Source organism: Microcaecilia unicolor, chromosome 4 (genome assembly GCF_901765095.1).
Source record: "Microcaecilia unicolor chromosome 4, aMicUni1.1, whole genome shotgun sequence".
NCBI classification, from domain to species: domain Eukaryota; kingdom Metazoa; phylum Chordata; class Amphibia; order Gymnophiona; family Siphonopidae; genus Microcaecilia; species Microcaecilia unicolor.
The window spans coordinates 306,983,669-307,127,847 of NC_044034.1; the positions used below are offsets into that span (position 1 = coordinate 306,983,669).

General features: G+C 42.8%; 1 protein-coding gene and 1 long non-coding RNA gene across 2 annotated transcripts; both read left to right on the forward strand.

Moving 5' to 3' along the window:
- Nucleotides 1-52,233: 52,233 nt before the first annotated feature.
- On the forward strand, nucleotides 52,234-107,398 carry SLC25A37 (solute carrier family 25 member 37). The gene is made up of 4 exons (XM_030201819.1): nucleotides 52,234-52,529; nucleotides 100,104-100,332; nucleotides 102,787-102,843; nucleotides 105,252-107,398. The coding sequence occupies exons 1-4, from the start codon at nucleotides 52,335-52,337 to the stop codon at nucleotides 105,770-105,772; spliced, it is 1,002 nt and encodes a 333-aa protein (XP_030057679.1). The 5' UTR covers nucleotides 52,234-52,334; the 3' UTR covers nucleotides 105,773-107,398.
- Nucleotides 107,399-111,865: 4,467 nt separating this feature from the next.
- On the forward strand, nucleotides 111,866-115,342 carry LOC115469311. Its single transcript, XR_003941989.1, has 2 exons — nucleotides 111,866-112,335; nucleotides 113,323-115,342. It is a non-coding gene; the product is annotated as an uncharacterized LOC115469311 (long non-coding RNA).
- The last annotated feature ends 28,837 nt before the right edge of the window (nucleotides 115,343-144,179 follow it).

Consider the following 144,179-nt stretch of genomic DNA (forward strand, 5'->3'; position numbering starts at 1 on the left):
GAAGGTAATTTTATAATAAGTCACTGAGGTTGGGAGGACAAATCGGCTCCTATTTTGGGCCTGTTTTATAAAGAATCCTCTATAACAGTAAATGGGTGTGGAAACACAACTTCTCATAGAAAAAAAATAACAAAAAAGTGATCCACCAATATATGTTCAAAAAACAGAGACTGCAAAATAACAAATATCTATGCAAAAAAAAGAAGGAAATAAGCCTCAAAGAGCTCCAAACTCAAAACAGTTTCAAGAGCTAACTTAGATCCTAAATGGATCGCCTCTTCAAATTTGGCTGAAAAACCTTATTTTAAATAAGATTCATGGGTTAAAAAGCCTTCCTATAGGCATATATGGCACTAATTTATGAAGTAGACAGACGTCTCAAAATGGCCAAAGAACATCCATCTGCCAAAAACGTCCAAATTGCAATGTTCAAAAGGCAGAATTTGGACATCCTATAAACCAGTTTGTCCAAATAGCAAAGGGGTGTGTTATTGGCATGTTTAGGATGGGACTAGGGAGGGTTCATATTTAGGATGTCCAACAGCAATAATTGAATAGGAAGAAACACCCAAGTCAAAAAAGAAGGCCATCCTGAGTTAGACCTGTTTCATTCACATCCAGGGTATAAAACGGTGCCCCGATTGAATAGCTGGCCACTGGAGGCATTAAGGCATGGCCCCTTCCTTAATCCCTAAGTGGCTACTATCTCCCTTTCTCACTCCTGAAAGTGACACCATAAAGGGAATCTAGGTTACCTGAGAACATCAGGTATTTTGAAAATATCTTTATTGGGCATTTCCAAAACAGCATGAATACACAACACACTATACCCTTGTCATAATATGCACTGCACAACGTAGTAGTCTATTCAATCAGGTATTTGTCAAGCTAATACATGTATGCATGGGCCTTTCATTATAAAACAACCTTTGTTATTAGGTGATACTGGTTCTGGTTCCAAAGTTCCGCATTATACCGAGGAAGCAGTGTACAAAGTTCCATAATAATGATTCAAGAAAGTGAAAAACATGAATGAACTTAATAAAAAAGGTCACTCCAAAACTGATACATTTCTGCTCCTCCTATTTAAGAACATACGAATAGCCATACTGGGTCAGACCAATGGTCCGTGTTGCCCAATATCCTGCTTCCAACAATGACCAATTCAGGTCACAAGTAACTGACAGAATTCCCAGCAGTATCAAGATTAATGCTACTGATCCCAGGGAGAACTAGTGGCTTTCCCCATGTCTATCCCCCCAAACCCTATCCTATCCCATCCCCTCCCAATCTACCCTTTCCACCACCCACCCTTATAGGAAAATATAATGTTTCTATGGGAGAAAAAACTCAAGATTAAATATTATGAAGCCAGTTTTAGGCCATTGGTGTGAGAGTGTTCCAGAAGCTTCTCAGTTTGACATTACTACTACTACTACTACTAATCATTTCTATAGTGCTACTCGACGTACGCATCACTGTACACATTATATGCAGGTACTTTCTCTGTCCCTAGAGTGCTCACAATCTAAGTTTTGGTACCTGGGGCAATGAAGGGTTAAGTGACTTGCTCAAGCTCAAGCATTATAGGCATTCTGAGCAGCAGCAAGAAGGTCTGAAGGGTAGTCTAGTGGTCAGTGCACTGGACTGTAAACCAGGGGACGCTCGTTCAAATCCCTCCAGAACTAGATATATACTAAACTAGCCGTTAAGCCCGTTAAAACGGGCGAGATTTCCAGTTACCCTCCTCGCCGCCACTCCCTCCCCCTCCGTGCTGGGCTCCCTGTACTGACCTGACAGCGCCTCTCACCTCCGTGAGAGGCGCTGTCAGGTCAGTGCAGGGGGCCTGATATGGAGGGGGGCGGGGGCGGGAGCGGCGGCGGGGATGGGGGGGAGGGTGGAGGTTGGTGCGCGTGATGTTCGTTTCCAGGCTCCAGCAGCAGCGTCCGACAGTCTGACTCTGTTTCCCTCTCTGTTCCGCCCTCTGACATCATCACGTCTTGATGCGAAGGCGGGACAGAGAGGGAAGTCTCTACTGCGCATTTGCAGGTGAGTTGGTCACTTGCCATTTATATGTTTGACTAGCCGTTGAGCCCGTAAAAACGGGCTGGTATAGAGGTTTTCCTCCCCCCGCGGTCACCACTGCTCCCCTCCCCCCTGCGAAGTCGCCACCGCTCCCCCCCCCTCGAAGTCGTCGCCGCCGCCACCCCTCCACCTGGTCCGGGCCCTCTCTTCACTTCTGAACTTACAGATCCATTCGCCGAACGCAGCAACGCACATCAGCTGAGCTGCCCCTTCCTTCTCTGCCTGTGTGTGTCCCGCCCTCGCTGACGTTACGTCACAGGAGGGCGGGGCCACAGGCAAAGAAGGAAGGGCTCACTGCAGCTCAGCTGATGTGCGTTGCTGCGTTCGGCGAATGGATCTGTAAGTTCAGAAGTGAAGAGAGGGCCCGGACCAGGTGGAGGGGTGGTGGCGGCGACTCCGAGTGGGGGGGGGAGCGGTAGCAACGTCGGCGGCGCAGTTTCCCTCTCTGTCCCGCCCCCCCCCCGTCATCACGTATTGACGCGGGGGCGGGACAGAGAGGGAAGTCTCTACTGCGCATTTGCAGTGAGTACGGTCACTCGCCGTTTATATATATTGATATTAAAGATACCTCAAACCTGAGGGCTATAGAGATGGTTCACATTCAGGAACAGTAGGTATTTCCCTGTCTGTGTAGAGCTCAGAATAGCAGTGGAATATGAACCTGGGTGCCCTGGATTAAAACCCACTGTACTGACCACTAGGTTGCCGCTCTGCAGGGACAAATGCTGTCAGACAGATGTCCTTATCCATATTTTTTTTGGCATTCATAATTTGGACATTTTATTTTGGAACATGCCTGTTCATTTTGGGTGTTGTCATGTATTATCAAACAGAAAATGTCAATGTTTATTTCTGTTTGACAATAGCTGTTAGATGAGGTTTGTGGTTGGGTTTTTTTGGGGGATGTTATGAGCAGGACATCCCAATTCTGATTCAGATGTTCTTTTGGAAAAGCCCCTCCACATATCTTTACAAAATTGTCCTACAAAAGCTACAGAAATGTTGGGTACAATGAAGCCTCAGATATTCATGCCCGCTCAGGACCAGATGTAAATATTCATGTATAAAGTGTGTGCAAATGTGTATATTTTAAAAAACTGTGTGTTTAAATTACAACTCCACCTGCATGTTTCCTCCCCATTTCTGTCCCTGAGCATGCTAATACCTGTAAAATCATTTGTTCCCGCCATAGTGTATACTTTTATATGGGGGGGGGGGGGGGTGATAAGCAGATTTACGTGTATGTACTGGTATATATACACATTGTCCCATAGTGTTTATAAATATGAGCACATGTTTTCCTTGTTTTCTGACTTGGCTGTAAGGATTATATTACATGTGACAGTGGGCAGAAAGATTTTTGTTTGCTTATCTAAACATTGCATCTATTTTTTTATTTTTTTGTCCTTTCAACATACATCTGGCTTTATTGGTACTCTATTTTGCTTCAGTTTCTTTTCGTTTATTAATATACCTGCCTAAGGGAGCACATATGTTTTTCTAACCTAAAATATTCAAGCACAAGTACACAAAGACCTTCTTGATATATCAAGCCTTCAAAAAGAGCAGTGGCTTTATTGAGCTGCAAAGTTGCCGGGTTTCAGGAAAGAGATTTGGATTTCTGACATACCCATCCTGATTCATAGGGGACTGGCAGCCCTGATTTCAGTGGGTAGAATAGAGACTACAAAAACCACATTATTTTGGAGATGTACATTCTAAAGCAGGCCTGATGAAAAGGTTTTCCTCCTGGGACCGGGTAAGTTGGCAGCTCTGTTTTTTTCCTGTTTGCATCCTCCCTACGCCATGGGTTTTGTTCTGTCTCTTCCTCAGGTACCTCCTCATTTCAAATTCTCTTTAAAATCATTTCTGTCTTATCCTCCCCTCTCCTTGGACATACCTCTTTCTCTCCTCTACCCACACCTATGGTTCAGACAGAGCTGCCAAGTTACACAGGCCCAGGCAGGAGATTTTAGGCCAGTCCTGAATTTCTAATTTCTCAGTCTTGATGCGTTATTTGGACCCTCAGCATTGATTTCTAGACTTCAAATACCACATTGCTTTGGGATGTAAGTACAGAAGCAGGACTGGTCAAAGAGTCTCCCACCTAGAAAGAGATAATTGAGCAGCTCTGTGAGGTGTTTTATTTTATTCTTTCCTCTCTCTCTCTCTCTCTCTCTCTCTCTCCCCCCCCCCCCCCCCCCCCACATCTCCTCTGCATCTTTCCTTGCTTTTTTGATTCATTTCTATCATCTCATTCCTAGCTTTCTCTCTCTCTTCCCTTCCCCTCCCCTCCATCATATTCTTCTCAGTTTTGAGGGGTATAGTACCATGGGTAGAATAATGAGAGGTCAGGGACAAGGTGAGGGTGTGCTTTCTAGCTCCCTGACTGCTGTGCTCCACAGTGTATGCTTTTTTGTAAACAGGAAACATATGAGTAGGAGGTGTAGTTACAGAGACTGGAAATGCATGTTCATCATGTCTCTGCAGGCCATCACTTCATGATCTGACTTCCGGGAAAGGAGGAAGGGGTGGGGTGGATGGAAGAATGTTGGTCTTTGAAATGTAATAATATTTTATATGGCTTTTTCTAAGAAGCTCTCCTACATTCTGGGGATATGTCAGTGGCCACTCTGGATTACTTAAACAATCCAAGTGATATTTTCTTGATACTGTACTGAATGAAGTGAAGCAAAAGAGACTTATATAGCATATGAATCCCCACACATTATTGTGGAATTTAGGAAGATTTGAGTTTAAATAAGGTACAGTAAATTACATTAATCCTGGTTGTAAAACAGGATTACTCACCCTCAGATGAACATTTCAACACTGCTAGCATTGCATTAGCTATGTTGACATCCTGTTTTTAGCAGACTTTACTTCTCCAGGATGCTTATAGTTCTTTCCTGCTTTAAATCAGATCTGAATATATTATGCCTCACATATATCTGAAACTGAATTTCTATTGGTATCTACAAAACTGTCAGAAAAAGAAGGCCATGCGAGATATTACATGACTGCCTGTCATGCTTGAACTAATCTTTCATGAATTATCTAGACCAACGATTTTATGAATGTCCTGAAATTTGTGGCAAAACTATTGGTAAAATTGGTAAAATTGTAAAATCAGGTTTTTATTTTCTTCATATGATACTGCTGTTAGGAGCCCTTTTAATAAGCCGCATAAGCGTGTACGCACGCACAGTGTGTACCAAAATGGAGTTACCACCCGGTTACCATGTGGCTCTTGCGGTAATTTTATTTTCGGCATGCATCTGATACGTAGATCCGAAAAATAATGTTTATTTTTGGACGCGTGTATCGGATGCGCACCAAGTGGCATTTGCCGCATGTAGGTCATTACCGCCCAGTTACCACATGAGACTTTACCACTAGGTCAATGGCTGGCGGTAAGGTCTCAGACCCAAAATGGATTCACAACAATTTTCATTTTGCCGCAATCCATTTTTGGCAAAAATAAAAAAAAGAAATTTTTTACAGGGTCACTGAAAAATGATTCTACATGCACCCAAAACACGCGTCTACACTACCGCAGGTCATTTTTCAGTACGCCTTTATAAAAGGGCCCCTTACTGAGGTAAAAAAAAATGTATTATCAAATATTAATATGTGAGGATAATATGAGTCAGAAAACCTTATTTAAAAATTTTAGGTCCCAAATGAATTCTACAATAATGACTCAAATATCTGAGGAATTGCAACCCTCTAAGGAGGAGCTGGCTAATTAATTTAAAGATAAGGTTGAGAAAATGAGGTCTACATTACTAAATTCAGGATCCGATTTTACTGAGGGGTCACAAGAAGTTTTAAACAAGATAGATAATGGTATTGTGGTGGATCGAATATGGATTGATTTTGATCAAGTTTCAGCTAGCGAGGTTAACTCAGTATTGAAAAAGCTGGCAGGTAAATTCTGTTTGCTTGACCATTGCCCTTCTTACTTATTGAATAATCCACCAGTTGAGTCAGTTGAATGGTTAACATCTTTAGTTAATAAAATGCTTGAAGAAGGCAACTTTCCTCTTGAAATGGGGAAAATAATCTTGACTACAATACCAAAATCAAATGATGTTGACTTATTTATTTATTTAGTAATGACATTTATATCCCACATTATCCCAAGCAATTGTCAGGTTCAATGTGGCCAACAACAAAGAATAACATGCAGCATCAACAATTGGATATACGTGGAGGGGCATTTTCAATAGGAGTTTTAAGTTTGCCTTTGGATGTTTTGTGCTAAACGTCCCAAATCCAAATAGCAAATGTAACCATTTTCGAAAAAGCAAAATGTCTATCTTTTTTTTTTTTTTTAATTTTTGAAAATACCGTTTTGTGCGCTGCATGTTTATCTTTCCAGGCCATTTTGACCCCCCCCCCCCCCCTACACACAAGTGAAAAACATAGGAAATCAAGCCATTAGGATGTGGGAGGGACCAGCATTTTTAGCAGACTGGTCCCCCAGACATCCCAGGAGAGCAATAGAGCACCGTAGGGGGCACTGCTGTGGACTTTGTATAAATGCACCCAGGTATACATCTCACCAAGTGGGTTTCTGGTGAGTTTTGGAGGGCTCACAGTTTCCACCACAAGTGTAACAGGTAGTGGGAGGTATAGGCCTGGGTCCACCTGTCTACAGTGCATGACACACACCACTACACTACTACTACTAATAGCATTTATATAGTGCTACCAGACGCACGCAGCACTGAACATTTGACATAGAGAGACAAGTTAGAGGAACAATCTCCGGAGGGGACAGAGAGAGGTTAGGCCCCAAAGAAGTGGACACTCCCTCACCCTTTCTTACAGCGGGTTCACCTCCGGCTCCATATTGTGGCTGCATCATGGTGAACTGCTTCAAAGTTTGCCTCACTGGGGAGAAGGTTCAGGTCAGTGGTGGCCGGACCTTCACCATGCCTTTACGCTTGGTGTGGGGCATATCACTACAAAAAACAGGCTCAAAGAATAGAAACCAATGTTTCACTAGTAAGAAACCTGCAAGCAGTAAGATCCATGCTGCATTCGGTCAGCCATCTTGCCAGCCCCCCCCCCCCCCCCCCCCCCGGGCCTTATGAGAAGAATTAGGAGCAAGGTTCATCAGAGAAGCCTCTTTCACCTGAGTGTTGTAGTGCCTCTGGGACTCACATAATTTTTTTGGCAGATTCCGCCATTTGATACTTCCTCCAGTTACATTTTGCCCTTCTGGTATATCTTTTCAATAGAGAAAGGCCTGCATTGTGCCAAGGATTTTTCTTTTGCATCAGTGCTCTTCCAAAGTCAGCTGTGATAATGAATCATGGAAGAGAATAAACATTGGTTTTAGCTACCTGGGGTCTATCCCTTGAAGATTTCTTTGTAAGATCCCTGCTGAATAAACCCCATGACTCAAAGGTACCTCTATTGAATGGACAAACAGTAGAGCCAGATGACCTGTCCAGGATAGTGGCACCTCAGTCGCCAGTGCTAAAATGAAGTACTTCTCCAGCCCCTATAAGATCCAATCTAGCATGTGTAGGCCCTTGTAACACCTGTAACAATCCCAGCTCTGCTACAAATTCTGAAAAGCAGCTGATGCTTGATCAGCAAGGATCATCTACATGAATGTGAAAGTCCCCCAATACAACAAGATTAGAGAAGTGCACTGCCAAGTCTGCCAAACTTTGAAGGATTAAGTCCCATTCCCCTGCAGACAGAGAAGAAGGACAATAAAGCAAAGCAAGATACAGCAGCTGAGAAAACTGAACCCTAACCACTAAAACTTCCAGATAAACCAGGAAATAAGTAGGGATTCTATTAATACCTAACTCTTTATCAAAAAGAACCACCAAACCACCTCCCTTGTCTTGCAGATAAGCATGTGAGATCACCAGGTAGCCAGTGGATAAACAATGTGCCAAACAAGCTTTCTCCCCTTCACAAATCCAAGTCTCTATGAGACAAAGGATTTTAACATGTAAAGCTGCAATCCAAGTTTCCAAGTTTATTAAGAATTTACTATCCCACTCATTATACATAGTGTCTGGGTGGCTTATAATCTAAAAGAAATAGTAAGAGAAAGAGAGGAAGAGGGAGAGATTAGACAAGACATAGAGGAAAGGAGGAGAGTGAACTACAGTATTGAAAGCATAGATAGGTTCATACATAAGTCCAATATTAATGCTGTTTTGGTCCTCAAAGTTGTCAAAACATGAGTCATGTCAGAAGTGGCCCCTGAGCTGACAAATTAAAATTAAGATGAGTATTATGCAAAAAATGTAAAGTTTAAATTTAAAAAGCAATGAATTGATGACGAAGGTGGAGCGTAAATCTCACCAGCTATGAGTACAAGACGTAGCACTATTGAGGTCTTTTAAATTTAAATTTATCATTGCAGAAACCTGATTGTATGATAGTAGTGGTTTGAGGTTTCTATTTTATGAGCATTGTATTAGCCAAAATGGAAGAGCCTGCATAAAATAGATACAACATAGGCACCTATGTGTCTTTACTGCCTAAACACAGTTATAAAATGACCCTGTATATATATATATCCCATCCCTTTCATGACACTGCACAGTATGCGTATTCTATTTATATCAAGACATGACAGTCAGCCTCATGAGCATCAGAATTGTGGGTGTTTTTTCAAAGTCAGTTATTTAGAAATAAATAAAATAGAACTTTAAAAAATTACCACAAACTGAAACAGAAAACTAGCAGTCAATGAAGTCTATAATTTGTTTTATAGTGATGAGCCTTGCTTCTCACAAACAGTATTTCATGTACTGCACAAGACCATCATTTGGTCTCAACAAGTAAAGTAAAATGATCAGATTGGGAGGTAGCAACCATAAGCCCAAGATAGTATACTCATGAGTCACGTTTTCACCCTCCACAGACTCCAGTTCATCCACCTAACTTGAAGAATTCATGTCTTATCATCGCCAGGTTTAGCTGGTGACTTATCACCTATGCACAAGTAAATGGGAGGCAGCAAACTCACAGAAATGGGAAATGTGATAAGCTCACATGGAGGAAAATACAGCACATATACTCCAGAGAAAAGTTCTCAACTTGCAGAAGATATCTGCACAAAATTAACACCAATTAAACCCCTTCTATTAAAGTTAAGCATCTCTATAATAATTCTCCCTAACCTCTGATAGCAGTCGTTGCAGCACCAGACTCATAAGTTTATCTATCTTTAAAAATGCTTGGACCAAATATTACATACACTGCCAGAGCTGATTTGGATTTTGGGTTTATTACTAACCTTTTCCAAATTCATACTCCAGGTGAGTAATATTCAGGGTACACATATTATTTCCTGATCCAAGTAGACTTAAAATCTATGTTTTATATTTAGAAGTATGATGGCCTATTATATATTTTTATAGAGTGTTTAGAGAGGAATAGTGTTGGGGTGATTCTAATTAGTATACTGCTTTTATGGTATACTGTCCTGACCTGAAGAAGGGAGTTTTGGCCTCCGAAAGCTACTCAAAAAAAAAAATATATACATATTGTTAGTCCAATAAAAAGGCATCACTTTAAATTCCATTTAAAATTTTTTTTTTATTTATTAACCTTTAGAGTAGACTAACACAGCTACCACACTACTTTTATCCTAAATTAAAACATAAAATTCTTCTTAACCTGACCATTTAATACTCAGCATTTTACTACTAAAGTCCTGGATCTTACATCTCTTTGCCTGCTAGCACCTTGCCTATCTCTTTCTGTTCCTCTGCCCAGCTGGGTTTGTCCTCCCAGTCATCATCCGCTACTGTACGTCCGCAACCATCATCATCATTTTCTTTGGCAGGGTCCCCTTCATGGTCCTTGTTAGCCCCAATCCCTACTCTCTGTCTCTCTCTCTCTAAGACACTGCCTGCTATGCGAATTACTGCATGTTCACTTGATCCTTTTCCATCAGCATGGTTGAAAATTACCGACTTACAATTGCTGCCCAAAATGGTATCATTAATAAACAACAGTCTTTCAACCAGTTATGTTCCGGCATCCTGGAAGTCTGTGGTAGTCCATTCCTTTCTAAAAAAAATCCCACCTTGGATCCCCAGATCCTGGCTTATTATCGTCCAGTATCGAATTTGTATTTTCTTTCAAAGGCAGTCGAAAAGACAGTCTACACTCAATTCTAATCTTGTATTGATAAATCCTTGGTCCTTCATCCTAAGCAGTCTGGTATCAGAACCCACTTTAGCACCAAGACTGTCCTTGAAGCATTTCTTAGCAAAATCTATACTCATCTCAATAATCATAATATTGCTTTGACTATTTCACTTGACTTATCCTCAGCTTTTGATTTGGTAAATCATTCTCTCCTTCTGTCACATCTCGCCTCTTTGCAGTTGTCTGGCTCTGTTTTGTTTTTCCTGGTTCTCCTCTTTTCTTTCTGATTGCTCCTATTAGGTGGTTACCTCTTCTTCCTCTATAGCTTCTCCTCACCCCCTGACCTGTGGGGTACCACAAGGTTCCATTCTCTCTCTGCTCCTCTTCAATGTGTTCATTAGTCCTCTTGCAGCTCTCATCTAATCTTGTGGTATTTCCTTCCACTTCTATGCGGATTATATTCTCTTACTCTTCCCTACTAATTCATTCTCCCATCTTTTCAACCTCTCCAAGACTGCGTTGACACAGTCCAGAAGTGGCTGCTAGATCACAATAAAGAAAAGACAGTAACATGTTGGTTTACTGGAGGCGCCACTTTAAACCTTTTTGGAACTTCTGTTCTGTCAGTAGATTTCTTCTGGTATTTAGGCATCATTTTGGATTCACAACTGACATTTTCCCCCTCAGATAACTAAGCTATGCAAAACCATTTTTTTTTCATTCTTAGACAACTACAGTCAGTCAGAAGGTATTTTGATTATGGAACTTTTCACTCACTTATCCTCTCTTTATTAAATTCTAGAATTGACTACTGTAATATAATCTTTATAGGATCCCTTCACTGTTCCTTAAAACACTTTCAAACACCACAAAACACTGTAATCAAGTTGTTTTGCCACGCTAAAAGATCCAATCATGTCTCACCCTTACTTCAGAAGTACCACTGAACCCCATTGAACAAAGAATTATTCATAAGCTCCTAACCCTTACCTTCAAAGCTTTTCGGATGGTTTCCCACAATACCCAGCTAATTTCACCATCCCTTACTCACACATATGTCTGTTGTACTCTCTCAGTGACTGCCTTTTGGTACTGCCCAAGGAACCCATTTTAGAATTTACAAGACACCGTGCTTTCTACTTTGCAGCCCGTTTCCATTGGAACTTCCTCTTCTGTGACATCCGAGCAGAATTGCCCTTTAAAAATTTCAAATCAGCAATAAAGACCTGGCTGTTTCGCTAAGTATATAATCTCCCATAGGGCTGTTTGAGGCTACTACCATTGTTTCTTGTAAATTCCCTACTTCCCTTCCCTCTTTCTTGTTTCCTCTCCTACCCTTGCCCTGTCCCATTTGTTCAGTTTGATTATATAGGAGTGAATGTTCTTACTTTCCTTTCAAATATTGTAGTTTCCGTTCCTTTTTCTGATACAGCTTATTTTATTTATATTGTAAAACACCTTGGTCTACTAGTTAGTAAAGGCAGTATAACAAATTATTATTAAATAAAATAAAATATTTCTAATCATGTTGGTCCCAGTCTCAGGTTTCTACTTTCCTCCCTCTTCTCTTAACTCACTTGACAGAGATTACTGTCATTTCTCATTGTTCTCTTTCCTCGTCTTCACTTCATCCACTACATCCATCTCCAACATTGATGTTTTTCCTTTCAGCCTTCTTTCATTTATTTTTCTGCCTCTGTCCAGATTTCATTCATCATACTATCCAGTCTTCATTTCCCTCCTTTTACTGCATCTACCTACAGCTTTCCAGCTCTTTCCATTACCCCAGCTCTCCCATTCCCTTTCTTCTTATTCACCAGCTTTTCACTACTCTATCCTCTCCCCATCCAGTCAGCATCTCCCCTCTTTCTCTACTCCCATCTAGTGTCTCCCTTCTCCCTCTCTCTCTTACCACCTTTCATTCAGAGTTTCTTCTCTCCCCTCTCCTATCCACCTCCAGCATCTTTTGTTCCCCTTTCCAGCCCCCACCCTCTACTGTACCCATCATCTCCTCTTCCCTTTTCATCCAGCATCTCCCTCCTCTCTCCCCTTCCACCCAGTATCTCTGCCTTACAAATCCTTCCATCTGGCATCTCCTCTCTTTCTCCCCCATCCATCCAGCATCTCCCACTTTCTCCCCTGTTACATTAAGCATATTCCCCCTCTCGCTTTCTCTCCCAATCTCCCCTTCCATCTAGCATCTCCCCCTCTCTTCCCTTCCATCCAGCATGGTCTCTCCCCTCTTTCAACCAGCATCTGTCCTCTCTCTTAGTCTTCTCCCAGACACCCCCTTCTATCCAGCATCTGCCCTCTCTACCAGCCAGCATCTCCCTCCTCTCTCTCTCTCTCTCTCTCTCTTTAATCCCTTCAGCCAGCATCTTTCATCTCCTCTCTCTTATCCTCCCTGGATCTTGGCACCCCAACCTCGTGACCAATAGCAGCAATTAAAACAAAAAAGTGTGTGGCCATAATTTTCATGCACCCAGCTACTGGCTCTACTGGGCCTGTCCCCCTCTAGAACAGGATGTTGACATCAGAATGGATGGGAGCAGACTACTAGAGTTGGTGTCATGTGCTGTTTTGCTATTGCCACTGCTGCTGCTGGTCTTGAGAAGCAGCAGTAGTGGTGGAGATGGAACCTTGAAGGAGGGAAGGAAAGGCATGTTTGGTGCTCCACAGTATAAGTACAAAAACAAAACACCTTTCCATAGCTGGTTTTAAGATGTGCCAGCAACTGGACTGGTCATTGAAAAACCAAAAAGGCTTACTAAAAACTGAGCAGTTGACAGCCCAACAGAGTACCCTCCATGCTTCACAAGACCACAGTGGAGAAATTCAGGTAAAAGTAGGAAATGAGTAGTGATAATATTTGAATTGGTTCTGCCCATAGTGACCTGCATTTGTTTTTTGATCCAATGCTTTTTTCAGGGTGTACTTGGTGGTACTGAGCATCAGCACCTTTTCTATTACCTGTTAAAATTGACCTGTAGTCCCAAAATATCAGAACTCAGGCTTTGCAAACTCCAAATGCGCATAGAGAGCACCCACAAGAGAAAAGCAGCATCTTCAGCCAGTCCCTGCAGGCCCGCAGAGAACGTGGATGTGAATTCTGCAGCCAGCATATCAAGTTTCAAGATTATTAGGATTTACTATCCCGCCCTATATACAAGTACATCTGAGTGTCTTACAATCTAGAGAGAGAGGAAAGAATGAGATGAGGATGGGGGAATAGACATGATGAATAGGATAAAGAGGAATGAATTACAATTCTGATAGGATAGAAGAGGAAAAACATAAGCGAGGGGATAAATATCTTCAGGCTTGATTTGGGGCTAGTATTGCTCTCAGGCAGCATAATGTGGGAGATATGGGGTATAGAAGCCGAGCTGTCTAGACAATAAAGGTGAAAATTATGTTTAGTTTTTAGTAAATTGAATATGGTACCTTTGAAGATCTGAATGTGCAGCATCACTGATATCTTTGTAACTTGCATAATACGGGATGACATACATTTCTAATTCTTTTTCTCTAGTGTTGCACTGTATGTAGAAGTCAGGCATGGCTATTGTAAACGTAAGAACATAAGAATAGCCGTCAGACCTATGGCCCATCTAGCCAGTATCCTGCTTCCAACAGTTACCAATCCAGGTAAGAAGTACCTGGCACAAACCCAATTAATAGCAACATTCTATGCTTCCAATCCTAGGGCAAGCAGTGGCTTCCCCCATGTCCATCTCAATAACAGAGTATGGACCTTTCCTCCAGGAACTTGTCCAAACCTTGGTGTTTTTTTTTTTTTTTGGGGGGGGGGGGGGGGTTGTCGGGTTCTTGAAGCCTGGATTGGCCGCTATCGGAGACAGGATGCTGGGCTTGATGGACCCTTGGTCTTTTCCCAGTACGGTGATGCTTATGTGCTTATGGTGAGCCACAGCACACACTGATGTGTAACTGAAACTCCACTTTACGAAATGAACTCAACTCAAGTGATGGACTTACATTCTCAGAAGTAAACCTGTTCTTTTAAGAACATTTAAATGGATGTTTTATTTCCCCTTTATTCTAGGATACTTCCATACCCTGGAACGCCTCTCTCCTTGGATTCTGAGGACACCTCTCTTCCCAGACCACATCTGCATGAGCTTCAAACAAGTTCTACCTGCAGCTTGACTTCAGTCCAGCACTACTGAGCTCATAGGTGCCAACATTTTAAAATAATTGGGGGTGTCAAAAGAATACAGATTACTCTTCCATGAACAGAATGAAGGAACCCGCTCAATATTGAGGGTACTCAGCACCCACACTGCTGGCTCCAAGGTGGACATCAGGGGGCAGGAATACTTCCTGGGGAAAAGTCTCCTGTTTGTTATGTTACCTGTGGATCCTCGGGTCCAAGCTAGTGTCAATCAACTCCCTCTATTGGGAGATCTTCAACTGCCCAGAGTAATCCTTGTTTGTCCTTTTCCTCTTTACTGAAGTAGTCCTACCCTTTATCAGACTTGATGATTTCCACCCTTCAGAGCTCAGCCTTCTTGTTGGGAGACAGAAAAATGGAGTAAAAGCTCTTGGGGTACTCTCTTTTTCCTTTGCTCTGAGATCCAAATGGTTCTTCAGGACTCACCTTCCTCAGGGCCTCAAGATTCCCACCCTGAACCCTCAGCCTGTTTTTTAGGGAGGCAGAAAAGAGGCACATGACACCTTCTATCCAAACTTTAGACCCCGAATAACTTAAAGAGTCTATGGTTCTTTCCCTGAGCACATTCCTATTCACAGGAGCTACTTCTTTCGTATGCAGCAGGTACTGAGCACCTCCAGTATTGAGCAAGCTCCTCCATTTGTGTCCAGGGATGAGTAATTTGTATTGTGTTTGGTACTCTTAATCATTTTGAAATGTCCCTATTGGAGACCCATGGCAGATCCACCCCTGAGAGGGCATGAAAATGTCTTATTCAGCTGAAGACTTTAATGACACCCATGTCGCATAGGCTGCTCTCATGCTTTCTTGGAAGCACAATGCCATGATACACAGCTATTTTGGGTCATTACTGCATTTCTCTGCAGATTACCTCAGTGCATAATTTCCATTACGGATCCTCTGTTTAACCCTTGCTTTCTTTTAAATTTCCATTACCATTTTTGTCTCTACAATATCCTCTTGGGGGAGGGGATCCCAGACAAGTAACCCCCTACAGTGTTTTGCAGTTTCTCAGCAAGCACTTTGAATTTCAACGAGAAATTTTATGTACTTATTTAGTCATCATGCTTACATATTACTGTTAAACAATGTTTAATTACCTTAAACTATGTTGATGTTACTGACATATTAGCATTACTACCTAGCGATTTTTGCATGTTAAAAATGTTACATAGTAAAATAATGTCATTCAAATAATACAATTAAAAAGGTGTCTGAATTCTGCAGTCACTGTGAATGCTGAAAGTGTCCAATCTCCAGCTTTAATACAGACCTTCAGTCACCTTGGGAAGTTCTTAACAACCTTATTAATCGGTCCCTGTGGTAGGCTGTCTCAGATCATCTGCAGTACTTCCTTGAGTTTGGCTCATGATTGCTTGGTCCATGATTGCCATTCTGATCTGAAATGCTTTTAAAGAAAATATCTATAAATTATCATATTATCAAATACACATTATTCAAATTCAAGTTTACAAAAGTCTACATCACTGTGACATCATTAATAGTAAGCTGGTACCCTGGTTGTTTTTTTGTTTTCTAATATTATTAGTTTTAAAGTACATTTTTGAATGCACAAAAATTGCTGGGTGGTCGCCATGTTTAAAGATAACCTCATTCCACTTGGCACATTAAAATAGAAACAATAAATAAAGTTGTAAAATTTCACATTGAAAACCCAAGTGGTTGCTGAGAAAACAACAAAAAATTTTAGGGGGTTACTTTTTTTGTCTCATCCTGTATAATCTTTGATTCTTCCCATTGAAATCCATGCTGCTTGTTCCAGAATGCATCATGATAGGCTCATCACAAAGCCAGGACTGGCCTAAAATCTCCCTCTTGGAACTGAGTAACTTGGCAGTTCTTGATACTTTACAGTGCTGTTACTAGGTCATCCCAAACCAGCTAACTCATCTTGGTTTTGCTCCATTTCTTACAGAGAAATGTAATCATTCTGCTTTTCTTAGGTCCATCAAAACTATAACTCAGCCTCTTGAGGTTGGCTTTCTTATGCAGAACTGGTAAAATCCACTCCTACTTTAACCTAATTGCATGCATGGACTAACTTGTAGTTTTGATTCCTTAAGAGAAATAGCACTGCAAGTCCACATCTATGTACTATAGTAAAACCTGAAATGCATGTTCAGATCCTGCGGCCCCCTCCCTTCCTTCCCAGTCAGCCAAATCCTGGCATCAGTTGGTGTCCCTGAGATAGTTACAGTGGCATCATTTTGGGTGTAAAGGGAGGATTCTCAGGATCCTTATTCTGCAGGATAACAATCAGGAGTGTAATCGGAGCTCCACTTCTGTTTGGCCCCACCCACTTGTGGATAGAAACTCAGCGTGACTCGCTTCTTTGCAGAAACTCCCAAGAAGCTCTTGTGCAGCTGGCTCAAAATGACGCTGATTTTCATAAGTTTGCCTTTCCTTTCCCGCTTCATATTGATTAATGATCTACAGAGGACTGTTAGTAACCTGTCTGATGAGAGATCAAGCCCTATTTGGTGAAACAGAGATTGCCTGTTTACCTGTAGTTGGTTATATAATAATCCATTTACAGTTTTGACCCTGAATAAGGAAGAAAGCCAACAACAAGTTACTGAGCAGCAGATCATCGAGTGTTAAGAAAAACAGGTTTTCCGCAGCTGGTATACAACAGACTAGTATTAATAGTTCTGAGTTGTATAACACAATTGGGTAGCTCAAGTTTCTTTGGCTTGTGTTCATATCGGGATGCAAGCAAGTTTTCTTCTTCCGAAGATTTGTTAAAAGAAAGTTATGCACTTTGTACAAACCAATGGTTTAAAAGTTACATGTAGCAAACACTAATAATGGTACCGTGTACTAAGTGTGGGAGGGTAGCCCCAGAGGCTGTACGTAAAAGAAATAAAGCAGGGAGTATACGGAAAAGCCAGGATGATAAAACTTAAAAGTCCTGGTGGATTAGGGAGGTAAATACCTGAAGGCCTAAATTAGAATGACAAAAAAATAAAAGCACTCAAAATCTGGAAAAACCTGCTGAGGTGTAAGTAAAGACACGATGAGTCAAACCAAGGTCCATCGAGCCCAGCATCCTGTCTCCAACGGTGGCCTGTTTGAGTAATAAGTACTTAGCAGATCCCCAAAAGTACTGGGGTTGTGAAGCCCAAACATTTGTGAGTGGTACCATTTCCTTTTGTAGTTTCCAGGAATTTGCATTTTATTTGGAATTTTTATTTTAATTTTTTGGGGAGCAGAATCCTTAGTAGTGTGTGCTCTTTCAGAAAGAATGCACACTGTTCCCAAAAAGTTCATCCTATTATTATTTATTTATTGGGATTTATTAACTGCTTTTATGAAGAAATTCACCCATGGTGATGTACATATATACATGCTTCTAAGATAGTGCACATGAAAGTGCACACTTCTGGAAAAGTATGTATTCTTTTCTAAAGTGTGCACACTATTTCAGGAGAGTGCAAGCACTTTGTGAAAAGGGCACGAAAAATGTGCACTTTTTTGGAACACTGCACTCTCTGTGTGAAGAATTCACACTTAGACACTGGAAAAAAATAATCAAAATTCAGGGGGGGGGGGGGGTTCCTGTCATTTCAGGCAAAAACTGAAATGAAATGACATGTGAAATGTCATTGACATTTCCCAAGTTGTTTCAATCAAATGTGTATGATAAAGTTGCCCATAGAAACATATAGGTGACTCTAGCGTTATTAGACAGGACCCTAAATCTACCTGGCAAATAATATTTTATGGACTTTTCCTCCAGGAACTTGTCCAATCCTTCCTTTAAATAACAGCTGTTTCGCCACTGCCGGCTTTTTGCATACCAGCAAGTCTATTCGGACAGCATCAGCGATCGTCTCACTTTTGTGAGATCCTTTGGAGGAATACCTGTATAAGCCAGTCTGAAGACCCCTGAAGAAGGCCTTTTTGGCCGAAACACGGACCATGTTGGGTCATAATAAATTATTCTGGTTTCCAACATCTGTGGCTTCAGTCTGGTCTTTCTGGATATCTTCCGCTTGTTTTGTTGTTTTTTCTGACTTTATCATAACCTTACTCTGTAAGCCACATTGAGCCTGCAAAAAGGTGGGATAATGTGGGGTACAAATGCAATAAAATAAATAAATAAATAAATTATGTATTGCATTTAAAGCAAAGCAAAACAAGACCTTTGCATTATTTGTTTTTTGATGCTCTTCTCTGAACCATTTCTAGTTGCACTATATCCTTTTTGCAATGGCTCAATTAGAACTGTACATAATACTCAAGGGACCTATACAGAGGTAGGGAGTTGGGCTTAATGCTGCTTTGTAAAAGGGCCCCTAAGTTGCATGCACAAGTCCAGAATATGACAAGATTTGCATGCACAACCTAAGTCGTGCTAAATAGAATCTCAGGGATTATCCACAGTGACTCAAATAACTTTTTGGGGGGCTGGTGACTCATAACTCAGAATCCAGTATTTTGAACCTGTAGTTGGGTTTATTTTTCCCTTTGTACATCACCTTGTACTTGTCCATATTATATTTCATCTGCCATTTAGACGCCCAGTCTCCTAGTCTCACAAGATCCTTTTCCAAATCCTCAGAATCCTCAGCCAATTTAATGACTGAATAATGTGGGTCATCTGCAAATTTGATAGCATCACTCATCACTCCTATCTCTAGATCATGAATATATTAAACAGCACAGATCCTGATAAGACCCCTGGAACACTGCACTAGTGACCCCTTTCCATGTGTATAATATAGCATTCAATCCTACTCTGTTTTCTGTCTTAGCCAGTTTGTAATCCACAAAAGCACACTGCTTCCTATCCCATGACTCTAAGTTTAGAAGGAACCTCTCATGAGGGACTTTGTCAAACACCTTCTGAAGATCCAAATAAACACATCAACTGGCTCATCATTTTCCACTTGTTTACATGTTTTAAAATAATCTTGGTAAGGCAAGATTTGCCTTTAGTGAGCCTATGCTGATTCATTCTCATTAAGTCATGGCTATCTATAAGGTCAATAAATTTGTTTTATAGTATAACTTCAACCATAAGAAAATAAGAATAGCCATACTGAGTCAGGCCGATGGTCCATCTAGCCCAGTGTCCTGCTTCCAACAATGGCCATGTCAGGTCACAAGTACCTGGCAGAAACCCAATTAGTAGCGACATTCCATGTTACCAATCCCATGGCAAGTAGTGGCTTCCCCCATGTCCATCTCAAGACTATGGATTTCTCCTCCAGGAACTTGTTCAAACCTTTTTTAAACCCAAATATGCTAACCACTGTTACCACGTCCTCCAGTAGCTAGTTCCAGAGCTTAGCTATTCTTTGAGTGAAAAAAATATTTTCTCAATTTGTTTTAAAAGTATTTCCATGTAATTTCATTGAATGTCCCCTGGTCTTTGTACTTTTTTGAAAAACTGAAAAATCAATTCACTGTTACCCGCTCTACACCACTCAGGAGCTCCATCACCTTTATCATTTTTGTTGCTCTTCTTTGAACCTTCTCTTATTCTGCTTTATCTTTTTTGAGATACGGCGACCAGAACTGAATGCAATACTCAATGTGAGGTCACACAAAATTGATGTCAGACTCACAGGTGTATATCACCCAAGAACCCTTATTAAAGACTGACATCCCTCCCAGCATCAGACATCATAACCATTTTGAATCATAGATTACAGATTACTAGTAAGAGGTTAACAATGTCATGTTTGAGCGCTTTCAGAATTCTGGGGTGAATGCTATCCATTTCTGGCAATTAGTTGCTTTTGAGTTTAATTTGTTCTATTAATTTTCTAGATTTATAGTGGTATGCTTGAGTTGCTCTGAATCACCATCAAAGAAGGTTTCCAGTTTAGGTATAATCCAACTTCCTCCTCAGTAAAGACTGAGGCAAAGAAAGCATTTATTTGTTTCTACTATTACTTTATAAGCACATCTTTTACCCTTTGGTCATTTAGCAGACCAACTGACTCCCTCTCAGAAGATGCTGGATATTGGGGGGGGGGGGGGGGGGGGGGGAGGAGGGGAAGGAAGGAGGATTTGGTCTCTGAAAGCTAGTCAAAAATATATATTCTTAGTCCAACAAAAATATATCATCTTATTTCCCATTTTCATTTTGTTTTTATTTACTGATTTTTGATTTAGCAATTGGACTATCGTAGTGATAGGGTGAATCGAATTGGTGGAGGGGTAGCACTGTATGTGAAGGAAGGCATTGAATCAAATAGATTGAAAATTCTGCAGGAAATAAAACATATTTTGGAATCCCTATGGATTGAAATTCCATGTGCAAAGGGGAAAAAGATAGTGATAGGAGTGTACTACCATCCACCTGGCCAGGATGAAAAGATGGATGTAGAAATGTTATCAGAAATTAGGGAGGCTAACAAATTGGGCAACACAATAATAATGGGTGATTTCAATTACCCCGATATTGACTGGGTAAATATAACATCAGGGCATGCTAGAGAGGTAAAATTTCTTGACGAAATCAAGGACTGCTTTATGGAGCAGCTGGTACAGGAGCCGACAAGAAAATGAGACATTCTAGACCTAGTCCTTATTGGAGCACATGATCTGGTGGGGGAGGTAATGGGACTGGGGCCGCTTGATAGCAGTGATCATAATATGATCAGATTTGACATTAGCTTTGAAGTAAGTACACACAGGAAATCCAATACGTTAGTGTTTAACTTTCAAAAAGGAGTCTATGATAAAATGAGAAGAATGGTGAAAAAAAAAAACTTAGAAAAGCTGCTGCAAAGGTCAAAAAATTACATCAGTCGTAGATGCTGTTCAAAAATACCATCCTGGAAGTGCAGGCCAAATATATTCCGTGTATTAAAAAAGTCCTTTGACACAGTAACTACAAATTTAGTGTATCAAACCCATTTTTTAATTTTAATAATATCAAAACTCTCTTCTTAATAAATGTTATCTTTTCACATAAATGCCTACTGCATTTTATTCTATTTTCCTATTGACCTATTGTCCCTTCATTCATACACACTCATTCATACTACACAGCCTAACTGTCACAACTTAACTCTATAGCGAAATACAAAGATATTTTCCACATTAAATTACAATGAAATTGCCTCCCCACTCTTCTCGAATGGGTTATTTAAATCTCTTTTCCTCCTTTTATAAATCCTTGACATTATAGATGAACAAAAATGTCTCTTATCACAGTTATCATGTGATTAACTCAGTCACTTCGCTCATCAAGACCCATATATTTTGGGCTCTATTAGTTCAATGCTAATCCTTGTATCACTTATCTTCAAGGAACTTCGTGATGTATATTTGTAACCAGCAGTCCTTATTCTCCTGCGGCTTTTCTCTGTACTCCTCGTGATTATATATTTTAAATCCTCAGGCAAGCTGTAACCGTTTCCTTTCTTCCCATCAATAATGAACAGGTTGTTGTGTTCCCATGCTCACTCCAAGTCAAACCCTATGCATTCTAATGCGTTTCGCTCTTGGCGTCTTCAGGGGCTCAACTAAACAAAAATATACAATTAGGATATAGGAAAACCTATTATCTTTCATCTTATCTATCTAAACCTTTCAAATATTTGTTAATTTCATACCTTATACCATAGTATTGACTGCTTAGTCAGGGTGGGTCTCTCCCAGGTATCTGAAGCAATAGCGCTAAAACAGCGCTATTGCTTCAGACACCTGGGAGAGACCCAACACTTGAATGCTAGGAGGAAGGAAGACCAAACGACAGCCGGCATGGTTAAAAAGTGAGGTGAAGGAAGCTATTAGAGCTAAAAGAAAATCCTTCAGAAAATGGAAGAAGAAACTGACTGAAAATAATAAGAAACGACATAAGGAATGTCAAGGCAAATGCAAAGCGCTGATAAAGAAGGCAAAGAGAGACTTTGAAAAAAAGATTGCATTGGAGGCAAAATCACATAGTAAATTTTTTTTTAGGTATATTAAAAGCAAGAAGCTGGAAAAAAAAATCAGTTGGACTGCTAGATGACCGAGGGGTAAAAGGGGCAATCAAGGAAGAAAAAGCCATAGCAGAGAGATTAAATGAATTCTATGTTTCGGTCTTCACTGAGGAAGATTGGGTTAGATTCCAGTGCCAGTAATGGTATTCAAAGCTGACAAGTCGGAGAAAATGAATGAAATTGCTATAAACCTGGAGGATGTAATGGGGTAATTTGACAAATTGAAGAGTAGCAAATCTCCTGGACTGGATGGTATTCATCCCAGAGTACTGATAGAATTGAAAAATGAACTTGTGTAATTTATCTTTAAAATCAAGCATGATACTAGAAGATTGGAGGGTGGCCAATGTAATGCCAATATTTCAAAAAAGTTCCAGAGGAGATCCGGAAAATTATAGACCGGTGAGCCTGATGTCGGTGCTGGGCAAACTGGTAGAAACTATTATAAAGAACAAAATTGTATTCAAAAGCATGGATTATTGAGACAAAGCCAACATGGATTTAGTGAAGGGAAATCTTGCTTCACCAATCTATTACATTTCTTTGAAGGGGTGAATAAACGTGGAGGAAGGTGAGGGGCGCCCAAGTTTTCCTGAGGACATCCTCACAGGACGTCCCCATGAAGGGGCGGGGAACCCATATTATCCAAAAACAAGATGGGCGTCCATCTTTCATTTTGATAATTTGGTCAGGGACGCCCAAATCTCAACATTTAGGTTGACCTTAGAGATGGTTGTCCTTAAAGATGGTCGTCCCCGGTTTTTCGGTGATAATGGAAACCGAGGATACCCATCTCAGAAACGACCAAATGCAATCCCTTTGGTAGTGGGAGGAGCCAGCATTCGTAGTGCACTGGTCCCTCTGACATGCCAGGACACCAACCGGGCAACCTAGGGGGCACTGCAGTGGACTTCATAAATTGCTCCCAGGTGCATAGCTCCCTTACCTTGTGTGCTGAGCCCCCAAACCCACTACCCACAACTGTACAACACTACCATAGCCCTAAGAGGTGAAGGGGGGGGGGGCACCTAGATGTGGGTACAGTGGGTTTCTGGTGGGTTTTGAAGGGCTCACATTTACCAGCACAAGTGTAACAGGTAGGGGGGATGGGCCTGGGTCCGCCTGCCTGAAGTGCACTGCACCCACTAAAACTGCTCCAGGGACCTGCATACTGCTGTCAGGGAGCTGGGTATGACATTTGAGGCTGGCATAGAGGCTGGCAAAAAATATTTTAAAAGTTTTTTTAGGGCGGGAGGGGGTTAGTGACCACTGGGGGAGTAAGGGGAGGTCATCCCCAATTCCTTCCGGTGCTCATCTGGTCAGTTCGGGCATCCTTGTGAGTCTTGGTTGCAAGAAAAAAAATGGACCAAGTAAAGTCGGCCAAGTGCTTGTCAGAGACGCCCTTCTTTTTTCCATTATCGGCCGAGGACGCCCATGTGTTAAGCACATCCCAGTCCCGCCTTCGCTATGCTTCTGACACACCCCCGGGAACTTTGGTCGTCCCCACAATGGAAAGCAGTTGGGGACGCCCAAAATCAGCTTTCGATTTTGCCGATTTGGGCGACCCTGGGAGAAGGACACCCATCTCCCGATTTGTGTCGAAAGATGGGAGCCCTTCTCTTTCGAAAATAAGCCTGATTGTGTATCTGTAGTTTCAAAAGGCGTTTGACATAGTACCTCATGAAAGACTCCAGAGGAAACTGGAAAGTCATAGGATAGGAGGTAGTGTCTTATTGTGGATTAAAAACTGGTTAAAAGATAGAAAACAGAGAGTAGGGTTGAATTGTCAGTATTCTCAATGGAGAAGGGTAGATAGTGGGGTTCCTCAGGGGTCTGTGCTGGGACCGCTGCTTTTTAACATATTTATAAATGATCTAGAGATGGGAGTAACTAGTGAGGTAATTAAATTTGCTGATGACACAAAGTTATTCAAAGTTGTTAAATCATGAGAGGAATGTTAAACATTACAAGAGGACCTTACGAGAATGGGAGACTGGGCATCTAAATGGCAGAAGATGTTTAATGTGAGCAAGTGCAAAGCGATGCATGTGGAAAACAGGAACCCAAATTATAGTTACGTAATGCAAGGTTCTACATTAGGAGTCACTGACTAGGAAAGGGATTTAGGTGTCATCGTTGATGATACATTGAAACCCTCTGCTCAGTGTATGGCAGCAGCTAAGAAAGCAAATAGAATGTTGGGTATTATTAGGAAAGGAATGGAAAACAATAATGAGGACATAATAATGCCTTTGTATGTCCTCTTTACACATAGTGCACACACCTTTGCAAAGAGTGTGCACTCTTGTTGACATTTGTTCTGAAATGGGAAAGAAACAGAAAATAAATGAACAAAACCTTTGTTGCTGCCCATCCCTATCTCCTACTTATAGCTGTGGCTCTTCTTTCTCCTCTGCAAGAAGGTGCTCAGATTTCAGCTTCAGGCACTGCAAGCCTATATCTAACCCTATGGAGGATCATCACAGGTCAGCAGAGGTAGTGGAAGAGCAAGGGAATTTGCAGGCTCTTGGGCTTTGCTTGTCCCGATTTCCCACAGGTGAAGTGACTGTGGGAATAGCTGGGACCTTTTAGGCATGCTGAAAGATGCACAGCCAGAGAATAAAGACTGCAGTTCCTGTTCAGAGACTTTTCATTTGGTGGTCCGAAGTGAAGACTTGCATGGGAAGACACATTGTGCTGTGATCTCACTTGACCCCTGATGCAGGCATTCACCGAAACATGGGCTGTGTTGGGTCTTTGAATAAAATTGCTCCCTCTGAAATCTGACTGCCTGTTTTTTCATCTGTGGCCCTCGGATATCATTCTACCAGGCTATAATCTGTTTCAGGAGGACAAGATAGGTAGAAAAAAGAGGTAAAACAGCAATTTATGTATGTATTTATTTTGATTTATTAACAGCCTTTATTAGGAGATTCACCCAAGGTGCTGTACAGCAAGTACAGTTTAACATTAAATTTACAATTTTGTTCACAGAATAGCATTAGTAAAATAACCAACTATAAGCACTGAGGACCATGGAAGCGACAAATTGAAACCTAGTAATCGGACTTACATGAAACAATATCAGAAAAATATACATAATTAACAGCATTGTAGAACAATCATATAACAGAAATATAAACATCAGTACAATGCAAACAGTACCATAATAGATAGTATGGAAGAACATTCAAATAACAGATATAATACAATGTCAGCATACTAGCAATGGAGCATCTAATAAGCACACATTAGAACATTTGAATAACATAGATATGATGCTAATGCTGTTTCTATAACTCTATGAGGAATAAAAACAAAGAAGGAGATCATCAAATAGGAGGGAATGGCCATGTGTAAACATTTTTAAAATACAATGCATTGTGAAAATCTTCACATTCTGCTGTCTAAAAATGCAATTTAAAATGCACTAAAATAGTGATTTATACAATATAGTGTGAACTTTCAAGATGAAAGAACAATTATGGAAATATTCAGAAAGTAATTCAGAATAACAAACCAAAAAAATGTTGATTGCATGTCAGCACACTTATCACAGCAAACCCAGACAAGCTCTATTTCCAAAAATTGCCTTAACAAAGTGCACAATAAGTTAAATAGAACCCACCTGTGTTCATTCAGAGTAATTGAGCTGATCTGAATACTCTTGAATGAAGAATGAACCTGTTTTTGTTGTGTGAAGTGAATTGAAGCAATGGTCTAAACTCACCAAACACAGTGTTGCTGAAAGAATTCAGAGCTGCCAAGTTATCCATTCAAGGAGGAAAACTTCTTGGCCAGCTCTGGATTTCTGCCAACTTCATCCTAGTACATTATGGGACCTGCAGCACTGATTTCAATGGATACAATCATAGACTACAAATACTACACTGCTTTGGGATGTACTGTAAGTTTAAAACCAGGACCAGCCAAAAAGTCTCCATCAGGAAAACAATATTCAAAGATGTATGTTCGGGGAAGGCTGTAAGAAAATTTCAGTGTGTGTGAATATTCATTGAAGCACTATCAGGTTCATTAATGTGAAATGGAAACAGGCAGTTCCTCCAAAGTCAGTAGTTGTGGGTTAGGAGTTACCGACCAGGTAAAAGATCTAGGTGCCATCGTTGATGATACTTTGAAACTTTCTGCTCAGTGTGCAGCAGTGGCTAAGAAAGCAGGGGTGTATCTGGACTTCGGCGGGAGGGGGGCCAGAGCCAGAGTGAGGGGCACATTTTAGCCCCCCCCCGGCACCGCCGACCCCCCCCCCATTGCCGGACCCCCCCATGCCGATGACCCTCTCCACCCCCGTCCTGTCACCAAACCTCCCCGCCACCGTCGCCTACCTTTGCTGGCGGGGGACCCAACCCCCGCCAGCCGAGGTCCTTCTGTTGCAAAACTGGCGGGGGACCCCAACCCCCACCAGCCGAGGTCCTTCCGTTGCAAAGCTGGCGGGGGACCCAACCCCCGCCAGCCAAGGTCCTCTCTTCTGTTGCAGCAAAGCTTTCTTCAGTTTCAAATTCTGAGTCTGACGTCCTGCACGTTGTATGTGCAGGACGTCAGACTCAGAACAGGAAGCTTTGCTGCAATGGAAGAGAGGACCTCGGCTGGCGGGAGTTGGGGTCCCCCGCCAGCAAAGATAGGCGATGGCGGGTTGGCAGCGGGAGGGGGGGTGGAGAGGGTCATTAGCAGGGGGTCCAGGGCCAAATCTACGGGGTCCAGGGCCAAATCTACGGGGGCCCAGGCCCCCGTGGCCCCACGCAGATACGCCCCTATAATTAAGTGAATAGAATGTTAAGCATTATTAGGAGAGGAATGGAAAGCAAAAATGAGAATGTTATAATGCCTTTGTATTGCTCCAAGGTGTGACTGCACCTCTAATACTGTGTGCAATTCTGGTCACCGTATCTCAAAAAAGATATAGTGGAATTAGAAAAGGTACAGAGAAGGGTGATGAAAATGATAAAGGGGATGGGACGACTTCCGTATGAGGAAAGGCTAAAGCAGCTAGGGCTTTTCAGCTTGAAGAAGAGACAGCTGAGGGAAGATATGATAAAGGTCTATAAAATAATGAGTGGAATGGAATGGGTGGATGTGAATCATTTGTTTCCTCTTTCCAAAAATAATAGTATTAGGGAGCAAGCAATGAAGCCATTAAGTAGTAAATTTAAAACAAATCAGATAAAGTATTTCTTCACTCAATGTGTAATTAAACTGTGGAATTTGTTGCCAGAGAATGTGGTAAAAGCAGTTATAAGAACTACAGAGATGTCTGGTGACAGTGGGGAAAATGTTGACTGTTCAACAATTTCAAGATTACGCCATAAGCATGGCCTTTATGAGAAGGTAGCAAGACAGAAGTTGCTGCTGAAGAAAAAACATATGATAGTGTTTGCACAGAAACACTTCAGGTACACTGTACGAAAAACAAGGCCAAGGTGAAACTTTTTTGGTTTCAGTGCTAAGTGGTGTCTATCATAGTACAAGTACAGCGTATCACCCTGCTAACACCATCTCTACAGCACAGCAAGGTAGTGACAACATTATGCTGTGGAATTGCTGTGCAACAGTAAGGATATAAAGGCTTAGAAAATCGAGGAAAAGATGAATGGTGCAAAGTACAGGAAGATTCTGGAAGAATGCCTGTTCCAGTCTGCCACAGACCTGGGACTGAGGAGAAGAATCATCTTTCAGCAGGACAAGGAAGTGATGAAGGAGAATTATGAGACCCTAAGCTCACTGGAGGATACAAGGAGGTACATTTTTTCTGTTGTTGGACCGACAGAGTGGAACAAATTACCTGGAACTCTCAGGACACAGAAGAATGCAGGGTTGTTCAAGAAACTGCTCAAGCTGCATCTGTTGGTGCAGGTTGAAAAGTGATCTAGACAGCTGATGGACACAATATGCTGATCTGTTTATTTGTCATGTTTTTTTTTAGATTCTATTATATTAGATATGTTTTGTAATTATTTTTTTATTATGTATATTTGGATTTGTACACCGCAGTGTAGAAATGGTAATAACTGGAAAAATTCCTAAGCACAAAACACAAGAAACAATTGAGTGGCTCAGCATGAACAAAGTGAATGTCCTGGAATGATTCAGTCAAAGTCCAATCCCAAATCCAATAGAAGATCTGTGTCAAAGCTTGAAGACTGCAGGCCACAGACAATCCCCAGCCATCATGAAAGCACTGTTATAGGAATGATCTTCTGGAAGTCAGTGCAGTTCCCTCAAACTGGGGGTAAGATAATCATAGCTCTTATTTTCTATTAGAAGGCTGGCCACTGGGGAAATCTCTTGAGCAAGAGGAAATTTTTCATTCCAGTAAAGGTGGTTCATACACAGAACAGACTGTCAGTGAAAGTATAATAGGCAAAGCAATAATAAAATAAGAAAGTATGAGATGATCCTTAGTGTGAAGAAGTGAAGGGAAAATTTGAGGTCAGCTGTGGTCCAATATCAAGAAAGTCTGGCATATTAAACAGCCAATTGTGCTGCTCAAGAACTCCATAGCAGATGAACACAACCTACTTGAAAGACACATTCTTTTCTCATATTGCAGAGATAGTAAGACTGTGCCTGGCATGGCCAAGGAAGGGTTAAAGAAGGAAATAAGCAAAATATTCAATGCTTTTAGATTACAGAGGTTGGGTCATTTTTATCAAAAGTCATCTGCTGCAGTCAATAGTAACTGTGTAACCTGCCAATGTGTAGTGGGAGATGAGTGTGTCTGAAAAGATAATTTTGGGCGTGCCAGTGCAAGGAGGTGCCCTTCTTAGAAATGAGAACAGCCTCACACAGTTGGGTTTATCTTACAAATTCAGTCTCTTCATATGGCTTTGTAAATTGCTTTGCTGTTTAGTTGATCTTGCATGGTATGTTAGAGGATTGCATTCTCGATTTCTTACATGAGCCTTAATTGGTGTTTATCTTAGTGTAAAGCAGCTTATCCCTCTGGGAGATTCTTTAAGGTAACTATACAGTTCAGGCAATGACCACATTCATGTTCATGCAGTTGCAATGGATAATTATGGAAGATTATTCTGAAGGATAGCAATTAAAGAAGCCATTTTAGTATTCACCTGGATTAAATGGAATATATGCATTTCATATCTTAAAGACTATGACATATTTGATATATTTTCTAGCAGTGATAGAGCAGTAAAAAAGAGATTTGCTGGATCAGTGTAAAAATAAAATCCTCCAAATCTTGGTCCTGCTTATTGCCTTTACCCATTGCATCTTGTTTTTCCCAGCCTCTGGTACTAACAGCAAATGCACTGTCTGGTCACAGTTTCGTACTTCATTCTATCCACTATTTAAAGTCTCACTCTTAAGTCACAAGACTAATTAACAGAGGTCCGTTCTGTCTTCTGCAAGTACCGGTTTTTCTACATGTTAATACTATGTACTGGAAGGGGTTTCTCCAGCCATTCAAGTCAAAGAATAATAAAATGTCATAATTGAGCCATTCCATTTCAAGCCTCCAATGCGGAACAAAAGGCCTATAATTAAAGGGAAAATTGACAAATGCGTTAAAGCACTACACTACAAGGTTTTCTTTGTTTTTATATTTAAACCTGCAAAACAATATCCTCCTTATTGGCAGTCAGAATGAAATGGCCACATTGTTGAAGAATCACAAGATTGCAAGGCTTAATTGAGGCTCTGAAGGTCAAATGTTCTTATTATGGTAATAACGTAAAAAAACAATAAAAATAAAAAGTAAAAACTTCTGGAAGTGATCTGGTCTCAGCCATCCCCACATTACAATATTCACTATTTAATTTTGCAATTCAAGTATTGACCATAGATTCTAGATTTTGTCCAACTTACACATTATCCCTCTAATTCTATAAAAGTCACTAAAAATTGCACGCACAAATTTGTATGTGTACAATTTTAATGGATTAATGAGCTAATTAGCTCCAATAATTGGCTTTTTAACAAGCAATTATTGGCGCAAATTAGATTTAATTGAAATGTGCATGCGTAAATTTTGGCATGAGTCAAAATGGGGGTGTGGCAATGGGAGGGTCATCAGCAGATTGGGGGCGTTTCTTTAAGTTACGCGCATAGTTAGAGAATAAGGGCATCTGCGCCTAAATTTATGCGTGGGTATTTGCACCACATTTTGGTGCATGTTGGTGCAAATGGCTGAACCTAAAGCTAGGCGCAATTCCCAGGAGTAAGCGCTAGTCTACAAACCATGCCTAACTTTAAGCGTGTTATGTAGAATAGCGCTTTATCGGTGCTAATTCTTTTAGCACCATATATACAATTTACCCCATGCCAATGTCTCTAAAAACAGAGCTAATAATAAGATGCCAAAATAAAATGGAAAGATCACTGGCATTGAACTAGGAACTGTGCTCTTAACAATGCAATGTCTTTACTACCTAGAACCTGGATTAAACAGGTTTTGCTGTAAATGAATAGGACCCATAGCATTCTTAACAACAAATAAGTGCCACAATATAGTACCCTGATAGAGTGGAGGAGTAGCCCTAGTGGTTAGTGCAGTGGACTTTGATCCTGGGGAACTGAATTCAATTCCCACTGCAGCTCCTTGTGACTCTGGGCAAGTCACTTAACCCTCCATTGCCCCTGGTACAAAATAAGTACCTGCATATATGTAAACTGCTGTGAATGTAGTTGCAAAAACCTCAGAAAGGCAGTATATCAAGTCCCATTTCCCTTTCCTTATTTGAGATTCTACATGGAATGTTGCTACTATTGAGATTCTGTTGCTACTATCTGAGATGGAATGGAATGATAGAGGCATATAAAATAATGAGTGGAGTGGAACAGGTGGATGTGAAGCGTCTGTTCACACTTTCCAAAAATACTAGGATTAGGGGGAATGCGATGAAACTACAGTGTAGTAAATTTAAAACAAATCAGAGAAAATTTTTCTTCACCCAACACATAATTAAACTCTGGAATTTGTTGCCGGAGAATGTGGTGAAGGTGGTTAGCTTGGCAGAGTTTAAAAAAGGGTTAGATGGTTTCCTAAAGGTCAAGTCCATAAACCACTACTAAATGGACTTGGGAAAAATCCACAATTCCAGGAATAACATGTATAGAATGTTTGTACATTTGGGAAGCTTGCCAGGTGCCCTTGGCCTGGATTGGCCGCTGTCGTGGACAGGATGCTGGGCTCGATGGACCCTTGGTCTTTTCCCAGTGTGGCATTACTTAAGTACTTATGTATTTACTTATATGTACTTATGTTGCTATTGCACTAGCAACTAGCAACATTCCATATATTCAGGACAAATATATTCCACGTATTAGAAAAAAGGGAAAAAAGACTAAACGTCAGCCGGCGTGGCTAAACAGTAAGATAAAGGAAATCATTAGAGCCAAAAAACAATCCTTCAGAAAGTGGAGAAGAGAACCAACTGAAAGTAACAGGATAGATCATAAGGAATGCCAAGCCAAATGCAAAGCGGAGATAAGGAGGGCAAAAAAGGACTTTGAGAAGAAATTAGCGTTGGAAGCAAAAATAGATAGTAAAAATTTTTTTAGATACATTAAAAGCAGGAAACCGGCCAAAGAGTCGGTTGGGCCGCTGGACGAAAATGGTGTTAAAGGGGCGATCAAGGAGGACAAAGCCGTAGCGGAGAAATTAAATGAATTCTTTGCTTCGGTCTTCACCGAGGAGGATTTGGGGGGGACACCGGTGCCGGAAAGAATATTTGAAGCGGGGGAGTCGGAGAAACTAAACAAATTCTCTGTAACCTTGGAGGATGTAATGGGTCAGTTCAGCAAGCTGAAGAGTAGTAAATCACCGGGACCTGATGGTATTCATCCCAGAGTATTAATAGAACTAAAAAATGAACTTGCGGAGCTACTGTTAGAAATATGCAATCTGTCCCTAAAATCGAGTGTAGTACCGGAAGACTGGAGGGTAGCCAATGTTACTCCGATTTTTAAGAAGGGTTCCAGAGGAGATCCGGGAAATTATAGACCGGTGAGTCTGACGTCGGTGCCGGGCAAGATGGTGGAGGCTATTATTAAGAATAAAATTGCAGAGCATATACAAAAACATGGACTGATGAGACAAAGTCAGCACGGATTTAGTGAAGGGAAGTCTTGCCTCACCAATCTAATGCATTTTTTTGAGGGGGTAAGCAAACATGTGGACAATGGGGAGCCGGTTGATATTGTATATCTGGATTTTCAGAAGGCGTTTGACAAAGTGCCGCACGAAAGACTCCTGAAGAAATTGCAGAGTCATGGAATCGGAGGTAGGGTATTATTATGGATTAAGAACTGGTTGAAAGATAGGAAGCAGAGAGTAGGATTGCGTGGCCAGTATTCTCAGTGGAGGAGGGTAGTTAGTGGGGTCCCGCAGGGGTCTGTGCTGGGTCCGTTGCTTTTTAATGTATTTATAAATGACCTAGAGATGGGAATAACTAGTGAGGTAATTAAATTCGCCGATGACACAAAATTATTCAGGGTCGTCAAGTCGCAGGAGGAATGTGAACGATTACAGGAGGACCTTGCGAGACTGGGAGAATGGGCGTGCAAGTGGCAGATGAAGTTCAATGTTGACAAGTGCAAAGTGATGCATGTGGGTAAGAGGAACCCGAATTATAGCTACGTCTTGCAAGGTTCCGCGTTAGGAGTTACGGATCAAGAAAGGGATCTGGGTGTCGTCGTCGATGATACGCTGAAACCTTCTGCTCAGTGTGCTGCTGCGGCTAGGAAAGCGAATAGAATGTTGGGTGTTATTAGGAAGGGTATGGAGTCCAGGTGTGCGGATGTTATAATGCCGTTGTATCGCTCCATGGTGCGACCACACCTGGAGTATTGTGTTCAGTACTGGTCTCCGTATCTCAAAAAAGATATAGTAGAATTGGAAAAGGTACAGCGAAGGGCGACGAAAATGATAGTGGGGATGGGACGACTTTCCTATGAAGAGAGGCTGAGAAGGCTAGGGCTTTTCAGCTTGGAGAAGAGACGGCTGAGGGGAGATATGATAGAAGTGTATAAAATAATGAGTGGAATGGATCGGGTGGATGTGAAGCGACTGTTCACGCTATCCAAAAATACTAGGACTAGAGGGCATGAGTTGAAGCTACAGTGTGGTAAATTTAAAACGAATCGGAGAAAATTTTTCTTCACCCAACGTGTAATTAGACTCTGGAATTCATTGCCGGAGAACGTGGTACGGGCGGTTAGCTTGACGGAGTTTAAAAAGGGGTTAGATAGATTCCTAAAGGACAAGTCCATAGACCGCTATTAAATGGACTTGGAAAAATTCCGCATTTTTAGGTATAACTTGTCTGGAATGTTTTTACGTTTGGGGAGCGTGCCAGGTGCCCTTGACCTGGATTGGCCACTGTCGGTGACAGGATGCTGGGCTAGATGGACCTTTGGTCTTTCCCAGTATGGCACTACTTATGTACTTATGTACTTATGTACTTATAAGCCTGCCCTTGCAGATCAGCAACGCGGTCGCACAGGCTTCTGTTTCTGTGAGTCTGACGTCCTGCACATATTTGAGTCTGACATCCTGCACATATGTGCAGGACGTCAGACTCACAGAAACAGAAGCCTACGCGGCCACATTGCTGATCTGCAAGGGCAGGCTTCTACATGGAATGCTGCTAGTGGAGGAGTAGCCTAGTGGTTAGTGCAGTGAACTTTGACCCTGGGGAACTGAGTTCAATTCCCACTGCAGCTCCTTGTGACTCTGGGCAAGTCACTTAACCCTCCATTGCCCCTAGTACAAAATTAGTGCCTGAATATATGTAAACCGCTGTGAATGTAGTTGTAAAAACCTCAGAAAGGTGGTATATCAAGTCCCATTTCCCTTTCCCTTAGAGATTTAGGATACTCAAAATGAATTTCCATAAGGAAGGAAAGCATAGGGGGTATGGGATAGGGGCATTCAAGTATTGATATGCTTCAATGAAGTATGGGGCATTGAACTTTTACATAGAAAAGTACAATCTTTAACAAAGAATCATGATCTGAAGTTGCAGGGAAGAAGGTTCAAAGGAAACAGGAGAAAGTACTTCCATACTGGAATGGCCTCCTGGCAGAAGTAGCAGCAGCCAAAACAGTAACAGAATGTAAACATGCTTGGGATGGACAGTGGCTTAACCATGTGCTAATCGTTTAGTGCACATTGATGAGTGCAGAACATGCCTACTTTCTGCACCCAGACACTCCCCCAATGCTAAAAAAATAAATTCTATTTTTTTAAGCGCAAGGGTAGCGCACACCCATAGGAGCCAACTTTTCAAAATGATTGGGGGTGGTGAAAATTTTTTTTTACAGGTGGTGCATTCCCCCCTCCCCTGTCCCCCTCCACCTCCCTCCGAGTTCCACAGGGTCCCCCCTTCCTCCCAGTTCCACAGGGTCCCCCCTCCCTCTCTCCCTCCGAGTGCCACATGGTCCCCCCTCCCTCCCTCCCAGTTCCAGGGTCCCTCCCTCCGAGTTATAGGGTCATCGTCCCTCCCTTTCTCCCTCCCTCCCTTCGAGTTCCAGGCCCCCTCCCTCCGAATTTTAAAAGTCATCTTGACTTACCTCGTCAGGGTTATGGCGGCCGGCAGCAGCAATAAAAAGTGTGCAGGCTTGGCACCTACTTCAGTTTTCCCTTCTCTCTCTCTCAGCTCTGGTCCCGCCCTTGCGGAAATGGGAAATGAGGGCGGGACCAGAGCTGAGAGAGACAGAAGGGAAAACTGAAGTAAGTGCCGAGCCTGCACGCTTTTTACCACTGCTGCCAGCCGCCGTAACCCCGACGAAGTAAGTCAAGATGACTTTTAAAATTTGGAGGGAGGGGGCCTGGAACTTGAAGGAGGGAGGGAGGAAGGGAGGGATGATGACTCTGAAACTCGGAGGGAGAGACGACAACCCTGGAACTCGTAGGGGACGACGACCCTGGAACTCGGAGGGAGGGAATGAACTTCCGGTGGGTGAAATATTGGGGGTGCTTGAGCACCCACAGCAGGAGTCGGCACCTATGTGCACACCGATTCCAAAATGACTGCGGGACGCCTGAGCGTGCCCTGAGGTAGTGCTTTTTAACCTGTGGTAAGCACGCACGAGTACTTGCCGCAGCTTAGTAAAAGGACCCCAAAGTATCTACACAACCACCTCCTAAAGCTTGCAGTCATCTTTCTGCAGCACCAGTGAGGTCAAAAGAGCTTCTGTAACTAATCCCCCCCCCCCCCTTACAAAGCCATGCTAGCAGCTATGGCACAGCAATGCCGACATAGCCCATTCACTTTGAATGGACTGTGTCAGCATTACCGCACCAGCAGCCGCTAGCATGGCTTTGTAAAAGGGATGGGGGAGTAGGTGCTTAATTGCCACTCTGTGTTCTGTAACCTGTGTTTTTAACTGGCTGCATTGATTTTCCCCATATACAATTTAGGACAGGGATACCAAATCAACCCCTCTGTTTACTAAGCTGCACTAGCAGCTGCTGTGCGCTATTGCCAACACAGCCTGTTCACTTTGAATGGGCTATGTTGGCATTACCACGCAGGTTTGCCACAGTAGCTGATAAACATAGCAATTAAGGATCTGCTCCTTTCAAAATGTGCCTCCCTTCTACTCTCCTGTTCATAAACACACATAGAGCCAACACACTTATATACACACACACACACACACACACACACACACACACAGATGCATACACAGATACACACACAGATGCATACACAGATACTCAGAAACATATGCGTGTACACACACACACACATACCCACATCCAGCGGGGCTTTAAATTATTTCATGAGACTTACTTTGCATACTTCCCCCTCCCCACTGCCATACCACAAATTGGTAAATAAATAAATATCCTTATTGGGCTGGTTCTTAGTCATTCAAATGTGCATTCATTTCCTTATCTATGAACTAGTAAAAAAGGCCCATTTCTGACACACATGAAACGGGCGCTAGCAAGGTTTTCCTCGGAGTGTGTATGTTTGAGAGAGTGTATGTGACAGTGACTGTGTGTGAGAGAGACAGTGAATGTGTGAGTGTGTGTGTGTGTGAGAGAGAGAGAGTGAGTCTGGGTGCAAGTGTGTGTGTGAGAATGGGAGTGTGTGCAAGTGCATATATGAGACAGTGAGAGAGAGACAGAGTGTGTTTCACACAGATACAGTGTGTGCGAGAGAGAGAGTGTGTGTGAGACACAGACTCTCTGTGAGACTGAGTGTATGCGACCAAGAGAGTGTGTGAGTGACTGTGTGACACATAGAGAGTGAATGTGATTCAGTGTGAGACATAGTGTGTGTGAGAGTGAGAGAGAGAAAGACATTGACTGTGAGAGAGAGTGTGTGTATGTGACAGAGATACCTCCCCCCCTCTCTGGTGTCAGGCCCCCCTCCCTCCCTATCTCTGGTGTCAGCCCCCCCCCCCCTCTCTCAGGTGTCTAAGCGTTACTGTGCAGGACACTGAGCTCTGGCTGTGCTTCAAGGAACTGACCAATCCTATTTAATAGAATCCACCTCCAACATTCTGAAGCCGAGAAACCTCGTGTGGTTGGTCACTTCTGCTTGTGACAAACCCGGAAGTACGTGATGTCAATTCAGGAGATGGATACAGAGAGCAGGAATGCCTCAGCCATGCAGTCAGCTTCAGAATGTTGGAGGTGCGTTTTATTATATAGGATTCTAATGTCAACTTTTGTGAATTAACCCTATAGCTTTTCTAATGAATTTATCTTCTTGGGCAGACTGGATGGACCGTGCAGGTCTTTTTCTGCTGTCATCTACTATGTTTACTATGTTCTATATATGTTAACATCTAAGCTCAGATGCTCAAAACTCTGGTGCTGTTCCAAACAGCACCATAAAAATACCACCAGAACAGTGCAGAAAAATAACTCCCTAATGCTCAATGCTAATAAGATGCAAATATAGGCACACTCATGGCATTGAGCATTAGGGAGTTTGGCAGGATTGTGCTTGGTGCATGCGCAGAGTTCAGCAGTAAGCTCGTCTCCTGTACGCATGTGCCTGGCAAAACCCAAACATGAAGCACACATTGGCGTTGGTTCTCTGCGGCCTAAATATAAATGTTTTAAAAAATGTTTTAGCTTGGATGCTTATATTTAAATGCAGGAGACAGATGCCAATGTGTGCTTTCAATTTTGGGTCTGCTGTGACTTGCGCATTTTTGTTTCTCATGACCAGCGCTTAAGGGCTTGCAAAAGCAATCAAAACCAGCAAATTTTGAAGAAAGAATCATGGGAAATCCTCTCTTCCAACACCCTAATGCCTGCTCTGACCTGGCGATACTTTTTGTCGCAGTAAGGCAGGTTTTGGGTGCTCTTTTCTGAGCATTGGGGAGGAATGCATAATGACCCCATTTTCATGAGCTTGACTACGTTAGCATGCTACTTGCACTGTTTGTCTGTGCACTCGTTTGTTCCCACGTTCTGGGCCTCTGAACATTCTGTGCAGGTAAATGCGAATGATAGTCTGATGTTAATGGCCTCTAGCGCCCATGTTTACTTTTGAGCATTGAGACCCTAGTGATTAAACTATGTAGCTTGCTATTTGTACTTTCACCTAGTGATGGAGATGCATGTCTCATGAAAGACTCCAGAGGAAATTGGAGAGTCATGGGATAGGAGGTAGTGTCCTATTGTGATTAAAAACTGGTTAAAAGATAGAAAACAGAGAGTAGGGTTAAATGGTCAGTATTCTCAATGGAGAAGGGTAGTTAGTGGGGTTCCCCAGTGTGTGCTGGGACGACTGCTTTTTAACATATTTATAAATTACCTAGAGATGGGAGTAACTAGTGAGGTACTTACATTTGCTGATGACACAAAGTTATGCAAAGTCATTAAATCGCGGGTGGATTGTGAAAAATTACAAGAGGACCTTATGAAACTGGGAGACTGGGCGTCTAAATGGCAGATGACGTTTAATGTGAGCAAATGCAAAGTGATGCATGTGGGAAAGAGGAACCTGAATTATAGCTATGTAATGCAAGATTCCACATTAGGACTCACCGACCAAGGAAGGGTGTTATCGTTCATGATACATTGAAACCTTCTGCTCAGTGTGCTGTGGTGGCTAAGAAAGCAAATAGAATGTTAGGTATTATTAGGAAAGGGATGGAAAACAAAAATGATGACTTTATAATGCCTTTGTATCGCTCCATGGTGCGACTGCACCTCGAATATTGTGTTCAATTCTGGTCACCGCATCTCAAAAAAGATATAGTAGAATTAGAAAAGGAGCAGAGAAGGGCGACGAAAATGATAAAGGGGATGGGACGACTTCCCTATGAGGAAAGGCTAAAATGGCTAGGGCTCTTCAGCTTGGAGAAAAGGTGACTGAGGGGAGATATGATACAAGTCTATAAAATAATGAGTGGAGAGGAAAGGGTAGACGTGAAGCATCTGTGTACTTTTTCCAAAAATACTAGGACTAGGGGGCATTCGATGAAGCTACAGAGTAGTAAGTTTAAAATGAATTGGAGAAAATGTTTCTTCATTTAACGTGTAATTAAACTCTGGAATTTGTTGCCAGAGAATGTGGTAAAGGCAGTTAGCTTAGCAGGATTTTAAAAAGGTTTGGACGGCTTCCTAATGAAAAAGTCCATAGACCATTATTAAATTGGACTTTGGAAAACTACGCTGCTTATTTCTGGGATAAGCAACATAAAATGCATTGTACCTTTTTTTTTTTTTGGATCTTGCCAGGTATTTGTGACCTGGATTGGCCACTGTTGGAATCAGGATGCTGAGCTTGATAGATCTTTGGTCTGTCCCAGTATGGCAATACTTATGTACTTATGTAATACCCGTTACTTTGCCACAGTAGCACCCTGTGGTTAGAATGCAAAATGCATCCCTTCTGATCTGTTGATAGTGACATCTAATGGTTAGATATATCATCACATTTGATTTCATTTTGTTATTCTTTCTGAACCAACTGAATGTTTGGGAAGTGCTCCACACAAACCACCTCTCCCTTCTCATATACATGCAGAAACACATGCACATACACACATGGGAACCTGAAGCACCCAGCTGTACTTTGGTAGTGGAAAGAAGGAGTTTTCACTATCTGCTCTAGCCAATGTACAGGTGCTGATTGGTAACACAAGAAAGAAAATAGTTTCACCCAAGCATGTTCAATCTGCGTGCCCAAGTGCTATCCACCCGGGGTTTGTTGAAGAGTAAGGAAAAAGTGCCCATTTGGTATTATTATTATTTTGGGCTGTAACTTTGGAACAGATCCAGGGTTGTAATGAGTAACCCTTAGCATGACTCTTTCTTTGCTGGTAAAGACACTGAAGGTGGGGAATTATATAAGGAGCAGCTACATCAGGCAGAACAAAGTGTTTTATGTAACATGTGATCAGGGATCATGAGCAGAAGCCAAAGGGGATCTCTACAGTTCAACGTGCTTGAAATGGAAATGCTTATATTATAGTGCTGAGCCCATGGCTCAGCGGAGACCCACAGAGGGTGGAACCGTAGAAGCACTGCAAAAGTGGTAGTAACAAATCCTGAGGGAAATGGAGCGTGAAGATTTGCCCATCTGATTGTTGGGAAAAGTAAAGTATTGCAGTTGCTCCAACAGGAATTCTCTTTACCACAGAGAGTATATGTCACAGCTTACTTGTGGAAAAAGGCTTGGATTTGCCTGACAGGATGGTTGCTGGCCTGGGTTTACCCCACTATATGCAGGGACTCAGTGTCTTGCTTTTCTTGGGAAATGGCATTGAGAAATCAAAGCTTTGGGGTATTTCACTAAGCTGCTTTAAGCGGCTAGTGCAGGTTTTACCATGCAATAGATTTTAGCACGATCCTGCATTAATGGCGCATTAAGATCAGCAGTGCAGTGACAAAATCTGCACTAGCTGCCTAACATGGGTAAAGGTGGGAGCTAAGTATGACATGGGTGACTTGGTAATAATACAACAGAAGCTCAATCTGTAGTTTATATAAACTGTAACAGTCAGAAATATTCTAAAGAATCTTTTTTTAATGAAATGGAGAAAAAGACTTCAGTGAATTCAATACATTATGGATCTAATGCCTTAGAAAGAAAAATCACCATCATGAGTCAAAGAACTCCATAAATTTTTCAAAAACACTTAAAAGATTTGAAGTACTTAAAAGATTGAGCTTCTGATTTCTGACTGTTGCAAAGATTTGAAGTACTCAAAAGGATTTAAATTGTCTAAACATTTGTTTACAATATAGAAAAAGTACTTAGCTTCAGAAAAACAGCTACTTTCAACATGAAGACATTTGACATAAAGGAATTAAAGCTGAAAGCATTCTCAAACTTGGGGGGGGGGGGGGGGGGGGGGCTCATTTTCAAAAGAGAAAAACATCTAAAAAGTGGCACAAAGCAACATTTGAACATTTTTCTCGCAGAAACGTCCAAATCAATATTTTCAAAAGCTGTTTTGCAGACGTTTATTTATGCAATTCATCTGCAGTTTGTCCAGATCACAAGGGGGCATGTCAGGGGTATTTCAGAGGTAGGATTAGGATGTTCCTAACACTTGGATGTTTTACAGCCATAATGGAACAAAACAAAAATAACTGGGAAAAAAAGGGTGTCCCTGACGAGCACTTGGACGACTTTACCTGGTCCTGTTTTTCTTACGACCAAGCCACAAAAAGGTGCCCGAACCGACCAGATGACCAACGGAGAGAATCGGGGATCACCTCCCCTTACTCCTCTAGTGGTCACTAACCCCCTCCCACCCTCAAAAAACATCTTTAAAAATCTTTTGTGCCAGCCTCAAATGTCATACTCAGGTCCATCGCAGCAGTATGCAGGTACCTGGAGCAGTTTTAGAGGGTGCAGTGCACTTCAGGCAGGCGGACCCAGGCCCACCCCCCCCTACCTGTTACACTTGTGGTGGTAAATGTGAGCCCTCCAAAACCCACTATACCCACATCTAGGTGCCTCCCTTCACCTGTAAGGGCTATGGTAGTGGTGTACAGTTGTGGGTAGTGGGGTTTGGGGGGGGGATTGGGGGCTCAGCACACAAGGTAAGGGAGCTATGTACCTGGGAGCAATTTATGAAGTCCACTGCAGTGCCCCCTAGGGTGCCCGGTTGGTGTCTTGGCATGTGAGGGGGACCAGTGCACTATGAATGCTGGCTCCTCCCAAGACCAAAGGGCTTGCATTTGGTCGTTTCTGAGATGGGCGTCCTTGGTTTCCATTATCGCCAAAAATTAGAAACGACCAAGTCTAGGGATGACCATCTCTAAGGATGACCTAAATTTCAAGATTTGGGCATCCCCAACCGTATTATCGAAATGAAATGTTTCGATAATACAAGTTTCCCCGCCCCTTCGCTAGGACGTTTTGTGAAGACGTCCCCAGGAAAACTTGGGTGTCCCTTTCATTATGCCCCTTCACGTATCACATGCTAGTGTCATGACTGCTGATAATGCAGATATGCTTACTACTACCTCAAGAGGAGACTGTAAGTGCAGCCACGCTATCAGTAATAATACATGATTAGCACTAGGGTTATGGTGGCCACATTGGATTCCAGGTGGAAGTAGAAGGTGACCTCTCCTGCATGAAACCATTAAAGTACCAATAAAGACCCCTGGGGAAAGGGTTGGGGGATGGTGTGACTAAGGTAGATAAGGGTTGACCATCAGGGGTTGGGACTTTCAAGGGGTAAGATTCAGGCGTTTGTGGGGTGGTGTTTGGACCTTTTGAGGGGGGGGGGGGTGAGGATGTGAGCTGGGGGTGGAATCTGAGATCAGTATGTGATCTGGGAGGATCTGAACTTGAAGTGTGATTGGGGGTTGGAGGGGGAGGAGGAGGAGATCAATTGTGTGTGTGTGTGTGTGTGTGTGTGTGTATGGTAGGGGGTGGTTGTTACCTGCTGTGACAGCATGGGCACCCATGCTATCTGGCACTGCAGTTAATGTGGTGCTGTGTGCTGTCTGCCCTGTGTAGTAAATGTAAGGCAGATGCTTGACATGGCCCCTCTGCATTTACTGCAGAGGCTTTATACATATTATGCACTAGTTTTTGAAATTAAGGTATGGAAAGTATTTAAAAAAAAAAAAACTTCCTGCACTTTAGTAAAAGATCCTCTTTAATTCCCTACATGGAATGTGGTAAACCCAGGTCTGGATCAAAGCTGTCAAATAAATCTGGAGCTTGGAGAGGGATGCAAACAGGAAAAGAACTTACGCTACATAACAATTTTGTGTTTCTTTCCCTCCTTCCTCTCAGCCCTACTGCCAGCTCTAGAAACAGCTGGTGAGGAGTTGGGTAAACCTGGTGTGGGAGAAAAGAGGACTGCCATGAATGGAGGGGAATGAAAGTTTAAAATGTACACAGAGTAATTTCCCTAAATTTCCCCTTGCCTGCTACTAGGGCATAAAATAAAAGAAAGAGTTGACAGTGACATTACTGGATAATTATTATGTCTGCTTTTATATTTCAAGTGTGACCAACCTTCTTCTTTAGCTCACCTTTTTGTTAGCAGTGGCAAGGAATCATCAAAGGGAATGGCTTAATAATTCAGCTATAACATAAAAAAAATTGGGTGGAACATCTGTGGCAGCTGTAATACAATCTCTTATTATTCAATTTTCCCACAGTTGCAAACTTCTTTGCTCCTCTTCCATCAAAGCAGCATTTTGTAGGCGAATACTTTTCTTAATGTTGGTCCCCTGGCAAGTTTTTACATCTTCAGTCAAATTATTTTTATCTTTACAATTTAGGAAACGAAAGACTCATAAGCCATACACATAAATGAGTGTGTTTTGCAAATATTCCAGTCACTGAATCTCAGGCCATTTCAAGTTTGTCATTAAGCTCATTTTCAGATGTACCTACTGTAGAACCGTTGGGCCCGATCTACACTAAAACAGTGTTTCCTAAGTCCGGTCCTGGAGCACTCCTCAGGTTTTCAAGCTAGCCACAATGAATATGCATGAAAGAGATTTGCATATAATGGAGACAGTGTATGCAAATCAAGTTTATGCATATTCATCGTGGATATCCTGAAAACCTGACTGGCAAGGAGTGCTCCAGGACCGGACTTGGGAAACACTGCACTAAAACATTAATGAAAAGGATGTGGCTATTTTCTAAGGAATTCTGAAAAAGAAAAGAAAATGTGGTCAGCTCCCGGATTCTGTATATGGTGCCCAAAATTGGGTGCTGATATTTGGATGCCCACCTAACTGGCTAACGGCCTAATAATTGTTAATTGACACTAATCAGCACCAATTTGAATTTGCACGCACATCTTGCTACGTGCTTATTCTACAACAATGTGCACCCAAATCATGCGCACACCCAAAAGGGGGCATGGCCATGGGAGGTGTCTGGGCGGGTCAGGAGCATTCCTAAAGTTTTCACGCAGTGTTAGAGAATACCTGAGATGTGCACCCAAATTGGGTGCCAGGAATTACACCTGGTTTCAGCAGGTGTAAGTTTTGGTGCCCAAATTTGGGCACCAAAATCAGCAATTAATGCTATTTTATAATGGACGCTCATAGAGTGCCAATCTTTTTCGGGGGGCCCAAATTTTGGGCATCATTTACTGAATCTAGCCCCAAGTTTCTGTAAGAAAATTTTGACTTATAAAAACTAATAAATGAAACAGAGAAAAATAAAAACACCCCTCCCCCCTTATAGGCACATATTGTACCATAGTATTTTAGGATTGCATTTCTGTCCATCTAGCGACATGTGTGTGGCCATATATGAGGGAGGCTTTGGTTGATTTGGATAACATGTGTTTTGGCAGATGCTAACAAATAGGGTGTTACTTTTTTTATTTATTAAGATTTATGAACTGCCTTTTTGAAGGAATTCACTCAAGGTAGTGTACAGAAAGAATAAATCAAAGATAAGCAATAGATAATTACAGCAGTAAAATATTCAAATAACAATACAAAGTATGGCTGGAATACTACTTACAATATCAACACAATATGTAATTATTTTAACAGAGCTGGAACTTATAGATAGGTAAGAAAGTAAGAGGTAAAAGAGTAAGAGGAGCTAGAAAATAAGGGGACTAATTTAAAGACAGTTTCACATGAGGTCAGAGAGGTGATTAAAATTATCTCAGCCAGGGGCGGACTGACCGTACAGGGCAGTGTTCTAGGGCCTAGAGGCTCTTCCCCCACCTCTGCAAAATACAGCCCCCCCCCCCCGGGTCCCACCTTAAAGGCCCTGGTGGCCTAGTAGCCTCTTCAGGGACAGGAAACACCTCACTCTTTCCTGCCTGCTGCCACTACTCTGCCTGAGGCTACTGCAGGAATTCTCTGCAGCCATTTTGAAAACATGGCGGTGTTGGGCAGAGCAGCAGCAGTGGGCAGGAAAGAGTGAGGATCTTTCCTGTCCCTGAAGTGACCACTAGACCACCAGGGTCCTTCAAGGTGGGGCCGGGGAGGGCTCACTAGTGTGTGTGTGTGGGGCCGCAGTGTGGGGATGGGGGGGGGCACAGGCAGTGCCCGTATGGTCAGTACTCCCCTGAACCACAGTGCATAAATTACCAGCTGGTTTTGTCTTGGGACCCAAAGAGATTAAATGAGACAAATTTTATTGCGTAGCATAGCAACATAGTAGATGACGGCAGATAAAGACCTATACAGTCCATCCACTCTGCCCAACAAGATAAGGTATGATGTGATACTTCATATGTAAACCTAATCTTAATTTGTCCTTGTCATTTTCTGGGCACAAACTGTAGAAGTCTGCCCAGCACTGGCCTTGTTCTCAATTTTTGATGCTTACTCTGTCCAGCCCAACATTATTCACTGAGTACTAAATAGAGTACAATTTTGTTGCACAGGATTGGGAGCTTGGAACATTTAAACCCATAAACAACAGGTTAATCCTTCATTCTTTTCTGCCTAGTGGCATTTATCACTTACAATCAGAAGGTACCATGCTTTTCTCAGAGTCTTATATATAAATGATCTGTGGTTGGGCATCTTGAACTGCTGCTGGTTTAAATTGACCTGGCACAGCATTAACAATAAGATATTCAGAAGGATTACATTTCCACCCATTAATAACCCTGGTAGTATGCTAGAAACCAAAGTGACATCATGCTATCAAATAGCAGCAGAGGTTTAGAAGGCATACCACATACATCCAGGCTGATCCAGAGGAGTCTGACCAAAAGCTGCTGAACTGGCAAATCTGATAAGTAGCTCATATAAAAAAAAAAAATGGAACCAGTTGAGCTCTCCAGTCCCACATTTTTATTGTTGTAGTTGAACTACATAGAATGAAGGAGCAGAACAATATTTTGAAAAGTATTTCTCACCCTCCATGCCTAAATCACTTGGAGAAGGAGAGTCCAGTTTGGATTATTTTAAACATGTGGCAACAGGACTACATGACATAATCACTTCTCCATCTTTTTTTTGGCTAAGATCAGACCTCAGCAAAGGTCAAATGTAAGGTCTGGGTCATGAGCTGAGGATAGTCTCTCTTCTTGGTCTTTTTTCTTGGATGGAGAACCTATACAATATACGATATTAACACTTGTCACCCCACTCCACTGTGGACATGAAGCTTTTTGAACCCTGCCCAAACCAGACATACTTACCATTAAAGAAAATACGTTTTTTGGAACTTAGTTTGAGAAGAGAGTGAAAGTATTTGAGAACAATAGTACTATTTTCCAGAGCTTAAAAAATGTCTGCAAGAATTACTCGTCAAACACAAAATTCAAGACTTGTTAACTTGCCTTGGGCTTGGATTTAGAAAGGTAATTAAACCCAAATATAAATGCTCAGAGGCTCAATCTCTTCCCACATAAAGCCCAGAAGTATGAGGGATGTACTGATTTAGTCCCTACCCTCATTCACAACCTCTATTTAGTCCTTCAAAATCAGACAAGAGCAATACAAAAGAAAAAAAAAAAGAAGTATAAAATGGAATTCAAAGACCTTGGACTTGCAGTACTCCTTGGACCTTTTCTTCTTGATTCTCCTTTCTGATAGGTGGGCACCTTCCTCCTCACTGTTGCCAAAGCTGCTGCTCTTCCTGTAAGAGACTGTAGCTTCACATTCAGATAGCTGTGCACCTAATTTAGGTACCTCTAGTGTATTAATGCTCAGGAGACTTAAAAACTACCCAGGGTTTGGCCAAGGGTATCTGATGCCATAGGCAAATCTTCAGCTTTGCATTCCCCCCTCCCCAATAGTCTAGTATCTCTATCCTTCCCTTTCTCCTGCTACTGCTGCCACCCTAACTCTGCCCTGCACCCTGAGTGCAACGCAAGGTCTTTGAGTACTCCAATGCACTCAAGGCTTGCTGCATCTTGGCCCAACCTGACTCTGCTGCTGTCTTGGCTACTGCCCTGTCACCTCCAACTTCTGCTGCCCTAGGAGGATGTGTCTACCTAGTGGAAAGGCTGGCCTCATACCATCACTTCATCAGTCTCTCTAATTTACAGAAATGTATATTCCCTAAGTGAGATAGGAATACCGGTAGGAGATGTATTTGCTTTCCTGCCCCCCAAAAATAATCAGCAAAATATTTAAAGAATTCTCCTTGACAAAGTGGTGATGGATGCACTTGGGAGATAGGCCCCTTCAGCCTCTGTACTAAATCTTCACAGGAGAGATATAGGGATGCATCTGAGTAGCAGGTCCTTCTCACGGCTCTGAGTTGTTCCCCTCTGTCTTTCTTTTCAAACTGTTGGAACCATGGTTACCTCTTCCTTTTGTACCAGTAGGCTACCCTGTAAATGGATTCTGTAGGAATGTTCTTTCCATGTAGATCTACTGGGATCTGTTTTTCCTTTGCTCTTTGTTCATCTTGTTTCTGGGTCAAGCCTTGCTGGCTTGTAGATTGCGACTCACATAAGATGCATCACCCAAAGTTTTGCAGTATCTGAGTGGGTCACCCAGACCTGCCAAGTCTCCTGCAGAAACTCCCACATTGGAGGGCCAAATCCTCCTCTCATCCAAAATCAGGGATCTCCAGTGAACATGGTGAACTCAAGAGTTACTACTTAACTTTTTCTCCCTGCATTTGACCACAAAGAGCTTCAAATCTCACAGCTGATACTTCCTAAGCAAGAAGTGTTGGCTGCAAGATTTGAAGCTGTTCAGGGTCACAGGGCTAGCAGAGAAGTTTTACAAAGGGGATGGAGTAGGGGCACAGCATGAACTGGCTTGGGAGTTAGGCTCAAAATCTCCCATTATAGAAACTATAGCCCTAGGCGCAAACATTTCAAAATGACTGGTGGTACCAAATACAATACAGATTAACCTTCCTTGGACAAAATGAAGGAGCTTGCTCAATATGGGGGGGGTGCTCCATGCCCACTGGCACCCTCAGAACTGGCTTCTAGGACTATTCTATTTGCCTGATATCCTTGCAGGAAAAAAAGACGTGGAGGGGCATAATCGAAAGGGGTGCCCAAGTTTTCCTGAGGACGTCTTCGCAGGACGTCCCGGCGAAGGGGTGAGGAAACCCATATTATTGAAACAAGATGGGCGTCCATCTTTCGTTTCAATAATACGGTCAGGGACGCCCAAATCGCGAAATTTAGGTCGACCTTAGAGATGGTCGTCCCCGATTTTTGGCGATAATGGAAACTGAGGGCGCCCATCTTAGAAATGACCAAATCCAAGCCATTTGGTCATGGGAGGAGCCAGCATTCATAGTGCACTGGTCCCCCTGACATGCCAAGACACCAACCGGGCACCCTAGAGGGCACTGCAGTGGACTTCATAAATTGCTCCCAGGTGCATAGCTCCCTTACCTTGGGTGCTGAGCCCCCCAACCTCCCCCCCAAAACCCACACCCCACAGCTGTACAACACTACCATAGCCCTAAGGGGTGAAGAGGGTACCTAGATGTGGGTACAGTGGGTTTCTGGTGGGTTTTGAAGGGCTCACATTTACCAGCACAAGTGTAACAGAGGGGGGATGGGCCTGGGTCTGTCTGCCTGAAGTGCACTGCACCCACTAAAACTGCTCCAGGGACCTGCATACTGCTGTCAGGGAGCTGGGTATGACATTTGAGGCTGGCATAGAGGCTGGAAAAAATATTTTAAAAGGTTTTTTTTAGGGTGGGAGGGGTTTAGTGACCACTGGGGGAGTAAGGGGAGATCATCATCGATTCCCTCTGGTGGTCATCTGGTCAGTTCGGGCTCCTTTTTGAGGCTTTCTCGTAAGAAAAAATGGACCAGGTAAAGTTGGCCAAGTGCTCATCAGGGATGCCCTTCTTTTTTCCATTATCAGCAGAGGACGCCCATGTGTTAGGCATGGCCCAGTCCCACCTTCACTATGCTTTCGACACGCCCCCATGAACTTTGGTCATCCCTGCGACGGAAAGCAGTTGAGGATGCCCAAAATCGGATTTCGATTATGCCGATTTTGCAATCCTGGGAGAAGGACGCCCATCTCCCAATTTGTGTCGAAAGATGGGCACCCTTCTCTTTTGAAAATAAGCCTGATGAGCTCCTGAAGACTTTAATACTTCTCTCCTGTTTGGAAAGATGACGCCTCCTGTCCACAGCTGAGAGGCAAGTCCAGCCTCCATTATCTTATATTACAATCTGAGCTCAAACTTAGGAAGGGGGACTCTAGAATGTTTCTCTTTATAGGCACAGAGGAAGTATTTCTCTACAAGTCACCTAAAGTTAGGTGTCGGGATGCTGTGCACTAAGGGAAATTCTATGTTGACAATTATGTATATAATTGCTGTTATAGAATACTAGCATAATTCGGCATTTATGCACTAACGTGAAGTGTGGCTGTACACACCATGTCAATGGCTGGTGTAAATGTCCGTGACTACACACTACAGTTGTGCATATAAATTTCAGTATTCTGTAATCCTAGTGCATAAGTGCTGGACATGCCCCTGACCCGCCCATAGCCCCCCCCCACACCCTCTTGTAGTTATGCGCTATAGGTGCTAAGATTAGAAAATACTAATCTTTCTGTTTACTAAGCCGCACTAGTGGCTGCCATGTGCTAATGCTGACACAGCCCATTCACTTTAAATGGGCTCTGTCGGCATTGCCGCGCGACTTAGTAAACAGGGGGGGGGTAAGTGCAGTTATACACCTAAGTACAAATTAGCACCAATGAAATCTAATTACCACTGATAATTGGTTGTACCGGTTAGCAGCTAATTTGTCAATTAAATTAATCATGGTATTTATCGACGGGCCAAGATGGCGGCCTGAAGGGAGGGCGGCGAGGTTGCTCGGAGGTGCCTGTTTTTCTTGAGTCCCGTTTACCTGAGGAATGCCGAAGCGGAAGGGTAAGCGGGTGCCTGGTCCTGGGGCACTCGCGGGACCCGTTTCGGGCACGATGGACCGCTTTGTCATGGTGGGAGGAAGCCAGCAGAGTTCGGGAGTCTTGCTGCCGGGAGGGGCGGAGAGAGGTGAAGCGTCCCTGCTGCCTGAGACGGAACTCAGCCCGGAGGTGAGGGAACCGCCTCCCATGCCGGCGTCGGTGCGAGATGAGAGCAGACAGGGCTTCCTGGCCTCCGAGGAGGGGGCAGACGGCCCTGTGTCAGGACCTGACTCGGGCAGGAGAGCGCAGCATACCCCGGAAGGGGGGTTTACCAGCGCGCAGGGTGGCGGTGCTCCAGGGGGACGACATCTGGAGGAGGGGGCCGGTTTCTCCCTGGGGTCCGAGAGGAGTGCTGCAGTTTTGAGTAAGTCTTCACTTTTGCCTAAACCTCCAAATTTTACTTTGGAAACTATCTGGGATGCTTTGCTAACTTTGGAAACTTCATTGTCCAAGAAAATGTTATTGCTGTCGCAGGCCTCACAGCTTCCAACTGAGACTGTTTCACAATTGGGACTGCAACTAAAAACAGTGGGAGAAAGATCTGAGGCCCATGAGTTGGCCATTAAGTCAGTTCAATCGGTCCAGACAACTATGATTAAAGAAAATCAATGGTTGCATAGGAAGATTGAGGCTCTTGAAAATCGACAGAGGGCAAATACTCTGCGAGTGATAAATTTTCCTAAACAACAGCTAACTGCACCGATTCTGACTTTTAAAAAATATCTCTTTGAAGTGTTAAAGATGTCTGAACCGGCTTGCCCGCCTATCTCGCAGATTTATTATTTGCAACCTTTTAAGCGAGTGGCTCAAGGGGAGCAGGCTGATAGTGTGGAGTCTGCTGTGCGGTTTGACACCTTGGACTTTATTCGGGAGTTGGAGGGTGAAGAGGAGCGGCGGGAGCGAGCTACTCTTATAGTGACATTTGTTTCACAGTTAGATAGAGATAGGATTCTGAAGTTATTTTTTAAATTTCGGAAAGAAAAATTTTTGAATGTACAAGTACGGATGTATCCGGATGTGACCAAGGTAACGCAGAGGAGGCGACAAGCTTTTCTTAAGCTGCGCCCCGCTGTGTTTCAGTTGGGGGGCCTTTTTTGGCTAAATTTTCCCTGTAAATGTGTGGTGAAGTTGAATGCTGTAAAGTATGTGTTTTTTGAACCTTTGCAGTTGAAAGCGTTCCTGGACTCCCGGGGGGGCGGGGTGCTCCTTCTCCGTCACCTGGAGCGGAGAATACATCTACACCTCAGTCATAATTGTCTTCCACATCTCCCTTCAGAGTCTCTATTAGTGTTGGACTGTATTATAGTTTATTTTTTTCTTTTCTCAGAGTAGTGGCTTGGTCGTTCGCTTTTGTTGTGGGCTAAAATGGGAGGTGGGAGAGAAAGTTGGGGGTAGTGATTTCCTGTGTAAAGATGTACCTACAGTTCTCCTAAGTTGTATAAGAGGTGTTCTTGGTACTGTATATATGAAATGTATAAATAAAGATATAAAAAAAAAAAAATTAATCATGCAACTGTAGGTATTATATAGCCTGAGCAAGCAATTTTGTGTGCCAAGCATAAAATTGTGCAAGATTACAGAATGAGGTCAAGGTGCATTTCTGGTGATCCTGCTACACTAGGGCCAGGCTGATTTTTCCTCCTACTGGGCTGCTTCTTAAGGTGGTCCCTTTCCTATTATAGGGAACACCCTGTAACAGATGGTTACATTCACTTGATTTGAATTTCTGTAAGTGCTATCACAAGATGTCAGGCGATCTTAGACCCAGATTTATGGTTGCCAGCAGTTTTATGAGTATTATGCTGTTCTAAGCTTTAAAAACTGCCTATCCATTTGTATTCATTAAAAACAAACAAATAAACACATAAAAATCCTTCAGATGTTTTTTCAGGCATAATGTTGCCAACTCAACCCAATAATAGAGGTGGATAGGGGATATTTTATTTTGCCCAGAACAAATGATGAAGACTATGGGGCACTTTTACTAAAGCTTAGTGGTCTTTAAGGTGGTGGTGGTGGTGGTGGTGGTGGTGGGGGGGGGGGGGGGGGTGTCTTTTACTAAAGCTTAGCTTTCTTCTGCAGGGCCCATTATATTCCTACGGGCCCTGCTGCAGATAACTCAAGCTAAGCTTTAGTAAAAGACCCCTAAAAGTTAAGAAGCCCATAGATATAAAATGGGCTTCTTTCTTAGCATCTGGAGCACACTAAGCTTTAGTTACAGAGCCCCTATGTTATCAAACTGGCCAGCTTTCCCTAAGTAGGCTGAGCCAAATTTTAAACATTTAAGGTAAAAATAAAATAATAAAATCAACTGCGTTCTTTAGGTCACATGACCTCCTAGGTCCAGCAACTTTCTTAAGCTCCAGAACTTTTTTTTTTTTTTTTGGTGTCAGTCAAAGTTCCAGGAGACTAGAGAGAGAGAGAGAGAGAGAGAGAGAGAGGGGGCGGGAATGGGAGGGGCGCTGTGCAGTCACTCCTCTTTGTGAACCTATCGCTTAGCCGGAGCTTGTGAGGGTTTTCTAGCATTCTGTTGGCCTGCCAGGGTTTCGTTAAGAAGGGAGAGTTGTGTGGGCGTGGTTTGGCGAGAGGTGAGGTGAGACGTTGGTGGGAGGGAGGGTGCAGGGGTTACGCTGTCTGTGCACCATCGCTCCCCTCTCCGGCGGCATCCCCGGGGCGGATGGAGCTGCGCAGTGTGGGCAGCGAGGCTGGGCTACGGATGGAAGGAGAGAGCCGGGAGGGCGGCCCCGGCTCGGGCCTCGGGGATGAGTACGAAAGTCTGCCGCCCAGCGCCTCCCTTAGCACACACATGACAGCCGGAGCGGTGGCCGGGATCCTGGAGCACAGCGTCATGTACCCCGTGGACTCTGTGAAGGTGAGTGTTCGCGCCGCACGTGTGAGAGACTATGTGGGAGTGACACTGCCTGGCTGCGAGAAAGTGACGGGGGCATGTGAAGGAGTCGCTGTCAGTTAAAATGTGTTTTATTGCCTGTGTGCACCAGTGGCTGCTTGGATTATGCAAGACTTTATGCATTTGTATCTGTGATTGTGTGAGCGCGCGTCTGTATGAGACTCTTAATGGCTGCATGCGACTAATTATGATGTGTCTGATTGTGGATTTTGTGCAGCAACAGTGATTGCTATTAGGTCTGACTCCACATTTTAGCTACGATTATTATTATTATTTTTGCATTTAGTGCCCAAACCACTAATAGTTAAAGAGTTGGATTTTTTTTAGGTATTGCGCAATACTTTAAAAAGAAGGCTTGTTTTGTACGGTTGCCATAAAATTGCGAGCTTTTCGTTATTATTTTGTACTATAAGACTTAAGCAGTGGCCCTGAGAGAAGATGCTACTGTAGCATAATTTGCCAATAGTTCGATTTCGATACTGTCATTTTAGGTTGGGACCTTTAATGCAAGCTGTTGACCGATAATGATGTTAGAACCCTGGCTGTTATAAGACATTCTGGGTGGTTTAGCAAGCATATCAAACCTATAAGTGGTAAGGATAGTTACTGTGCATATATGTGTGTGTGTAATATATATGATCAATTAGGTAACACTATTAGTTGAAATTATCACTTGCCAAAACTCACTGGAGCTTGCAGTTGACTGGTGTGCACCTACTTTAATTTTGTATTGATAATATACTGCTCACAGTACAAATATTATAGCAATAACAGATACAAGACTGGAAAGTTCATCTAACCAGGTAAGAAAACAAAGCTAGCTATCTTATCTTCTTGATTCTGTGAACTATCTTTGAGAATGATTAGGTAAAGCATATGCAATACTCCTGCAACTTTGTAACAATGAACTCATTCCAATGCATGCAATGATTTAATGTCCATTTTCATTAGTACATACTTTCATCAAAATATCAGACAAGTTATAACTTCTTACTGCAAACAAACCATGAAGCTGCATTTTTAAATGGAGTCCTGATCTAGTTAAACAGTGATAGCAAAAGCCATTATCCTTAAAACATCAATCTCATTTGAAAGTTGTCATTTTTCTATTAACAATTTGAAACAGTGTTTCCTTAAAAACTTGTGCAGAACTTTCTGACTGTGGTGTTTATATAGGGCTTAATTATTGGGGGTGGGGGGGTGCTAACAGTTGTTTTTCTCTTTGTTCAGCACTTACTGTGACTATTACTTTTCTGAATATCATTATTACCTTATCACTGGTTTTATCAGGGAGCTGCGCTTGTAGTTTGGGCAACTTGGTAGCAAAGAACTGCAAGGATGGAGAATACAGTTCTTGGTATCTGCTAGCTCCATTATATGCAGGAAAATAATCCAAAATTATTTTTGTCTGCTTGGTTTGCAAACAAAAAGCTGGACATCTTCATGCATGTTAGAAGATTTGTTTTCTGATTAACTTTGCTGAGCTATTTATTGCATTTTAAATTCTTATATCAGGAAACACGACTAAATGAATAACAATGCAAACATAGATTCACATGAAATAAATTCATAAATTCTTTATCTCTTGAAATGGATGAGCCCAAGAGTCTATAAAGAGATGGTATACATGAAATAGAAGGAAAATTAGCATTTGAAGCTCAGGCCTGTATTAAGGGCCTAGAAGGAGTGACTGACCCTCCACTGCCACAGGGACTCCTACCAGCTCTCTCTCTCTCTCTCTCTCAGCTCACTCTCACACTCTCTCTCTCTCTTTCACACAGACGCACAGTGTGCATATCTGACTTTCCCCGGTAGGGGGGCCAGAACCCGAAGTGCGGGGGCCATTCCCCCCCCCCCCCGACGCATCCCATAGGCTTCCATTGGCAGCGCGGGGGGGTGGGGTGGCGGCGGTAGCGGGGGCCAGGCGCCCGTTGGCCCCATTACAGATACGCCCCTGACGCACACACAGACACTTTCTCTCTCTCTCTCTCTCTCACACACACACACAAAAAATTTGAACAATAAGGGACATGGGAAATCACATAAGTCTAACAATAACAAGGTTCAAATTCTGAAGGATCTAATGCTGTTTACACAAACAACATAGTATATAAAACTGTACTATACACATCAACTGACATTACGTTCATCAACTTTTAAATTACATTTCAGAAATAAAAAATCTTCCCCGTTTTGCTCTTTCATTACATACAACAGAAATTTTGCCCGTAGTAACGGGCTTTACGGCATGTTCCAGGAATAACATGTATAGAATGTTTGTGCGTTTGGGAAGCTCGCCAGGTGCCCTTGGCCTGGATTGGCCGCTGTCGTGGACAGGATGTTGGGCTCGATGGACCCTTGGTCTTTTCCCAGTGTGGCATTACTTATGTACTTATGTATTTAGTAAAGCTTAGCATGACATATGTCCTGTACAGCCCATAGGAATATAATGGGCTGCATAGTACCTAGCTTATTTTAATGTCCATTAGAAAGTTCTAAGCTTTAGTAAACATGATTGTAAATGAATTTTCAGGTAGCAGCTGAGCGTAAATCACATGCTTTCTTAGAGTAAGAATATCTTTGTGGGTTCAAAAAACATAGGATGGAGTTTTCAGCTTCGCTCAATATTTACAGGAGTAATGAATGAGGAGTTCAGCACCTAAAGCAACTTAACCTCAGTACGTTGAGAGATTTTTTTTTTTCTTTTTTTGTATGCTCTTGGGTCCTTGAGAACACAAGAACTTGAGAATTGCCATATTGAATCAGAGCAAAGGTCCACCTAGCTCAGTATCCTCCTTTCAGCAGTGGCCAATCCAGGTCAGAAGTACTTGGCAGAATCCCAAAGAGTAGCAAGATTCCATGCTTCTGACCCTAGAAATAAGTAACTGCTTTGGTTGTACCACAGAAAGGTGTTTCTAAAACCCCTGACTCTAGTGGCTTTCCCCATGTCTACCTTAATGTCAACTTATGGATTTTCCTTCCAGGAGCTTGTCCAGACCTTTTTTTTAAACTCAGATGTGCTAACTTCTTGTACCATAGCCTCTGGAAATGAGTTCCAGCGCTTAACTATTCATTGAGTAAAAAAATATTTTCTCCTATTAGCTTTAAAACTTATTACTATGCAGTTTCATGGAGTGTCCCCTAATTTTTTGAACTTTTTTGAAAGAGGTAAACTATTAGTACATAAGTGATGCCATACTGGGAAAAGACCAAGGGTCCATCGAGCCCAGCATCCTGTCCTCGACAGCGGCCAATCCAGGCCAAGGGCACCTGGCAAGCTTCCCAAACGTACAAACATTCTATACATGTTATTCCTGGAATTGTGGATTTTTCCCAAGTCCATTTAGTAGCGGTTTATGGACTTGTCCTTTACGAAACCGTCCAACCCCTTTTTAAACTCTGCTAAGCTAACCGCCTTCACCACTTTCTCCGGCAACGAATTCCAGAGTTTAATTATAGTTTAATTATACGTTAGGTGAAGAAAAATTTTCTCCGATTTGTTTTAAATTTACTACACTGTAGTTTCATTGCATGCCCCCTAGTCCTAGTATTTTTGGAAAGCGTGAAGAGACGCTTCACATCCACCTGTTCCACTCCACTCATTATTTTATATACCTCTATCATGTCTCACCTCAGCCGTTTCTTCTCCATTTTTTCTATGTCCAGACTTTTCCACCAAAAACAATGCATTATGATTGACTAAATAAAGCTGCATTTTTTGAACAAGCACAATAGTACCAGTTAAGTGGCCCTGTTAACATCATTTCCACACCCTTTTTGATAAACTTGGTAATCTGTTTTGGGATAGGCTGGACTTGACATCTGCCTGTACCTCTCTCAGCCATTCCGCCAAGTCTGTAGTAGATTTTACTAAGAGATGAGACAGCATTTTCTGGTACCTTAAGAACAAAAGGGATTAAAAGACAAGAAAGGAGGAGTAAAGTTTTTGGCTCCTCCGTGATCCGAACTGGGGACTGCAGCCTGTCCAAAGAGCAGCCATAGGTGCAGCCTTACTTGGTTTTGGCAAGGATACGGCGGTAGAAGAAGCATGATGCCAGTGAGTGGTCAAATCCGAGTGAAATGGGTTCAGACATGCAGGGACTATGTGGTGGTCAGCATTTGAACTCTGAGAAATGACTGGAAATTGGGGGGGGGGGGGGGGAGAGGAGGAAGAACTTCAATCAGGTGTTACTTGAAAAGGAGTCTAATGGTTAGAGCAACACACTCAGACCTAGGGAAGGCAAGGTCCCACTGCTGCTCCTTGTAATCTTGGACAAGCCTCTATTGCCTCAGATGCAGGTTAGATTGTAAGCTTTCCAGAGAACAGGAAAATACCTACTGTACCCAAAAGTAACTTGCCTTGCGCTATTAGTAAAAACAACATGAACTATAAGCAAAATCCTCTTCCTTACCTATTGGTGTTGATATAATTATGTTTTGGAAGTTTAACATACCCAGATTAGTGTCTTGCCAAGTTCTCCAGATTTTTCCAGTTTCCTGCAGACTATGTTATCCTTGCCAACGTCTCGAACTTCTGTTTGCACAGTTTCTTCAGTCTAAGATTTCATTCTGCTGGATCTGGCCTGAGAAGATGAGTTCCTGAGCTTGAGAGCACAAAACTGTTTGAGAGGTTAAAGCTGCTAATGAAGAAATAGCTTGATGCTGGGGATGCCAAGGCAGTTCAGGTAGAATTCTATGTGACACTGGTAGTTCTGCTCGGAGGGGGGAGAAATATGGAACTGGCACTGCGATTGGGAGCTACTTGAGAGTTGGTAACTCTAGCACAGGCACCAGAGACTCCCTTCTTGAAGCCCATCCCCCAATTATCATGATTTCTTACTCAGTAATTGCAGAAACACTTCCAAACTATTTGTACCTCATAAAACCTGAGCTGTCAGCTTTGAATGCTTTAAACATAATTCTTCTCTGCCCCCTCTTCCCTCCCCCCCCCACAATTTCCTGTCATTTCTCAGAGTTCAGATGCTGACCATCATATAGTTCTTGCATGTCAGAACTCATTTCACTCGGATTTGACCACTCACTGGAGTCATGTCTCCTCTACCACCGGATCCTTTCCAAAACCAGATAAGGCTGCACACCCGTGACTGCTCTTTGCCAGGCTGCTGTCCCCAATTCAGATCATGGAGGAGCTAAAAACTTTACCCCTCCTTTCCTGTCTTTTAACCCCTTTTTGCCCTGACTGGTTCAGGCACTGCCACCTTCACTGCGATATGCTACAACTTTGCAAACAATCCAAAAGGCCTGCAACTGAGAAACAATATTGGTCACGACATTTGACAATGACAACTCTCCATAGAATGTATCATTGACAAGATTGGGTGTTTGGTCAGGCAGAAGACGAGATCAGGCAAGGTGCTGATTCCATGCAATGCTTTATGGTCCCCTTCTTGCCTAATATATGCTTCCGCTGTCCTTCCGTCTGTGGCTATAAAGCAGCAAATTGCATTTCCCTTGCATCAGCCCACTGTGCCTTTGGAGTGGAGAAGTAGCCTAGTGGTTAGTGCAGTGGACTCTGATCCTGGGGAACTGGGTTCGATTCCCACTGCAGCTCCTTGTGACTCTGGGCAAGTCACTTAACCCTCCATTGCCCCAGTTACAAATAAGTACCTGTATATACTATGTAAACCGCTTTGAATGTAGTTCCAAAAAACCCCCCACAGAAAGACGGTATATCAAGTCCCATTCCCCTTTGTCAATGTACTGCCTCTGATCCCCTTGCCTGCATGATCTGGCATTACAGTTCGGACCTTCATTGCCATTTCTCTGCTCCCTTTCAATACCTCATCATTCCCACTTGTCAGGTGCAAGTTTGCATGCTTTTTACAGGAGCTAGTGTTTCTTTTTCCCCTCCCCCTCACTTCATTGTAAGCCTGTCCAGTAGTGGCAGCTAGGAGTCCCAGCTGCAGCCTATTGTCTTCATGGGTTGGCAGCAAGGGTATAGCACAGACACTGTGGGTGAGAGAAATCTCAGTTTACAGACATTAAATCTCAGACTTTAATGTGGCCGGTCTCTGCATTAAGCCTGAAATGGAAGGTTGCTGACTGAGGAGGCACCTGAGGTTCAGGAAATCTTCCCCATACTTTGTCCTTATACTTCCCTTTAGCAGTGGTTCTCAATCCAGTCCTTAGAGCAACCCATCCAGTATATCTACCATGAATATGCATGAGACAGATTGGCGTGCACTTCCTCTTTTATATGCAGATCTCTCACGCATATTCATTGTAGATATCCTGAAAACCCGACTGGTTAGGTATGCCCTATAGGAAATCAAATTAGGTTAATGAAAAGGAAAGAATTAGCTGTTTCACACACAACTGTAGGTCAGTATCCTGCTTATAATCGAACGAGAAAAACGCCCAAGTTCCGACCTAAATCGGGAGATGGACGTTTATCTCACAAAAACGAATAAAGCGGTATAATCGAAGCCGATTTTTGGACGTTTTCAACTGCACTCCGTCGCGGATGCGGACAAAGTTGATGGGGGCGTGTCAGAGGTGTGGCGAAGGCGGAACTGGGGCGTGGTTATCTGCCGAACAAAGATGGGCGCATTTCACCGATGATGGGAAAAAAGTATGCGTTTTTAGCTAGAATTTAGGACACTTTTCCTGGACCCTGTTTTTTCACGAACAAGGCCCCAAAAAGTGCCCTAAATGACCAGATGACCACTGGAGGGAATCGGGGATGACCTCCCCTGACTCCCCCAGTGGTCACTAACTCCCTCCCACCACAAAAATGATGTTCACAACTTTTTATTTTCACCCTCAAATGTCATACCCAGCTCCCTGACAGCAGTATGCAGGTCACTGGAGGAGTTGTTAGGGGGTGCAGTGGACTTCAGGCAGGTGGACCCAGGCCCATCCCCCCTACCTGTTACAATTGTGCTGCTTAATGCTTATTAGTCGTCCAACCCCCCCAAACCCACTGTACCCACATGTAGGTGCCCCCCTTCACCCCTTAGGGCTATAGTAATGGTGTAGACTTGTGGGTTGTGAGGGGGATTTGGGGGACTCAACACACAAGGGAAGGGTGCTATGCACCTGGGAGCTCTTTTACCTTTTTTTTTGGTTTTGTAAAAGTGCCCCCTAGGGTGCCCGGTTGATGTCCTGGCATGTGAGGGGGACCAGTGCACTACGAGTCCTGGCCCCTCCCACGAACAAATGCCTTGGATTTATTCGTTTTTGAGCTGGGCGCTTTCATTTTCCATTATCGCTGAAAAACAAAAACGCCCAGCTCACACATTGTTAAATAAAACATGGGCGTCTATTTTTTCCCAAAATACGGTTCGGTCCACCCCTTCACGGACCCGTTCTTGGAGATAAACGCCCATGGAGATAGGCGTTTTCGTTCAATTATGCCCCTCTATGGCTTCTGTCAAGTTGCCGTCTTGGAACTACCTGCATATAGTAAATGTAAACCACTTTGGATGTACTACAGAAAAGCGGTACATCAATCCATTACCTTTTTTAGGGAAGTTGGGGAGAGTTTGTCTTGTTTGTTTTTTATGGTTAGCTGTACGTATAGTTTACACATGTGCAAACAAACCTATGCATATGATAAAGGCAGGAGGAGCCTGGAGTACAGGTTAGTGGAGGAATTGAGTTGTACCTCTTGATGAGTGGAGCAGTGACAAGAAAGTCCATGTCATGGAGATTCCAACTCCATAGCACACAAAAAGGTGGAACAAAATACCCACGGTGGCATGATTTCCAGTGTGCTGGTAGTTACCCAGACCCCTCAGGCAGAAGGCGAAACTGCTGCCATGGCTAGAAATGTACAGCAGAAGAGGAAAGTACCTGTGGTCATGAAGGATTGTGCAGACTAGCTGACAGGGACCCAAGCGGCAGCAGCAGTAGTAGAGGAGATAATTCAGCAGTGGCATAGATTTATTTATTTATAACATTTGTACCCCGCACTTTCCTGCTCAATAGCAGGCTCAATGCGGCTTACATAGTAAAACAGGGTAATAAAGTGATGTAGAATGGATGCAAATGTGAATTATAAGTAACTAGTAAAAGAGGCCCGTTTCTGGAGCAAATGAAACGGGCGCTAGCAAGGTTTTTCTCCCCAACACCCCCCCCTTCTCCCGCCCTACCGACCCCTTCGTCGTTCTGACGCCATTGCTCCGCACCTCCTGAACGCACCGTACGCCATTGCTCCGCCCTCGGTGTGTGACACCATTGCTCCGCCCTCGATGTCATCACGTTTGACGCGAGGGCGGGGCCCCGAGACGGCGATTTCGCTGGCTTCACCACCACGAACCCTTCGAACCTGTTTTGATGACGGAAGTGACGTCAGTGTCCTCAGAACGTTGAGGGTGAGTTTTATTATATAAGATAAGGTGGTCATTTATGCTTGGTAATATTATAAGTAGAGAGGTTGTCATGTATGTGTGGATATGTAAGATAGGTAAGGAAAGGAGGATGAAAGTGGTATGGGAATGGGAGGCATAGATGGCATTCCCAGCTGGTGGCCTAGTAAATTGTAATAAACTTGAAGGAAGTTTGGGGCTAAGAGAGAGTGCAAATGGGGGAGAGAGTGAGGAGAATACAAGGAGGTGGTGGGAGGTTGAAGAAGTGAGTTTGGGGTGGCAAGGGAGAGTGCAGCGAGGAGAAGGGATGAGAACATCTTTACACCAAGATACACTCAAGTACATACACTTTCCACGCTGACACAAATATAAACACCTTACCACTTGCATACACCTCACATATACACTACCAGTTACTACACCCACGCTACTGAGATACTCTTTACCATGTCTCTTCTTATTGAGAGTTTGTGAATGTTGGAAGGGGAAATATGTTATTCTGTCAGTGTGTAATTTTTAACTTGTTGCTTTTTATTTGTTAAACTTTCTTGTTACCCATTACAGAGATCCTAGTCTCCAAGCTGGAAACAACATAAAAAAGCCTCATGTCCCAGATCTTAACTTTCAGTATACCCCATTGGATACTGCCATTCAAACCTAATGGCCATCACAGCAGCAATTAGAAACAGTGGGAAAAAAAGGAGATACAAACAAACATCAAAATTTAAAATTATTTAGAAAAATGCAGCAGGAAGGGAATGAATAGCACAGCATTATTAACCAATGGAGCAAAATTCCCCAAACTGCATTTTAAAAGTTTCAGGGAGATTTGAAGGACGTTGATGAATGCATGGATAAATAGCAAAGAAAAAAATTTACGGAGCCTAGAATATTTAGCATGTTACAGTAGCTGGACAAAACAAAGAGGAAGGGGAGTTTTGTAGGACTCTGCTACTCTGTGCAGGTTACAGCTTAACTTCATGCTCACCTTGTTTCGTCTCGGTACAGTAAACTGTGTTAGAACAGTGTGCTAAGTTTTCAGTGAACAGCATTCCAATGCACTCGCAGAAAACCTTTACTCCCGATGCTGTAAACTAATGGCTTGCAAATGACCATAGCCTTAAAATGTGCACCTAAAGAAAAAAAACAGTATATACTGCTGCATTTTGCTGCATCATGTATTGGATCGCACACTAACAGGAAGGGAGATTATTTTTTAAAGGCTGGCTGGATTTGCTACCACTGTCCTTGTGCCCATCTGCTAAAATTCAGGAATTCTCCTCTTCCGACCTATTAGTGGTTAGGATGGGATCCCCCATTTTCCAAGATGTTGGTGAGACAAAGAGGATTCTTTTCTACCTGAGGTTTCCAGTTTATTACCAGAGTACACGCTCTAGAACTAATTATATAAAGTACTCCTTACACCTTAAATATCTTAAACTTATTTCTTTATTGTATTACACATGCCTAATGCAACGTGAGATGTGAGCTATGTGTGAATGCAACGTGAGAATGTGAGTTTCAAGGGTAGAGGTATTAGGCATGTGTAATACAATAAAGAAATAAGTTTAAGATATTTAAGGTGTAAGGAGTACTTTATATAATTAGTTCTAGAGACAAAGAGGATGCCACTTGGTGCCTCCCCAACCAAAGAAGCATTATTGGTCCGGGGGGAGGGGCGGTCAAGGATCTCCCTGTTCTGAGTGCCTGGCAGGGCTGACCTGGACCAAATAAGCTTGGGGTTGAGGTGGCTACCAGGCCCACTTGGGCCATGAGTCCTCTGAGATGAAGTGCTGCACTTCACTTCAAATGACTGCTGTTCCTGGGTAAGATAATTACTTTAGCTCTAAAATTCAGTGTGGTTTTCTACATCAGAAGTCGTTTCTGATTTGGCAAGTTTGCTTGTGTTTTTGCATGCCAACAAACTACCCTTTAGTCACTTCAAATGACTCTGCTGTTCCTGGGTAAGATAATTACTTTAGCTCTAAAATTCAGTGTGGTTTTCTACATCAGAAGTCGTTTCTGATTTGGCAAGTTTGCTTGTGTTTTTGCATGCCAACAAACTACCCTTTAGTGCAACTGTTTCACTGTGGATTTTCCCCTGCTAAAACCTTACTGCTTTGTAAGCTTAATGCAAAATAATCAAAAGTTAACTGGTTTATGGCCCTTATCTGCCGTCATGTTTCTATGTTATCCTGCAGCATGGTGGCCCTTTGGGGGAGATTCTATGTATGGCGCCTAAAAATCGGCACTGATTTAAACGTATTCTATAATCGGTGCTTAGATTTAGGGACTGATAATAGAACACGCATCCATTTACACCAGAGAAAACGTGGCATAAATCCCAGTGCGTAGATTTAGGTGAACTGGGCAATATTCTATAACTAGGCTCATAAATTTTGGAATGCCCATAAATGGACCATTTCCCCGCCTATAACCATGCCCCTTTTTGCCTGCATGCATTAGAAGTTCAGCTCACATCGTTACAGAACACTCTTAGCGAGTTGTGTGCCTAAATTGTAATCGGTGCAAATTAGTGTTCATTATTGCTTAAGTGCTGTTATTAAAACTCATTAGCATATTAAGCCAATTAAGTTGCACACATTGTTATAGAATCCGTGCTAAAATCGGCGTGGATATGTAGGCACGCTATATAGAATCCAGGTGTTTCTGAGTAATTTTGACAGGGAGATGGCGGCATGATGTTGCATCTTTCCCATATCCCATCTGGAATGGGTATGAGGTAAGGGAAGATAGGCCACACAATGACAGAGAATAAGAACTGTGACACTGTAGGTGGAAAATGGGAAGGGCAAAGGTCCATGTTACGTCATTCAGGTTCAGTGCAGGTTATCTTGTCAAGGGAAAATAGACAAGAGGCAAATTCTGATAGGTCAAAGATAATGAACGACTTAGTATAATGCTACTTTTTACATTACATTACAATAGTTTTCTATTCTGCTCACATCAGAATTAGTTTGGAGTGGATTACATCAAATGGAAACCATTTGAAACTGGGAACTTACAACACAGGAAGTCAAAATTACAATAGCAATTTAGCATCAACTACAATTAACCAAGAATTAATCTGAACACAAATAAGACAGTCTTAAGCAATTTATGAAAAGTCATATATTATATTGAGGGCCCTGTTGAAAAATTAGCGCGTGCTAACGCTAAAGACATCCATATATTCCTATGGTGTCTCTAGCATTAAAGCGTGCTAATTTTTCATGTGCGCTAATAATGCTAGCATGCATATAGCACGGCTTAGTAAATAGGGCCCTGAGAGAGAGTAATCACAGCAGCTGGCAAGGAATTCCAAATTTTAACTGCCTGATAAGAAAATAAGCTTGAAAAATTATTTTAGGCTGCACCTTTATATGAGGGAAATGATAATTGTAAAGAATTCCCAGTGTCATATTTTGAGGACAATACGCAATTGACAAACATAAGTACACTGGAGCAGAACCTTGAATGATTTAAAAAACAAGTATTTGGGCCTCCACTGGTAACCAATGAAATTGAATATAATAAGGGCACTGTCAAACTTTCTGAAGTGACTAATAGGTTGAATGGCCATATTCTGGGTAGTACGTAACTTTCTGATTAGACGTTTAGCATATCTGTGAACTTTTGTCAAGATTATAGCTTGTACTTATAGCCTAAATTTCTCTTGAATGAAATATTTCCGCACATGCCTTAGATTGTTCATAACAGGGGCGTATCTGCGTGGGGCCACAGGGGCCTGGGCCCCCGCAGATTTTGCCCTGGCCCCCCTCCCCGCCGTCAACCCTCCCCCGCTGCTTACTTTTGCTGGCGGGGGGCCTCAACCCCCACCAGCCGAGGTCCGACCCGAAGTCTTCACATTTCGTCTTCCTCCGTGGCCATGCTGCAAGGAAGTAACGCAGTGCTGATTCGTTGAATCCAGTTCGGAGTCTGACATCGCAGCACGTTGTACGCGCGTACAACGTGCTGCGACGTCAGACTCCGAACTGGATTCAACGAATCAGCACTGCAGTGTTATTTCCTTGCAGCATGGCCACGGAGGAAGACGAAATGTGAAGACTTCGGGTCGGACCTCGGCTGGCGGGGGTTGGGGCCCCCCGCCAGCAAAGTAAGCGGCGGGGAGGGGGGTGGAGAGAGGCGGGGGGGAAGGGAGGCAAAAATGTGCCCCCCCCCTCTCTGGCTCTGGCCCCCCCTACCGCCGGATTCCAGATACGCCCCTGGTTCATAAGCCAGAAACAGCTCTTTACAAGCCTATTTATATGAATTTTTCACATCAAGTTTTGATCTATAATAACTCCTAAAATTTTCAAGGTTGACTCCAGTTTATAGATTAAACCGTTTACTGCCCGTGAACATATTTCTAATGAAGGTTCTTTATGACCGACTAATAAAAACTTGGTCTTCTCACTTATGTTAGAGGTAACTGCAAGAAATTTGTTTTATTCAAGTACAGTAATAAATGAATTCTTAATTCTAATAAGGTGCTCTTCTGTGAGCACAGTGTATATTTTGTATTCTTTAAAAGAAAGAAGTGGACCTTAAATGCAAAAGTTATTAAGGGGCCCTTTTACTAAGCCGTGTAGACGCTTATGCTGGTCCAACATGCACCAATTCGGGACTATCACCCAACTACCACGTGGCCTTGGTGGTAATTTCATTTTTTACACACGCGGAGTACGCGTGCTGGAAAATATATTTTATTTTCTGGCGCGCAGCGCTAACTGGGTGGTGATCAGCATTGAATGCTTATTGACGATTACCGCCTGGTTAACGTGTTAGACCTTACCACTGCCGCTAAGTGAATGGGTGGTGGTAAGGTCTCAGGCCCAAAATGGACGTGCGCCAATTTTCATTTTGCCGCACGTCCATTTTTGGCCAAAAAAAGGCCTGCTTTGCAGGTGTGCTGAAAAATGGACCTATGCACATCCAATACACGCGTCTACAACAGCGCAGGCCGTTTGTCTGCGTACCTTAGTAAAAGGACCCCTCAGTTACTATGTTTTATTAATGCACAATAATGTAAACTGTTGTACAGTGTTTAATGACGTATAAGATCTTCTGACCTTAATATAGATGGTGGCCCATATCAGTACAATTGATGTATAGGTATTAGAAAAATAACTCCTGACTATACTGAGTTGTAATTTTGCTAAGAGAGTAGTATTCTAGGAACTTCCAGCACTAAAGATTTCCATACTGTCTAGGATCCCGGGAAATTAAAGGGGATATTGTAGACATGACAGGAAGAGGAGAGAGAACATGACAAGTTAGTGGACATGGAAAAGGGCATCTATAAAAAAGATATAGTGGAATTAGAAAAGGTACAAAGAAGGGCAACAAAAATGATAAAGGAGATGGGACGACTTCCGTATGAGGAAAGGCTGAAGCATCTAGGGCTTTTCAGCTTGGAGAAAAGACGGCTGAGGGGAGATACGATAGAGGTTTATAAAATAATGAGTGGAGTGGAACGGGTAGACGTGAATCGTTTTTTAACTCTTTCCAAAAATACTAGGACTAGGAGGTATGCGATGAAGCTACAAAGTAGCAAATTTAATACGAATCAGAGGAAAGGTTTCTTCACACAACATGTAATTAAACTCTGCAATTCATTACGAGAGAATGTTTTAAAGGCAGTTAGCTTAGTAGGGTTTAAAAAAGGTCTGGACGGAAGTCCTTAGACCATTATTACGTAAATTGACTTGGGGAAAATCCCACTGCTATTTCTGGGATAAGCAGCATAAAATGTATTGACCTTTTTGGGATCTTGCCAGGTATTTGTGACCTGGATGGCCACTGTTGGAACAGGATGCTGGGCTTGATGGACCTTTGGTCTGTCCCAGTGTGGCAATACTTATGTACAAGAAGTCAGGGAAGAATCTGAAAGAATCATGGAACCCCCTGTGCATCAGGAGGTGGTATGTAGAGGAGTGTTTTAAAGAAAATGAAATTAGAATGGTTAGCACTTTACAGTAGTTGGTAGTCTGAGAAGAGAAAGATTACATGGCTAGGGAAACAAATGCCATTGGCAGGGCATTGTGGGAAAGATTCTGTTACATTGCCTGAGTTGTTCCTAGCCTCTAGACAAAGAGTGTTTCTTGTGTTGTATGCCACTACATTGGCCTATAACATTTTCTATATAATGATTATCCTCTGAAAAATTATTTGTTCAATGGCTAACATAAACAATGAAATTCATTACATTTGATATCGAACTTTTATTTAGCCTTCATTAAAGAAAATATTCAATGCTAGATATTTCTGTATTTTTCTTTTAATAAGCTCCACCTGCTGCTGTTATTTCTTCTGTGTGGCCTACTGTCCTTTGATAATCTGCATTGACTTTCATGGACGACTTCTAGCAACAGTGGGGCCCTTTTGAAACGGCAGATGTGTGGCGCATCTACCAATGTAACCTTAAACCAATAGAAGATAAACTGTTTGTTTTAAATGTACCCTTCCAGTCTTTCCCAAGGCCTGATCTAATCATGATTAATTTGTTTGAACATTTTGGCACAAACAAAAGCGCACAATAATCTTTTAAAGTTATGGTGTTGATTCTGTCTTAAATGTTACGAATATAATGTAAACCGGACCCTGTCTACTCGCTAGCAGCAACCCCACTCTTGGAGACAGGACCTTTACGCCTTCAGGTTCTGGAGGTCTCTTAGGTTCTGGGACCAGTCAAAGTTTGGAGGCTATTTGATGGGGGATTTGGGGGTTCTGGTGCCCCACTGATAAAATAATCCCACCTGGGTCATGGGACGTTCCCAAACCACCATGCTTCAGGCTGTATATTGGCTGTAGAGAGTGTGACACAACCTTTACTAGTTAGTTGCTAGGAAAACTAATTGAAAACAACAACTTGAATACGTTGGTACAGAAAGGCAATAAGACAGGTTAAACACAGTGTAAAATATATAGAGGCTTATATTCAAAGCATATGCCCCTAGATATTCAGAGCTATTTTTACCAGCCAGAGCGGCTGCTGACCGGTTTAAATAGCACCTAACTAGCTATCTGCTGATATTCAGCGGGGGGGGGTAATCGGCTATCCCCCACTGAATATCCTCAGTTAGTGGTTAGCAGCTATCTGCCGATTTTTTTTTTTTTTTAAAGCTGATTTAGTGGCCACATTTGGCTGCATGAAAATATGGGACATCTTTGGCTGTTTTAAAGATAACTGACTAAATCTGAATACTGACTTAACTGGTTGTCTTAAAAGAGCCAAAACTAAACTGGATATTAAATGCCAGACACTGGAAACAGCCCGGCATTGAATATCTAGACTGAGCTCCGACCACGGGAGTTAGCCGGTCTAATTCCCACGGTCCTAGTATCGGCCCCATAGACTTACAAACAGGCATATTTTCAAGCACTTAGCCTCACAAAGTTCCATAGAACCTATGGAACTTTGGAAGGCTAAGTGCTTTGAAAATATGCCTCTTAAAGTTACATAGGTTACTTTCAGGCTCATTTTCGAAAGAGATGGATGTCTGTCTTTCGACTTAAATCGGCACTTGGACGTCCATCTCGGTATAATCGAAACCCGATTTTGGACATCTCTAGCGGACTTCTGTTGCAAGGATGTCCAAATCTGAGGGGGGCATATTGGAGGCATGGTGAATGCGGGACTTGGCCATTCCTAAGACTTGGACATCTTTAAGCCATAATGGAAAAAAGCAGAGACGTCCAAGACTAAAACTGGGACGTTTTCACCCGGACCTGCTTTTATTACGAATAAGGCACAAAAAGGTGACCGAAATGATCAGATAACCTCTCGTTACTCCCCCAGTGGTCACTAACCCCCTCCCACCCTCAAAAAGCATGATTAAAAATATAACGTGCCAGCCTCAGATGTCATATTCAGGTCTATGACAGCGTATGCAGGTCCCTGGAGCAGTTTTAGCGGGTGCAGTGCACTTCAGACAGGTGGACCCAGGCCCATCCCCCCATACCTGTTACATTTGTGGAGGAAACGGCGAGCTCTCCAAAACCCACTAGAAACCCTCTGTACCCACGTATAGGTGCCCCCCTTCACCCTTAAGGGCTATGGTAGTGGTGTACAGTTGGGGGTAGTGGGTTTTGGGGGGTTTGGGTGGGCTCAGCACACAGGTAAGGGAACTATGTACCTGGGAGCTTTTTATAAAGTCCACTGCAGTGCCCCCTAGGGTGCCCGATTGCTGTCCTGGCATGTCAGGGGAACCAGTGTACTACAAATGCTGGCTCCTCCCACGTCCAAATGGCTTGCATTTGGACGTTTTAGACTTGGATGTCTTTGGTTTCGAAAATCGCCAAAAATCTAAGGACGTCCAAATCTAAGGACTCCTTGGTATTTTCGAAACGAAAGATAGACGTCCATTTGGACTTTTCCCCGCCTCTGAATTTGGAAGTTTTACAAAGACGTCTTAAGTAGAGGAGTGTGGTAGCCGTGTTAGTCCACTCTTAAGGTTATCAATAGAAATCAAAATAAAACATGGAAAAGAAAATAAGATGATACCTTTTTTATTGGACATAACTTAATACATTTCTTGATTAGCTTTCGAAGGTTGCCCTTCTTCGTCAGATCGGAAATAAGCAAATGTGCTAGCTGACACTGTATATAAGTGAAAACATTCAAGCATTACTATGACAGGGTGGGAGGATGGGGGTGTCTCTCCACCCCTCACCTATCCACACCCATCCTGTTAGAATATCAATGATATGCTTTGATGTCCCCATGCATACCTCCTACCCACCCCCATCCTCCCACCTGTCATAGTAATGCTTGAAGTTTTCACTTATATACACTGTCAGCTAGCACATTTGCTTATTTCCGATCTGAGGAAGAAGGGCGACCTTCGAAAGCTAATCAAGAAATGTATTAAGTTATGTCCAATAAAAAAGGTATCATCTTATTTTCTTTTCCATGTTTTATTTTGTTTGATTTCTATTGATAACCTACAAAGACGTCCAAATTCCAACTTAGACGTTTCTTTCAAAAATGCCCCTCTATGTAACTTTGTAAGTCTATGTGCTTTGAAAATGAGCTCCTATGTAGTGTTCTCTCAGTGAATGGCACAGAAAATAAACCTTCAGAACTTTCGGCTGTTCAAGATATCAGGTTAACCGAACACCTTTTACTACTCATTTGAAATGGAAGGAAAAGGAAAATTCTGCTGGCCAGCTGGATACTGACACAGGCTGTGTCTAAACCAAAAAAATGTATAGTTGTTTAGGTCATTCGAAGCCCTTTGAGGTTCTGAATGGTTTGTTTTTTCTTTTTACAGTACAAGGGTGTAAGGTCATTCACTGAATTTTTTCCCTTGTTAAATTGTGCAAACTCCTAATTCCTGCTCAGCCAGTCTGTACAGCACATCTCTGTGTTGTAGCGTCAGACTCCTCCTCTTTTTAACCTACTCTCATGGCCCGATCTAATGAGCTGCACTATCCTTTGAGCACAGAGGTTTGTGTTTGATTTCCCCATGCTAATTTTATTTTTGATCCAGTAAGGGTTTTAGCACAGATAATCAAGAGTAACAACTGTTTGTGCTAGAGGATAGCGTGGTTATGTAAATCGCACGCAAACCTGCTAAATTGGGAATCGTTCCTGATATGTGGTTAAAAAAAGTGCTGAATTTTGGTGCACTTTGTATTTTCACTTATATTTTAGCACAGAATCTTGACTTCAGCTTTATGCAGAAGTAAGGATCCTCATGTGGGAGTAGTCCAGGGTCCTCTGAGGTACAGTGGAGCATTTTACCTCAGCGGACTTACTGCTAAAGTGGATCTGGTAGCCACTCCATCCCAAGGCCAGGCACCCAATATCCTGTCATGCACTGCCTCTGGCAAAGTTTAACTTTCCACATGACTCAAAAGTCGTAAACTAGGTATGTTCAATATTGTAAGGTGACAGCCTGCAGATAGTGGGAATCCTAATTTTTTGGAGTTCTTATATTGACAGTTCCCATTCACCAAGTACTTTTTAGGGACCAAAGTGGAATAATGCAACCACCGTATTCAGTTTGTTTATTGACCTTAAAAGAAATTCTGGCCTGGTAATGGAAGTTTTACTGTTGATTGCATAGGAAGTCAGGAAAACAGGTTTGTCTGGTGATTTCCTGGTATTAACTTTAAAGTTTTGATATAGAGTGTTAAGATGAGACATTTGCTATAGATGATCCCCTCAATATCCAAAACTATTTAACAGGTCAGGGACGGCTCCTGGCCAGTTAATATTGTTTTAAGTGCCTAACTGCAGATATTCATCAGGAGATAACGGTTATCTCCCACTGAGTATCCAGTAGTGGCTAGCCACTATCCGGCTACTGGTAGGTGTGCTTAAATGATTGTTGAGCCATCAAAATAGGCTGCTTTAATAGCAGGCCTATTTTTTGACCACTAAAAGTTAACTGGTTAACACTGGAATATCGGTATAGCTGGCAAACTTTTATAGTGGCCAAAAAACTCAGATATTCAGTTCTGGTTTCCGGAAACAGCCCGGCGTTGAATATTAGGGTCTAACGCCAGCGGGGACAGCAGTAACGCTGCTAGCTGAATATTGGGCCCAATTATGTTTAGTTGCTCATTTTCAAAGCACATAGACTTACAAAGTTACATATTGACCTGTGAAATTTGTAAGTCTATGTGCTTTGAAATTGAGCCTCTTACTGTAATATCGGAATCTGCTTTGTTTTACTAATCATGTCGAGGGTGACGTAATAGTTCTATACTTGAATCTAACATCCAGGTAGTTGGTTTGCTGTTTCACAAAGCCTTAGCCATTTGCACCTCTTTATGCGTTTGTTGATAGTTGCTTGTTGTAGGGATTTCCCCTACTGTTAAATGGACCTGAGCTGAGCTGAACAAGCATCTTTTGGCAGGAATAGGGATACCTTGACTTCAAACATTTGAATAAAAAGAGTATATACAGGTGTATTTCTAAAAAAGAAGCTAAGTACAGACTGTTTTTGTTTGGGTTGGATAGAGATCCACAAACGAAATGCTAAAGATTTAAGGGCAGGTCGCATTTAACCGTATTCAAATGTAAATGAATGACAGAATCAGTTGCAGAAAATATTCTGCTTGGTACAAGGGGAAGCTGTTTTTCAGAGGGCAGGAGTCACTGGTTTTTTCTCCCATGGGGAGTTTTTTCAGTGACTTAAGAAACCTGACCTCTGAAAGCATTTTGATAGTAAATACAGGACCAGTGATAATAAATACTTTCAGAAAACAGCTTGAGCGCATGTATGAAAATATCATGCCAAATGAGTTCTGAATAGAACAGCTAAGCTGGGAAGATTTGAAGGTCCTCTTAATAAAGTAAGAATAAATAAGTGTGATTATAACCAGCTGCAGTTGTTTGAAGCAGAATATTTTGAACACCACGTGGTAATACAACATTAGAATTCGAATAGATCACCAGTGGTCCCTATTTAGATATTTTGTGGTTTTAAAAAGAAAGATGAAATATACTTTTAGTATTTCAAACCTCTCTTATCTTTTGTATAGGAAGAAGTTGGAAGACTAATTTTGAATTCTTGGCAGATTTGTGTATTCTTGTAGAGTTCATAAGAATTCACATGTATAGGCAGTATCACTGAATGAATCTCTCCCTCCCTTCCCAATTAGGTTAACATTGCAAAAGTTTGTCTTCTTTTTAAATTTTGATGTCCAGTCATTCTGTAGAACTCAAACCTAAACTGAAAAGTGACCATGGAAATATTTTGCACTTTTACAGCAATGCTGTAGGAAAAATTTGTCCTACTATGTGTATTTTTTTTTTAAAAAGATTATATAGCTTATTCTTTTTCTTAGGAAAGGAAATTTTGTTGCAGGGTAACTGCATTGCATTAGTAATGTTTTACTTCATTGTATATATGAATTAAATAATGCTGTCATTTTTCGTATTATTTCTTTTGTTACCCCTGTAACTGCTTTTCTTCAGTCTTCCTCCGTTATTATGACCAGAAAAGCATGCGTCCTAAAGCTAAGCACTTTTTCATAAAATTAATACAATAGAAGAGGGAAGATATGAGTGACTCTCTAAGTTAAGCTCCATTTCTAATTATTGCTATATGAAGGCAAGCGATACACACTAGGAGGTTTTTTGCCCATGATGAAGTCCTAGCCCTTCGGCGTTTTAGCGGAAGAGGTGCTTCTTGAGGCGTTTTCCTCCTAAGAATTAATTCTTTTTGCTTACCTAGAGACTGGTTTCCTGAATTTGTACTAAGTGGATTTCACTAGAGAGGAGACCTGTTCCCCTATAGATATATAGTTCATCTCTACAAATTAAATAATGCTATCATTTTTTGTATTCTTTCTTTTAAGTGTTACCCCTGTACTAGCAATGTGACTGTCACAGTTAAGGTGTGTTCCCAAATCAATTATTCCTAATGCCGGAGGCTAACATATAATTACAAAAACTTTGTGTTTGCTCCAATTACCCTCAGCATACGTACAAAGCAGAATAAATATCTAGAGTTTTATCAAATGAAGAAACAGTACATATTTCATGTACAATTTTTTTTTCACTTTGGGGTCCTTTTAACAAGCTGCAGGGAAAAGGGCCCTGCGCTAGGTGGTGGTGGTGGTGGGGGTCATAGTAATCCCTCCCTCATAGATTTTTCTGAAGTCAGTGCGCCTTTTGCAAAGGGCTCTAATCTCAGCATACAAATACAAGACCTGACAGTTCATCTATCCAGGTTTCAAAACTATCCTATCTTATGCTGATTCTGTGCATTATCTTTGAGAGTGATTAGGTAATGCATATGCAATAATCCTTTAACATTATAACAGTGAGCATTTTATAACTTATGTAATGATTTAATATTGAGCATGTTGGGGTCTTTGCTCCAGGGGTTTGGGGAACCAGAATGTGTGTGTGTCATGGAGGTGGGTATAAAGAGGGAAGGGCTGGTATGGGGGTGGGGGGTGGGGAGGGGGATGGAAGTCTTTGGGGCAAACAGCGGTGATCTGGGAGGGCTAGATGACATGATTTCTGTTGTTACATACTAAGGTGAATTCCAGGCCACTCCTCCCCACCCTACCTATGCTCCCTTGACGTCCAAATGTACTTGGCATCCCCATGTATGAATGGCCCCTGTTCTGAAATGGCATTTAAACATCTGGGCTTCTCTGTATGTTTACATGCTGCCATTTATATGTGGGATTGCTACTAACGTAAAGTCTATAATGTTTCAGGGGGAACGGCGTCAGCATATGTCCTGACTATTACAAGATAAACCTGTAACTCCAGAACTTGTTGGCTTTATACAGAATCCTCCCACTGTGCTAACATGCTAAGGCATGCTTAAAGAGACTTTGTAATAACAATTCTGGTACTAGGGAAGCCTATTATGGAAGTGTATTATTATTAATAAAGATAAAATAACTCCAGTATATGGAACTGTGGCAGTAGCTGGGAGCGAGTCACTTGTGATCTATGTAAGGTAGCATGTGATCCTATACTCAGTCTAACCTAAATATATGTAACCCCCTTCCCACAGGAAATCTGGGTGTTGTGGCATGGCTGGAGAGTCTCGGGGGACACTCTGGCCTAGTGGTGGGAGGAGAACTCTGAGATGAGGTTTGAAAATCCTGCCCAAGGGGGGGGGGGGCAGGCATGGCAAGAAGTGTGTGAGTGGAAAGGATCCGTGTCTTTGGGTTGCCTGTCCCCCGCTGAGACCCAAGAAGCTGAGGGGGGGGGGGGGGGGGAGTCCCGCTTAATGGAGTCAAAAAGAGTCAAAAAGCATGGCAGGTAGTAATGAGAGGCTTTCCATGGTTCTGGACAGCACAACCCAACAGAGGAAGGAGGCCAGATGTCTGCAGTGGCTGAAAGTAAAGGGGACAGGCTGTTCTCCTTTTCCCTTTCCATGCAGCTGTCCCGTACATGCAAAACAGAGCAAGTAAACCTATGAGCCGCTCAATCCACGTTGTCATTCTTTATTGTTGGTAACATTTTTATTTGATCTCGCTTTTATTTTCAAACGTGCTGGCTTTGCAGCATGCGGGTGTACACGGGAAGTATTGAGTAGTTCTAAATTGTAAATTGTGTCATTTGGAGGGGTTATAGGGACTCTCTGTATTCATGCAGTGATGGTTTCACCTAGTAAAGGGCCACCAAAATAGATATCATGTTATGAGAATCAGGTGCTTAACAATCAGACTTACTATTTATAACTACAATTAAAAAAACAAACAAAAAAAAAACCAGAACATTAATTCCATATCATCAAGCTGATCAATCCATAGACTGGTGGGTTGTGTCCATCTACCAGCAGGTGGAGATAGAGAGCAAACTTTTGCCTCCCTATATGTGGTCATGTGCTGCCGGAAACTCCCCAGTATGTTCTCTATCTCAGCAGGTGGTGGTCACACACAGCAGCAGCTCTGGCTAGGCCTCCAAGCCTAATCCTTAGGTTTTGTTGAGGCCTGGGGTTGAGGGCTCTTTTGAGCAAGTGCAAACCTGGTGGTGCCAGGTCCCTCCTTTTCTCCCCCCTCCCGCTGGCTCCGTTTAAAAAAAAAAAAAAAAAAAAAAAATTTTAAACGTCTTTAAAGGCGTTTAATTCGACGTTTCTTTAAACGTTCATTGCAGCTACTCACTGGGACACCAGTTCGTTACAGCTCGGAGCGGCAAGCAGGTAATTTTACCTTTTTATAGCGGGCAGGGGGTTCCCCGATTCTTCTCCTCGTGGCATATGGCGTCGGAGGGCGAGGGCGCAAAGGGTCGCTCCCCGGATCGCTGGAGCGCTTCTAGAGGGGATGCGGGGGTTTTACAACCTGATTCGCCCTTGATGGGTGACAGTTTAGTGACCGATGAATGTCCCGGTCGTTCCTCCGGCGTGGCGTTTTTTTCCCGCCATAAACGCCCATCCCCCGCTCCTCGCCTCCGCCATCTTGGCCGGCCACGCGGCTCGGACGGCTTCTTCGTGGGCCGCCCTTGAGGTTGGAGACATTAATGCCATGAACGCCCTTAATTTGGGCGACGGCACAAAGCGGCTAAAGTTAAGCGCCGTTCTTCCCGCGCGGCTCCTTCGTGGAGTTTCGCGCCGGACGCCATTTTGGATGCGCAGCATGTCTCTCCCCCGCTATTGCGAGCGCCGGTTGAGAGTGCGTCTAGGGCTGTTGCCCAGGCTGCGGAAGTGCACTGTCTGGGGGGTTTCTCCCCCGAGTTTGTTTTGCTGCTGCATCAGGCTTTCCTCATGCAAAACGCTGCCCCTGCTCCCTCTTCTGATAAAGAGGTTGAGGTTCCCAGAGGTAAACGCCCTCGGGTTGATTTCCAGGCCTTGGAGGACTTTGTCTCCTCCGATGTAGATGAGGGCAGCGTGTCTGAGGTCTCCCAACGGTCCTTTGCGGATTCCTTGGAGGAGATAGATCCCCGCTCGGATGGAGCGGATGACCCCTCTGCAGCGCGGCTTTTTAGCCCAGAGGATTTGCCCAACCTGTTGTTACAGGCCATGGACACTTTGAAGATTTCCTCTCCGGAGGACGTCTCTCCCTCAGCCCCTGTTGGCTCTGCCATTATGCTGGGGACGTAGCGCCCGCCTAGATCCTTCCACGTGCATGATGCCATGCACACCTTAATTGCGGCTCAATGGGATGTCCCGGAAACGAGCCTTAAAGTGGCTAGGGCTATGTCCCGCCTCTATCCTTTGGCTGTGAGTGAACGTGAGGCCTATCTGTGGCCTACCGTGGATTCTTTAATCACTGCGGTGACTAAGAAAACGGCGTTGCCGGTGGAAGGTGGCACGGCCCTAAAGGACGCCCAGGACAGAAGATTGGAGGCGGCCTTAAGGTCGTCCTTTGAGGCAGCTGCGTTAAGTTTGCAGGCCTCAGTTTGCGGCTCCTATGTGGCCAGGGCGTGCCTGACTATGGTGCAGCGGGCTTCCCCCTCGGATCTTTCCTTGAGGGCTGATTGGCCGGCCCTGGAATCGGGCTTAGCCTATTTGGCAGACTTGCTGTATGATGTCTTGAGAGCCTCAGCTAAGGGCATGGCTCAGACAGTCTCTGCGCGGCGGTGGCTTTGGCTGAAACATTGGTCTGCTGACCACGCCTCTAAATCCCGCCTGGCTAGATTGCCTTTTAAAGGCAAGCTGCTCTTTGGGGTCGAGCTGGACAAAATCGTGACCGATCTCGGCACGTCTAAGGGCAAGAAATTACCAGAGGTCAGGGCTCGGGCTAGTACTCGTCCCGGTACCTCCAGAGGACGGTTGCTGGAAGCCCGTGGGTACCGCCCGGGCAAGTCGGGTTCCTCTGCCCCCTCTTCCTTCAAGAGGAATTTCTCCCCCAAGCAGCATTCCTTTCGCAGAGACCGCCGTCCCGGAGGTGCTCCCTCCGGTCCTCCCCCAGGGTCTCGTACCCAATGACGGGGCCTTGGTCCACGCCCCAGTGCAGATTGGAGGACGGCTGTCCTCGTTTCTGGGCGAGTGGACCACTATAACTTCAGACGCGTGGGTGCTGGAAGTCATCAGAGACGGCTACAAGCTAGAGTTCTGCCAACCCTTAAGAGACGGGTTTGTACTCTCTCCCTGCAAGTCTCCGGTCAAGCTGTGGCAGTGCAGCAGACCTTGGACAACCTGATCCGCCTGGGTGCGGTCGTTCCGGTGCCAAAAAATCAGATTGGCAAGGGACGTTACTCCATTTACTTTGTGGTTCCAAAGAAAGGAGGTTCTGTCCGGCCTATCCTCGACCTCAAAGGGGTCAATCGGGCCTGGAAAGTGAGGCACTTTCGCATGGAGACTCTCCGCTCTGTTATAGCGGCAGTGAAGGCAGGAGAGTTCTTGGCTTCCTTGGACATCAAGGAAGCGTACCTGCATATTCCCATCTGGCCTCCTCTCCAACGCTTTCTGCGTTTTACAGTCCTGAGACGACACTTCCAGTTCAGAGCCCTCCCTTTCGGGTTGGCTACTGCTACGCGGACCTTTTCCAAAGTAATGGGGGTCATAGCGGCCTTCCTGCTAAAGGAAGGAGTACAAGTCCATCCTTATCTGGACGACTGGTTGATCCGAGCCCCCTCTTATGCAGAGTGCGGCAAAGCTATGGACCGGGTAGTTGCTCTGGTGAGCTCCCTGGGATGGATCATCAACTGGAAGAAGAGCCAGCTGCGCCCGACTCAGTCCCTGGAGTATCTGGGAGTTCGATTCGACACCCAAGTGGGCAGAGTGTTCCTGCCAGACAATCGGATTGTCAAGCTTCAGGCTCAGGTGGACTAGTTCCTAGTAGCCTCTCCTATTCGGGCTTGGGACTACGTGCAGCTGTTGGGCTCTATGACGGCCACGATGGAAGTAGTGCCCTGGGCCAGGGCTCATATGAGACCACTACAGCTATCTCTGCTGCTGCGCTGGACTCCGATGTCGGAGGATTATGCTGTGCGCCTTTCCGTGGACCCAGCAGTGTGCAAGGCGCTGAGCTGGTGGACGCAGACAGACAAGTTGTCTGCAGGATTGCCTCTGGTGACCCTGGAGTGGATTGTCGTCACGACAGACGCCTCTTTGATGGGCTGGGGAGCCCACTGCTTGGGAAGGACAGCGCAGGGGCTCTAGTCTCCTGCAGAGGCAAGTGGTCTATCAACCTCCTGGAACTCGGAGCCATTCGGTTGGTGTTATTGGAGTTCATCCCGGTACTGGTGTTGTAGCCTGTACGGGTCCTGTCGGACAATGCCACGGCTGTGGCCTATATCAACCGCCAGGGAGGTACCAAGAGCGCCCCTCTAGCCAAGGAGGCTATGAGTCTTTGCCAGTGGGCGGAAGCGAACCTGGAGCAGCTTTCAGCGGCCCACATTGCCGGAGTCATGAATGTCAAGGCGGACTTTCTCAGTCGCCATACCTTGGAGCCCGGAGAGTGGCAACTATCTGCTCAGGCGTTCTTGGACATCACGAAGCGCTGGGGCCAGCCGAGCCTAGATCTGATGGCGTCATCGGCCAATTGCCAAGTGCCGCGCTTTTTCAGCAGAGGACGGGACCCTCGATCCCTGGGAGTAGATGCTCTTCTCCAACAGTGGCCGACACAAGAGCTCCTCTATGTGTTCCCGCCCTGGCCCATGTTGGGCAGGGTGCTAGACCGGGTGGCAAAGCATCCCGGCAGGGTAATCCTGGTGGGTCCGGATTGGCCCAGACGTCCCTGGTATGCGGACTTGATCAGGCTCTCAGTCGACGATCCTCTGCGGCTGTCAGTGGAGCAGGGCCTGTTACATCAGGGTCCCGTGGTGATGGAGGATCCCTCTCCCTTTGGTCTTACGGCCTGGCTATTGAGCGGCAGCGTCTGAGGAAGAAGGGCTTCTCAGACAAGGTCATCGCCACTATGCTGAGAGCGAGGAAGCGCTCTACTTCTACTGCTTACGCCAGGGTTTGGCGTATCTTTGCAGCATGGTGTGAAGCAGGCTCACTTTCTCCCTTCACTGCTCCAATTTCTTCAGTGTTGGCGTTCCTGCAAGAAGGTCTGGAGAAAGGCCTGTCGCTCAGTTCCCTTAAAGTCCAGGTAGTGGCTCTGGCTTGCTTCAGGGGCCGCCTGAAGGGTGCTTCCCTGGCTTCGCAGCCAGATGTGGTGCGCTTTCTCAAGGGAGTTAATCACCTGCGCCCTCCTCTGCACTCAGTGGTGCCTGCGTGGAATCTCAACCTGGTGATAAGAGCATTGCAGAAGCCGCCTGTTGAACCCTTGTCGAGGGCATCTCTGAAAGACCTGACGTTGAAAGCAGTCTTTTTGGTGGCTATCACTTCAGCCAGAAGAGTTTCCGAGCTCCAGGCGCTCTCATGTCGAGAGCCTTTTCTGCAGTTCACTGAGGCAGGAGTGACTATTCGCACAGTGCCTTCCTTCCTGCCCAAGATTGTTTCTCGCTTCCATGTGAATCAGCAGCTCTGTCTCCCTTCCTTTCGTAGGGAGGACTACCCAGAGGAGTACTCCGCTCTTGAATATCTGGATGTGAGACGAGTCATCATCAGATACTTGGAAGTGACCAATGATTTCCGGAAATCGGATCATCTGTTTGTCCTGTTTGCAGGTCCTCGTAAGGGTCTGCAGGCTGCTAAGCCTACAGTGGCAAGATGGGTCAAGGAAGCCATTGCAGCGGCTTATGTGGCCGCGGGGAAGGTGCCGCCTATCCAGCTGAAGGCTCACTCCACGAGAGCTCAGGCGGCCTCGATGGCAGAGGCCGGATCCGTCTCCTTGGAAGAGATATGCAAGGCGGCAACGGGGCTTCGGCTCATACATTCTCCAAGCATTACCGTTTGACTGTGGCTGCACGGGTGGAGGCCCGGTTTGGAGCTTCAGTGTTGAGGTCAGGGATTTCTATGTCCCGCCCTGGGTGAGTACTGCTTCGGTACATCCCACCAGTCTATGGATTGATCAGCTTGATGATATGGAAGGTAAAATTATGTATAATCATACCTGATAATTTTCTTTCCATTAATCATAGCTGATCAATCCATAGCCCCTCCCAGATATCTGTACTGTTTATATTCTGGTTGAATTTTAGGTTCAAGTTTAGCCTTCAGTTACTTCAGGAGGACTTCGTGTTCAAGTTCTTCTTTCACTTGGATTCTTCAAGAGTTGAGACGAGTTTGTGTTACAGTGAGCTGCTGCATTCCTCTCCCCTCCGTTTTACGGGGCTGGATTGAGACATAAATTCTGCCGGCACTCCCTCCCGCTTCGTGCGGCTGTAGGGCAGCTTTGTACCCCTCCCGCTTCGGCGGTGTTAGGGTCAGTCAGCTCCTCCCGCGGTTGCGGTTGCAGGATAAGCCAGATCCCCCCGCATCGGCGGGTGTGGTGTCCCTCCCCCGCTCCGCGGGGATGAGCTGGACGGATTCCCCTCCCCCACTTGTGTGGGGATGAGCTGGGTTAATTCCCCTCCCCCGTTTCGGCGGTGGTGAGCTGGGCAGAGTGTCCCTTCGTGGGTGTAATTCTCTAAGTGCTGAGTCCTGCGGATGGAGCTTTGATATCGACATACTGAGGAGTTTCCGGCAGCACATGACCACATATAGGGAGGCAAAAGTTTGCTCTCTATCTCCACCTGCTGGTAGATGGACACAACCCACCAGTCTATGGATTGATCAGCTATGATTAATGGAAAGAAAATTATCAGGTATGATTATACATAATTTTACCTTATGTTGAGACCTGGGAGCATTTAACATCTTTTTTTTTTCCTGTGCCTACATCAAAAGAAAAAGATGGCATGTGGGAACTTGCTCCTTTTTGTTTTGTGCAATGCAGTGGTTATTATAAAAATACACTTGCCTTTTTTTTTATTACTACTGTTTCGCAGAGAGGTATTGAATAATGAGGCAGGGGCTTCCTTCATGCAGAAGTTCTTTCCAGAGTTAGTCTAAATGTGCCAACGTTGTCCAGTTCAGCACACTGTTAGCCACCAAGTTCATACGAAAGTTAATTATATTCAGTGGAAAATCTGTAGGCTCAGGCTGCTTTCTATGTGAATATTGCATCACTGTTTCGTTATTGCTGCCAACTATTACATATTAAGGACATTTGGTTCAAACTTTTCCCACAAATGCAGGCACAATGTGGCTTACATGAATTATAAAAGAAGAGAAGTACAATACATGAATTTTACAGAAGAATTAGGATACAACGCTTACAACAATATCCATCTATTTGCTCACATGATATAACTGAATTCTAGTAGTCTGTCTCGCTGTATTTTCAAATGTAAGCCACATTGAACCTAAGCTTGCTTGGGATAATGTGGGATATAAATGTAAAAAAAAAAAATCTTTTATCCTCTCCTCTTTAAGACATTACCTATCCAGTTGGATTGTGATGGCACAAGGAAAGCAAGTTTGGTACAGTGAAGACTAACTCAAAATAACCTGTTCCTTAGCTGGGCCCTAGTATTACCACATTGAAGATGCAACCATACTATGCTTCTGTGGTTGTTCCACTTATAAGTTGGCTGGAGTCACTGGGGCTCTTTTTTTTTTTTTTTTTTTGTGTTATATTTGTACCCCGCGCTTTCCCACTCATGGCAGGCTCAATGCGGCTTACATGGGGCAATGGAGGGTTAAGTGACTTGCCCAGAGTCACAAGGAGCTGCCTGTGCCTGAAGTGGGAATCGAACTCAGTTCCCCAGGACCAAAGTCCACCACCCTAACCACTAGGTTACTATGGGGCTCATTTTCAAAAGAGAAAAACATCTAAAAAGTGGCATAAAACAACTCTTTCTCCCCTCTCCGAGGAGTGTGGTGCGGGAGTATTCATGGCCAGCCACTTTGACAGGCATTACTGTGGCAAATGCTGGCTGACATACTGCTTCAACAAACCAGAAGACAAGTAAATGTATATGTAATAAAACAGCTTTATAAACTGTAAAAAAAAAAAAAAAAAAGTGGCATAAAGCAGCATTTGGAAGTTTTTCTCAAAAACATCCAATTCATCCAAAACATCCTGTCACACTTTTCTTTTTTTAAAGTAAAACCAGAGGGCATGTCACATTGAACTTGGATTTTTTATTTATCATTACTTAATTACCTGCCTTTTTAAATTCAAATCCCTTCACTCCTCCCCCTTTTCCCCAAGAAATCTCACTAGGCCTGTTGGGAGGATACAGCCTTTTCCTCTTCCAGGTTTGGCATGCACCATTGCTCTGACTGTGGTTATTGTCAGAGCAATAGAGGTTGCCGAGCAGGGAGAGATATGTTGATATTTTCGTGGCTCCCTTGAGGAGATTTCAGGGGGTGATTATGATGGGTAGGGGTGGGGGGGGAGAGGGGAGGTTATACACCACTGGTGGAAAGGCCGAATGCCTCCCTCTCAAGCTTACTTTTTCTAAGGGTGGGGGTTGTTGAGGGGCTGCTGGTGCCTTGCTCAATTTTTGAAGTTTGGGAAACTATTGGGGAGGGGAGCCCTAGCTTCAATTTTTTGATTAGTGAGATGAAGGGGAGATCTGGGCAGATAGATTTAGGCCTACTTTGGCAGTGGCTAGATATGCTTGGTCAAGTTAGGCACTTAGGAGTGAAAAATCAGTGATAAATGCCTAACTTTCCTGGCTGATCTAACCTCTAGCCATGCCTGCTTTGTTTAGTTTGAGCTCCTACATTTAGGAATCTGTTTCCAAAGGGGCTGGTTTAGAAACTTAACTCCTTTCTGAAATTTGACCTCTTAAGTTATTTGTTGAGGCATAAACTTTTGAGGGCAAGGGTCCATTCCTCCTGCTTCCTCAGTTACCACAAGTCCATTCCTCTTTGTGTTTGTCTTCTGTTGTCCTGTTCCTGCCTGTGAACATAGCACATAAATATTTGTTAAGCAGTTTCACCATCAGTTTCTACATTGCTCCCCTTTGAGTATCACAATTCCACTTTTGCACTTCTCCTATCACTACACTTCTAAAAAAAAATGTCTTGTCCCCCCCCTCCCCCATTTTATTGTAATGGTTATTTTTTTTTCTGTTGCCTATTATTGCTTTTCTGGCTACTCTACCAACTTCTCTCAGCTTTTTCCAGATATGGTTGCCTGTCATCTTCATTCTGCGATCTCTTGTAGTTTATGAAGGCTCCCTCTTTCCTTATCTTGTCAGCTACTGTTTTTGAGAACCAAAGCAGCCGCCTCCTCTCTTATTTACTTCCTTACAAAAAGGTCTGTTACTCTTAAATAGCTATTTCAATTTTGCCCACTGCTTTCTCTATGTCTTCCAGATAGATGTTCCATCCAGAGATCTCCTTCAGGTAGCCCTCTTTCTGAATAACTTAGTTTTTTTTTAAAAGTCTGGATCCACACCTGTCTTAATACTAGACCACAGTCACAGAAGAGAGGGTAAAACCAGCATACAAGCATAAACAGAAATGGAAAAAAGCAACACTGGTCAGAATGGTTCTTATGTGTGTAATATGGAATAATGGAAATGAACCACTACGTTGCGATTGTCTGTTTAATCAAACAGAACGCCGGCCTGTGAAAAAAAACCTTCAGATGGAGCCCTAACTTGTGGTTCATTTCCATTATTCCATATTACACACATAAGACCATTCTGACCCCCTGAGGCAGGCGTTTGTACGCCGAAACACGGCCCGTGTCGGGTCATTTCAGATTAAAGGACAACCGTTATCTCTATCCTGAAGTCCCAGTGTTGCTTTTTTCCGTTTCTTAATACTAAACTACACCATCCAGTGATCACTGGACGCCAGGTGATCACCCACTGTAACATCAAAAACTCTCTTCGTCTTTTAAGCACCAAGGGCCCTGTTTACTAAGCCGCATTATAGGCATGCTAGTGTTTTTAATGCGCGTTAACCGTGTATGCAAGTACAATATCACTATAGGCGCCTATACGGTTAATGCACGTGCTGATTGAAGATGTGTTAAAAACGCTAACACGCCTTAGTAAATAGGGCTCTAAATCCTGCATGGTTTCCATTACAAATTGCTGGAACAGCCCTCCCCCGTAGAGAATCCAGGATCTCCCTGCTTTTAGAGGACCCTACAATAGGGATACCCCAATCAACATCTGACACATTAAAATCACCTATTTGTAGTACTTCCCCATTTCACAGCTATATTTTAAATGTCTTCAATTAAATCTCTGTCTACTGTGAAGGAGGTTTGGCAATTAAAATCAATGTGAAGAAATGCAAAGTGACGCACTTAGGGAATAGTAGAAATCCACGGGAGACGTATGTGTTAGGCGGGGAGAGTCTGATAAGTACGGACGGGGAGAGGTGATCTTGGGGTGATAGTATCTGAGGATTTGAAGGCGACGAAACAGTGTTGACAAGGCGGTGGCCGTAGCTAGAAGATTGCTAGGCTGTATAGAGGAGAGGTGTGACCAGCAGAAGAAAGGGGGTGTTGATGCCCCTGTATAATCGTGGTGAGGCCCCACCTAGAGTATGTGTTCAGTTTTGGAGGCCGTATCTTGCTAGGAATGTAAAAGAATTGAAGCGGTGCAAAGAAAAGCTACTAGAATGGTATGGGATTTGCGTTACGTATGAGGAGCGACTGGTGACCTGAACATGTATACCCTGGAGACAGGAGAAACAGGGGTGATATGATACAGACGTTCAAATATTTGAAAGGTATTAATCTGCAAACGAACCTTTTCCGCAGATGTGAGGGCGGTAGGACGAGAGGACATGAAATGAGATTGAAGGGGGCAGACTTAAGAAAAATGTCAGGAAGTATTTTTTCACAGAGAGAGTGGTTGATGCTTGCAATGCCCTCCAGGCGGGACGTGGTGGAATGAAAACGGTAACGGAATTCAAACATGTGTGGGATAAACATAAAGGAATCCTGTTCAGAAGGAATGGATCCTAAGGAGCTTAGCCGAGATTGGGTGGCAGAGCTGGTGGATGGGAGGCGGGGATGGGTGCTGGGCAGACTTATACGGTCTGTGCCCTGAAAGGACAGGTACAAATCAAGGTAAGGTATACACAAAAAGTAGCACATATGAGTTTATCTTGTTGGGCAGACTGGATGGACCGTGCAGGTCTTTTTCTGCCGTCATCTACTATGTTACTATCACAACAATGTAATACATTTCCATTCCCCTCCTTCCAGATTGACTCTCATTGCCTCTTCTTTACTTTGTAGGTCCTGCAATTGTGTAGCTTTAATATGATCTTAAACATATAATGCTCCTCCTCCCTCCCTTTCTTCCTATCTTTTTCCTGAGCAGATTATAGCCCAGTTTAACCATATTCCAGTCATGAAACTTGAACCTTGTCCCCGTGACCGCCAATAAATCCAAATCAGCCTGTTCCCATACTGCTTTCCAGATGTTGCCTCTTTTTTCCCATTTGTGTAGAGGTATTTAATGCTTCACTTAAACTGAGGGCTTATACTTACTTACCTGGGGCCTTGATCACCCAGCCCCAATGATTCTAGTTTAAAGCGATGTTCAGTAGGTTAGCCAAGGCACTTCCCTTCTTTGAGAGATGGACACCATCTCTACTCAGCAGCCAGGGAGCCAAAACACTCTCGACGACGTCTTCCACGCAGCCACATAAACGTCTCCAGGATGTAAGCTTCTCTGCCTTGGCCTTTACCTTCGAAAGTGCTGAAAGTTGGTTGAGGACAGGTTTCAGCACTTTCTATATGAAGCCTGTGATGGCTGCTGGGTTTGTTTTGTTTTTTTAATATGCAGCAGCTAAATAAGTGTGTTAAGTGAAAGATTTATAAATGTAATTTCCTCCTTACACTTTATGTTATAAGAAGAATGCCCATCATAAATAAGGGTGCCAATTTCAGAGAAAAGTCTAACACCTGCCACACCGTGCTCTACCTGTACCCTCCCTCCCTCCCCAAACAAATCAACAAATAGCTGTGAGGGCAGCAGTTCAGGCTTCAGCACCTGCAGGCCATATTGAGGACTGGGAGCAGTGGGGGAAGTACGAGAGTTGCACTCTTCAGCCTCCATTGAGTTATAGTCCCCCAATGCCCATGCTTCCCATATATGGTATTAAAAACCAAACTAATTCTGCATCCACAGAACCACCTGATCTTCCCCCAATGATGGGTGCAGAGCTGAGCTAGGACATTTCTCCATAAAATTACAATACAAAGACATTTCTGATTTTAGTGTAATCTCTCTAATAGCAATACAAAGACATATTAAGTGAAGTAATACAAAATATTAAAAAAAAAATCACTTGGGACCTAGAGCAAATCTATCATGTCAACACTAACTTCCCTACCTACGAAAAGGCATGTCCTAAATATTGCAGTGGGCCTTAAATATAAATATATCTATAGGGAAAACTGAACAAATTAACATGAATTTATATACAGCAAAATACCCTGGCCTGGGACACACAATAGAACAAAGACGCCAAATACAGAATAAGTGACCAGAAATTAGAAATAGAGATATGTAGACAGAAATTAAACTGAAACCCCAAGAAACCAAACCTTTCAAAACAGTACAACACCAGAGAAACAGATGCATTTTCCTCTGTACTGGTCAAAATGTAAAGATAGCAGATGTCAGGATGGTGTTAAGTGGGGTTCTACCAAGGCAGTTACCCTTGGGTGGGGGGGGCTGACTACAAAAGTTGAAGAAAACAGTCTGGTGTTTCTACCCTGGGCCCCAGCTATAGTGTTGATAGATGCACATTCCAAAACTGATATTCTAATTACTAAAGAGAAAACAAAATTATTATTTTCTATCTTTATTGTCTGGTTATTTTATTTTTCTAATTCTGTTGTTCCTAGTCTCTGGGTTATGCCTTCTTCTGTTTCTTCTGTCCTAACCCTCTTGACATGTCTTCTTTCTTCATGTCCACCATCCATGTTCCTGTTGTTCCTGTCTAGTATATCCTTCTTTTTCTTCCTTCCCTTCCTGTCTGTGCTCCCCTCCACCCCCCACCAGCCCACTCTTTCTCTAGATCTTCCTCCCTTTTTCCTATGGGTCCTTAAAACTTGCTTCCTGCCAGGAGTTGTTGGCAATGGTAGTGATTTAACAGAGGCTGCCCCTGATTGGCACAGGGCCTTCCCGCTGCGACATCCCACCATCTCTGTTTCAACTCCATGTACTCCCTATGTTCTAATCATTTCTGGTCTTTATTCAGTATGAAATCAAACAGCAGTGTACTTACATTGTTGAGACTGAACACACCTCTTCTTCAGACTATTGAGATGAACATTTACTGGGCCAAAGCACATTCTTTTCATTAAGGTAAATGAAGACTTCCAGGCTTTCTCACTGTGTACCTAAGTCAGAGGAGAATTTGAAAACTTCCTAATGTAGTAAATATGAAGTCCATTTGTAGGCACTACTAGAGACAGGTAATCACTGAGCAATTATACTGGACGTGTTTGGCTAGGGATATGATAGTGCCTAAAGTTTTGGCCTCCTGGTTCTAACTAGGTTGTCCACAATGAAGGAATAATGCAAAGGTGGAAATATATATTATTTATTATATAATAGCAATATGGCAAAAGCAATATACAAAAATGTATTATGCAGCACAGGATTACATCACTATAATATATCCTGAGAAGAAATTACCAATTTAGCAACAAACTTAGGCTAAGGATCAGAGGTCCTGAGACATCCAGTCCTTCACAATCAAAGACCAGACACGAACCCTGAGCAATAGAGGAATAACGTTTGTCTCTCACCCTTAGTAGTCCACAGCCTCCTCTGTAGATGGTAATGATGTGGATCCTCTTCAGAGCGCAGCTATTCCAAGGAGCCCCTATTATCAGGGTTCAGTCAGTGTCCCTGCCCTGAAAGGCAGCCGTATGTTCAGTGTTAGGGAAAGCCGTAAATCAGCTACTAAATCGTTCCTGGTGCTCTCTTAGCACAACCAGTCTTTAAAGGGGGGTCAGCTCCTGGCTTGGCTAAACTTGGTACAAAGAAACAGTTCACAGTTCTAGCAATCCAGTCTCTCAGACAGATGTGCACACCATCATGTCCTCTTCTCTTCACCTTTGTTCTTCTTTCTTTTTCCATGTCCAGCATTGCACAGCCCTCTGTGTCTACAGGTGACAAACAAAGAACAATCACCAACCGTGTACCCCTGCCCCACAGATTACATATGGACATAACAACGAGGGGCCTTGTGGGCTTCCAGCAAGAACATCTTTTCAGTGGTATTCTCGCGGCCTAGTGGTGTCCTATTCTCCACTCCCCTTACCTTACTGTACTGCCCTGGTGGTCTAGTGACCTCTTTGGGGCAGGAAAGAGCCCCCTCATACCTGCATACTACGTCCTTGTTGACGGTCCCGGTGCCGATTCAAAATGGCCGCCGCAAGTTGAAGTCTCGCGAGGCTGCTTCAACTCTCGGTGGCCATTTTGGATTGGCGCCAAGACCGGTCAGCAAGCAGCAGTATGCAGGTGCTCCGAGCAGGAAAGGGGGGGCTCTTATCTGCCCTGAAGAGGTCACTAGACCACCAGGGCAGTATAGTAAGGGGAGGATCGGACACCCTAGGGGGGTGTGATGGAGGGGGGGGGTGAAAGGGGTGGGGCAGTATGTGACGGGGTGGGTTGGGTGTGTGAAGGGAGAGGGGCGGGGGAGCAAATATGGTAACCCTAGCAGTGCCTAACTTCCCTCCACAGTCACAGATGTTACTGGAGACACTGTCTCTGAAGCTTGTTCCTCCGCACTTTCCCAGGAGATAAGTTGGTAGGGCAAGACCGATTAAACACCATGTTCTTGAATGAAGTCACTAGAAGCTATGCCAGCAAAGAAATGCAGAGTCTGTTTTACTTGCAGACAAGATGGTTTAGACTGTAACCAGGGCCTCATGCCTCAGGTTTCAGGATCCATATCGGTTCAGAAAGATGGTTCATGTTGTATTCAGGCATCAGTCGTACCAAGGGTGAGATCCATGGAAAGCCCTACACATGCCCTTCCAAAATTAGAAAGATACATGTGCACAAAACTTCCACAAGCATTTTTCACATTTTGTATATGCCTTCTCATTTCCAGTCTGTTCCTCCCAATGGCATCATTATTCCTTTCTCCCCTTTCCCATTTTTAATTCACTACCAACCCCACTTTGCTACCTTAGCAGTGCCCACCTCCCACCTCAACCTAAATCACCCACTTAGGCTTGATGGTTCGGTCAACCACGGTTCCCTCGTTTTCTGTGTGGGATTCTCAGCGACTCAGAAGTAAAATTGAATTTTGATCCACTGGAGTAGGGTTACCATAGGTCTTTTTGAGGACATGTCCGGGCAACCGGGTAGGTTTTGCCAATCTGCCCATTTGTCCGGATTTCTGGACAAACAGGCAGGCTGGTGGGCGGGCCGTCCTATAGGACGTCCCACCTGCCAGCCCGTTTGTCCAGAAGTCCGGACAAACGGGCAGATTGCTAGGCTCCCCTCCCCTTACTACTGCCCTGGTGGTCTAGTGACCTCTTCGGGGCAGGAAAGAGCCCCCTCTTTCCTGTCCGGAGCCCCTCTTTCCTGTCCGGAGCGCTACCCTGCATGCTTCCTTCCAGTTGCTGATCTCGACGCCGATTCAAAATGGCCGCTGAGAGTTGAAGTGACCTTGTGAGACTTAACTCTCGGTGGCCATTTTGAATTTGCGCTGAGATCAGCAACAGGAAGGATGTATGCAGGGCAGCGCTCCAGGCAGGAAAGAGGGGGCTCTTTCCTGCCCCGAAGAGGTCACTAGACCACCAGGGCAGTAGTAAGGTAAGGGGAGGGGGGTGACGGGGTGTGTGACAGGGGGGATGGGGAAAATGTGACGGGGTGGAGCGAGGGCGTGAAAGGGCGGGGTATGAAAGGGGCGAGGCAGTGTGTGGTGGGGGCGGGGCATGTGTCCTTTGGGGGGGACAAAATATGGTAAACCTACACTGGAGTGCATTGTGATTTCATGGTTGAAGGACATCCATTTTAAAAACTGGGTTGATGAGAACTTTGATGTCATACTCTACTTACGGAGCAGGGCAGATGTACTGGCTTTTATTATAAAGGATTGGTGTACAGATGCCTGTTACTGCTGTCAAGTGTACTTGGATTTTGCCTTCCCTTGGTAAATATTTTTCAGCTATTTTAATTATTCTAGATTTTTACAATATTTGTTCTGATTTGTATACTTAGTGAATACAAGCTACTTTGTTTTCTTTCTCTGTTTACTTCAGGACAGAGGTAGGTGTGATCAGAAAGAATTCAGACACTCCTCTGCCTTTGTACTGGTCACATGTGTCCAGTTAGTATCTATGATTGGATGGGATAGACATATGGCAGAACCCTGATTCTTGTTTTGTTTCTTCTTTTGAGGAGGATTACATTGTAGTTTACTGCAAAACCTGTGTGAAGAAACAGAATAAAATCTGTTTGACAGATAAGATTAAATCAGTGTACTTGTGCAAAAAGTAATATAAATGAAAATGCAAAGCATTAGTTTTTATATTGGTTGCACATTTTTATTCTTTCTAACCTAATAGAGGTTGGAAAGAATTATACAAAAGGGGTTGGAAATGTCAGGGCGCAAGATATCTCTCTCAAAATTTAACTGAATGGAGTGAGAGAAAAACTAGTGACAAGACATAATAAAATTGAAAATGGGTCAAATCGAACTGGGGATTTGGAGAAATAAGGCCTTCCCTACCCCCCCCCCCCCAAAAAAAAAAAATAGCCCAGTACATTTTTATGGGAGAAGGTGTGTCAATTTCCATAGCTTAAAAACGTACCACCCTCCTATTTACAAAGTTGTGTGGCATTAGTGCACCGGCAGCCGCTATTGTAGCTTTGTAAACCGGGGGGGGGGGGGGGGTGTGGGTAATGAAATATAGTGATTTAAAGGTGGAATTCCTTTGTCTTCCATATTCCCAAACTGCTACCCCAAAAAACTATACCTGGAAACTGCTCTACCACCTTGCAGACTATCCCTTCCCAAAAAACTACGCCTGCACAACTGCCATACTAAACTGCTCTATCCCACAAAACTTCCCCCTGCAACTGCCACATTGTCCTGCAAACTGCCCTTCACCCAAAAGTGCCCTACTTGCAGCAGGCACAACACCCCCTAAAAAAATCCCCTGCAACTACCCCACTAGGTCATAAATTTTCTTACCCCTTAAACTAATCCCCTACAACTACACCTACAATTTAAACCTACTTGCTCCAATCTGCCCCACCTTCTAAAACTTGCTTCCCCACAAGTGTCCCTCTTTCACTACCTCCTGCATAGCCAGAGCACATGCCCCAGAACACACACAACACTGTAGAGAGAGAGAGAGAGACTGGTTCAATAGGAATGAGCAGCCAAAACAATTTCCTGTCTCTCTTTTTTTTATTGTTCCAGAATGAATGTCATCAAGAGGGCACATTCTGTTCAAAAGAAGGCACACTGTTATCAGTATATCAGTCACAAATGACAGTATATCCCTATCCCTAAGGTAGAAGGATGGTTATTATAATATGTCTGGGAATTTTTCTTAGTGTAAAACCTCTATCTGGAGAATGTCAGAATGAAGACAGTATTAGGACAGTTTTCGAAGTAATTTGCCCAGGAAACTGAATAGCTGAGTAAATTCTTGAGTTGAAAACCTCCATTCGCTTAGTATGTTCACAGGTACATTTGTAGCAGTGAACTTCTCCACTTCCGCTCAGATTTTCAAATGGAAGCTCTTTTTTTGTATGAGGCCTCTCAGAAACGTACACACAGACACACACTTTCAGGCAGTGCCCCACCCCCTCCCTACCTACCAGGACAGTGTAGTGTACCAGCATGTAAAGTTTTTGCATTTGCTGCCAGTTCATTTTCTCAGGTTACAGCAGACCCGTTATACGTTCCCCCATTCTCCCCCCATTCTTCTTCATTTCCTACAACTTTTTAACAATACTCATTCCCCCCCCCCCCCCCCCCCCATCCCCCAGAACACTCACTGCTTTTACAGTTCTCTCCAAAGCCCCATCGGTAGGGCTCAGTCTCCACTTTCTTCCAAGACTTCAGAACTTGCAGCTCAGTCCCCCCCCCCCCCCCCCCCCCCCCCCCCCGTAAAAATTAGTCTTCCCGTTGGCTAGATCTTACACAGTCTCTGTACTGGAAAGAGGGTGTGATTGGAAAACTAGAGCGCTAAACTCTGAAAAGTATAATATCCAGATTCTTTAGCCATCTTTCTAGCTTCAAGACAGCTAATTTACAAATTAGTAGAATCTTGAAAAAAAAAAAAGGTAGTTAGCGATTCTAGGATCCTGAGTCCTCAGAACGTAGGCCCCCTCCTACAATTAAGCAAATGCCTGGTTTGCCTGTGCTTTAATTCAGTTCTGAGCAGGTACACATGGGTTCAGCAAACCTCTCCCCACACACATGCACACGCCTACATACCAACCCTTCCCACACACACACACAAACACCTAACTACTCTTCCCCCTCACACAAGCATGCCCAAACTCGCCTACCAACCTTTTCACGCTTCCACACACATGCGTGCCCAAATCTACCTACCAACCCTCTCCACCCCGCTGTGTGCACACCCAAACCCATCTTCCGACCCATCTCCCCCTTACACACACACACGTGCATGCCCACACCCACCTACTGACACTCACCCTCTGTGCACACACACATGTGCATGTCCATACCTACCTACTGACCCTTCTCCCTGCACACACACACACACACATGCATACCCACACCCACCTACCCTTCCCCCTTGTACACACAAATGCGCGCCCCCACACCCACTTGCTGACCTTGCCCCCTTGTACACATATACACGTGTGCGCTCCCACACCACCCATATCCACCTACTGACCCTTCCTCCCTTGTACATGCACACGTGTGCCCCCACACCCACCTACTGACCCTTCCCCCCCTTCACTCACCTACTTACCCTTCCCCCTTGTATATACACACTCACGTGTGGCCCCACACCCACCTACCAACATTCCCTCTTGTAAATACATATACATATAAATACACACGTACATGCATGCTGAGGGGGTGGGAAGAATTAATTAACCATGCTTTTCACTCTTTTCCACTTACATTTACAGTCCTATAGTGGCATAATAACTCTGCTTGACTCTATGGTTCTTTATCATGTAAGAAGGTTATAATCCCTGACTCTAGAATGTAATTCTAGTACAGTGTAATGGGTGTATATTAAAATGAAAGCTTAGCACAATGTGAAAAAGAATTACACTGTACTTAAGTGCTAAAATTTTCACTTTGGCTTAATACATGGCATGCAAAGTAATTTATATATAGTATAATAATAATAATACTCAATCATCAATATTGTGGTATTCTTTTTGGTTTGATCTTCGGTCTATCAGACACTGCCTTTTAGTATAAAATGAGTTTACCTCTTGGTCCAGCTATGTTCTTTTATCATATAATGAAAACGCACAAGCTTTATCATTATGTCTGCCAAGGCTTGTGTAAGTAAACCCTGAGATTTTTTGTGAACTTGTATTTTCATTGTCCCTATTGAAATTTTGTTTAAGAGCTGATTTATTTAGTCTCGGAAGTAGATCTACTACTACTACTAGCAAACATTATATAGCACTGCAAGGTGTGCGTAGCACATTAGTCATAGAAAGGGGAAAGGGAGTGGGACTTGATATATTACCCTTCTGTGTTTTTTGAGACCGCACTCAAAGCAGTTTACATAGTATATATAGGCATTTATTTGTACCTGGGGTAAATGGAGGGTTAAGTGACTTACCCAGAGTTACAAGGAGCTGCAGTGGGAATCTAACCCAGTTTCCCAGGATCAAAGTCCGCTGCACTAACCACTAGGCTACTCCTCCACTCATTCCTGCTTTATTGGAACTTAGAATCTTTGATACCAAGGATGGATGGAGACCTGAGGACAAATGAGGAGGAGATCATAGATCCTGAACTGCAGTCAGGACATGAAGCCATTTCCCCTGTCTTTCTTTTTCTCCAGTACCAGGTAATGACTCCCAGTGGGTCCACCAGCATTTCCGAGCTTCCAGAAATATCAATACTAGATATTTAGACTGCACTTGCCTATCTTAGAACAGTCAGTAAAGAACCAGAGTATAGTAAGGAAGGAACAAAAATGAGAAAAATAATGATCCAGATAGGTCAAAGGAACTATGTGAACAAAATGTTTTATATGGTGGTGGAGAGATCTTAGAGTGTGAACTCACCCAAGCGAGACTACACCGAAGTGATTTACGCCTCTAAGGGTGGACAAGTTTCTCGATCATAGAACTTCTCCACTAATTTTTATTTTATTTTTTGTGAGCAAAAACCCTCATGTGCTCTTATTGCAATATAAAAATTATAACAATGCAATATTTTAAAATATCTGAATCAATTCTCTCATTTGCTCCGTCCAATGTCTTGCACCTAACAAATACATATATATATATATATATATATATATATATATATGGAGTACGTCATCTTAGAACAGTATCATATGATAACTAAGGCATTAAATGCAGTGTTGGAACCATAGTAAACAATTTTATTTGTAGGCTATTTTTTTTAAATACTTAGAATGGCAAATTGGTGGTAGGAAATGGATGGGATACTAATGATGATATTGATTTCTGGTGGTTGGTTGTTCATTTAACCTCAACCCTGGCCATGATGTAGGTGGTCTCCAGGTTAACCAATGGCAAAATGAGACACATAATGATCCTAAGCATTCAGTACAGCAGGCAAGTTAGGTAGCACTATTTTTAGCAATAGTCAATGAGCAAGAATCAACCAAGGGAAACAAGAGCAAGGCAAAAGCGGGACAGGACTGGAATCCAAGAACACTGGAAGAAGAACTCAAACAGGAAACAAGGCATGAAGCACCCCAATCAATGACTCAGCAAAGAACTGGTCCAGAGGCAGGACAGCTATGGCTCAAGCCCTCTGGGCTGGTTCCAGCAGGGTAAATCAGAAGAGAGAAGCACCACACCTAGCCAGCAGAGACCGCTGAGAGATACACCAGGAAAAGCACAGAGCTCTTCTTAGTGCATGCAGGGCGTGAGCCTCCATTCCTTAAGTCTAACCCTGTGACACGCCTCATGCTTTTGATCTTTAAATGTGTAAGTGTTATGCATTATGAGTAGTGATGCATCAACATTTTTCCTGTTCGAAAGTGGCTGAGATGATCGATTTTTCTTATTTTTTTGGACATTATGAGCAGAACGTCCCAATTCTGACTTGGGCATCCTTTTGAAAATGCCCCTCCACTTATAATATTTTGCACAAGCATAATTGGGACTAACTGGGCACCCCAGTGCTGCATGGGGAATGACTATTCTATAACAGCATCTGGGCATAGGGTTTCTGTTACAGAATACGAACATAAACCCATACTGGTACCCTAAATGTGGATGCACTGATTTACGCCGTGACCATGGAGGGCACCTAAGTTTGGTATGCAGTGTGTGTATCTTACAATATTGTGTGTATAGGTGGCAGTCTTACCCATGCTCCATCTACGCCCCTTGGAGTTCTATGCTATAACACTTGCCCCTGGATTCTGTATAGCGCTCTAGTGTTCTGTGCCGAAATCCAAGCGTATTCTATAACAACGCACGTAACTTAAGCCAATCAGTGTTGTTAACAGCACTTAACAAGCAATAATGAGCACTAATTGACAATTAAAATTTACGTGTGCAAATTGCTAAGTGTATTCTGTAATGCACAGTGCCTACATTTTAATGCTCGCAGGCAAAAAGGAACATGGTTATGGGCGGGGAAATGAGTGTTTTCATGGGCATTGCAAAATTTACATGCACTGTTCTAGAATATGGCTCTTTGCCTAAATGTATGCACTAGGATTTACACCATGTTTTTGTTGGTGTAAATGGAGACGCATAGATTTAGGCGCTAGGGTGTCAACTAAGCGCCTAAATCTAGATGCTGCTTATAAGATATTCTTAGGCAGAAATGTTTTCCATGCGGATTTTTTAGGTGCCATATATAGAATTCCCCCCTAAATGCGCACCCATACAGAATAGCAGATATTGTAGTTTTCTGTGCACTTGCTCAGTTACAGAATTGCTTTAACGTACCTTAAGCAGAATGAGATTTAAGTCTCAGTTGGAACTGAAGAGGTAAAATTAAAATTTTGAAATTAGACATTTTAAATATACGATGATTATCAATAGAAATCAAACAAAATAAAACATGGAAAAGAAAATAAGATGATACCTTTTTTATTGGACATAACTTAATACATTTCTTGATTAGCTTTCGAAGGTCGCCCTTCTTCCTCAGATCGGAAATAAGCAAATGTGCTAGCTGACAGTGTATATAAGTGAAAACATTCAAGCATTACTATGACAGTCTGACAGGGTGGGAGGATGGGGGTGGGTAGGAGGTATGCATGGGGACATCAAAGCATATCATTGATATTCTAACAGGATGGGTGTGGCAGTGGCGTAGCCAGAAAACCAATTTTGGGTGGGCCTGAGCCCAAAGTGGGTGGCACAAAAGTTTCTCTGCCTCGCCCTACCTTCACCTCAAAATATAAATACTTTAGCTGATGAGGATCCTCAAACTCTGTCAGTTGAAGACTTCCCTTTACCAAGCTTGGCAGGCAGCAGCAACATCCCTAAGCGACCAAAGCTGGCACCCCTTGCATCCTTAGTTGTCAGTAACTCAAAGATGCTGTCGCCAACTGCAGAGCTTGGTAGAAGGGAGCTCTGACTGCCTTTGGAGGATGGATGCTTGGGGAGCCCCACCAGCTATAAAGCAAGGGTAAGGGCCAGTGTTAGACATGCTCTGGCCCAGGTCAGAAAATAAAGGAGGGCACTCTCTCCAATCCCCTCTCTTCCCTGCCTCCCTTACGATTTCTGTACCTACCATTACTATCACACTGACAGACCCTCACCAAAAACAGAACAAGGGATCACAAGTTAGAAATAAAAATATTTACACAAAAATTGAATTGAGAACCCCAAGAAGTTAAACTTAACATGTACTACAACCCTGAAGAAATAAAAACAAAAATGCATTTCTGAACACAGTGCAAAGACATTTGCTATGCACTTTTCACAAAGCTAGCATATTCCATTTAAACATTCAAAATAAAATGCTTTTTTCTACCTTTGATGTCTGGACATTTTATTTTTCCATTATGTTGCTTCTAATTTCCTGGCGTCTACTAATTCTCCTTCAAGTGACTGCCTGGGCCCATCCAGGCCCACCCGTTGCTACGCCCCTGGGGTGTGGATAGGTGAGGGGTGGAGAGACACCTCCATCCTCCCACCCTGTCATAGTAATGCTTGAATGTTTTCACTTATATACACTGTCAGCTAGCACATTTGCTTATTTCCGATCTGACGAAGAAGGGCAACCTTCGAAAGCTAATCAAGAAATGTAAGTTATGTCCAATAAAAAAGGTATCATCTTATTTTCTTTTCCATGTTTTATTTTGTTTGATTTCTATTGATAACCTTAAGTAGAGGAGTGTGGTAGCCGTGTTAGTCCACTCTTAAGGTTATCAATAAAAATCAAACAAAATTGTTAACCTTAAGAGTGGACTAACATGGCTACCACACTCCTCTACTTAAATATACGATGAGAAATTTTGAATTGGCATTAAGATGGTAAAATTGGAAAATAGCTAGACCTCAAGAATATGGACCTGGAATTAGATTGATTAACAGGTAGTGAATTTGTTTAATTGTTCTCAGAAGAAATGTGACAGGAAAGGATGGAATTGGATATACAGACACCAGTGTTGGGATGTATGAACGCAAAATGTTCAGCTTCTAAGTGCCAGCAGTTAGGTGTCCTTTTACTACGGTGCTCTGAGAAATGGCTTGCAGTAGTGTAGGCGTGGGCTTTAGGCGTGCTGCAATCCATTTTTCAGCGCTCCTGTAAAAAAAGGCGCTTTTGTTTTGCCAAAAATGGACGTGCGGCAAAATCAAAATTGCCATGCTTCCATTTTGGGTCTACTACTACTACTACTTAACATTTCTAGAGCACTACTAGGGTTACGCAGCGCTGTACAAATTAATAACTAAGGACGGTCCCTGCTCAGAAGAGCTTACAATCTAAGGATGAAATGTCAAGTTGGGGTAGTCTAGATTTCCTGGATAGAGGTGTTGTGATTAGGTGCCGAAAGCGACATTGAAGAGGTGGGCTTTGAGCAATGATTTGAAGATGGGTAGGGAGGGGGCCATTTTAGGTCTATGAGCTTACTGCCAGCCATTGACCTTGTGGTAAAGTCTCACGCGGTAACTGGGTGGTAATTACCTACATGTGTCAAATGCCACTTGGCACGCGTCCGATAAGCCCCTCAAAATAAAAATTATTTTTCGGCCGCGCGTATCAGATGTGCGCCGAAAACAAAATTAGCACAAGAGCCACGCGGTAACTGGGCGGTAACTCCATTTTGGCGCGCATTGGTCACATGTAAACGCTTTACACGGCTTAGTAAAAGGGCCCCTTAATTTGTAAACTGTAGAAATGGCGCCTAAAAAAATTGGTGCGGAAATCAGTGCCGAGTAAGTGCCTAGATTTCGGCGTGGTATATGGAATACACTTAGTTGATATCTTAGTGCCTAAAACTACGTACATCCATTTACACCAATGAAAATCTGGCGTAGATTTAGGCGCACTGGACCATATTCTATAACTACATGTTTAAATTTCAGAACGCCCACGAAGCGCCCATACCCACTCCCCTTTTACCTGCGCATGTTAGAAATTTGGCGCACTTCATTACTGAATACACTTAGTGAGTTGTGCGCATAAATTCTAATTAGTGCTCATTATTGCTTGTTACATGCTGCTATCAGCGCTCATTAGCTTGTTAAGTTTTGCGTGTTGTTATACAATCTGCTTGTATTTTGGCGCAGATCTCTAGGTGTGCTATATAGAATCTGGGGGTTTGTGTGGTGAAACACTAGACTTTCCGCATATCAGAAAGTAGGAAAGTGTGTTAAAACAGTAAAAGCTCTTTTTGGTTAATTAGTGGGCCTGCCCAGCTAAAAATGGCTCCTGGCCAGTTAAATCACTTGTTCAGGGCTAACCACTCATTTTCAGCAGCACTTAACCAGTTAGTGTTGCTGGTGTGTGGGAAATGTCTGGTTAGCGCCAAACTGAAATCTAGCTATTCTGGGGACAGAGTCAGCATTTGGCTGGTTAAGTGCCGATATTCACCACTTAACTGGCCAAGGTAACTGCAATAAAAGTCAGTCCTATCTTTGTGATGTGCCATAGACAGTTAAGTGCTAAATATTGCACATAGGGGGCCCTTTTACTAAGCAGCATAAGGGCCTACTGCATGTGCCAAATAGTGCGTGAGCCGGGCGGTAATTCCGAATTTGGTACACGCTGAATCCCGTGGTAGAAAATACTTCTCTATTTCCTACTGTGGGCTGCTTACCCGGCAGTAAACAGCAGTTGGCATGCTGCACGCTTACCACGTGGCTAACGGGTGAGACCTTACTGCTACTTCAGTAGGTGGCGGTGAAGTTTCAGGCCAAAAATGGACATGCACTGGTTTCAATTTTAGCGCACGTCCATTTTCTGGCCCCCTTTAAAAAAGTCCTTTTTCCTAGATGCAGTAAAAAAAATGTCTCAGCGTTCACCCAAAAGATGTGCTGTCACTACCAGCGTAGTAAAAAGACCCCATAACCGGCTATGGTTTAACCTGCTCCTTAAACCCAGAAATTCAATGCCTGAGCTCAGACGTGACCAGGCATTGAATTTCTAGACATAACGTCAGTGGTGGTCAGCAGCACACAGATCGCCACTGGCTGATTATTGACCCCCCCCCCCCCCCCTAATGTTTTTGTTTCCTATTGCTTCTGTTATGTTTTTTGTACTTTTTCTGCTCCATACAAAAAGCATAGATTTATAGTGTACAATTTTAATCTTATATATTACAGACACGTATGCAGAGTTTGCAGCCAGATCCCAAAGCCCAGTACAAAAGTATATATGAAGCTCTTAAAAGGATTGTACGCACTGAAGGTTTCTGGAGGCCTTTACGAGGAATCAACGTCACTATGCTGGGGGCTGGTCCTGCCCACGCGTTTTATTTTGCCTGCTATGAAAAAATGAAAAGGAGTTTGAGTGATATTATTCGGCATGGTGGAAACAGCCACATAGCAAATGGTATCTGACAATTCTTTGTTACTTTTGTTTAGCAGGAACAATTTTTATTTTAATTTCAATATTTAGTGTGTCTTACTGAATAATGGTAAAGTTGGGTTAACATTGCATCAATGATCTTAAGGTAAGAATACTAAAAGGTAATTTTAAGAAGATCCAGGAAGTAAGACCTTTGAAGTAAAAATGATGAAATATTTTCACACCCACCAGACAGGACTCAACAAAGATCTGGGTTTCCTAGCCCATTATAAACCATAAAATTCTAGTGCTTTGTCAGCCTCTTATCTACCAACCATCTCTCCCTGACTCTCCTCCACCCAGCTCTCCCTGTTTCTCACCTAACCCTCTCCACTCTCTTCCTGTGAGACTGTCATTGGAATGCTTTTGTTCACATATATATTCTGATATTTGTCAACATTTTGCTTATTTCTGATCTGAAAGCTAATCAAAAGATGTATTAAGTTAGTCCAATAAAAAAGGTATCACATCTTATTTTCTTTTCTATGTTTTGATTTATTTCTGTTTATTACCAGCCAACATAATAAAAATAAGGATACAGCAATTTAAACAGCACAATCAATCACAAAAGATCAAGTAAAAAAATCAGGAAATGAGCAATATATGTCTTTCACAAAAAGAAGTTCAATGTCTATCTGAATTGTGACAGTTCCTCCACTTTCCCATGCATCTGTGACCACACAGGTAAAAGTCCGTCCACAGGTCAGGACGTGACTAATCACTTTAAATGAAGGGATGACTATCAGTCTAGCTTCTGGAGCTCATAGAGTAAAAACAAGGTAACTGTAAGGTAAATTATCCATTGGAGACCATGTCCATGCCTTAAAACTAGCCCATTACACCACTGGCAGCCTGTGGAGGGACTGCCAAATAAGTGTAATATGATCTGAAAGACCAGCCCTGGCTAACAATCTGGCTGCAGCATTCTGAATTTTCTGTGACTAATTTGTATTTCCTGCTGAAGCCCCATATAGGAAGTAATTTTATAAAGATTTTGTTTAAATCAAATTATGTAACTACGTACATGTGTTAAAGGGAGGTGTTGCCACAATTTGGGTTCCTGCCAGGTACTTGTGACTTGGCTTGGCCACTGTTTGGAAAACAGGATACTGGGCGAGATAGACCACTGGTCTGACCCACTATGGCTACTCTTATGTTCTTATATTCTATTAAGCAATCTATGCAGGAGCATTCCCCAGGGTATAATTTGGGTGGCGAGGAGGCTGAGCTAAAATACATGGTTACATGTGTAGAATCGTGCACACATTTTACACCTTTTTCAGAGCAGGTGTAAATTTGTATGTGTGAGCATTTTCATGCTGGTACTGGGCATATAGCCACTTAGGGTCTCTTTTTCACTAAGTTGTGCTAGTAGAAAATGGGCTTAGCACATCCTAATGCAGGACATTTCCTGTGCATGAAGCCCGTTTCTAGTGTGGCCTGTAAAATAGACATTTTTCTATTTGTAGATTTTCTGGATATGTGCTATTAGCATTAGTGTGCAGCCATTTAAAAAAAATTAACACTGGCGCACTCAAATGTCTCCTATTTAGAAGGTGCTAAGGACTCCTCTGTTAAGTCCATATTATTCAGTTAGCATATGATAATTTTGGTGTGCTAGTTGAATAGCCCCTCCACTCCTGTTCTCTACCCCTGACTTGTCCCCTTCAAAAAATACCAAAAAATAAAATACCACACGCTCAGGATGCGCAAATGGCAAAACTAATGCAGAACCCTTTAGCCCGTCCTTAAAAAAGGGCCACTTAATGTTTTTATAAAGTAGATGCCTGTTATGGAAATTACAGTCTCTATTAAGAGCATTATAGTAGGCTATTTAAGTAATCATAATAGATTACATAATTCTGGCAAAATTCTCCTGATCAAAAAACACATCTTTAAGTGATGAAGATTAGAGAGCTGAATGGGGTTAGTGGGAGTCCCGCAGGGATGGGGTCCCTGCGGAAGTGCAGGCAAGACTTTCCACCACCCTCACCCCCCGAGCCTCGGGACATCCTCCCAGAACATACCTCAATACACCCTGGTGGTCTAGTGGCCTTTTTGGGGCAGGAAAGATCCCCATTCTTGCCCACTGCCGCTGATCCGCTCACTGCCACCTCTTCGTCAAAATGACTGCTGAGACTTTAAGCAGTGGCCTCGCAAGACTTGGTATCGTTGAATGGTGCTACTAATTGGGTTTCTGCAGGATACTGGACTAGATAGACCATTGGTCTGACCTAGTATGGCTATTCTTATGTACTTGCCCAAGGTCACAAGGATTGTCAGGGCAGAAACAGGATTTGAACCCTGGCTCCCCTAAGTTTCAGCATATTGCTTCAACCACTAGGCCACTTCTGTCCACTATTGTACTCTAGATTATTCCATAAATAGTATGTGTCTCAGTAATAAACTTATTGGCTGTTTTTTTGTCTTGTTTTTCAGGGGTAGCAGGGAGTGTGGCTACATTATTTCACGATGCAGTAATGAATCCAGCAGAAGGTAAAATAGAAACTCAATGCCAGTTAGCCTAGTCAGGAAGTGCAGTCACAATAAGGAAAAAATCAAGTAATATATAATTAATAACCAACAATTATATATGACTACATGTCTTACTTTCACACAATAGACAGCGACATGGGTTGGGGACTGGGAGTATTATAATAAAGCACAGCATTTTTACTGCATGTACTAAAAGCTGCACTGTTTATAGAAATTGTATCATGTTACTCTCAAAATATGTACCAACACAGTTGTTGAAATGTGGTTGTATATGTAATTTAATTTTATATGCACATGTAGGCTGTTGAACTGTTTTCCAGCCTTTGTATGTACCTGTATTAAGTGATACAGAGTTTTCCAAGGCCACTACAGTGGTCGTAGGATCTCTTCATGCTTGTGTGGTACTCCCCCCCCCCCCCCCCCCCCCGAACAAAGGCAGCATACAAGAAATGCAAAGTGCTCTTCTTCCTGTATTTTGTCAGGTAATAAATAGAAGAGAGAAAGATAAGGTGATAGTTAAAATTTAATGCCAAGAAGTGTAGAGTGATGCACTTGGGGTGCAGAAACCCAAAAGAGACATACTGGAGAGGAGAGATTAGTAAGCTCGACTCAGCAGACAAACCTTGGGGTGTTGGTGTCCAGGGATCTAAAGGTGAAGAAACAATGTGACAAGGCGACTGCCGTGGCCAGAAGGATGCTAGGCTGCATAGAGAGGGGTATAACCAGCAAAAGAAAGAAGGTATTGATGCCCCTCTACAAGTCGTTGGTGAGGCCCCACTTGGAGTATTGTGTTCAGTTTTGGAGGCTGTATCTTGCTAAAGATGTAAAAAGACTGGAAGCGGTGCAAAGAAAAGCTACAAAAATGGTATGGGATTTGCCTTGCAAACTGTACAAGGAGAGACTTGCCGACCTGAACATGTAAACCTTAGAGGAAAGGAGAAACAGGGGTGACATGATACAGACGTTCAAATATTTGAAAGGTATTAATCCGCAAACAAACCTTTTCCAGAGATGGGAAGGCGGTAGAACTAGAGAACATGAATTGAGCTTGAAGGGGGGCAGACTCAGGAGTAATGTCAGGAAGTATTTTGTAGATGAGCCAATGTGGATACGTGGAATGCCCTCCTGCAGGAGGTGGTGAAGATGAAAACGGTCCCCAGGTAATAAGAGCCGTGGGCCTGTAACCACCTATCAAAAATGATTGAACTAGTTGGAGGCTAGAGCAGAGTGGGCCCCTACTATTGTGGGCCTGTGTCCCAATGGTCAGTCTGCCCCTGCACGCATCTCATTACTGATCGGAGAAGACTTCCCAATGTGATGATAGGTGTGGTCAGTTTATCCTGTGGAGTCTAAAGTTTAGAATCCAGCTCTGTCCTTTCTAATGGCCATTTTTTATTACTCCAGGCTGCCTTTAACAAAAAATGACAACATGGCCTGTTGCCAAGAAATACATTTTTACCTATTGATGCTCTATTTTTTTTTCCATCTCTCCATTTCTGTTTTAAAGGCAGCCTTTAGTGAAGGATTCTGTATGTTCTGCTTGTTATTGGAGAAGGCAAAGTTGCTTACTTGTAACAAGCAGTAAGTCCTTGTGAAACCTACTTACCTTCCTAGGAACTAGCTTCTTCTAATTGAAAGTTTTTCTGTGGAATTGATGTGATGTGATGATGCAGCATGGGAAGCCCCCACATTTCATTGTTCAGTGCTCGAGAAAGCTCTGATGGTTTAGAGCCATGCTTAACAGACTTTCTGTGGCTGTGATCCCTGAGCCTTAGCGTGCTATTCATGCCACTGCTCCCAACCCTTATATAGAGTGGGCTGCGACAGTGCTGTCACCCCCCCCCCCCCCCCACCTTCGTGGAGCCTGTGCAGACCTAGTTAAAGTGTGGGCTCAATGGGAGGCATGGGCCAATGATATTTTCTTCCCCTGGTCTGGTCAAAACTCAAAATGCTGATTTGTATGACCACATTTGGGGTTATGCCTCATATTGTAGAAAACACTGACTTAGTGTTTGTTTACTCTCCCCCACCCCCCTTGCCAGATAGTCATATGTTGTCATCCATGTGTGAACTCATGTTTACAGGTAAACAATTTTGCTTTATTGTACTAATTCTTAATACATCTGTGACGGGCTTTTTAAAAGTTTATTCTCTCTTTCATGAAAGCTAGTCATAGATGCATTGAGTTAGTCCAATAACAAAAAAAGTATTGTCAACAGCCTATTTGACAATCCTATCTTTATTTTGTTTTTTTAACAATACATTTTTTGTCTAACTTTTGACCTCTTGTTTTTCTCTTTTCTCCCTCCCTCTCCCCTTGTGTTTAACATGGCTTTCTCACCGTGTCATGGGGAACAAATCTTCCATCGTTTCCAAACTGTTGTACTTGGGCTCTTGCCTAATAACAGTTGTAAAGCAGCGAATGCAGATGTACAATTCTCCTTACAAGTCTGTCGTGGACTGCGTGAGGACAGTGAGCCGAACAGAAGGGGTGGGTGCATTTTATCGCAGTTACACCACCCAGCTTACAATGAACATCCCTTTTCAAGCCATTCACTTCATCATGTATGAATTTATGCAAGAGCAGATCAACCCTCACCGGCAGTACAATCCCCGCTCACACATTATCTCAGGTGCCTTTGCTGGAGCTGTGGCCGCTGCTGCTACCACCCCTCTTGATGTCTGTAAGACATTGCTCAACACTCAGGAAAACATGGCATTAAGTTCCCTGAACAACAGTGGGCATCTCTCAGGAATGATCAATGCTTTTCGAACTGTTTACAAGCTGGGCGGAGTTGCTGCATATTTCAAAGGGGCCCAAGCACGGGTGATTTACCAAATGCCTTCCACTGCAATCTCTTGGTCTGTCTATGAGTTTTTTAAGTACTTCCTTACAAATCACAAACGGGAGAAAAGAACGCCATACTGAAAGAATCCACGTAAATGTTAGAATTGGATAAGAAGGCAGCTAAATCAGAGCAAACTATGTTCTTACAGATCCAAAAGGCTAGGATGATATTAATTTCTACAAGAAGGAATGTGGACTGCTGAGCAAGTTAACTGACCAGCTTACCAGTGATTCCTGAGTTCACATGGCTGATGGCATTTGACATCAAAAGGCTAAAGTCTAAGCAAAAAATCAACAGCACCCTTGAACAATTAACACATTTTATATATATTCCTGTTCTAAAAATAGATGGATAATGTTTATCCTTTTTTCCCCCAAAGAGAAATTTTTATGATGGTATTGCAGCTTTGCAGCTGAAATGTTTAGCTATTAAGAGCTCTGTTCAATCATGTTACAAAAACACCAAAGTGGGTATCTTACTGCCAAAATGGATTTACTGATCTGTTTATCTTAAACTGAGTGCTTTATTTCTTGCCCCTTTGAAGAACCAAATCATGTCAATTTTGAAAGAGGATGTTTATTTTATAAAAGAAAAAATATTTTTAATGAATAAACTGGTACATTTTTAATAAAGATTTTTAATTTTTTTATTTTTGTTGCAGGAAGATAGTTGAGTTCCACCTCAAATATATTTTATCACTTTTATTTATCAAGAGGCTTGCTTTCATTCTCAAAGCTGAAAGTGCTGTGGAATATTTTTTTGATCTGTTTATTGCTACATTGATGTAGTGATTATAAAATAACTGGAGTTGGTACAGAAAATGCAGTGCAAAAATGGTGGTAAATATATGTATATTAAAGTGACTTAAGCAATAGGTTTGCCACTTATGTGCTCACATATAATGTAATGAATTGTTCTAATGCTTGTGTTGTGTACTGACTATTTGGTTTTTGTCTGCTGTCGTAAATATGCTGTTTAATGTAAGCGTGGCATTTGATTGCATTGCAGCAAATTATTATTGCTATCTCTCTGTAGTCAAAAGTAACAAACAAACTGACCTATCATTTGAGAAGATTAGCTCTGTTTACAGATGAAAGGAAACTGTTTCTACTTTTAAGCACCATCATGCCTTACTCTTCCCAGTGTTACCTGAATTTCTGGTTTGCAGTATTTTCTAGAAATTCAATTGTCTGTTTTGCAGAAGTGCCAAATTTTGATTCAGCAGAGTCGCAGGCAAAAGTCTGAATTACAGGAACAGTACAAATGGCATTGATCAGTTGTGTTGGCGACACAGGCTAGAATTCTTCATTAGAGAAGTGGTTAGTGACATCCAGTTAAAATCACTTACTAGTTTTAAATTAGCTCATGGATTTCCCCCGGGATTCTGTATATGGCACCTTCATTTCTGCATGGAAATCGAAGCATATTCTATAACACTGTGCGTAACTTAATTGGTTAATTAGCTAATCAGCGCTAATTGGACATTAACAAGCAGTTAGTACTAATTGGCATTAAAATTTACGCGCACAACTCGGTAATCATATTCTGTAGCATGGTGTGCGTAAATTCTAGGGCTCATAGTTGAAAAAGGCGTGGCCATGGGCGGGGCATGGACATTTTTAAAGTCTATGCGTGTTGATATAGAATACACCTGCTTTGCGCCTAATTTAGGCTTCGATATTTACGTCAAGTAAAATATGGCATAAATGGCTAACACTTGCCTCTCTCTCCTCCCTCCCTTCGTGCGGGCACACTAGGCATACCTTTGCTGGCAGCCAATAAATGGACTGCCACCACTCCCAACGTCTTGCTCTGAGAAGTCCCAGCCTGCTGCCCAGAGCTGGAAACAAGGAGCGGGGAGCAGCAGTAATCTATTTACTTGGCTGGCAGGGCTCAACATCCCCACCAGCAAAGTAAAAGATAATTCAGCGGGGGGCCCAAGCCCACATTTTGGGAGCCAGTTTTTAAAGTAGCCATGGAGGGCCCTACTTTAACAACCGGCTCCCAAAATTCTTAAAACTTAACAACCGGCTCTTGCGAGCCTGTGAGAACCTGCTCCAGCACACCACTGCCCGGCTCTAACCATTTGGTTCCGCACCTCTGTGCTTTAGTTACCATATCTTTTAAAGGCAGTGCGTTTTATTTGGTCCATATAAGCACTATCCCACTGAGACCTTTTGAGCAGACCCCTGAGGCAGGCACTTTGCCGAAACACGGTGCCTTGTTGGGTCCCTCTGGGAATAAAGACTTCCTTTCTTACTTAGTTGTCGTCCTGTTTTTCTTCTGGCAGAGCTGTGTTGGCTACACTACTTTCTTTTTTGGTCTTCACACATGTAGTGTTTCACGGTATGTTGGAAAAAAAACACATCAAAAATCCAGTAGTAAACATAGCCATTTTCAAAGCAGAAAACTTTCCAACTTTCTTTTTTTAAATGGCCATTTGCTAAGTGTTTTTATGCTCAGAGCCTCTATCTTTAGGACCATTAAAAACAAATTCCAGGGAAAAACGCACAAAAACAAGCCACTGGGATGTATGGTGGGGGGGGGGGGGGGGGGGGGGCAGCATTCTTAGCAGACTGGCCATACAACCATCCCAGCAAAGCAGTGAAGCACACTAGGGGGCACTGCAGTGGATTCACATAAAAGGTCTCAAGTACAGTAAATGTGATGTATTTGTATTTATTGTAAGATTTAATTCAAAGAAAGTGTGATGATTGTGTTTCTTGTACAGATAGCCAGTTGGAGTGGAATAGGGTACAGTATTGAAGCGCATAGAAGATAGGAATCTTGGGTTGGTTATATATGATCTCAGGATTGCTAAACATGGACAGGGCAGTGGCTGATGCTAGAGATCTGCCAAGGTGTATAGGGAGAAGTAGGACTGACGAGGTAGGATGAGCAGAAAAAAAGGAGCTGATAGTTCCCCCATATGAATCATTATGAAACCTCATCTGGGAATATTTTATGTCCAGTTCTATAGGCAGTTGCCAGAACACAGTGAAGGGCTACCAAAACGAAGACTTAAAGCCCTAAACGTTTATGCACTAGAGAAGATGGGGATACTACAGGTGTAAGTGATAAACAAGTGGCAAATGTTGTTCCAGTCCCCCGCCCCCAGTGGAAAGAATGTTTTATAAAAGATGTAGTATGTAGCTAATAGATACAAATACATCTTCATGGGAAGGGTGACATTCAAATACTATGTCTTGCTTCAGTGAAGGTGACTGGACTGAAAATAGTAAGAGTTCCTGTAATCATGAGAGAAGTACAGAGGATCAGTGGCAAGTAGTTTGGCTGTTCAGTGATTTATGGTCTGTGAAAGTTCTAAGAGGTGCTACTTGGAAACAGATATTTGTCTGTAGGTAGGGTTTATTGAATGACAAGGACCAATTGTGATAAAATAAGTACAGGCAAATAAGGGAAAGTACAAGACTGTCATTTTTGGCACCAATTTATCAAGTTCTTATCTCATGCCAATGAATGCTGCTTGTGTGTGATTAGTAGGATTAGAGACAAGAGGCCAATAGTATGCAGGCTGGGGAATGCCTAAGTACTGTAAGTTGGATATCTAATGTACAGTTTCAAGTTGTAGATACAGGACTTCTCTTACAAAGTTGTGCTACCGATTCTCAGTGCGGCAAATGAGAGAAAGCCCATTCAATTCCTGTGGGCTTCCTCTCATTTGCCGTGCGGGAGTCGCGCAGCTTTGTAAAAGAATCTCATAGTTGGCAACACCATCTGTGTGGGCAGCGCAGTTGCATATAGAGGTATAAGTGGAGTGTTCACAATAGATGTTTCACTGTATATTAATTTGTTGTGTGGCCCAGCTAAGTGTATAATTCATAGGGTTAGCAGGTGAATAGAGCTGCTTAAACGTATAAATTATAGGTGTGACCTCTGCCATCTCTGGAACACCCTGAATCCTGCCCTCTTTTTGGCAGTATAATTCTGCATGGATAACCGTTTATGTATCTAGAAATTGACACTTGGCCCAATTTGAAAACAAACAGACAAAAAAAGCACTTAACACAGTAGGCGATGGCACTAAATGCATAACTAATCCGAGAGTTTTTGTGATGGCTGATTGATTGTTTTGTATGACCTGTCAAGTGATTTCAGTTATAGAACCACCAGGAAAACCAAAAGGTCCTTTTACAAAGCCACGGTAAAAAGTGGTCTGCGGTAGTGTGAGCGCATCTTTTTGGTGTGTGCTGGGCCACTTTTTTACCGTGGCTGGGAAAAAGACCATTTTTTTTAATGTGCCGGGAAATGGGCATGCACAAAAATTAAAACTAGCACATGCCTGTTTATGGCCTGAGCCCTTATCACACGCTGCCTGCATGGTGCCAATGTGGCCAAGCTGCCGATTACCACCAGGAACACCCCCTGCGGTAGAAAAATATTTTCTACCACGGTATTTGGCATGCGCCAAACTTGATTCGGCGTGCGTTAGCCCTCCCACAGCTTTGTTAAAGGGTTCCTGCGTGTGCTGTAGAGACAGATGTGTTTTAGTTGTTCTGAAATACTGACATGTTGGACTTCTTTATATTCTCCAAAGATAACTGGAGCTGTGATTGTGAATGTTTTAATACGGAGATATTTCCACCGGTAAACTGGTGTTTACTCATTGAAAAAGCCTCTCTGCAAACTCCTTTTCTCCATGTAGGCAGTTGTATATGTGGGCATTACACAGACCTATCTGAAGACTACAGTCTCTACAAAATACAGCCACCAGATTGCTTTGTAAAGCTTCGCACAGGGTCATATTACGCTGCTATTTTGTAAACTTCACTGGCTCCCGGTGCATTTCGGGATTCAGTTTAAAATCTTGACACTAACATTCAAGGCTGTGCACGAGGGTACGCTGGATTATCTTGGCAAGCATAACTATATCTTGTGTTCCACCTCGTTTATTCCATTCCATTGATTCCATCGAGTTCCAATAGGGCTAAGTTGGAATCAACGAAACATAGTGCTTACTTCTTTTTTGCACCTAGCTTATGGAACAGTCTGCCTCTCTCAGTTTGTTCGGAGACATTTCCTAAGCAATTTAGAGTTGGTCTGAAAACGCTTTTTTTTTTTTTTTTTTTGTATAGCATTCTGCGTTGCGGGGGTGTTGGGAGGAGAGGGCAGCAGTAGCATTGTAATGGATGTCACCATGACTGCTGTGGACAGAATGGATTCTCTCTTTCTGGTATGATTGTGTCTCTCCTGTTTTTATTGCAGTTCTTATTCTGGTTTCTGATTTTTTTTTTTTTTTAAGTATGTACAATGCCTCGATTTGGCCTTGGCCAAGATTGGCAATTCATCAAGTTTTAAATAAACGTTCTACAGCATGCATTCTTTTTCTTGCCGTGCAGAGAGGTGGCAGCAGCGTCAGAAGGCGATTTGTAAAACGTGCGCAGTATTTCATTTTGAAATCCTGGCAAGTATGATACTACTTGGCACTAGTCCCACTCTGCCGAGAAGCCTATTTTTGAGCTGCCGCTCCCGCCAGGGATGCTCATGATCCATACCTTAGGCCCATTATTCCCAAAACCTCCTGTCCCCAGCCCGACATGCCTTCCACTCCCTAGCCAAAGCCACTTGAAGAGAAGATAGATGTGGACCACCGTCACCGCTGCTGAGGGTAATTTTTTTTTGCTTTATTTTCCCCCCTCCCTTTTTCTGGTTCCCTGCCCTCAAGGGGAGCTGCTGATTAGCTACTGTTCACTCTTCATGTGGGGGCTTCTTTCTGAAATTGGAACTGCTTGGGGCTAACAGGTCTTGTGAGACTAAGGGGCTTCCATGTGTTTCTGATTTTCAGAAGTAGAGGAGTGTGGTAGCCGTGTTAGTCCACTCTTAAGGTTATCAATAGAAATCAAACAAAATAAAACATGGAAAAGAAAATAAGATGATACCTTTTTTTATTGGACATAACTTAATACATTTTTTGATTAGCTTTTGAAGGTTGCCCTTCTTCGTCAGATCGGAAATAAGCAAATGTGCTAGCTGACAGTGTATATAAGTGAAAACATTCAAGCATTACTATGACAGTCTGACAGGGTGGGAGGATGGGGGTGGGTAGGAGGTATGCATGGGGACATCAAAGCATATCACTGATATTCTAACAGGATGGGTGTGGATAGGTGAGGGGTGGGGTGATCAACCTTCGAAAGCTAATCAAGAAATGTATTAAGTTATGTCCAATAAAAAAGGTATCATCTTATTTTCTTTTCCATGTTTTATTTTGTTTGATTTCTATTGAGCTCTGCTTTATGATTCCTCTTGTCAGCTGTTGGGTGGGGAAGGGAATGTGCTAATACCAGGAGTATGAGCAGGTGAAGGGGGAGGGTGGTAAGAAGTGCTGATACCCACAGGGGTAAGAAGGATGAGGCAAACAGTAAGATTCTGCACATGGGCCCACATCCCCTACAGGCTATCCCTGCTTGGCACTAGGATTTTTCTTTAAAAACTGGTTTGCAAGCTGTGGAGTTTTTGTTGTCTTCAAAACATGTAGTTATGGCTTAATGGGTCCTGCGCTATTTTAAATGACATCTGCACACAGCAGGGAAACGAATTCAGCTTTGGAAACTTGAAGCTTGGTCCCACAAACATTGGACTGTCCCCCTTTCTGGGGGCTTTCTCTAATTGGCTATACATAGTAACATAGAGGCGTATTTTCAAAGCACTTAGACTTACAAAGTTGCATAACATATGGAACTTTGTAAGCCTAAGTGCTTTGAAAATGAGCCGTATAGTAACATAGTAGATGACGGCAGAGAAACACCTGCACAGTCCATCCAGTCTGCCCAACAAGATAAACTCATGTGTTACTTTATGTGTACACCTGGCCTTGATTTGTATCTGCCATTTTTAGAGCACAGACCATAGAAGTCTGCCCAGCACTAGCCCCGCCTCCCACCACTGGCTCTGCCACCCAATCTCCACTGAACTTCTGAGGATCCATTCCTTCTGAACAAGATTCCTTTATGTTTTTCCCACGCATTTTTGAATTCCTTTACCGTTTTCATCTCCACCACCTCCCGCAGGAGGGCATTCCAAGTATCCACCACTCTCCCTGAAAAAATACTTCCTGACATTTTTCTTGAGTCTGCCCCCCTTCAATCTCATTTCATGTCCTCTAGTTCTACAGCCTTCCAATCTACGGAAAAGGTTCGTTTGCGGATTAATACCTCCAAAACTGAACACAGTACTCCAGGTGGGGCCTCACCAACGACTTATACAGGGGCATCAACACTTCCTTTCTTCTGCTGGTCACACCTCTCTCTATACAGCCTAGCAATCTTCTAGCTACGGTCACTGCCTTGTCACACTGTTGCATCGCCTTCAGGTCCTCAGATACTATCACCCCAAGATCCCTCTCCCCGTCTGTACATATCAGACTCTCACTGCCTAACACATACGTCTCCCGTGGATTTCTACTCCCTAAGTGCATCACTTTGCATTTCTTGGCATTGAATTTTAATTGCCAAACCTTAGACCATTCTTCTAGCTTCTGCAGATCCTTTTTCATGTTTTCCACTCCATTCTGGGTGTCTACTCTGTTACAAATCGTAGTATCATCTGCAAAAAGGCAAACTTTACCTTTTAACCCTTCAGCAATGTAACTCACAAATATATTGAACAGAATCGGCCTGTTTAAGTTTAAAGGAACAGGCCTAGAGAAGGTCAGTGGGGGAAGATCCAAGCCTCAGAAGGATGCATCTGAGGGCTCCATTAGCCTGGAGTTTCGCTATAACTTTAAGGCTAGTTTGAAAACTTAAGCTGTAGGCCCTTCCTCATCTTTGAGGCTTACAGCAAGAGCAAACCAGAGGTCCACTCAGAAACTTTTGTATTAAAATGTGATTATTTTTTTTTTGTAAATGGGATTTCCATGGAAAAAAAAGGCCATGAACATCTGTTTGTGAACATATTTGAAGTTTTAATCCCAATCGCAAATAGAAAGATCATGCCCATAGTTCATTAAGCATTTGATTTTTATTTACATTGAAAATGAATAAGCTACTATGATGCAAGGTAACGCAAAAACATCTCCATTCACAAAGATGCCAAGTAACTCGGAGCCAGGCTGAAGTCTTTTTGGCCAATTCTGATTTTGAACTTATATCTCGCAGTGTGAGAGTCCCGTAATGCACCAAAGGGGGGTGGTCATAAATCAAGAACTGTCCTAAAATCTCCAGCCTGGAACTGGGTAACTGGGCATCTATGTTTTCATGTTTAATTTTTTGAAAACTAGCAGTAAAAAAAAAAAAATTAAACAAATGGCCAGCTTCCCCAAAGCAGACGTTAGCTGCAGACTTTGTATCTGTAGCAAGTGTTAATGCACATAGGTGGTTAATTCAGCAGGTTGATATGTTCGGTGTTACTTCTGAGGACCTGATGAAATGTGTGAAGATTTACGGGAGGGAGAAAACAACTTTTTCACGTCTTTAATTCTGAAGAAAAAAAATTGTTTACTTTTTTATTTTAGTTTTAAAGGACCTGATTTGCAAGAACCATAGCTCTGCAGTTCAAAAACAAATGCAGATATAAACAGAAAATTCCAGGTCTATTGGCCTCGACCTTCATTTTTGTAGTTTACAAGACCTGGCTTCAAGATGATGGCCATGGGCTATGCCACAGTCCACATTATAAACTGACAACCATGAGGAAGTGTGTATTGCGGATGTCCGCCACCAGATGTATGGCAGCCCAATGGGCTCAAGACAGTGTGCTGCAGCAGCCCTTTCCCTGCTCAAAAGCAACACAAGACAGGATGAGGACTGCTGTAGGAGGAAGGGAAGAGAGAATGCGAGAAGGGCTATACTGGATTTAAATTACTGGTCTGAATTATACTAACCAGTCAGTACTAGGGTCCACAGATCTTGACTGTTCATAGCAGGTAATAGAGCAGTAGCATACGTAAGGAACATTTCCTTTTCTGCTTAAGGAGCTGTGAAGTTAAGCATATAACTGCAAATATTTTGTAACTGGTGCTAAAGGTGCAGAAAAAAAGTTCATCGTAGCCTAATAGATATAACATGTATGAGATCCACATTTAAACTCTGTAGTTTCTGGCCTCGGTATTAAATCTAACAAAATACTAGGCTCTTTGTTGCTATGTCCTTAATCTTACTAACTAATTTTATGAATGTGCAGGTTTGATGAGTTGTGTGTTGTTTATCTGCTGTTATGCTTTCTGTTCATATGATTCTGATCGTTTCCATCAGGTCATGCATATATTATTTTGCACAAGGTGTTAATCAGGGTAAATAATCCTACTAGATGAACACTCATATCCCTTTATAGTTCTCTTTTCTAAATATGTGTTCAGAAATGGCAACATTTCTTGAGTGTCTAGTACAGTGATTTTAGCAGACTGTTTTAATCTGTTTTTAATAATTGCAAACTGCTCTGAAAGTTTATGTCTAGGATGGTATAACCTGAAACCTGATATTACTTTTGTTTTCAAAGGAAGAAACAGGTGACATTCAGACTTCATTTTTAGGTACCCCCCCCCCCCCCCCCCAAATGGCAACAGCACTGAGGGGCCCTCGTACAAAGCGGCGGTAATCCCAACGCGGGCTTAAAGCATGTTAACCAGGAGCTATCTCTGGCCCAATATGGCCACCGGCGGTAGTTCTCCCTCAAGCGTGTGCCGTAATTTTTTTAAATGTTATAGTGTGGCGGTAATCCGGTGGTAATCGGGCATTGCTGCCCGCTTCCCCCCGCATGGCCACACAAAGTAATCTTACTGCATGGCCATTTTCTTTAGGGACTTTTTACCCACTGCAGTAAAAAGGGCCCTGGCGCACAGGAAAAATGGCCTCCACCTCTACCACGGGGCCCTTTTTTCCGCAGCTTACTAAAAGGACCTCTTAGTTTAGATTATGCTGATGTATTTTTCTCCTGCTGCCCTGGTTGATTCCAGCCAGTGTTTGTCCCTAGTTAATATTGCACATGCTATTGTTTTATAGCTCAGTGGAGTGGAAATGTGAGCAAAACCATAATAGCATTGTTAGGATTTTAAATAAAAATTGTTTTTATTATAGCTATATGATGTGCAGACCCAAAATTGGTTTTGGAGATGGTTTATGTTCCTATACAGGAAGATCAATAAACTTGCAGTAGTTACCCGGCAGATTCTACAAAGTTTAACCATTTTTTTTTTCTGTTTGCCAGATTGCTTAAAAGTGCATTCATAAATGGCTCTTTGCTGTGTTTATTATCTGCAAAGTTACTAGCAGTTTATTGTCTAGTTCATTTCCAATGTAGATTAACCTCTACCAAGCCATACAGTGTTTCATCTCTTGTCTGCTTTGCAAATATGGAATCTCTTTTTTTTCTGTAAATGATATGCACTTCATCCTTTTAAGGTTTTTTTTTTTTTTTTAAATGTCTCTGAAACAAATGTATTGCTGCTTATGTTTGCTAAAAGCGCACATTATATTTTTTAGACAGGAAAATACAGAATGTTATTTAAATTATTTTAGAGATGTTTATAGTTTTAAGCTGCATTTCTTCTTTTAGACGTGAGATTACAACATTTGAAGAGTACAAATAAGTTTATATATTTAACATTATAGAAAGGGTTTTTTGTTTTTTTTTAATCTTTCTGAAAATGCTGTTACAGTTGTAACACTGGAGGGTGACAAAATAAAGTATTCAGTCAACTTTGAATTGCTTTGTGGTGGTTATTATAATTGTGATAATTTTTGCTGGGGATTGGCCTAGCAATTTCCTTTTCCTCCCTTGGGCTTCTACTCAGGCCTTGTATTTTTAGTCTCCCTCTCAACCTTCTTAATCCAGACCTTTGTGAGCAGGCAGGGAGCGTGGATTGGGAATCCGGGGGAGCAGGAAGGGGAAAGTCCCTTTTATACCCTAAAACCCCACGGGAGTACAGAACCAGAAGGTCCAGAACCAAAAGGTCCAGGCCAGTCCGGGAGAGCAGCTTGTCTCCTTCCCCATTGAGGTCATTGGGATCAAAAGACTACAAGTCCTAGCAGTCCTTGAGGAGGCAACGGGTAGGACCAGAAAGTGCAATTCAAACTACGAGTCCCAGAATCCTAGGGGAAAGGAGGAGAATCTGAGGGGGTTTGATCAGGATGATAGGAGACAGCTGAGTGGAGGTGATCAGGAGGATGGGAGACAGCTGGGAGTGGGAGCTGTAGAGGAGCCCATGGACTGGCGGGGGAGGAAGGTGGAGAATGGTTAGAGAGAGAGGAGATCCCAGAGGGAGAGCCCATGGACAGTTTGGCTCTAGCTTGACCCAAAAGATGGGAAGTTGAAAGGGCTCATGGTATCATGGCTGTTTGACTTAATGAAAGGAGGGAAGAAGTGGCTACAGCAGCACTCTAACAGTAGGTGAAAGTTTCAACTGGGGTCGTGTGGGAGGTTGTCAGGTGTTTGGAGCTGACAAGGAATGGGTGGAACACTTTCATTTCCCAGGCTGTAATAGAGGGGAGTGAGGAAAGGGTTGAAACTGAGCCAGTTGATTGTGCATACCAAGGACTGTGAGTGATAAAAAGGAAATACTGTTTAAACCTGAGTTTGTGAATAAGGGGAATTTTGATGACACTAAAAGGGTAACAGGACCTGAGAAGTGGGGAAAAGATACAAGCGGCCTCCTCCCCATAAGGGGAAGGAGAGAGAAAGCAGGCTGAAGTGGGTTTGCCCTTCAGCCCAAGAGTTACTTTTGCCCTGACATTAAGGGCGGCCTTTGTAGAGTGCCCAGAGACCCGAGCAGTTGGATGAGCAGCAGTAGAGTGGGGGGGGGGGGGGGGGGGATGAAACAGGGGCGTAGCCAGACACCTAACTTTGGGAGGGGAGAAGAACCCCTCCCTGTCCCACAGGTGATTTGGTCTCTCGTCTCACCTGCATGCCATCTGCTATTTACAAGGTATGCAGAAGGGATAGTTGTTGGAAGTTTTCAGCTGGTGGAGCTAGGGAATCCCTGCCAGACACACCACCATAGGTGTGCTGCTACTGGGTGGGCCTGAGCCCAAAGTGGGTGGGCCTGGGCCACGCCACTGGGATGAAAGCTAGAAAGGGGCGGCTAGAGGAGCCCCAGTGAAAAATATTACATCTTCGCTGCTGCCTAGGTCTGAGCTGAAGGTGCCCACTTAGGGCAGAAACTGGACACCGGGACCAGAAGGAGGAGAAAGCATAGGTGACTGACTGGGTTTCTCCTTTATATGAGTATTACACAGCTGGGAGATTTGGGGAAGTGCGGTGTCCTGTGGATTACAAACCTGGCAGTGCCCAGTGGATTACAATTACAAACCCGAGCAGTGCCCCGTGGATTACACCTTGGAGCAACAGGTCTCAAGCTGGGGCTGTGTAAAGAGCTTTTGCTGGAACAATATAATTTTGGGCCATTAGTCATTGCCGTCATGCAATGACAAGAAATCTCTTCCTCCTATGGACTATCTCCAGCTAGCCCAGGGAACAGAAAACCTGACCAGGGAATCAAATGTAAGTCCTCAAGATGGCCCATAACGCTGCCTCTGAACCACTGTGCCAACCTGTGGGGTCCTTTTACTAAGGTGTGCTGAAAAATAGCCTGCGGTAGTATAGACATGTGGCAAAATGAAAATTGCTGCGCGTCCATTTTGGATCTGAGACCTTACCGCCAGTCATTGACTTAGTGGTAAAGTCTCACAAGGTAACTGGGCAGGAATGACCTACGCGCGCCAGAAAATAAAAAAATATGTATTTTTTGGGTGCGCGTAGCAGAAGTACAAAAATGAAATTACTGCAAGGGCCATGTGGTAGCTGAGCGGTAACTCCATATTGGCGCACATAGATGCTTATGCGGCTTAGTAAAAGGGCCCCTGTGTTTATTGTTATGATGTTGCCTTCATCTGTTGTGCCTTATGTGATATATAAGTTTTATAGCCTGCCAAATCCCAAAATAATGGTTCAAACAGGTTACAGTATGCAGGCAAACCCCCTCCCCCCCCCCCAAAAAAATAACACTAATTATAGACTTTAGGTAGGTCTTTAAGCTTTTACAAAAAGACCAATGAAGAGATTGTTCTGAGAGAGACATAGGTAAAGAACACCACAATTTAACTGCCAGATAAGGAAAGGATAATTCCAAAAACAACTTATATTTAACCCCTACTTAAAGATGGAAAATGAAAGAGTCGAGATGTCCATGCTCTAAAAGAGGATGGTAGCAGAGGGAAAGAGAATAACTTTACCAAATACGCTGGACTACATCCATCAAATAATTTATAAATCAAACATGCAAGTTTAAAAGAGATCAATGCAGGCATTCCTGATCAATAAAGAATGTCCAACCAGTGAACCATTTGTGCAGCAAGCTAAGTCCCTGGTCTGTCTTCTGTTTAATGTTAGAATTCAAGGATTTGCACTATTTACTTCTTTAATGTCATAAAAGAACACGCAGTGAAGAACCCCATAGGTTTAATATCTGAAAACTATGACCTCAAAAATGCTCCTTTTCCCCACATACTTTGTATATCTGTGTCAAATGTGGGAGCAGCCTGTTTTATTTGAGAGTGCAGGACACAGCACCTAAAAGAATAAATGATAGTGCTGTTCTTGATCAGACATTGGCAGCCCTCCGCTTGAATTTAGGCTGTTGGCCTACTGCTTACATTATTCACTTACTTTGCACCAGCTTCATTTAACACATTTTGCATTGCTAGTATGGCAAGACCCAACTTGACAGGCTCAAATTACATGAGATATTTTTGGGGGGACAGTGTCTCCAAATGGGTTCGTTTGCGTATCTTCTGCAAATCAAAAATTAATAGTTTGCCAGTTCAGTCAAATGTTTGAATATTCTCAAAATAGAGTGTAATTCACTCTTTAGTAATCTTAATTAAAAGGAAAAGAGGACCTCGGATTCAGACTATAGCTCACTGGCGTTCCAGGCCAATGGTATAATTTGGTCTTTAAAAATCCTTTCTATTGTAACAAAAAACTTCAATCAAGAATGATAATGTCACTTACATTGCATAGCCTTTAAATAAAGGGCCCCTTTCACCAAGCTGTGTTAAGCAGCTAGTGCAGGTTTTACTGTGCATTAAACATTAGCATGGACCAGAACTAAGGTCTAATGTACTATTAAACCAGTAAGGTAATAAACCCATTGTACCTGCTTAATGTGGGAGGAGTAGATAGGATCAGAGCTGAGCAGAGAAGTGGCCTGCTGTGGTATTTTATTTTATTTATTGCCACTTATATCCCACATAATCTGGAGTTATATAGACCAGTTCAATGTAGCTTGCATATAACCAAATTGTATACAAAGATAGTAATATAAAACAGAGATATGTTAATAATTATGGGGCTTATTTTTAAAAGAGAAAAAATGTCTAAAATTGGTATAAAAACATTTGGATGTTTTTCTCACAAAAATGTCCAAATCGGTATTTTCAAATCCTATTGTTTAGATGTTTTTCTGTGCTGTTCATCTGCAGCGTGTCCAAATCTCGAGGGGGCATGTTAAGGGCGGGATTTGGGCATTCCTAAGACTGAGGGGTTCTTTTACTAAGCCTCGTTAGGGCCTATGTGTGCCCAACTTGCGCCAATTTTGAGTTACTGTCCAGCTACTGCGTGTGCCAGGTGGTAATTTCAGTTTTGTCATGCGTCCCCTACATGCGCCAGAAAATAATTTTTATTTTCAGGCGTGTGGCGCTACCAGGCGGTAAAAGGCATTTTATGCGCATAGACCCTTACCACCAGATTAACATGTGAGACCTTACCGCTAAGTTGATGGCTGGCGGTAAAGTCTCAGACCCAAAATGGATGTGTGCCAATTTTCATTTTGCCGCACGTCCATTTTCGGTCAAAAGTTTTAAAAAAGGCATTTTTACAGGTGCGCTGAAAAATGATTCTGCACACACCCAAAACACATGCCTACACTAATGCAAGACATTTTTCAGCACACCTTAGTGAAAGGAACCCTTAGACATTTTTCAGCCATAATGGAGCAAAATAAAACCGTCCAGGACTAAAACTAAGATGTGTTGAGCTAGACCTATTTTTATAATGAATAAGGCACAAAAAGGTGCCCTAAATGACCAGATGACCACTGGAGGGAATCAGGAATGACCTCCATTTACTCACCCAGTGGTCACTGACCCCCCTCCCACCCTCGAGAATGTGATTAAAAACATTGCTTACTAGCTTCTATGCCAGCCTTAGATGTTATACTCAGGTCCATTATAGCAGTATACAGGTCCCTGGAGTAGTCTAATTGTGGGTGCAGTGCACTGCAGATGGGTGGACCCAGCTTTTATGTCTATGTTTTCACACTAAAAAGCCAAGTCTTTAAAGACTTAAATTTTTTGAAAACAGGCTTTTTGAGAGACCTGACCAATCAGCCATTTTGGATTCCTCAGTAGGAGGTCTTCTCTCTTCTCCTCCCCACCCCACTCCTTTCTATGTCCCAGTGGCGATCCTAGGTCAGCGTATCAAGCCCCCCCCCCCCCCCGGGTTCAGAGAGCGGCCGTGTACCTGTCGGCTCCACAGGCTCCCTGCTCTCTCTGCCCCGGAACAGGAAGTAACCTGTTCCAGGGCAGAGAGAGCAGGGAACCAGCAGAGCTGACAGGCGTGCGGCTGCTCTCTGCACCCTCCAGCAGCATGCACCCGGGGCAGATCGCCCCGCCCTGCTATGTCCTTCTCTCTTTTTATCTATCCTGGTGTGACTGTTAATCTGTTCTGTCTAAAATGGAGTTCTTTTCACTTTTCTTTCAATTTTTAGCCTGTACACTGCTCTGTACTGTTCTGCCAGTTAGAGCAGTCTAGCAAGTAAACTATGGCCAAACACAGCAACTACACTAATACATGTGTGGTAAGGGGAGGCCACATTAACCAATTACATTATTTGACTGCTAGGAGGGGATTTTTCCCCAACTCATTTTATAAATATATTTTGCCAGCAGTATCATGTACTGAAGCAATGGCAGTACATGATACTTCAACTTTCAAGCTGCTCCTAGGCATAGGGACAGTCTGTTGTCCCCGCTAAAACTATTAGTTACAGCAGACCATGAGGTGCTCCCCCAGCCAGCCAGCCAGCCAGCTTTAAAATAAGGATAAGGCTGGGCAGGACCACCACTTGCAATGATAGGTGGGGGCAAGAGGACTTTCAGTAGTGTGGGTCTTCCTTTAGGCAGTTTATTATTTTGCTTATTAGGAAGTTCATCCTACAGGAAAGAAAGTCTAGTCTATAATTTTGATTATAAATAATTATTTCTATTTTATATTTTTCATGGTTCTGTGTTGCACAATTTGCTTTGTAAATCTTGTTTTATGCTTTCAATAAATACTCCAAATTTATATATCTACCACAAGATGCATGAAAGCAATACTTTATATATATATATATATATATATATATATACACACACACACACACATACACACACACCACAAGGTGGCATCAAGCTGCTATCTAAGTACTAAATGCTAGTAATAAAGTGTCTGAAAAAAAACCTCATGAACTAAGGCCTTTATTCACTACCTTTTTTGTCCCACAGGCATGAATTGGGAGAAAGAATGTCACTTTTGACTAAGGGCCACAGTCTGTATTCACCTACTCAGTCTGATGACATAATGGAGCCTTTTGTTATATTGCAGTGTTCCTTGTCTTGTGGTTAGGCATGCCTAAATTGTGACTGGAGGGGGTGAGGGGGGGGGGGGGGGGGGAAGCCTTGAACATGATTTGAGTTGTCCTGTCTTTGACTAACTTTATCAAACTATAATTCAGTAATAGTAATATTGCCCTTTCTGTGTTGTTTCTTTCTAACTGCTCAATTAGTCCTGGGGCCAGAAGAATGCTTTTATGATAAACATAAATATGAGCATTACCTAACTGAAGAACCAGGCATCATTTTTATCATACATAACTTCATACAAGATGAAACCACATATCCATCCAACCAGAAAAAAGTGTGTAACTATCTCTGATCATACCAAAAAACATTAATCGAGTGTTAATGTGTACTATGTCCCTTTCAGTGCTAACACTGCAACTTTAATTGTTTACTTCTATGAGGGGGGAAGTTATTAAGTTGTGGTAAAATGATGTTTTAACACAGTTCAATTTACTGTACAAGTCACCTGCAGAAACTCAGTATTGTAAATGAAAGTACAGCTGGTGTTCAGTCTTGCAGGCTGTGTTATTTTTCTCAGCAGGAGCATTGCATCACTAACAAGCAGCCCTGATGCTCCAAGAAGCCATCTTAAAAGGTCCTTATGAATAAAATAAGACCCCACCCCTGAAGACACCTCTGACCTCCTAGCAAAGGCTCCCCCCCCCCCCCCCCATGTAAGCAACACTCAGGCTTACCTCCACAATCCCTAGTGTCTGGCAGTGGGGACAAAGAGCAACCCTCTGTCCTGTCCCATTGCGTGCTATGTTCAAATAGTCCTGGTTGATCATTAGCAGTAGACTTGGCAGCCTGACTTTCTAGCAATAGTACTGCAAGACTGAGGAGCGGACTGACAGTGCTCTGGGCCTCCCAGCAGTAAGGGTCATTGGGCCCCCCCAGGCACTGCCTGTGCCCCCCCATTCGTACACCCCCCATCCCCACAAACACTAGTGCACCCTCTCTGGTTCTACCTTGAAGGACCCTGGTGGTCTAGTGGCCTCTTCGGGTGCAGGAAAGATCCTCACTCTTTCCTGCCTGCTGCCACTGCTCTGCCCGACACCATCATGTTTTCAAAATGGCTGCCGAGACTTCATGCAGTAGCCTTGCTGGCCTCAGCAGTCTTGTGAGACTGCCACAGGGAAGTCTCGGCAGCCATTTTGAAAATGTAGTGGCAGTGGGCAAGAAAGAGGGGGGATCTTTTCTGCCCCTGAAGAATCCACTAGACCACCATGGCCCTTTAAGGTGGGACTGCGAAGGAGCCTCTGGGCCCTTGGGCACTGCCCAGTTGCCTGTAAGGTCAGTCTGCTCCTAGCAAGACTACTGGTCAGAATAGAATGGTGGCATTTTGAATCCAGTGCCCAATACTGGGCAGAAGCAACCTGTTCCCTACCACTAGACATGAGTCATTGTGAAGGTGGACTCAGGGGTGCCTACAGGGGCTGTGGGGTCTTCAAGGGTGGTCTTAATTTATGTACTGGCCCCCAGGAGCATTGGGGGCATATGTTAGCAGCCCGATGCTCCCATGGAGAAAAAACAGCAGCTTGAAGCTGGTGTTATTTTTCCATGATATAATGCAGTTTTCGAAGTTTAATGCAAACGGTATTGTTTGATTTGCAAAGTATCTAAATATTATGTATCTCATATAGCATGCACTGCAGCAAACTAACACATAATTTTGCCATTTATCCTGGATTCTATATAGCGTGCCTAGCATTCTGCGCTGAAATCCAGGCACATTCCATAGCTACGTGTGCAACTTAATCGGCTTAACAAGGCAATCAGCATTGTTAACAGCACTTAAACAATAATGAGCATTAATTGGCAATTAAAATTTACGCACACAACTTTCTAAGCGTATTCTGTGACATACTGTGCCTAAAGTTTAATGCTCGCAGACAAAAAGGTGCGTGGTTCTAGGCAGAGAAATGGGCATTTTGTGGGTGTTCCAAAATTTGTGTGTGTTGTTAGAGTATGGCCCTCTGTGCCTAAATCTACATACCAGGATTTATGCCACATTTTCCTTGGTGTACATGGATATGCATAGTTTTAGGTGCTAGGGTATCAACTAAGCATATTCTATATACCGTGCCTAAATCTAGGTGCTGCTTATAGAATACGATTAGGCGGAAATGTTTTCCCGCATAGATGAGCGTCATATATAGAATCTGGCCCTTAATATGTTAAGTGGCAAATAGTGTTTGTTATTCCCTTAATGCATAAGGTAATAACAAACACTATTTGCCAATAGGCCCTTATATTCTCGTGCACAAAGGTTTAGAATGACATACATGTGCATGCATGCACATAAGTATTGCCACACTGGGACAGACCAAAGGTCCATCAAGCCCAGCATTCTGTTTCCAACAGTGGCCAATCCAGGTCACAAATACCTGGCAAGATCCCAAAAAAGTACAAAACATTTTATACTGCTTATCCCAGAAATAGTGGATTTTCCCCAAGTCCATTTAAACATGGTCTATGGCCTTTTTCTTTAGGAAGCCGTCCAAACCTTTTTAAAACTTTGTTAAAGCTAACCGTGTTTACCACATTCTACAGCAACAAATTCTAGAGTTTAATTACACGTTGAGTGAAGAAACATTTTCTCCGATTTGTTTTAAATTTACTACTTTGTAGCTTCATCGCATGCCCCCTAGTCCTAGTATTTTTGGAAAGTGTAAACAGACACCTCACATCTACCCGTAAAACTCCACTCATTAGTTTATAGACCTGTATCATATCTCCCCTCAGCCGCCTTTTCTCCAAGCTGAAGAGCCCTAGCCGCTTTAGCCTTTCCTCATAGGGAAGTCGTCCCATCCCCTTTATCATTGAACACAATATTCGAGGTGCGTATATGCCAATATTCTTCCTAATAACTTATATAGCAGCCCTTTTACAAAGCTGCTGTAAGCAATAACATGTTTATTGCAGCAAAAAAAATGGTGTCCAGTGGGGAACACTGAGGCATTCAGTAATTTTGCCATGTCCATGTGCTACTCATGCAATAAAAAAAGCACATTATTTTTTTGGCACAAGGGATGTGTTGAGGGGGCAGAGAGTGGGTGTGTTCTGCACTAATCGGTTAGCGCTTCTACATTGCCGCATGCTAACAAATTAGCATGTGCTTCTCATATGAGTCCTTACCACCTACATAATGGGTGGCAGTAAGGGCTCCTGAGCTATTTCTGTAAACCGCTCTGGTTTGTCTGGCAATGAAGAGCGGTAAAGCAAATAAAATTAACCTAACTGAATTTGTTTTAATGGCCACGCGCTTATGGCAAAATTAGCACGTGGCCATTAATATCAAAAATAGGAATTTCGGCCATTTTTTACCCCAGTGGTAAAAATGGCCTTATCGCGCAGGAATGACCTGCGTAAGGGTACGCTAAGGGCACTTTTTACCACTGTTTGGTATACACTGCCCTGTATATACTGCCCTGTATTTAAAAGGACAGTGTATACAGGAGGGAGCATGAGTGAGGCTCCTGCCTAGGCATGTAACTTGCAGAATACTGTAAGTTACCTGCATGCCTGTCGCCCATGTCCTAACCATGGGGCATGCTGCAGCTTTCCTACAGTTTGAATTACATGGAGTGTGTGTGTGTTCCACAGCACTCCTATGGGGCGGTTCAAATTATGCTTGTGGACTCCCACACAGTTTAGAGAAGATATTGTTCATGACTCAGAGTGGAAGAGTAGCCTCATGGTTAGTTCAGTGGTCTTTGATCCTGGGTTTGATTCCCATTGCATCTCCTTGTGACCTTGGTCAAGTCACTTAACCCTCCATTGCCCCAGGTACAAAGACTTAGATTGTGAGCCCTCTAGGGACAGAGAAAGTACCTGTATCTAATGTGTACATCTAGTAGTGCTACAGAAATGAGTAGTAGTATGACATGTCCCACTCCAAGGTGGATAAGTTCATATCAGTCTAACATAGAGATGCTTTTTATAGAGAAACTAGTGGAAACCTTCCCGTTTCCTCAACAACGAAACGGGCCCTAGGAGGGCTCTCTTGTAAATGATTTTTTGTCTCTCCCCTGCCCTCCCTTCCCCTCCATGTCCCGCGATTCTTCCCTTCCCTCCCCTCCCTTCCATGTCCAGCAATTCTCCTCTTTCCTGCCCTCCCATCCGTGTCCCGCGATTCTCTTCTCTCCTGTCCTCTCCTCCCCTCCCATCCCATCCATATCCATCGATTCTGCTCTGCTCTACCCTGCCCTCCCCTCGATGTGCCGTGATTCTCTTTTCCTTTGTACCTCATCGTTTTCTGGCTGGCCTGGCTGGCTTGCCTTCCGTTGGTAACATCCTGACGTCAGCTCACCTCCAGCGTTCCCTTCCCTCCCACTGTTCTGCCCTCTGACGTCATTACATTTTGACGCGAGGGCAGTGCAGTGAGGGGGAATGGAACATTGGAGGCTGGCTGACGTCATGAGATGTTACAAACCCAGGCCGCCAGACAGCGATGGAACGTTGGAGGTGCAAATTATTATATAGGATGAGAGCTACAAGTCCATGCATGCAGTAGGATAAAACTAGAACTGGTTCAGCCTGGCCTACTAAATGGAACTGGTTGGTAAGCATATGATGGGCATCCAAAAGAGGGCTGTGCTCATTCTACCAACCTACGTGACTGTGTTAAAAAGAATTTATAACAATTTCTTGAGCTTGGTCAACACCTGTCATCACTTTAGGGATCTGGTTGCAGCCATAAGAATTACCATTGGCATTAAATCAAAGGTAACCCATGTAAAGTCTTTAAATCTATCGGGCAAGTTTTTAAAGAAATTTATAGCTTTATCTCATTCCATCACTGAAGAGCACGCTTTACTGCTTTTTTTTTTTTTGTTCATTATTCCTCTGGAACAATAGATTTCACTCCCTCCCTGTTCTGGTTTAAAAAATTGAGGATCAGTCTGGGCGGTCCTAACTGTCAAGTCACAAAGAAAACAACAACAAGAAGCACTTAAGTCTGCTGTTTACTTAGGGAATACATATATTTTATCTCTGTAATCAGTACACTAGGGAAAATACAGGTAATACCGTTCACATAACGCTTTAGTCCAGAAGGTGAAAAGTTTTCACCTCTGATCAAGCTTATCTGTTTATTTATAACTCATTTTTATATCCACTCATCTACTTAGCTCAAGGTGGTTACAACAATAACCATAAAACAATCACAATAAATAACCCACTGTAAAATAATTATTGCTAACAGGAATAGTTAACCACACCAGAGCTAAGATGTCAATAGCCATATTATGAGAGAGAGGCTTGCTCTTAAGTTCTGTATTACATACATAATTCCAAACCATCTGTTATATGCAAATTATGTGGGAGAGATTTCTAAGAAAATACCTTGGATCTGATATTCAGTCCACGGGAGTGACTCCGGTGGTTGGTGCTGAGCCCGGATATTTAGTGCTGGGCTGTTTCTGATGACCTACACTGAATATCCGGGTGTATTTTTGCTGGTTTCAATGTAACCGGTCAAGTTGATATTGAGCGCTCACCGGTTGAGTTAAGTTTGGTGACCAAATTTGGCTGCCAAACTTAACTGGCGATGCACTGAGTATATATTGTGTGATATAACCGGTTCTCGGCTAAGCGCTAACTGGCAACATTCAGTGCAACGTCACCGTCGATCTCCCGCTGAATGGCACCAGATAGTTGGTTAAGTGCTAGTTAACCAGCCAGGACCCATTCCTGGTCAGTTAAATGGTTTTAAATATTGGGCGGCTTGTTCCTGATATCCAACAACGACCTATGACAAGATAACAGGAAATCTTCAGGTACTTTGGAACTTCTCCTTTGGGTCTCTATAGCGACACATCTCATTTCTCTCCTGAAGGTACACCTAGCTAATTGCGTTTTCAGGATTACTACAATGAATATGCATGAGATAGAATTGTCTTCAATATATCCAAATGTATCTCATGCATATTCATTGTGTTAATCTTAAAAACTAGGAACGCCTTCAGGAGAGGGTTGAGAAGCATTGCTTTAAAATTTAATACTATAATGTCAAGGCAATTTATATCCAAGTGTATGCAATGCTATCAATAAAACAAACCTGGAACCAGCACAGTTGGGTGTTACTATATATATAAGAGCTAGGCTTTATTCTTAGGCTCAGGGCCAGGTGGAGATGAATCTGCTACAGAAACAGTATTCACAACCCCGAAAGAAGAGAACTGCAGTCAGTACAAAAAGGCAACACCTAATGGTAATAGTGTAGTAAGGATCTCTGGTACTGAGTAGGGGCAACAATGGACGAGGCATAAAAATAAACGATAATTTGGAGGGAAACAATAAACAAAGGACAGAGGGGAAAATGAAGAAAGGGGAAAAGGGGATCAGATGGTTGTGCTCAGGTGACTAACTATTAGTTTTTTAATCCAAATGCTGATGCAGTGTTAACCAATCACTAACGCACCTTAGTAAACAGGGCCCTTAGAGTTAAATAGGTAACCTCAGGGACTTTATTTTAAGCTGCTGTGCTCACTTAAAAGAGTTTAAAGAATAGGTTTTCTTAGCATATATATCTCTGTTATATTTCCATAGGCTAGCATTTAAGGGGACTATTTTAAAGTTACTATAGTATCACTATAAAGCACATCTAATTGGAACAGGAAGCTTAAGCTTAGACTTTGACAGATGCAAAAAAAAAAAATGGGAGGCTAACAAACTGGTGGGTAGCAATAAAAATAGGTGATTTCATTGACCCCCATGTGATACTGTGAGGGAGGGATGAGGGTGGGCCTTCACCGTAACATAACCAGACAAGGTTGTAAACATGAAATAAGTGCTTTATTAACTGAAATCTGAGGCCTGTTACTTCACAGGCCCAGGAACAAAGGGAAAGTCTCTTAGAGGGGGAAAGGCTTTGGCAGGGGTCTGTAGCTAACAGGGCTGAAAACACAGGCTATAGTCTGTGACTGCCACGCCCTAAACACAGTTTGTAAGGCTCTCTCTCTCTCACTCTCAGGATTTCCAGGTCTGGCTCCAGCCACACCTCGGAACAAGGCTCAGAAGTCTTAAAATAAAAGATTGATTTGCCTCAGTCAGGTCACAGTGGCTAGAAGTATGCAGTAAAAGCATACACTGGGACTTCACTTATTCCTTCCCTAGGCCTCCTTTTCCCCACTCTGGCCCTGCCTTTCATAGTTCCTGGTTGCTGTCCATTTGGCTCCACCCTTTGCATCTCACTTCCTCTCTGGGGTGGGGGGTGGGCAGGGGAACTAAGGTTTTTTAAGGTGGTTCAGACTACCTGAGAGACTATTTTTTTTTATTTGTACCCCGCGCTTTCCCACTCATGGCAGGCTCAATGCGGCTTAGGTACTTATTTGTATCTGGGGCAATGGAGGGTTAAGTGACTTGCCCAGAGTCAGAAGGAGCTGCCTGTGCCTGCAGTGGGAATCAAACCCAGTTCCCCAGGACCAAAGTCCACCACTCTAACCACTGGGCCACTCCTCCACTCCACTTCTTAAGGGTGAAGGGCAGTGTTCTATAAACCTCCTCACACCCCAATATTGATTGGGTAAATGTATCGTCAGGGCAATCTAGGGAGGTAAAATTCCTTGATGACATTAAGGACTGCTTTATGATGCAGTTGGTTCAGGAACCAAGAAGAAGGAGAATAATTTTACATCTAGTCCTTAGTGGAGCACTTGATCTTTAGCAGGAGGTAATGGTGATGGGGCCACTTGATAACAGTGATCATAACATGATCAGATTTGATATAATCACTGGAGTAAGTACACACACAAAATCCAATGCGTTGGCATTTTGGGCCTTATTTTATAAAGGTTATTCTCCTAAAATTTATGGCCCTAAATTTATGTGCATAATTTATGCTCCTACTCTCATAAATTTATGCTCCTAAATGATGAGCCTAATCTATTTCAGAGCATAGATTATGCTCATCATTTAGGAGTGTAAATTTAGGAGCATAATTTTAGGAGCAAAACTTATGGTCATAAATTTAGGAGCATACATTTTAGGAGCATAACCTATATAGAATAAGACCCTTAACTTCAAGAAGGAGACTATAATAAAATGAGAATAGTAAAAAAAAAAAAAAACCCAAAAACTTAGAGGAGCAGCTGTAAAGGTCAAAGACATATATCAGGTGTGAATGCTATTCAAAAATACCATCCTGGAAGCTTAGACCAGATATATTCTATTCTATTTTATATAATATATTAAAAATGGAAGGAAGGCCAAACAACAACTGGCATGGTTAAAAAGTGAGGTAAAGGAAGCTATTATAACTAAAAAAAAAGCCTTTAGAAAATGGAAGAATGATCCAACTGAAAATAAGAAATGGCAAGTCAAATGGAAAGTGCTGATAAGGAAGGCAAAGCGAGATATAGTAGAAGCAAGAAGCTGGTAAAAGAATCAGTTGGACCACTAGATGACTGATGGGTAAAAGGGGCACTCAGGGAAGACAAGGCCATAGCCAAGAGATTAAATGAATTCTTTGCTTTGGTCTTCACCAAAAAAGATGTGGGAGAGATAACTGAGCCAGAAATGGCATTTAATATGATGAGTCAGAGAAACTGAAACAAATTTCTATAAACCTGGAAGATGTAATGGGGCAATTTCACAAATTGAAGAGTAGCAAATTGCTTAGACCAGATGGTATACATTCCAGAGTTCTGATGGAATTGAAAAATGAACTGCAAGAGCTATTGCTAGTAATATGTAATTTATCTTTAAAATGAAGCATGGCACAGGAAGATTGGAGTGTGGCCAATATAACACCAATTTTAAAAAGGTTCCAGAGGTGATCCGGGAAACTATAAACCAGTGGGTCTGACATCGGTATCAGGCAAAATGGTAGGGACTATTATAAAGAACAAAATTACAGAGCATCTACATAAGCATGGATTAATGAGACAAAGCAAGGATTTAGAGAAATAAAATCTTGCCTCACCAATCTACTACTTGTCTTTGAAGGAGTGAATAAACATGTGGATAAAGTTGAACTGGTCGATATTGTGAATCTGAATTTTCAAAAGGCATTTGACAAAGTACCTCATGAAAGACTTCTCAGAAAATTAATGTTCTATTGTGATTTAAGAACTGGTTAAAAGATAGAAAACAGAGACTAGGGTTAAATGACCAGTATTCTCAATGGAAAAAGGTAGAAAGTTGGGTTCCCCAGGGGTCTGTGCTGGGACCGCTATTTTTTAAAACAAATTTACAAGTGATTTAGAGATGGGAATAACTAGTGAGGAAATTAAATTTGTCGATGACACAAAGTTATTCAAAGTTGTTAGATCACAAGAGGATTGTGAAAAATTGCAAGAGGACCTTACGAGACTGGGAGGGCAGGCATCCAAATGGCATATGACGTTTAATGTGAGCAAGTGCAAAGTGATACATGTGGGAAAGAGGAACCCAAGCTATAGCTACGTGATGCATAGGAGTCACTGCCCAGGAAAAGGATCTAGATTCATCATTAATGATACATTGAAACCCTCTGCATAGTGTTCAGGGGTGGCTAATAAAGCAAATGAATGTTAGGAATTACTAGGAAAGGAATGGAAAACAAAAATGTGAATGTTATATTGCCTTTGTATTGCTCAATGGTGGAACCGCATTTTGAATACTGTTTACAATTGTGGGCATCACATCTCAAAAAGATATAGGGGAATTAGAAAAGGTAAAGTGAAGGATGAAGGATGGCATCCCTTTGAGGAAAGGCTAGAATGAATAGGGCTCTTCAGCTTGAAGAAGAGATGGCTGAGGGGAGATATGACAGAGGTCTATAAAATACTGAGTGGAATGGGTGGGCATGAATCATTAGTTTACTCTGTCCAAAAATATTAGGACTAGGGGGCACGCAATGAAGCTACTAAGTAGCAATTCTAAAACAAACCAGAGAAAATATTTCTTCACTCAACTTGAAATTAAACTCAGGAATTCATTGCTAGAGAAGGTGATAAAGCAGGTAGCTTAGCAGGGTTTAAAAAAGGTCTGACTAATTTCCTGAAAGAAAAGTAAACCATTATTAAGATGGACTTTGGAAAATCCACTGCTTATTTCTAGGATAAGCACCATAAAATCTGTTTTACTCTTTTGGGATCTTGCCAGGTACTGGTGACTTGGCCACTGTTGGAAACAAGATACTGGGCTTGATGCACCTTCAGTCTGTCCCAATATGGCAATGGTTATGTTCTTATCTTCAGTAGATGATACATTTTTCACTGGTTTAACTCAATACATCTGTGACTAACTTTCAAGAGCTAGGCTTCATTCATGAGGTCTCTAAAAGTTTACAAAAGCCAAAATATAATGGAATACTACGAAACTCTTGAGATTTTTCAGGTAGAATTCCAAACTGATGATCCCACATAAGAAAAAGCTCTGTTCCTTTGGTAGGTTTATTCAGATAGCTTCCCTATTTGGAACACATAAGACTAAGACTATGGAAGGAGTTTAGATGATGTCAGATAAAATTATAAGAGTCTCTATAAGGCAGGAAAATTGTATTTTATTTCTCTTCTGTCATGCACAGTATAAATAGAAGTTCCATTTCCACATTCTAGATCAACCCACAGTCCTGCTTCTTTACCTCATAAGTCCTGCACGTATGTTGCTGTAGTAGTATTGCTTATATAAAGCACAACTTTCCTGCTATCCTATCTTTCCTGATTAGATTACAGCTCAGTATGATGATATCTTAGTCCTGGTTCTCTTTGTACTGTGTCACCATGACCCCAACTGAATCCAAATGAGCCTCTTTCATAGCCTCTAGATCCAGGGCTTTATTTCTCATACTTTGAGCATTAGTATACAGAGATTTCTAGTTGTTGTCTTTTTCTGTACTGCTATACAAGTACTTACTGTTTTATGTACTTGAGGGATCTGTCCAGTCATCTCTCTTGATCCTAGTTTAAAGCCATCCTAATAGGTTAGCCAACCAGTCTGGTCTAGAAAATGTTTCTTCTTGATAGGTGCTCCTTTGAGCAGACCTTGGAAAATCATCCCATGGTCCAGGAAGCCAAAACTCTCTGACACCATCTATGCAGCCATGCATTCATCTTCAGAACGTCGGTTTGTTTGCTTCAGCCATTATCCTCAATTGGGAGTATTGATAATACCATCTACAAACCTATCAGATTCACCCTCTCAAAGCATGAACTTACTTTTAATATATAATATGTGCTAGTAATATATTTAATGCCAACATTGATAACCAACACTGGATAACAGTCAATAGGCATGGTGAATTGGCAGTCTCTCTATAAAGTCTCTAAACTTGGCACCTAGATGTATACTTTTCATTTTAATAGGGGAATGCATCTCTATGCTCATCATTCCCAAAGTCAGGATTTAAAGCTGCAAACAATACATCTCCTGGTGACATCATGTTCTCTTTTCACAGGTAGGAAGTAATTAGGTTAAATTGGGGTTATTCTTTTCCTTTCAGCCAATGTCAAGCACTTCTATCTAATACAGCCTTCTAACTGGTGAGGCAGTCTACATAGGAAGATTGAAAGGTGGCACTGGTAGTACATTGTACTACTGTTGTACCTGGGGCAGGCAACAGGGGTTTAAGGGGCCCTTTTACTAAGCTGCGTAAGCATCTACGTGTGTCCACCGCATGCCAAAATGGAGTTACCGCCCGACTACCGCATGGCTCTTGCGGTAATTTCATTTTTGGCGCACGTCCGATACACACGTCTGAAAAATATTTTATATTTTCTGGCACACGTAATGGACGCACGTCAAGTAGCATTTGGTGCACGTAGGTCATTACCGCCCGGTTACCGTGTGAGTCTTTACCGCAAAACTTTTAAAAAGGCCTTTTTTACAGGTGCGCTAAAAAAAGGATCGGTGCATGCCCCAAACCTGCACCTCTACTACCGCAAGCCATTTTTCAGCGCGCCTTTGTAAAAGGACCCCTAAGTGACTTGCCCAGGGTCCCATGGAGCTGCAGAGGGAATTGAACCTGGTTCCCTAGGATCTCAACCCACTGATGACCAATCTAAACATAACAGAGATTTCTAAGGTCTGTAGACTTTTATCCAGCCTCAAATCCTGAATCCTAGACAATTTAGGGGCCCTTTTACTAAGCTGCATTAGGTGTTAATTGCGGCTAATACAGCAAAACTGGCAAGCTAAAAAGACCTGGGTTAATTTAGGCATTTGTGTGTGCTAAGGGCACAGTATTTATTCTTTTGTAATTATTTTTCAGGGGGCATGTCAGGGGCAGAGAGTGGGTGTGGCATTGGTAACAAGTTAGCACATGCACAGTGTGCGCTAATTAGTTATTATAGGGTTAATTTAGGAGCTGTTACTGCATCCTAAATAGGAGGTGGTAAAGGCTCACTTATTAATTTTTTAAATGGCCATGCACTGATGGTAACATTAGCACAGATCATAATGAAACAAATACAAAAATGCTTTTTTACTGCTGTGCAAGCAATGGGGTTAACATGCAGGAAAAATCTGTGAAGGGCACGCTTAGCACAGCCTTCGTAAAAGAGTCCCATAATTAAGAACAGTATTTCCCCACCCACCTTTCAACTTCTAGTGTTATAGTCAGCATGAAAGCCCAATGCTAACAAAAAGCTTCTTAAAAAAATCTCCCACACTTCTTTCTCCTTGGACTCCTCATGGCAGATGACATTGGATTCTGACTTATGAACCCTTTTATTCTTCCCTCCAAGAGTACAAAGAACCACCTCATGCCCCTAGACTGACAGGGAGACCTTCCTCCATTGCGGCATCCTGTCTAGACCTCTACATAGGAGCAAAGACGCCAAAGTGTCCTTCCTTTTGAACTATAGGATAGACACATCTGGGTCCTCAGCTATTCACATAAACCCCCTAATTCTAAAAAAACACAAAAAATTGCATGCACAATTTAAATAATGAGCTAATTAGCACCAATAATTGTTTTTTTTTAACAAGCAATTATTGCCAATAATTAGATTTAATTGGAATATGTGCACGTAAATTTGCGCACGGGATCCATGCCTAAATTTTACGCTCGAGTTGAAAAAGGGGGTATGGAAATGGGAAGGTCATGGGTGGAATGGGGTTGATCCTTACATTTACGCGCGTTGTTATAGAATGAGGGGGGATACGTGCCTAATTTAGGCACGTATATTAGCACCATGTTTCAAATGGTGGAAATGGCCATGCCTAGAGTTAAGTTTCAAGTTTCTTTATTGCTTGATGTACTATTTTTAAAGTGGTTCTGACTACCTGAGGGACGATTCTTAAGGGAGAGGGACAGTGTTCTATAAACCTTCTCACACCCTGACATTGATCGGGTAAATGTATCATCAAGGCAGGCTAGGGAGGTAAAATTCCTTGATGAAATCAAGGGATGCTTTCTGATGCAACTGGTTCAGGAACCAACAAGAGGGGGAACAGTTTCAGACATAATCCTTAGTGGAGTGCATGATCTGATACAGGAGGTAATGGTGCTGGGGCGGCTTGAAAACAGAGATCATAACATGATCAGATTTGATATGATCACTGGAGTAAGCACATGCAGGAAATCCAATATATTAGCATTTAACTTTCAAAAAAAACTAGAGCCAACAAAGCAGTTTACAAAAAATACATAGTACACAAAGGAGAGGTATGGAAAGAAACTACAATATTCATAGAAAAGGAAACTGATAGAAAGAGGGAAAGGGGAGGGGACAAACCACAAGGAGGCAGGAAGAGGCAGTAGTAATATTCAGTAGGCCAAGGCTCCCAAGCATGAAGCTTAGGGTAAGGACCCCAAGGAGTCTTTTTACAAAGGTGCACTAGCGTTTTTAGTGCACGTTAAAAATAAGCATGCGCTAAACGCTACAGATGCCCCTATATTGCTATGAGCATCTCTAACATTTAATATGTGCTAAAAATGCTACCGTGCCTTTATAAAAGACCCCCTAAGTTAGGTGCAATTCCCAGGCATAAGTGCTATTTTATAAACCTCAACTAACTTTAAGCACAGCTTATAGAACAGTGCTTTTTTTCTGCACTGATTTTTTTCATCAAAACAGTAATACTTCACTGTAAATACTGTGTTCAGTCTTACATACTCCAAAAAGTTATATATGTTCATATATGAAAAATAGGAAGGAAAAACCTCCGACTTCTGTTGGGTGCCTTTATAATTTTCTACCTATTTATATATCCATCACAGGCATAAAGACCTTCCAACCTCCCTACTTTTACTCATTTTAACATGTTTCAAAAAACTTTCATTTAAATTGTACTTAGTTTCTCAGCTTAGTTTCACGGTATATCTGACATTGGCCACCATTTCGCAGTTAACCAACTGCTGTATCAGATGGTTAAGACCATGACCGGGTGGTAATTCTCTACTGCTAATTCCAGACTCCGTTCCTTTTATCTTGCTGCACCTCACGCCTGGAATAGACTTCCCAAGCCTGTACGTCTAGCCCCGTCTTTGGCCGTTTTCAAATCCAGGCTAAAAGCCCACCTCTTTAACGCTGCTTTTGACTCCTAACCACTACTCACTTGCCCTATGCCCTCTTATCCCCACCTCTTTAATTCCCTTACCTCTTAATTGTTCTTTCTGTTTGCCTGTCCTATTTAGATTGTGAGCTCTTTGTGCAGGGACTTTCTTTTCATGTATGGTGTACAGCACTGCGTATGCCTTGTAGCGCTATAGAAGTGATAAGTAGTAGTAGTATTTTCTACTGCGGGGTCCTTACCTGGCGGGAAATGGCAGTTGGCATGCACTACACGCTTACCGCCTGGTTAGCATGTGAGACCTTACTGCTAAGTCAATGGGTGGCGTTAAGTTCTCAGGCTGAAAATGGATGCGCGCTGATTTTCATTTTGCCGCACGTCCATTTTCCATCACATTAAAAAATCCCCTTTTTTCCAGGTAAGCTCAAGAAATGGACCAGCATGCGTACAAAACATGCGCCTACACCAGTGCAGGCCATTTTTGGGTGCACCTTAGTAAAAGGGCCCCTCAGTTACACACCAATTAAGTGCCAAAAATTGCCTAAGTGCTATACTGTAAATACATACATATCTTACATAGCACCTATTTTGCAGGTAGGCATACACATTTGGATCATGGTCAGGACTCACAACTTTAAGACTAGCATACCTACTTGCACCTAAATTATAGGCATGTATTTTTATTGTTATACTAGTATTCTATAAAGGACAGTAGGTGACAGTAGTAGAATTACCTCCAAAGTGCCCACAAGCTTGAAATGATCCTTGTAGTGAATCTTCTTTCCCTCTGCCCTGAAGGACACTGTGGCCCTTGGATATGTCACATAGCAGACGGTGTCTGAGAAATCCACTATACTATACTATACTATACTATACTATACTATACTATACTATACTATACTATACATAGATGTATTTAGTTCAGTTGAAAGGCATTACCTACTACTTGATTGTTAATCCTGATTTGTACATAGTCAAGGGAAGTAACATTGGCTATCTCAGTAGTAAATACCCCAAAATCTAATGGTTTCTCACATAAAAAAATAATTTGTTTTCACAGTTCCCCCCCCCCCCATCCCCCAGTTTCACTATCTTGAAGTACTCTATGAACTAGTGGTGTTCAGTGCAACTCTAGTTAGCATAATATCAAGTTTGATTTTGATGAAGGGGACTAAATAAATAAAGTCTCCATTGCATTAGCCCTTTTCCAGATATCTCTTTGGTGGCTGTATAGCAGGGAAAGAGCAAGGGTAAAAAAAAAAAGAAGAAAAAAGAAACACTTTGTCACTGATCAGTTTTATCCATTAGTGGAAGAACTGCCTCCATGGCCCTGGAAAGGGTATCTCCTTGGATCAGTACCTCAGATCTAACCAGATGAAAGTTTTTGTTTGCTTGCAAAGGAAGCTTCTCCATTCAGTCCTAGAACCAATGTGTTCCTTACAATGCACAAACCTGTGACTTACTGTATTTCCCAGTCATCCGTGTAATCCCCTTTCCTTACTGCAAGGAAGTAGGAACAGCAGCCATTCACATCACATCATCATTCACTTAATCCATTTTGACATGTCCAGAGCTATGTAAACTGGTTAACGATAAAGGAAAGCAGTCAGATTGCATGAAGATTGAATGGTGCATGAGGACGTATAGCAGCTGACTACCAAAGAATATAGGACAACAATGAGGATGGTTTACAAATTCTATGTAGTTGAATTAACTAAGGGGTCCTTTTACTAAGGTGCACTGTAAAATGACTTCTGGTAGTGTAGGCGAAGGTTTTGGGCGCGTGACGATCCATTTTTTAGCATGCCTGTAAAGAAGGCTTTTTTTTTTTGCTGAAAATGGATGTGCAACAAAATCAAAATTGCTGAGCGTTCATTTTAGGTCTGAGGCCTTACCACCAGCCATTGACCTAGTGGTAAAGAATCCAGGCTGTAATGACCTACGCATGTCAAGTGCCACTTGGCGTGTGTCCGTTACGTGCGCCCGAAAAAAAAAAATATTTTTCAGACACGCATATTGGATGCGCACCAAAAATGAAATTACAACAAGAGCCACGCGGTAGTCGGGTGGTAACTCCATTTTGGCACGCATTGGGCGTGCGTAGACGCTTACGCGGGTTAGTAAAAGGGCCCCTAGGATTTTTTTTTTTAACCAAAGCTTAGCTTGAGTTATCTGCAGCAAGGCCCATTTCATACAGAGCTCCTTTTACAAAACTGTGGTAAGCACTTGTACATGCTTATTGCAGCTGAAAAGGCTTTCAGCGGGACGTGCTGAGGCATCCTGCAGTAATTTGCAATGTGTGCTCACAAACCATGTGCTAAAAAATAAATTTTATTTTACCACAGACTTGACATCTCTGGGGGCAGAAAGTTGGAATTTCTGTGCTAATAACTAGAAATCAAACAAAATAAAACATGGAAAAGAAAATAAGATACCTTTTTTATTGGACATAACTTAATACATTTCTTGATTAGCTTTCGAAGGTTGCCCTTCTTCGTCAGATCGGACATAAGCAAATGTGGTAGATGACAGTATATATAAGATATCTAAATACTGCCCCCTAACTTATCTTTAATTATACAGCGTTCACACGATTCATCAATCACCATACACTATCACTGTATATATAAATTTAATGACTATTATATTAGACCTCAGAGGTGTTGTTAAAGTGAATTTCCACTTTGATGTTATTCACATCAGAAATCAATCTCATATGCCTCTCGTCATTGGTCAAATATCAATTTTTCTATGTTTTTCATTTTTTTCACTTAAAACATATAATGATAAAAAGATTTACTTATCTTTTTGATAACTTCAGTTCTTATCGCTCCAAAAGCTCTCATCAATATAGCGTTAGTTGGTGGTTCTGCTTGTTAAGATGTTTATAGCTCCAACATCTCAAACTGCAAATGATCTTGCGCTCTCAAAGCTCACATTCAGTTCAACGTCTATGTTTGTTTCTATTTATGTGTTCTTTCTTATTCCTCCAAGCTTATTGAGGCGCGCATTCTGATTGTTGAGATATCTCTTACTCCAACGGCTCACACCAACTTTTTTACTGAAAATAATTCTTTCACTCTTAAGATTCACATCACATCGACACGTGTTTCGCCTTACGGCTTTTTCAAGATTATGTGCTCTCTCTCAAGATTAGGTATTCTCTCTCGGTCCGAGTAAGGCGACTAAGGAGAGTCTAAGAATACCTAATCTTGAGAGAGAGCACATAATCTTGAAAAAGCCGTAAGGCGAAACACGTGTCGATGTGATGTGAATCTTAAGAGTGAAAGAATTATTTTCAGTAAAAAAGTTGGTGTGAGCCGTTGGAGTAAGAGATATCTCAACAATCAGAATGCGCGCCTCAATAAGCTTGGAGGAATAAGAAAGAACACATAAATAGAAACAAACATAGACGTTGAACTGAATGTGAGCTTTGAGAGCGCAAGATCATTTGCAGTTTGAGATGTTGGAGCTATAAACATCTTAACAAGCAGAACCACCAACTAACGCTATATTGATGAGAGCTTTTGGAGCGATAAGAACTGAAGTTATCAAAAGATAAGTAAATCTTTTTATCATTATATGTTTTAAGTGAAAAAAATGAAAAACATAGAAAAATTGATATTTGACCAATGACGAGAGGCATATGAGATTGATTTCTGATGTGAATAGTATATATAAGATAAACATCCAAGCATTTCATTGATAGTCTAACAGGGTGGGGGTGGGTAGGAGGTATGCATGGGAACATCAAAGCAGTTCAGAGATAGTCTAACAGGATGGGGGTGGATAGGTGTAAAAAGGGCCCTGCACTAGTGGTGAGGGCCATTTTTGCTGCGCACTGAGGCCCTTTTTACTGCAGCAGGTAAAAAAGGCTGAAAATAGCCATGGCCATGCGGTAAGATTGATCTTACCATGTGGCCACTTGAAGGGGAGCATTTACCATCAAGCATTGAGGTGGCAGTAATGGCTCCTGCACTAACCCAGCAGTAACTGGGTTGCATATAGCACTGCCCGATTACTGCTGGGTTAGCGCCAATCTAAAAAATATAGGCCGATTTTCTCTAGCACGGGAAATGGTGCACGTTGGGGCCGTTGGGCTGGCAGTAGCTCCAGAATAGCATGCGGTAAACCTGTGTTGGGCTTATTGCTTGGTAAAAGAGCCCCTTAGTGCATTGCTGCATGCTAACTGATTAGTGCGGGATTCTGTGAAGAGAATATACCATGTAAATACTTCCAGTGCCCGAAAATATCAGTCTCATGTTCTCACTTTATTTCAACAATATTTCGGCACACCTTATATTAAAAAGCCAACCCTGAAAGATGGTGGTGGTATTCTTCAGAAACATGTAAATACTGAGGGCCCCTTTTACAAAGTGGCAGTTGGGCTTACCGCTCACTAAACAGGAAGTACCGCTGGGTTACCGCAGCAGTCTGGAGGTACTTCCCACTCCCAGTGAGCTGTCATATCCGGCACTTCAAAAATATATTTATTTTTGTAGCGCCAGGGTGTGCTCGGCAGTAGTTGGGCAGTGTTGCGCACTGCCCGGTTACCACCAGGGTAGCACAGGAGCCCTTACCGCCACCTCAATGGGTGGCGGTAAGGGCTCCCCCCCCCCCCCAAAATGGCTGTGCAGCAAGTGCTTTACTTGCTGTATGGCCATTTCCTGTAGAAAAAAAAGACTACCATTTTATCAGCTGTGGTAAAAGGGGGCCTTGGCACACGTAAAAAACACACGCTACGTCAGCGCAGGCCCCATTTTGCCGCAACTTGGTAAAAGGGACCCTGAATGAATTGAAACAAACCAATGAGCTCACACCAGCGAAAACCAATCAAGTTCCTTATTTAAGCCTCCCAGTGTTACTGATTGGAGATCAAAATTCCAATGCTGTTCTTTTATATTAAGGATTCACTCCAAGTTTTCATTTCTCCACCCCACCCTAATCAAATACTATATTAATAATCTGCCAGCAAAGATCCACAAGGTTATGATTCATTTAGAGGCAATGAGCTACTATAGGAGCTGAGATTTGGGGGGTATTAATACTATATAACTTGGAACAAATCCTTAGTCACCATATATATATATATATATATTTTTTTATAGATCTATTGGTGTAATAATCAGCATGTTTTTGTAGTGTACACAGTATTATTTTTGTTGCATTTTGCTTGGCTATATTGCTAATTTTTATATATAATAAATAATAATATATTTCCATTTTGGCATTATTCCTTTCATTGGTGCACAGCCTGACAAGAGCCTAAGGGCCACATTCAGGTACTGGTCACCCCCTTGTGTCAAACAAGTCCAGAATAATTGCTGTAAGTGATTATCTGATATAGAAGTACCTACGGAACCATATGGAAATTTAAGCTGATTCTATAAAATTTAGACGTACTTTAGAGAATACACCTAGGTGTATTTTTAACACGTAGATTTTTCAGGCGCCATATATAGATTCCAGTCTTTAGTGCACAAATTTGCATGCAAAATTTATAGAATAAGGTCAGTTGCATACACAACTTTAATTTAATAATTGGCTGTTAATTACATTTAACTGCCAAAAGTTAGGCACGAGCACTTACACCAGGCTTTGGCATGGCATAAGTGTTCATGACTAAAATTAGGTACAAAACTGCAGGCTTAGGGCTCTGTTTACTAAGGTGCGTTAGTGTTTCCAGCGTGCCTACACTTAGGATGCATGCTAACCATGTAGGCGCCTATAGGGATATTGTACATGGTTAACGCAAATTAAAAACGTTAACACGCCTATAATGCTGCTTAGTAAACAGGTCCCCTAGCCTAGTATCCTGTAAAGGCAGCTCCATGCAGAATTCATACTTAGGGGAAAGATTCTATAAATGGTGCTCAAAAATCGGTGCTGGAAAATCTGCTAAGCACTGTTGTATAATGGGTGCTCAAATAGACCTTTATAGAATAGTGCTTAAAACTCAATCCTGTGCCTAAAGTTGTGTGTCATTATTTATGCCAGCTGAAACTTGGTCTAAATGCCAGCACGCAACTTATGGCAGTACCTCTCCACTCCTCCCCGGGAACTCCGTTCATCGGGTAAATCTCTTCTACCTATACCCTTCTCCTCCACTGCCAACTCCAGACTCCGTTCCTTTAATCTTGCTGCACCATATGCCTGGAATAGACTTCCAGAGTCAGTACGTCAAGCTCCAGCCCTGGCCATCTTCAAATCTAGGTTAAAAGCCCACCTTTCTGAGGCTGCTTTTAACTCCTAACTCCTATTCACTTGTTCATTACCCATGCCTGTTTTATCATTCCAACCTTAAATAATTCTCTTATCCCTTATTTGTCCTGTTTGTCTGCTTGATTAGATTGTAAGCTCTGTTGAGCAGGGACTGTCTCATATATAGAAATAAGTACTAGTAGTAGTAGTCTTTGGGATTCTAGAATCTTGCTACTCTTTGGGATTCTGCATAGAATCTTGCTACTCTTTGTCTTTATCCCTTAGTTGTCTGTTTGTCTTGATTAGATGGTAAGCTCTGTCAAGCAGGGACTGTCTCTTACATGTTCCGTGTACAGCGTTGTGTATGTCTAGTAGAGCTATAGAAATGATAAGTACTAGTAGTAATAAATGGTGCTGTGCTATAACTTTGCACAAAAATTCACAAAATGTCCCTGACCTGCCAATGCCCTCCCCTAGATATGCCCCCTTCTGAGTTGCGTGCTTTGGGATTTAGGCTCCCAGTGTTCTAGAATAGCATGCACGCAGAAGTATGCACAAATCCAAATTATTGCCAACTAACTTCAATAATTGATAAGGTCAATTAATTCCTAGTTAATAGCTCATTAACCAATCTAGTTGCGCACGCATCTTAGATCTGTGCTGAAATTTCAGTGCCACATAGACTCTGGGGGTTAGTGTGCATCAGCCTGGTGCCTAAAGTTTGGTGTTCTTTTTTCAATTTATCCCTTTATTTCTTTGTGATTCATGTCTAACCTTGTTCTATGATGAATCAGTGGCGTAGATATGGTTGGGCCTGGATGGGCATAGGCCCACCTATTCATGGCTCAGGCCCACCCAGCGGCAGCACCACACCTCTCTCCCCTCTTTCCTCCATGTCATCCCAGCATCTGCACTTCTGTCTCTGAACCCCATCCTTCTCCAGTGTACCATACAGGCATCCTCGGCACCTACAACGATTCATTCTCGCTGCTTGCGCCGGCCCTCCAGGCTTCTATCTACGGCTGTCCCATCAGACAGGAAACAGGCAATAATGTCAGTGAGGGCGGGACATGGGCATGCGGCAGATGGAAGCCTGCAGGGCTGGGGCAAGGAGCGAGAATGAATCGTTGCAGGTGCCGAGGATGCCTGTATGGTACACTGGGGAAGGACGGGTTCAGAGACAGAAACACAGATGCCGAGATGCCGCGGAGAAAAGGAGGGGAGATGT

What these genes read in the sequence shown, in the direction of transcription:
- SLC25A37 (XM_030201819.1), top strand. Translation starts at nt 52,335, where the DNA reads ATGGAGCTGCGCAGTGTGGGCAGCGAGGCTGGGCTACGGATGGAAGGA. An exon ending in ACCCCGTGGACTCTGTGAAG is followed by an intron (nt 52,530 to 100,103) that starts GTGAGTGTTCGC and finishes TATATATTACAG; the next exon opens with ACACGTATGCAGAGTTTGCA. An exon ending in AGTAATGAATCCAGCAGAAG is followed by an intron (nt 102,844 to 105,251) that starts GTAAAATAGAAA and finishes GCCTAATAACAG; the next exon opens with TTGTAAAGCAGCGAATGCAG.